This window comes from Callithrix jacchus, chromosome 9 (genome assembly GCF_049354715.1).
Source record: "Callithrix jacchus isolate 240 chromosome 9, calJac240_pri, whole genome shotgun sequence".
Taxonomy (NCBI): domain Eukaryota; kingdom Metazoa; phylum Chordata; class Mammalia; order Primates; family Cebidae; genus Callithrix; species Callithrix jacchus.
Window position 1 is genome coordinate 21,644,172 of NC_133510.1, and position 144,179 is coordinate 21,788,350.

The following is a 144,179-nucleotide window of genomic DNA, read 5'->3' on the forward strand; positions in this document are numbered from 1 at the left end:
ACTAATTTACACTCCTGCCAGTAGTGTAAAAGTGTTCCTATTTCTCCAAATCCTCTCCAGCATCTGTTATCTCCAGATTTTTTTAATGATCGCCATTCTAACTGGCCTGAGATGGTATCTCAATGTAGTTTTGATTTGCATCTCTCTAATGACCAATGATGATGAGCATTTTTTCATAGGTTTGTTGGCCTCATGTATGTGTTCTTTTGTAAAGTGTCTGTTCATATCCTTTGCCCACTTTTGAATGGGCTTTTTTTTTTTTCTTCTTGTAAATCTGTTTGAGTTCTTTGTAAATTCTGGATATCAGCCCTTGTCAGATGGGTAAACTGCAAAAATTCTTTCCCAATCTTTTGGTTGCCGATTCACTCTAATGATTGTTTCCTTTGCTGTGCAGAAGCTGTGGAATTTGATTAGTTCCCATTTGCCTATTTTGGCTTTGGTTGCCAATGCTTTTTGTGTTTTGGTCATGAAGTCCTTGCCTACTCCTATGTCCTGAATAGTTTTGCCTAGATTTTCTTCTAGGGTTTTTTTATGGTGTTAGGTCTTATGTTTAAGTCTTTAATCCATCAGGAGTTAATTTTAGTGTAAGGTGTCGGGAAGGGGTCCAGTTTCTGCTTTCTGCACATGGCTAGCCAGTTTTCCCAACACCATTTATTAAAGAGGGAATCCTTTCCCCATTGCTTGTTTTTGTCAGGTTTATCAAAGTTTGTATGGTTGTAGATATGTTGTGTTGCCTCCAATGCCTCTGTTCTGTTCCATTGGTCTATATCTCTGTTTTGGTACCAGTACCATGCTGTTTTGATTACTGTAGCCTTGTAGTATAGTTTGAAGTCCAGTAGTGTGATGCCTCCTGCTGTGTTCTTTAGGCTTAGAATTGACTTGGCTATGCGGGATCTCTTTTGGTTCCATATGAAGTTTAAGGTGTTTTTTTTCAGTTCTGTGAAGAAGGTCACTGGTAGCTTGATGAGAATACTGTTGAATCTGTAAATTACTTTGGGCAGTATGGCCATTTTCATAATATTGATTCTACCTAACCATGAACATGAAATGTTTCTCTATCTGTTTGTGTCCTCTCTTATTTTGTTGAGCAGTGGTTTGTAGTTCTCCTTGAAGAGGTTCTTTACGTTCCTTGTTAGTTGTATTTCTAGGTATTTTATTCTCTTTGTAGCAATTGTGAATGGCAGTTTGTTCTTGATTTGGCTGTCTTTAAGTCTGTTATTGGTGTATAGGAATGCTTGTGATTTTTGCACATTGATTTTGTATCCTGAGACTTTGCTGAAGTTGCCTATCTGTTTCAGGAGATTATGGGCTTAGATGATGGGATCTTTTAGATATACTATCATGTCATCTGCAAATAGAGACAATTTGGCTTCCTCCTTTTTTATTTGAATATCCTTTATTTCTTTTTCTTGCCTGATTGCTCTGGCTAAAACTTCCAGCACTATATTAGATAGGAGTGGTGAGAGAGGACATCCTTGTCTAATGCCAGATTTCAAAGGGAATGCTTCCAGTTTTTGCCCATTCAGTATGATATTGGCTGTTGGTTTGTCGTAAATAGCTTATATTATTTTGAGATACGTTTCATCAATACCTAGTTTATTGAGGGTTTTTAGCATAAAGGGCTGTTGAATTTTTGTCAAAGGCCTTCTCTGCATTAATTGAGATAATCATGTGGCTTTTGTCTTCGGATATGTTTATGTGGTGAATTACATTTATATACTTGTGTATGTTGAACCAGCCTTGCATCTCCGGGATGAATCCTACTTGATCATGATGGACAAGCTTTTTGATATGCAGTTGCATCAGCTTGCCAGTATTTTATTGAAGATTTTTGCATTTATTTTCATCATGGATATTGGCCTGAAGTTTTCTTTTTTTGTTGAGTCTCTGCTGGATTTTGGTATCAGGATGATTTTGGTTTCATAAAATGATTTGGGCAAAATTCCCTCATTTTGGATTGTTTGGAATAGTTTCAGGAGAAATGGTACCAGCTCCTCTTTGTGTGTCTGGTAGAATTCAGCTGTGAACCCATCTGGACCTGGGCTATTTTTGTGTGGTAGGCTCTTAATTGCTGCTTCAACTTCAGATCTTGTTATTGACCTATTCAGGGTTTTGACTTCTTCCTGGTTTAGGCTTGGGAGGAGGCAAGTGTCCAGAAATTTATCCATTTTTCCAGGTTTACTAGTTAATGTGCATAGAGTTGTTTGTAATAATCTCTGATGATGGTTTGAATTTCTGTGGAATCCATGGTAATATCCCCTTTATCGTTTTTATTTCTTCAATTTGGTTATTCTCTCTTTTCATTTTTATTAGTCTGGCTTGTGGTCTATTTTGTTGATCTTTTCGAAAAACCAGCTTGTAGATTTATTAATTTTTTAAAGGGTTTTTCGTGTGTCTATCTCTTTCAGTTCTGCTCTGATATTAGTTATTTCTTGTCTTCTGCTAGGTTTTGAGTTTTTTGATCTTGCTCCTCTAGCTCTTTCAATTTTGATGATAGGGTGTCAATTTTGGATTTCTCTACTCTTCTCATGTGGTCACATATTGCTATATATTTTCCTCTAGAGACTGCTTTCAATATGTCCCAGAGATTCTGGTATGTTGTTTCTTTGTTCTTGTTGGTTTTGAAGAATGTCTTTATTTTTGCCTTCATTTCATTGTTTATCCAGTCAACATTCAAGAGCTAGTAGTTCAGTTTCTGTGAAGCTGTGAGGTTCTGAGTTAGTTTCTGAATTCTGAGTTCTAACTTGAGTGCACTGTGGTCTGAGAGAGTGTTTGTTATGGTTTTCGTCTTTTGCATTTGCTGAGAAGTGATTTACTTCCAATTTTGTGGTCAATTTTAGAGTAGGTGTGATGTGGTGCTGAGAAGAATTTATGTTCTGTGGATTTGGGATGGAGAGTTCTGTAAATGTCTAGTAGGTTTGCTTGTTCCAGGTCTGAATTCAATTCCTGGATATTCTTAATTTTCTGTCTGGTTGATATGACTAATATTCACAATGGGTTGTTAAAGTCTCCCAGTATTATTGTGTGGCAGTTTAAGTCTCTTTGTAAGTCATTAAAAACTTGCCTTATACATCTAGATGCTCTTGTATTGGGTGTGTATATATTTAGGATCGTTAGCTCTTCTCGTTGCAGTGATCCTTTGACCATTATGTAATGTTCTTCTTTGTCTCTTTTGATCTTTGTTGCTTTAAAGTCTGTTTTATCCGAGATGAGAATTGCAACTCTTGCTGTTTTTTTTTTCTTTCCATTTGCTTGGTAAATCTTTCTCCATCCCTTTATTTTGAGCCTTTGTGTATCCTTGCATGTGAGATGGGTTTCCTGGATACAGCACACTGATGGGTTTTGGCTTTTTATCCAATTTGCCAGTCTGTGTCTTTTGATTGGGGCATTTAGCCCATTTACATTAAGGGGTAATCTTGTTATGTGTAAATTTGATACTGCCATTTTGATGCTAGATGGCTGTTTTGCCCATTAGTTGATACAAATTCTTCATTTTGTTGATACTCTTTACCATTTGGTATGCTTTTGGAGTGGCTGGTACTGGTTGTTCCTTTCTATGTGTAGTACCTCTTTCAGGAGCTCTTGTAAAACATGCCTGGTGGTGACGAAAATCTCTGAGTTCTTGCTTGTTCACAAAGGATTTTATTTTTCCTTCACTTATGAAGCTCAGTTTGGCTGGATATGAAATTCTGGGTTGAAAGTTCTCTTCTTTAAGGATGTTGAATATTGGCCCCTACTCTCTTGTGGCTTGTAGGGTTTCTGCTGAGACATCTGCTGTGAGTCTGATGGGCTTCCCTTTGTGGGTAACCCAACCTTTCTCTCTGGCTGCCCTTAGCATTTTCTCCTTCATTTCAACCCTGGTGAATCTGACTATTATGTGCCTTGTGGTTGCTCTTCTTGCGGAATATCTTTGTGGTGTTCTCTGTATTTCCTGGACTTAAATATTGGCCTGCCTAGCTAGGCTAAGGAAGTTTTCCTGGATAATAACCTGAAGAGTATTTTCCAGCTTGGATTCATTCTCTTCTTCACATTCAGGTACACCTATCAAATGTAGATTAGGTCTCTTCACATAGTCCCACATTTCTTGGAGACTTTGTTCATTCCTTTTTGCACTTTTTTCTCTAATCTTGGCTTCTCATTTTATTTCATTGAGTTGATCTTCGACCTCTGATATCCTTTCTTCTGCTTGGTCAATTCAGCTGTTGAAGCTTGTGCAGGCTTCATGAAGTTCTCGTGTTGTGTTTTTCAGCTCCATCAATTCACTCATATTCCTCTCTAAGTTGCCCATTCTGGTTATATTCCGTCAAATCTTTTTTCAACATTCTTAGTTTCTTTGCATTGAGTTAGAACATGTTCTTTTATCTCACAGAAGTTTCTCATTACCCCCCTTTTGAATTCTGATTCTGTCATTTCATCACACTCATTCTCCATCCAGCTTTGTTCCCCTGCTGTTGAGGAGTTGTGATCCCTTGTAGGAGTAGAGGTGTTCTGGTTTAGGGTGTTTTTCTTTTTTTTTGCACTGGTTTATTCCCCTCTTTGTGGAGTTTTCCACCGGTATTTTGTGTAGTTGCTGATTTTCTGATTGGGTCTCTGAATGGGTGTTCAGATTCTTGATGATGAAGTCACTTTTGTTTTTTAGTTTTTCTTCTAACAGTCTGGCCCCACTGCTATAGGACTGCTTACCTGGGGATCACCTGCAGCAGCTGCAGAACAGTACGGGTTGCTACCAGTTTTTTCTTCTGCTATCTTTGTCCCAGAATGATGCCTGCCAAATGTCAGTCTAATCAGTCCTTGATGAGTTGCCTCTTTGGATATACAGGGGTCAGGGAGCTGCTTGAGGAGACAGTCTGTTCTTTATAGAAGCTTGAGTGCTGAGCTGTGAGCTCCATTGTTCATTCAGAGCTGCTAGGCAGGTACATTTAAGTCTGCTGCAGCAGAACTCATAAACCCCCCCTTTTACTCTGTTGCTCTGTCCTGGGGGGTTAGGGCTTTATTTATGAGTATCTGTTGTGCTGCTGCCTTTTTTTTTCAGGGCTGCCCTGCCCAGCAGGGAAGCAGCTAGTCACTGTCTGCCTGCAGAGGCTTTGCTGAGCTGCTGTGGGCTCTGCCCTGCTGCCATGTGAACTTTCCTGCAGTCCTGTTTATATGGGTGTGGTTAGAACTGCCTTGGCAATGGTGGCCCACCTCTGTAATGGTGGGCTCTCTCTGTTATGGTAGGTTGCCTCAGCAATGGCAGGCTGCCTCAGCAATGGTGGACTACCTCCGTAGGGGTGCAGTGCATCAGTAATGGCAGATGCCCCTCCCCTACCGAGCTGCACTTTTGTAGGTTCAGCTGTGCTTGCTGTGAAACTCTCAACCCAGAGCATTTCCAATTACTCTTTTTTTTGTTTGTTTGTTTTTGTGGGGATGGGACCCGCCGTGCCTGATCACCTGGCTCCCTGCCTCAGAGCCTTTTCTTTATTTTTTTTTTTTAAGTTGAATGGTTGACTCTCTCCCAGATGTTCCAATCACCTGCTGAAAGGGCACTGGGATCTGTGTGATTTCCCGTGCAGTGACCCACTGTGCTGGTTGAAACAATGGCATTGCCCAGGAATCTCCTGGACTGGCTCCCTGTTTCACATGAATTTTAATCAGACAAATGGGTATATCTGCCTTCTGGAGCTCTGTTTGCCAGCTTAAAAGGGCAACCAGACCAGTGTATTTTGTACAGAGAGCTGCTGTGCCAGGGCACTGGCAAAACAGCCGTGCTGGCCGAAACAGCTGTGCTGGCCAAAACAGCTGTGCTGGTGACCCATGGGGGTCCTCCGCCTGAGAATATCCTGGTCTCTGGGCAATAAAGATCCTTCTGGAAATGTGGTGTCCACTCACCCTCTGCACTTTCACTGGGAGCTGCAATCCTGAGCTTCTCCTAAAGGGCCATCTTGGATCTTGTCTCGCATCATTAACATTTTCAAAGATAGTTGTTAATGAAAAGGCAAATATTTGTAGTTTTTAAAGTATCCCCTTCACTCATGACTATTAGAAATGTGTTTTTTTCCGATATTTGTCTATAATATAAGGAGATGTATACAGACTATACTAAAATTAAACTTTCTAAACATAGAAATAGGGATAGCTCTTTATTGTAGTGTAGGAATCTATAATAATTTTACTGCAGTACAGTAATATTAATGAGACATATATTAATTGGCTAGGATTAAATTTCAATTTTTAAACTCTCTACATTTTCTCATATATCAGATTCGTGACCCAAAGTCTCCTGATTTTTAGGATTTCCAACTCTTTGTAGGCAGAAACCCTAAATGAATAGAGCTTATTTAGGGTCTTAAAAATTTTAAAATATCTTTTATAATAACCTAGGTGTTGGTGGGCATGGTGGCTCACCCCTGTAATCCCAGAACTTTGGGAGGCCAACACAGGCAGATCATGAGGTCAGGAGATTTAGACCATCCTGGCCAACATGGTGAAATGCTGTCTCTACTAAAAAATACAAAAATTAGCTGGGTGTGGTGGTGCATGCCTGTAGTCCCAGCTACTTGGGAGGCTGAGGCAGGAGCATTGCTTGAACCTGGGAGGTGAATGTTGCAGTGAGCCAAACTTGTGCCATTGCACTCCAGCTTGGTGCCTGATGACAGAGCAAGATTCTATCTCAAAATAATAATAATAATAATAACAATAACCTAGGCTCCTTTTTTATTGTTGTTTTACATCTCTTGTAACAGCTCCATGAACACGAAGCCTACAGCTCTTTTTTTTTTTTTGGTAAGATGGAGTCTCTTCTCTGCCGCCAGGCTGGAGTGCAGTGGCAGCAATCTTGGCTCACTGCAACCTTCACCTCCCATGTTCTCCTGCCTCAGCCTCCTGAGTAGCTGGGGACTACAGGCATCCACCACCATGCCCAGCTAGTTTTTATATTTTTATTAGAGACGGGGTTTCGTCACGTTGGCCAGAATTGTCTGGATCTCTTAACGTTGTGAATCACCCACCTTGGCCTCCCAAAGTGTTAGGATTACAGGCATGAGCCACTACACCTTGACAGAAGCCTACAGATTAAAAAAAATTATTTTACTATTGTCGTAGGCACTTCTTACTATATGTGTTATAATTCCTATAGGAACAACAGTATGTTCAAAATCTGAGAAAGCCAAGCTAGAAACAAGGCCAGTTGAGCAAAGCTGTCATGAATAAATCCATCAGAGATAAAAATAAAGACGACAATTCTGATATTAAATTTTAAAAATGCTCTCTACATTCAAATATCTATGGAATTACACTAATTTGAACTACAACAGCCGTAAGTCTGCCTCAAATAACGTTTTTCATTGTTCAGCAGTAATAGGAGTAGGATAGGTATGGAGTGGGTTTTTAGTTAGTGATTGTCTCAGTTTGGGCAACTATAAGAGGATACTATAAACTGTGTGGCATATAAACAATTGAATTTTTTCCCTCACAGTTTGGGAAGTTATAAGTCTGAGCTCATGGTCCCAGCATGATCCAGATCTGATGAGGGTCCCCTGCCAAGTTGTAGACTGCTGACCATTGTACACTCACATAAGGAAAGGGCAGTGACAGAGTCTCTGAGGTTGCATTGTTAAAGGCACTAATCCCATTCATGAGGGCTTTACCCTCATGACTTAATTCCCTCCCAAAGCCCCACTTCCTAATACCATTACATTAGCAGTTAGGATTTCAATGTATAAATTTTGGGGGGGAGGAGGAGAGGGAAACACAAACATTCAGTCTATTCAACAGTGATACACATAATTCAACTTTTATTACCACCAGTTTTTATTAACTTAGCTGTTCTATTGTTCAAGAAATGTTATTTGGACCAGTTTTCCATAGGGTAACTTGACTTCCTCTTTACTCACTTAAAAGTTGCTGTTTCCTTTAAAGACATTTAGAGGTTGATCTGAAATTATAAAACAAGAGAACACAAGTTATTGTTCTTCTAAATAAGAATGCTAGCCTACATGAAGTTAAAGTTAAGACACTTGTGCACACACACACACACACACACACACACCCTACAAATAATTGATAAATTAGAGCAGATTTAGTAGGTGCTATGTAGTGATATTTCTTTTTTTTGCAGATGCAGGTATTATGTAACTTTCTTCCTGCTCCCATAATCTAGAATTCTAGAATTCTGAATTCAGAATGTAATCATTTACTTATCAGAGAAATTTGAGTTTTAAAAAACATCAAAATCAAAAAGGTACAATTACACATGGTTTTGCTTTTTGAAATGCCTCTGGAAATTAATCTTTCACAAGTTTTTAGCATGGATTCTGCTAAGTCAGAATTGATGACTAATGAGGGTTAGGCAGGGCAAAAGTTATAAAGTAATAAACTTGCTCAGTGTTATGAGCTGAATTGGGTCCCCCCAAATTCATATGTTAAAGTCTTAACCCCCATTTCCTCAGGATGTGGTTGTATTTGGAGATTAGACATTTAAAGAGATAACGAAGGTATATGAGGTCATATGGGTGAGCCCTAATCCAGTATGACTGGTGTCCTTACAAGAAGAAATTAGATCACAGACGACACAGACCAAGGGATCACCATCTGAGGGCATAAGAAGATGGCCATCTGCAAGTGAAGGAAGGAGGCCTCAGGAGAAACTAAACCTCCCAACATTTTGATAATGAACTTCTGACATCGAGAAATGTGAGAAAACAGATTTCCATTGTTTAAGCTGCCCAGTCTGTGGTATTTTGTTTTGGCAGCCCTAGAAGATGAATACACTAAGCACAATAATGAACTAGCAAAACTGCTGAGGGAAACGTTTTTTCTAATATAGAACCTTTTCTAATATAAAGCCTCCATTTCAATTACTTCAAAAACAACACAGAGTATCCATTCACAAAGAAAAATTGTGCTAATATAAATTGGTATTTATTAAAACTGGTTTAGAATAATCTACTCAATCATTTGTCCCTTATATCATGCAGATAAAAACACCATAAGATACACTTTAGGATACATTTCAAGTGTTTCACTGAACTTTTCCAAATAGAGAAGTTGTTAATAGTACATAAAGAGAAAAAAAGCTTTAAGCATAAACATAAGCCTTGGTATTAGAAGAGTTATCATTAAATTTTGTTGGAGCCAGTTATTATCTAAATTGTTTTTGTGTATTTCACCTCTCATTTTTCTAACATTTTTCATGTTATTATGGTAATAATATGTTTTTGAGAAAAAAAAAGAAACTGAAGCCCATTCACTTGGATCATTGGGTAAAGTTTGAAATAGTTTTGTGTTGGTGCTGTCTAAATATTCTGTAATAAAAATCAGGAGAGATGACTTATCTTTGCACCCTGGCATTTATTCCCAAAAAAAATTTAGAATTGGATTTGGATTACACAGAAATGCTCTTTTCAGAATTGCTAGCTCACTCATGCTAGAAATTAGAAAGTGTTCTCAACATTATTTAGAAAGCACAGTGCTTTCTAATCCTATGACTTCACTGAGTTCAATTTTTTCTCTCCATACACTCTACTTGGGCCATGCCCTCTACGTGAGAAAAACTGCTTCTCTTTTTGTGCTGGAATTTTTAGTTGACTTTGATTTTAATTCTTTGTCCTGGCACCAGTAAGTGTTTTAGAATTGCCTCAATGCAACATTATATAACGAGTGCTTGTTTTTCTAAACCTTTAGAGAATGATTTCACTCTTATCATGTTAATGTTTTCTCATCAGACAAAGCCATCTTCATTTAGTAAATATTCAGCATGTATCATCTGTCAGGCACTGGCGATTAAAGCAATAGGAAGTGATGTTAATGCACTGAATCCAGGCTGTATTAAGAATAAATGTGAGCATCCTACTCTGTATAGTAAAACTGAACAGAAATCCTAGCAATGGAGGTTATCAATGTGCAGTATGTGAAGCTGAGATTTAATCAACCTCTTTTTAGTGACAGACTCTCTGCAGCCTCAGCCAGTGCTCAAAACCAATTCTGACAAATTCTGTAAATTTTCTGTAGGAAAAACTTTCTCATCAATCTCTCTTTTTCCAGAGCTTAACATAGAATATTTGATAGACTGGGGATATGAACTATAAATATTGAAAAAAATGTGTTTAATTCTGTGACAATGGGAGATTAAATTATTAGTTCTACTAAGAGTAATACTTCTCGACTTACCCTCTGAGACTTGGAAGCCTAAGGTCATTTTGTGGCTTCAGAGGCAGGAAGAACTCCCAACAGTGATGTGTGGCTGGCATCTTCACAACCACAGTTGGGGGTGTCATCTGAAAGAAAGGGAACATTTGTATTACTGAGTAGTAGAAAACCTCTCTGCAGAGGGAAGAGCTCTTAGGTGCAGCATCTGATCAGCTGGGAAAATATAATAGAGCAAGAAATGACTATTACATAAATGAAGAGTCTGCTTAGTTACCACTTTGAAGTAAAACAATTATCATATTTAAAAGGATAGACCATTAAGTGCTATCAAAACAAATACAGCTTTTTATCAGATTATTAGATTTGCTCCCAGTATCTTAAAGGCCTAGAACTGTGATATTTATATTTTGATTTTTAAGAAGGGACAAGTAAAACTCAATGGTAAGTCATTATCTAGAGACAGGAGGGTGCTAAAAATTGTATTTAGGGAGTTGTTCCATTTTTGACAGAATCGAGAGAAATAAAGAATTGTTGTCCAAGGATAGAGAAATTTAGATAACTAAATATTAAGAAGGTTGAATATAAGAGTGATTGTTTGAGCTTTTAGTTTCCCATGCAGCCTGTAAAAAGCTTGGGAGTCATTACTCCCAGTCACATAACAAGACAAAGCTGAATAAACTGAAAATCAACAACTCTTCTTAGATCCGTCAAAGAACTGAGGTCATAGGGCAAATCACCACCATCAAAATTGGAGAGAAAGGCAGAGACAGAGAATTGCAACTTACAGAGAAGAACCCCATGAGCAGAAACCTCTGTGGAAATCAGTAATGGGGGTAGGAAAACCTAAATCATAATTGACAAGTTGCTGTAGGCTCAGAGTGGAAAAACTTCAGTGTTAAAAACTCCAGGGGACCTACATTTTTGTTTTACCTTTAGAAGCCCTATCAAGTGATCACAGTGAAGACTGGAGCAAAATCATCTTATGCCTTCTTTCAGGTAGTCATTTTGAAGTACATATAAAATATTGTGTAACAAGGCCTGTTTCTGTTTCTCTAGAGAGTCCAATGGGCTGGGGTTTTACCAGAGCCTAGCTGACTTGAGGGAAGGGAAATATCCAACTCCAGCTCCCTTTAGGTTTCCTGTCTCAGCTAACAGGGGAACAAAACCTTAGAAACCCTGTTGAAGGTCACAGTGCAGGGGCACAGTTTCACTAGAAGACAGGCTCAATCACAGGACTATAGTATGTTTCCCCTCGTACAACACCTTGCTGTCACTTCAGTAGGGTTCCCATAAAGTAACAGGAAATACAATGGATGAAATTGCACATCTGAGATCGTATTAAAAAAGTTACTAGGGAATCCCAAAGACAACAGGGGAGACAAAAAAAGTGCCCCAGAGGAAATATTAGCCTCTGACACCTATAGCTACAGCAAACAATAAATACAGCCTAATCCCTAGCCAGGTAAATATAAAACCTTACACAAACACCATCTTTACCTCAATTCTTTGTATCCACTATATATCATATCTGGCTTTCTACAAAATAATTACAAGGCACACTGAAAGACAAAAAACAGAGTCTGAAGAGACAGCAAGCATCAGACCAGACTCAGATAAGGGAAAGATGTTGAACTGATCATACCAGAACTTTAAAACAACTATGATAAATATGTTATATGATCTAAAGGAAAAAGAGGACAACCTTCAAGAATGTATGAGCAGTGTAGACACAGAGATGGAAATTCAAGACGGAATTAAAAATGTTAGACATCAACAACACTGTAATAGAAATGAAGCATGTCTTTTATGGGCCCATCAATGGACTGGATACAGCTGAGGAAAAAAATTAGTGAGCTTTAAGAAACACTAATGAAAACTTCAAAAACTTAAATGCAAAAGAGAAAAGAAAAAAATGACAGAACAGAATATCCAAAAATTGTGAAAGAACTACAAAAGATGTAACATACATACAATAGGAATACCAGAATGAGACAAAAGTGAGAAAGAAGAAAAATATTTGAAGCAATCATGACAGAATTTCTCACAACTAATGACAGGAACCAAAAACACTTATCCAGGCAGCACAAAGAACACCAAGCAGAATAAATGCCAAAAAACAAAAATAGTGAGAAGTTTTTAGGCATCCATATTCAGAATTCATGCATTCATATTCAAGTTGCAGAAAATCAAAGACAAAGAAAAAATCTTAAAAGAAGCAAGAGGAAAAATAATTATCTTTAGGATCAAGGATTAGAATGAAATTGAGATTGGATGCAAGATGGCCCTTTAGGAGCAGCTCAGAATTGCAGCTCCCAGTGAAAGCACAGAGGGTGAGTGGATGCCGCATTTCCAGACGGGTCTTTACTGCCCACAGACCAGGAGATTCCTAGGTGGAGGAGCCCACGGGTCACCAGCATGGCTGTTTTGGCCAGTGCAGCTGTTTTGGCTGTCACGGCTGTTTTGTCAGTGCCCTGGCGTGGTGGCTCTCCATACAAAATACACCAGTATGGTTGCCCTTAAAAGCTGGCAATTGGAGCTCCAAGAAGGCAGATTCACCCATTCATCTGATTAAATGGGTCTGAAAAAGGGAGCCAGGCCAGAAGATTCCTGGGCAGTGCCATTGTTTCAGCCAGTGCAGTGGGTCACCGCAAGGGAAATCACACAGATCCCAGCACCCTTGCCTCAGGCAACTGGAACACCTGGGAGAGAGTCAACCATTCAACTTAAAAATAAAAAAAAGGCTCTAAGGCAGGGAGCCAGGTGATCAGGCTCGGTAGGTCCCACCCCACACAAAGAAAAAGCAATTGGAGACACCCGGAGTTGAGAGTTTCACAGCAAGCACAGCTGAACCCAGAACGGTGCAGCTTGGTGGGGGAGAGGTGTCTGCCATTACCGAGACACTCCACCCCTTTGGAGGTAGTCCGCCATTGCTGAGGCAGCCTGCCATTGCCAAGGCAACCCACCATAACAGAGTGAGCCCGCCATTACAGAGGCGGGCCACTATTGCTGAGGCAGTTCTAGCCACACTCATATAAACAGGACTGCAGGGAAGTTCACAGGGCAGCAGGGCAGAGCCAACACCAGTTCAGCAAAGCTTCTCCTAGGCTGCCTCCTTGCTGGGCAGGGCAGCCCAGAAAACAAAAAGGGAACAGCACAATGGATACTCATAAATAAAGCCCTAACTCCCCAAGACAGAGCACCTGAAGGAAAAAAGGGGGTTTATGAGTTCTGCTGCAGCAGACTTAAATGTACCTGCCTAGCAGCTCTGAATGAACAACGAAGCTCACAGCTCAGCACTTGAGATCCTACAAAGAACAGACTGTCTCCTCAAGCAGATCCCTACCGCCCTTATATCCAAAGACTCACCTCACAAAAAACTCATCAGACTGACATTTGGTGGGCATCATTCTGGGACAGAGATAGCAGAAGAAGAAACTGGTAGCAACCCTTACTGTTCTGCAGCTGCTGCAGGTGATCCTCAGGCATCAGGGCCTGGAGTGGACCTCAGCAGTCCTACAGCAGAGGGACTGGACTGTTAGAAGAAAAACTAAGAAACAGAAATAACTTCATCATAAACAATCTGAACGTCCACTCAGAGACCCAATCAGAAAATCAGCAACTACACAGATGACAGGTGGATAAATCCACAAAGATGGGAAGGAAAACACCTGAAACCAGAACACCTCTCCCCCTACAAGGGATCACAACTCCTCACCAGCAAGGGAACAAAGCTGGATGGAGAATGAGTGTGATGAAATGACAGAATCAGAATTCAGAAGGTGGGTAATGAGAATCTTCCATGAGCTAAAAGAACATGCTCTAACTCAATGCAAAGAAGCAGAGAACCTTGAAAAAATATTTGATGAAATGATAACCAGAATGGACAACTTAGAGAGGAATATGAGTGAATTGATGGAGCTGAAAAACACAACACAAGAACTTTGTGAAGCCTGCACAAGCTTCAACAGCTGAATTGACCAAGTAGAAGAAAGAATATCAGAGGTCGAAGATCAACTCAATGAAATAAAATGAGAAGGCAAGATTAGAAAAAAAAGTGCAAAAAGGAATGAACAAGGTGCCAAGAAATGTGGGACTATGTGAAGAGTCCTAATCTATGTTTGATAGGTGTACCTGAATGTGACAAAGAGGATGTATCCAAGCTGGAAAACATCTTCAGGATATTATCCAGGAAAACTTCCCCAACCCAGCAAGGCAGGTCAATATTCAAGTCCAGGAAATACAGACAACACCACAAAGATATTCCTCAAGAAGAGCAACCCCAGGGCACATAATCGTCAGATTCACCAGGGTTGATATGAAGGAGAAAATGCTAAGGGCAGCAAGAGAGAAAGGTCGGGTTACTCACAAAGGGAAGCCCGTCAGACTCACGGCAGGTCTCTCAGCAGAAACCCTACAAGCCAGAAGAGAGTGGGGGCCAATATTCAACATCCTTAAAGAAAAGAACTTTCGACCCAGAATTTCATATCCAGCCAAACTAAGCCTCATAAGTAAAGAAAAAATAAAATCCTTTGCATACAAGCAAGTATTCAGAGATTTTGTCACCACCAGGCCTGCTTTTCAAGAGCTCATGAAAGAGGCACTACACATAGAAAGGAACAACCAGTACCAGCTACTCCAACAACATACAAAATGGTAAAGAGCATCAACACAATGAAGAATCTGCATCAACTAATGGGCAAGACAGACAGCTAGAATCAAAATGGTGGTATCAAATTCACACATAACAATGTTAACCCTAAATGTAAATGGGCTAAATGCACCAATCAAAAGACACAGACTGGCAAACTGAATAAAAAGCCAAAACCCATCAGTGTGCTGTTTCCAGGAAACCCATCTCACATGCAAGGATACACATAGGCTCAAAGTAAAGGGATGGAGAAACATTTACCAAGCAAATGGAGAGCAAAAAAAAAAAAAAAAAAAAAAAAAAAAAAAAAGCAGGAGTTGCAATTCTTGTCTGATAAAATAGGCTTTAAAGCAACAAAGATCAAAACCGACAAAGAAGGACATTACATAATGGTAAAAAGGATTGATACAACAAGAAGAGCTAATGATCCTAAATATATATGGACCCAATACAGGAGCACCCAGATACATAAGGCAAGTTCTTAATGATTTACAAAGAAACTTAGACTCCCACACAATAATAGTGGGAGACTTTAACACTCCATTGTCAATATTAGACAGATCAACCAGACAGAAAATTAACAAGAATATCCAGAAATTGAACTCAGACCTGGAAGAAGCAAACCTGATAGACATTTACAGAACTCTCCACCCCAACTCCACAAAATATACATTATTCTCAGCACCACATAACACCTACTCTAAAACTGACCACATAATTGGAAGTAAATCACTCCCCAGCAAATGCAAAAGAATGAAAATCACAACAAACAGTCTCTCAGACCACAGTGCAATCAAGTTAGAATCCAGAATTCAGAAACTAACTCAGAACCACACAGCTTCATGGAAACTAAACAACTGGCTCTTGAATGTTGACTGGATAAACAATGAAATGAAGGTAGTAATAAAAGAGTTCTTCGAAACCAATGAGAATAAGACACAACATACCAGAATCTCTGGGACACATTTAAAGCAGTCTCTAGAGGAAAATATATAGCAATAAGTGCCCACACGAGAAGCAAGGAGAAATCCAAAATTGACACCCTATCATCAAAATTGAAAGAGCTAGAGGAGCAAGATCAAAAAAACTCAAAACCTAGCAAAAGACAAGAAATAACTAAGACCAGAGCAGAACTGAAGGAGATAGAGACACAAAAATCCCTTCAGAAAATCAATAAATCAAGGAGCTGGTTTTTCGAAAAGATCAACAAAATACAGACCACTAGCCAGATTAGTAAAAAAGAAAAGGGAATAACCAAATAGATGCAATAAAAAAAACGATAAAGGGGAAATCACCACGGATTCCACAGAAATTCAAACCATCATCAGAGAATATTACAAGCAACTCTATGCACATAAACTAGTAAAGCTGGAAGAAATGGATAAATTCCTGGACAGTTGCATCCTTTCAAGCCTAAACCAGGAAGAAGTCAAAACCATGAATAGACCAATAACAAGATCTGAAGTTGTGACAGCAATTAAGAGCCTACCACACAAAAACAGCCCAGGTCCAGATGGGTTCACAGCCGAATTCTACCAGACAGACAAAGAGGAACTGTTACCATTCCTTCTGAAACTATTCCAAATAATCCAAAAAGAGGGAATCCTTCCCAAATCATTTTATGAGACCAAAATCATTTTGATACCAAAACCCAGTAGAGACTCAATAAGAAAAAAATATTCAGGCCAATATCCATGATGAACATTGAGGTAAAAATCTTCAATAAAATACTGGCAAGCCAATTGCAACAGCAAATCAAAAAGCTTATCAACCATGATCAAGTAGGATTCATCCCAGGGATGCAAGGCTGGTTCAACATAAACAAGTCTATAAACGTAATTCACCACATAAATAGAACCAAAAACAAAAACCCCATGATTATCTCAATTGGTACAGAGAAGGCATTTGATAAAATTCAACAGCCCTTTATGCTAAAAACCCTCAATAAACTCGGTAATGATGAAATGTATCTCAAAATAATAAAAGTTAATTATGACAAACCAACAGCCAATATCATACTGAATGGGCAAAAACTGGAAGCACTCCCTTTGAAATCTGGCACTAGACAAGGATGTCCTCTCTCATCGCTCCTATTCAATATAGTACTGGAAGTTCTACCCAGAGCAATCAGGCAAGAAAAAGAAATAAAAGGGTATTCAAATAGGAAAGGTGGAAATCAATTGTCTCTATTTGCAGATGACATGATAGTATATCTAGAAGACCCCATTGTCTCAGCCCAAAAACTCCTGAAACTAATAAGCAACTTCAGCAAAGTCTCAGGATACAAAATCAATGTGCAAAAATCACAAGCATTCCTATACACCAATAGCAGACTTAAAGAGAGCCATTTACAATTGCTACAAAGAGAATAAAATACCTAGGAATACAACTAACAAGGAATGTAAAGGACCTCTTCAAGGAGAACTACAAAGCACTGCTCAACAAAATAAGAGAGGACACAAACAGATGGAGAAACATTCCATGGTCATGGTTAGGAAGAATCAATATCGTGAAAATGGCCATACTGCCCAAAGTAATTTACAGATTCAATGCTATCCCCATCAAGCTACCAATGACCTTCTTCACAGAACTGAAAAAAACCACCTTAAGCTTCATATGGAACCAAAAGAGAGCCCACATAGCCAATTGAATTCTAAGTAAAAAGAACACAGTGGAGGGCATCACACTACCGGACTTCATGCTATAGTACAAGGATACAGTCATCAAAACAGCATGGTACTGGTACCAAAACAGAGATATAGACCAATGGAACAGAATAGCGGCATCGGAGGCAACACAACATATCTACAACTATACCATCTTTGATAAACCTGACAAAAACAAGCAATGGGGAGAGGATTCCCTTTTTAGTAAATGGTGTTGGGAAAACTGGCTAGCTATGTGCAGAAAGCAGAAACTGGACCCCTTCCTGACACCTTACACTAATATTAACTCCAGATGGATTAAAGACTTAAACATAAGACCTGGCACCATAAAAAACCCTAGAAGAAAGTCTAGGCAAAACCATTCAGGACATCGGCATAGGCAAGGACTTCATGACCAAAACACCAAAAGCATTGGCAACAAAAGTCAAAATAGACAAATGGGACCTAATCAAACTCCACAGCTTCTGCACAGCAAAAGCAAAAGTCATTAGAGTGAATTAGCAACCAACAGAATGGGAAAAAATCTTTGCAGCTTACCCATCTGACAAAGGGCTGATATCCAGAATTTACAAAGAACTCAAACAGAGTTACAAGAAAAAAAACAAACAAGCCCATTCAAAAGTGGGCAAAGGATATAAACACTTTCCAAAGATGACATACCTGAGGCCAACAAACATATGAAAAAATGCTCATCATCACTGGTCATTAGAGAAATGCGAATCAAAACTACATTGAGATACCATCTCATGCCAGTTCGAATGGCGATCATTAAAAAATCTGGAGACAACAGATGCTGGAGAGGATGTGGTGAAATAGGAACACTTTTACACTGTTGGTGGGAGTGTAAATTAGTTCAACCATTGTGGAAGACAGTGTGGCGTTTCCTCAAGGACCTAGAAATAGAAATTCTATTTGACCCAGCAATCCCATTACTGGATATATATCCAAAGGACCATATCGTTCTACTATAAGGACACATGCACACGAATGTTCATTGCAGCACTGTTTACAACAGCAAAGACCTGGAATCAACTCAAATGCCCATCGATGATAGACTGGGCAGGGGAAATGTTGCACATACACACCATGGAATATTATGCAGCAATCAAAAACAATGAGTTCCTGTCTTTAACAGGGACATGGATTAACCTGGAGAACTTCATTTTCAGCAAACTGACACAAGAACAGAAAACGAAATACTGCATGTTCTCACTCATAGGCGGGTGTTGAACTATGAGAACACATGGACACAGGGAGGGGAGCACTACACACAGAGGTCTCTTGGGGGGAATAGGAGAGGAACAGCAGGTTGTGGGGAGTTGGAAAGAGCCTGGGGAGAAATGCCAGATATAGGTGAAAGGGAGGAAGGCAGAAAATCACACTATGCAACTATCTTGCATGTTCTTCACATGTACCCCCAAACCTAAAATGCAATAAAAAAATTAAATTGAACTTCTCTTCAGAAACTATGCTAAAAAAAATAGTATAATAGCATGAAAAAAAGGAACTGTCAACTTTGAATTCTGTATTCTGGGAAAGTATCCTTCAACAGTGAAGGACAAATAAAGGGTTTTCTCAGACAAATAAAAAGTGAGGCTATTTGTTGCCAGTACAGTTGCCTTGTAAGAAATTATAAATGAAATTCTTCAGAAAGAAGGAAAATTATATAGGTCAGAAGCTCTGATCTATGAATAGAGAAGCATTAGACAAGAAATTAACAGAGGTGAAATAAAACTCTTCAATTTTTTTAACTCTTATTTGATCTAACAGATAATTTGCTCATCTTCATTCCTGAAAGTTACTTTTTCTGGATATAGAATTCTGGATTGACAGTTCTTTTCATTTTGCACTTTAAAAATTTTGTTTGTTTTCCTAACCCCTTTAGAAATCTGCATTCATTTGAATTGTTGTTCCTCTAAACATAATGTGTCATTTTTGTCTCCTTACTTTTGATATTTTTTCCTTTGTATTTTGTTTTCAGTAATTTGAGCATGATGTATCTGAGAATGTGTATATTTAGTTGGTGTTTGCTGAGCTTCTTAAATCTATTCATGTTTTTAAACAAATTTTTGAAGTTTTCAGCCAATATTTCTTTTTTAAAAAATTTCTGCACCATGTTTCTAACTTCCTTTTTCTAATACTCCAATGGCATGTATATCTTTCTGAGATGGAGTTCTGCTCCTCACCCAGGCTGGAGTGCAATGGCATGATCTCGGCTCACTGCAACCTCTGCCTTCCAGGTTTAAGCAATTCTCCTGCCTCAGCCTCCCAAGAATCTGGGATTACAGGGACCCACCACCACACCCAGCTAACTTTAGTATTTGAAGTAGAGACAGCATTTCGCCATGTTAGCCAGGCTGGTCTCAAACTCCTGACCTCAGGTGATCCACCCATCTTGGCTTCCCCAAGTGCTGGGATTACAGGCATGAACCACCACACTCCTGCCAGTATGTATATCTATTGATATACCCCCATAGATTCCTCTCTCCTCATTTTTAAGGTATTTTTTCCTCTTTATTTTATTGAATAATTTCCATTGATCTGTCCTGAAGTTCACTGATGTTTTTCTTTTATCTTCATTCTGTTGAGGCAATTCAGTGATTTTTTTGGAAAATTTTCAAATAGTGACATTTTTAATTTTTGAATTTCCATGTGATTATTTCTCTTGAAAATTTCTCTATTAGTTTCTAAAAAGTTTGCCTTTGCCTCATAGAATATGGCTATAATAGCTGTGTTACAGTCTTTGTATGATAATTCCAAACTCTTTAATGTAGGTCAGCAACTGTTGGTTGTCTATTCCATGAGAATTGATCAGATACTCCTAGTTATTTGTATATAGAATAATTTTGGTTTGCATGTTGGATATTTTGAATATTATGTTGTAAGACTTCTGGTCTTGCAAAAGTTTTGTTAAACCCTTTGAAGAAGGTGGGTTTTTTGTTGTTTTGTTTTGTTTTAGCAAATGATCAACCCAGTTAGGTTCAGATTGCAAGTTCTGTCTTACCATTTGCAGAGGTTTATTTGGTGTCAGTTCAGTTCTCAAAGACTTTGCTATACTGTTTGGATATGCTTTTTGTATGTACCAAGATGAGTTGTTCTGGGATTCAAGTAGTATATATATTTTCTTTTGGTTCTCAAAGCCTTTGCTATGATTCATTGTGTATGTTCTGCATATTTTCAGCTAAAAGGTAAACTTGGTACTTGTATTGCTTCAAGACCTCTTCTCCAGATCCTCCATATGTGGAATTTCCTCTATGTTCTCTAGCTCCCAGTGGCTTCTTTTTCTATTATTTTTTAGCAAGAAAAAAATGGGTTATCTCACAGTTTTATATCTCATACTGCAGTAAAGTTTCACATGACTAGGAATAAGAGAAAAGAGAATGAGGTTTTTCCCCAAACTATTTGAACATCAGGGGTCATTCTTTCATGCTCTGCTATCCAGAGAAACAAATCTTCTCTCAAACTTAGTTGCTTATGCCTCATTGGCTGTAGGAGGGCAGATATGCCTTTGAAACTGGTGGAGGGGTAGGGTCAAGAGAGCAAAATTAAAAATAAGAGGATTCCCTCATATTCCCTGGATCTCCCTTTCCCTGTCCTCTGGCTCGAAAGATGGGCCTTTTTAGGAGTTCAAGAGGAAAGAAAAAAAAAAAGAACAGGAAATTTACCATCACAATCACAATAGTCTTTCCTCAGTTTTTACATTTCTTTTCAATATGTTATTTACTTTTCAGTGTCTTAAGATTTTTTTTTAAGTGTACAGTTTGGTGAAATGAGTACATTCAGGTTTTTTTTTTTTGCAGCCATTACCACCATCTATCTCCAGAATTCTTTTTATCTTGCAAAGTGAAACTCCATACTAATTAAAGAATAACTCCCCATTCTCCCTCCAGCAGCCCCTGGAAACTACCATTCTACTTTCTGTTTATATGAATTTAATTGCTCTATGTACCTCCTATAAAGGAAATCATATAGTATTTGGCTTTTTCTGGCTGACTTACTTCACTTAGCATAATTATTTCACTTAGCATCATTTTCTCAAAATTCATCTACATTCCATTGTATATATACACATAGATATGAAATGGAGTATTTATATATATAAAGTATATTTATATATTATATATACTATATATTTTATATATTATTTATATAGATTATATATTTTATATTACTTATATATTATATATTATATTGCTTATATATTACTTTTATATTATAGATTACACATTATACTATTCAATTATATAAAGTACAAAATATAATATAATAAATGATATATGATACATAAGTATATCATATCTTATATGGTATATAATATATCACACATAATTAAATTATTCTAACATTCTATAGTATGTTAATTGATGTATTTTATTATTTCTATCAATATATTATATATGATTTATATTTTAATATGCTATTCCATAAGAATATATTATTATTGTTAATTATATGATTATATAATATCTTCTCATAAGTATATAATTATATAGTAAGATATATATTATAAAATAGTATATTGAAGATGGTGCTGTGAGAACAACCCAGGATTGGAGTTCTCGTTGTGTTGGCGGAGAGGTGAGTCTGAGTTGCATTTCCAGACTGATCTTTGTTGCCCACGGAGCGGGGAAATTCCCAAGTGAAGAGGAGACGCGGGACGCCAGGCAGATATTCCACCTGGCGAAGCCGGCAGCCGGGGTGGCGGCAGCCGGCCCTACCCAGTGCTCCCCACGGGGCACACTTATCCGGGTGCCCTGTTGAACCGGCAACCGGAGACGTGAGAGGGCTGGACTTGAGACTGAGCTAGACTTGGACAGTGGGCCAGCCCAGGGGATTGCAGGAACAGAGCGTTAGGATTGGCCCAGTGGGACGAACAAAACCGCGATTTCAAACAAGCCCCGTGCAGTCGGCCAGAGAGGCTCTGAGGGGGAGGGGCAGCCACCATTACCGAGGCAACCCGCCCCAACTGAGATACACGCCCATTGCTGACGCAGCAAGCCGTTGCCGAGGCAACCCGTCCCAACTGAGATACACGCCCACTGCTGACTCAGCCAGCCGTTGCCGAGGCAACCCGTCCCTACTGAGATACACGCCCACTGCTGACGCAGCCTGCTGTTGCCGAGGCAACCCGCTACAACAGAGAGACTCCACTGTGGGGCATGGTGGAGAACAGCCGAACAGCTGATCCAGGGTGAGCCTCACAACAGCAGGGCAGAGCCTCGGCAGGCAAACAGTGGCTAGTCTGCATCCTAGCTGGGCAGGACCTCAACGGACATCCAAAAATAAAGCCCAAACCCCTCAACACAGAGCATTTGAGGAAAAAAAGGTTTTTTTTAATGAGCTCTGTTGCAGCAGAATCAAACATAGCAGCCTAACAGCCCTGAATGAACAACACAGCTCACAGCTCAGCAATTAAAGCCCTATAAAGTACAAACTGTCTCCTCAAGCAGCTCCCTGACCCCTCTATATCCAAAAGACTGACATTAGGCAGGCACCATCATGGGACAAAGATAGCAGAAAAAGAAACTGGTAGCATCCCTCGCTGTGCCACAGCTGCTAGAGGTGCACCCCAGACAAGCAAGGTCTGGAGCGGACCTCAGCACTCGTACAGTGAAGGGGCTAGACCGGTAGAAGGAAAACCAAGCAACAGAAATACTTCATCATCAACATTCAGGGTGTCCACTCAGAGACCGAATCGAAAAGTCAGCAACTACGCAGACGACCAGTGGACAAATCCACAAAGATGGGAAGAAACAAGCACAAAAAGGAGGAAAACACCTGAAACCAGAACACCTCGCCTCCTAGAAAGGACCAAAACTCTTCACCAGCAAGGGAACAAAGCTGGACGGAGAATGAATGTGACGAAATGATGGAATTAGACTTCAGAAGATGGATAATGAGAAACTTTGGTGAGCTAAAAGATCATGTATTGAATCAATGCAAAGAAACTAAGAACCTTGAGAAAAGATTTGAAAAAAGATTTGAGGAAATGACAACAAGAATGGATAACTTAGAGAGGAATATGAATGAATTAAAGGAGCTGAGAAACACAATACGAGAACTTCGCGAAGCAAACACAAGTTTCAATAGCCGAATTGACCAAGCAGAAGAAAGAATATCTGAAGTCGAAGACCAACTCAATGAAATAAAACGAGAAACCAAGATTAGAGAAAAAAACGCAAAAAGGAATGAACAAAGTCTCCAAGAAATGTGGGACTATGTGAAAAGACCTAACCTACGTTTGATAGGTGTACCAGAAGGGGATGAAGAGAATGAATCCAAGCTGGAAAATACTCTTCAGGACATCATCCAGGAAAATTTCCCCCACCTAGCAAGACAGGCCAACACTCAATTGCAGGAAATTCAGAGAACACCACAAAGATATTCCGCAAGAAGAGCAACACCAAGGCACATAATCGTCAGATTCAATAGGGTTGAAATAAATGAGAGAATACTAAGGGCAGCCAGAGAGAAAGGTTGGGTCACCCACAAAGGGAAGCCCATCAGACTCACAGCAGATCTCTCGGCAGAAACACTACAAGCCAGAAGAGAGTGGGGGCCAATATTCAACATCCTTAAAGAAAAGAACTTTCAACCCAGAATTTCATATCCAGCCAAACTGAGCTTCAGAAGTGAAGGAAAAATAAAATCCTTTGCGAACAAGCAAGTACTCAGAGATTTTGTCACCACCAGACCTGCTTTACAACAGCTCCTAAAAGAGGCACTAGACATAGAAAGGATCAACCAGTACCAGCCATTCCAAAATCACACTGAATGCTAAAGAGCATCAACATAATGAAGAATCTACAACAACTAACAGTCAAAACAGCCACTTAGCATCAAAATGGCAGTATCAAATTCACACATAACAATATTAACCCTAAATGTAAATGGACTAAATGCACCAATCAAAAGACACAGACTGGCAAATTGGATAAAAATCCAAAACCCATCAGTGTGCTGTATCCAGGAAACCCATCTCACATGCAAGGATACACAAAGGCTCAAAATAAAGGGATGGAGGAAGATTTACCAAGCAAATGGAAAGCAAAAAGAAGCAGGAGTTGCAATTCTCATCTCCGATAAAATAGACTTTAAAGCAACAAAGATCAAAAGAGACAAAGAAGGCCATTACATAATGGTAAAAGGATCGATACAACAAGAAGAGCTAACCATCCTAAACATATATGGACCCAATGCAGGAGCACCCAGATACATAAGGCAAGTTCTTAAGGACTTACAAAAGGACTTAGACTCCCACACAATAATAGTGGGAGACTTTAACACTCCACTGTCAATACTAGACAGATCTACCAGACAAAAAGTCAACAAGGATATCCAGGGCTTGAACTCAGACCTGGAGCAAGCAAACCTGATGGACATTTACAGAACTCTCCACCCCAAATCCACAGAATACACATTCTTCTCAGCACCACATCACACCTACTCTAAAATTGACCACATAATTGGAAGTAAAGCACTGCTCAACAAATGCAAAACAACTGAAATCATAACAAACAGCCTGTCAGACCATAGAGCAATCAAGTTAGAACTCAGAATTCAGAAACAGACCCAGAACCGCACAGCTTCATGGAAACTGAACAACTGGCTCTTGAATGTTGACTGGGTAAACAACGAAATGAAGGCAGAAATAAAGAAGTTCTTCGAAACCAATGAGAACGAAGACACAACGTGCCAGGACCTCTGGGACACATTTAAAGCAGTCTCTAGAGGAAAGTATATAGCAATAAGTGCCCATATGAGGAGAATGGAGAGATCCAAAATTGACACCCTATCGTCAAAATTGAAAGAGCTAGAGGAGCAAGATCAAAAAAACTCAAAACCCAGCAGAAGACAAGAAATAACTAAGATCAGAGCTGAGCTGAAGGAGATTGAGACACGAAAAACCCTTCAAAAAATCAATAAATCCAAGAGCTGGTTTTTTGAAAAGATCAACAAAATAGACAGACCACTAGCCAGATTGATTAAAAATAAAAGAGAGAACAACCAAATAGATGCAATAAAAAATGATAAAGGGGAAATCACCACAGATTCCACAGAAATTCAAACCATCATCAGAGAATATTACAAACAACTCTATGTGCATAAACTAGTAAACCTGGAAGAAATGGACAAATTCCTGGATTCCTGTGTCCTCCCAAGCCTAAACCAGGAGGAAGCTGAAACTATGAATAGACCAATAACAAGGTCTGAAGTTGAGGCAGCAATTAAGAGCCTACCACACAAAAAAAGCCCAGGTCCAGACGGGTTCACAGCCGAATTCTACTAGACACACAAGGAAGAGCTGGCACCATTTCTTCTAAAACTATTTCAAACAATCCAAAAAGAGGGAATCCTTCCCAAATCATTTTATGAGACCAATATTATCCTGATACCAAAACCGGGCAGAGACCCAACGAGAAAAGAAAACTTCAGGCCAATATCCATGATGAACATAGATGCAAAAATCTTCAATAAAATATTGGCAAGCCGATTGCAACAGCAAATCAAAAAACTTATTCATCATGATCAAGTAGGATTCATCCCGGGGATGCAAGGCTGGTTCAACATACGCAAGTCTATAAACGTAATTCACCACATAAACAGAACCAAAAACAAAAACCACATGATTATCTCAATTGACGCAGAGAAGGCATTTGACAAAATTCAACAGCCCTTTATGCTAAAAACCCTCAATAAACTCGGTATCGATGGAACGTATCTCAAAGTAATAAAAGCTATTTATGACAAACCAACAGCCAATATCATACTGAATGGGCAAAAACTGGAAGCATTCCCTTTGAAATCTGGCACTAGACAAGGATGCCCTCTTTCACCACTCCTATTCAATATAGTACTGGAAGTTCTAGCCAGAGCAATCAGGCAAGAAAAAGAAATAAAGGGTATTCAAATAGGAAAGGTGGAAGCCAAATTGTCTCTATTTGCAGATGACATGATAGTATACCTAGAAGACCCCATCACCTCAGCCCAAAAACTCCTGAAACTGATAAGCAACTTCAGCAAAGTCTCAGGATATAAAATCAATGTGCAAAAATCACAAGCATTCGTCTACACCAATAACAGACTTAAAGAAAGCCAAATCAAGAGCGAACTGCCATTCGCAATTGCTACAAAAAGAATAAAATACCTTGGAATACAACTCACAAGGAACGTAAAAGACCTCTTCAAGGAGAACTACAAACCACTGCTCAACGAAATCAGAGAGGACACAAACAGATGGAGAAACATTCCATGTTCATGGTTAGGAAGAATTAATATCGTGAAAATGGCTATACTGCCCAAAGTAATTTACAGAATCAACGCTATCCCCATCAAGCTACCATCGTCTTTCTTTACAGAACTGGAAAAAACCACCATGAACTTCATATGGAACCAAAAGAGAGCCCGCATAGCCAAGTCAATTCTAAGCAAAAAGAACACAGCGGGGGGCATCACACTACCGGATTTCAAACTATACTACAGGGCTACAGTAATCAAAACAGCACGGTACCGGTACCAAAACAGAGATATAGACCAATGGAACAAAACAGAGGCACCGGAGGCAACACAACATACATACAACTATACAATCTTTGATAAACCTGACAAAAACAAGCAATGGGGAAAGGATTCCATGTTTAACAAATGGTGTTGGGAAAACTGGCTAGCCACGTGCAGAAAGCAGAAACTGAACCCCTTCCTGACACCTTACACTAAAATTAACTCCAGATGGATTAAAGACTTAAACATAAGACCTGGCACCATAAAAACCCTAGAAGAAAATCTAGGCAAAACTATCCAGGACATAGGAATAGGCAAGGACTTCATGAACAAAACACCAAAAGCATTGGCAACAAAAGCCAAAATAGACAAATGGGACCTAATGAAACTCCACAGCTTCTGCACGGCAAAAGAAACAGTCACTAGAGTGGATCGGCAACCAACAGAATGGGAAAAAATTTTTGCAGTCTACCCATCTGACAAAGGGCTGATATCCAGAATTTACAAAGAACTCAAACGGATTTACAGGAAAAAAACAAACAAGCCCATTCAAAAGTGGGCAAAGGATATGAACAGATACTTTACGAAAGAAGACATATATGAGGCCAACAATCATATGAAAAAATGCTCATCGTCACTGATCATCAGAGAGATGCAAATCAAAACCACATTGAGATACCATCTCACACCAGTTAGAATGGCGATCATTAAAAAATCTGGAGACAACAGATGCTGGAGAGGATGTGGAGAAAAAGGAACACTTTTACACTGTTGGTGGGAGTGTAAATTAGTTCAACCATTGTGGAAGACGGTGTGGCGATTCCTCAAGGCCTTAGAAATAGAAATTCCATTTGACCCAGCAATCCCATTACTGGGTATATATCCAAAAGACTATAAATTGTTCTACTATAAGGACACATGTACACGAATGTTCATTGCAGCACTGTTTACAATAGCAAAGACCTGGAATCAACCCAAATACTCATTGATAATAGACTGGATTGGAAAAATGTGGCACATATACACCATGGAATATTATGCAGCAATCAGAAATGATGAGTTTGTGTCATTTGTAGGGACATGGATGAATCTGGAGAACATCATCCTCAGCAAACTGACACAAGAACAGAAAATGAAACACCGCATATTCTCACTCATAGGTGGGTGATGAAAAATGAGAACACATGGACACAGAAAGGGGAGTACTAAACACTGGGGTCTATTGGGGGGAAAAGGGGAGGGCCAGTGGGAGGGGGAGGTGGGGAGGGATAGCCTGGGGAGAAATGCCAAATGTGGGTGAAGGGGAGAAGAAAAGAAAGCACACTGCCATGTGTGTACCTACGCAACTGTCTTGCATGCTCTGCTCATGTACCCCAAAACCTATAATCCAATAAAAAATTAAAAAAAAAAATAAAATAAAATAGTATATTAAATAATGACTTAATAATTATTTTTTAATATATATTTTTTATTGTACTTTAGGTTCCAGGGTACATGTGCAGATAATGCAGGATTGTTGCATAGGTACATACATGACAATGTGGTTTGCTGCCTCCATCCCCCTGTCACCTCTATCTGGCATTTCTCCCCATGTTATCCCTCCTCAACCTCCCTACCCCTCACTGTCCCACCCCTAGTCCCTCCCAACAGAACCCAGTGTATAATGCTCCCCTCCCTGTGTCCATGTGTTCTCATTGTTCAACACCCGCCTATGAGCCAGAACATTCGGTGTTTGATTCTCTATTCTTGTGTCAGTTTGCTGAGAATGATGGTTTCCAGATTCGTCTATGTCCCTACAAAGGACATGAACTCATTGATAATAATTATTAATTATTAATATATCATTAATTAATACAAAAAATATATTATATATTATTAATTTATAATTAACAATAAATTCTAATAAAGTATATATTTTAATATACTAATTAATTATACATTCTAGTGAATTATATATTTTAATATATTAATTAATATTTTATAATTTGCATTCTATTATAATATAAATATATAGTATGATTATGTTTATAGTATATCATAATATAAAATTTATAACATATATAATACATTATTATGAATATATAATATATAATTATAACATTTTGATATATCATTTATAATAACTTAATATATTATAACATATAATATTAATATATAATATAACATAATGGTAAAAGTAGATCTAACGTTTGATCCAGCAATCTCACTACTGGGTATTTACCCAGAGGAAAATAAGTCATTTTATGAGAAAGACACTTGTACATGCATTTTTATAGCAGCACAATTTGCCATTGTAAAAATATGGACCCAGTCCAATTGTCCATCAATCAACAAGTGGATAAAGAAAATGGGGAATATATACATACTATAAAATACTACTCAGCCATGAAAGGGAAAGAAATAATGGTATTTGCAGCAACCTGGATGGAATTGGATGCCATTTTTCTAAGTGAAGTAATTCAGGAATGGAAAACCAAACATTGTTTATTCTCATTTATAAGTGGGAGCTAAGCTTGAGGATGCAAAGACATAAAAATGATATGATGTACTTTGGAGCTCTGGGGGAAGAGTGGGAAGTGGGTGAGGAATAAGAAGACTACACATTGGGTAGAGTGTACACTGCCTAGGTAATAGGTCCCCCAGAATCTCAGAAATTACCACTAAAGAACTTATCCATGTAACCAAACATCACCTGTTCCCCTAAAACTACTGAAATAAAACAAACAAACAAAACATGCTACCAGAGAAAATTACTTAACCACAACAGAAAATAGTAAGAAAGGAAGAAAGGAGAGGAGTTACAAAATCACCATAAAACAAGCAATAAAATGGCAGTAGTACATCCTTACTTATCACTAATAATACTGAATGTAAATGGACTCCATTCTCCAATTAAAAGGCATAAAGTGTCTGAATGGATAAAGAAACAAGACCCAACTATATGTTGCCTACAAGAAACTCACTCAACCTAAAGACACACACATAGACTGAAGGTAAATGGATAGAAAAAGATATTTCATGCAGCTGGAAACCAAAAAAGACAAGAGTACATTTTCTTATAACAGATGAAATATACTACAAATCAAAGATGGTATGAAAAGAAAGAAGATCACTACAAAAAATAAAGGGGTAAATTCAGCAAGAGGATATAACAGTCATAAATATTGCTGCATCCAACTGCAGAGCTCTCAAGTATGTAAAGTAAAAATTAATAGCTGTAAATAGATATCTTGCCATACAGTAATAGTAGGAGACTTCAACATCCCACTCTCAATAATGGACAGAAAACCAACACAGAAATGCCAGGATTAAACTATACTCTGGACTAAACAGGTCTAACTGACATTTACAGAACATTTCACCCAACTGCTGCAGAATACACATTTTTTTTTTTTGAGATGGAGTCTTGCTCTATCGCCAAGCTGGAGTGCTGTGGCTCAGTCTCAGCTCACTGCAACCTCTGCCTCCTGGATTCAAGCAATTCTTCCACCTCAGCCTCCTGAGTAGCTGGGACCACAGGCACATACCACCATACCCAGCTATTTTTTGCATTTTTTAGCAGAGATGGGGTTTCATCATGTTGGCCAGGATGGTCTTGATCTCTTGACCTTGTGATCTGCCTGCCTCAGCCTCCCAAAGTGCAATATGCATTCTTTTTATCAGCACCCCAGAACAGACCATATCTTAGGCTGGAAAACAAGTCTCAACAAATTCAAAAAGTAGAAAGCATATCAAGTATCTTTTCTTACCACAATGGAATAACACAATAACACTAGAAATCAATGAAAGAGGAACCTCGAAAATACACAAGTGCATGGCAATTAAGCAATACGCCTCTGAACAAACAGTGGGTCAATGAGAAATTAAGAAAATTAAGAGATTTTAAAAAGTGAAAATGAAAATACAACATACTGAAATATATGGGATTCAGCAAAAAAGCAAAAACAAAATCAAAATACACAAAATAGTACTAAGAGGAAAGTTTATAGCAGTAAACACGCATATCAAATAAATACATTGAGACCAGCCTGGTCACCATGATGAAACCCCATGTCTACTAAAAATCCAAAAAAATGGTGGCATGTGCCTGTAATCCCAGCTGCTCTGGAGGCTGAAGCAGGAGAATTGCTTGAACCCAGGAGGTGGAGGTCACCATTAGCCAAGATTGTACTCCAGCCTGGGCAACAGAGTGAGACTCCATCTAAAAAAAAAAAAAAAAATAGAAATACTGCAAATAACCAGCTAATGGTGCACCTCAGGGAACAAAAAAAATAAAGAACAAACCAAACCCCAAATTAGTAGATAAAAATAAATAATAAACCTTAGAGAAGAAATAAATTAAATTGAGACTTAAAAACTACAAAGGGGCAAGATCAAAAGTCGATTTTTTGAAAAGATAAACCAAATTGATAAACCTTTACCTGGACTACGTAAAAATAGAGAAAACCCAAGTAAATAAAATCGTAAATGAAAAAGGAGAGATAACAATATTTTCTGTAGAAAGACAACAAATCATTTAAAAATATTATGAGAAACTATACACCAACAATTTGAAAAACTTACAAGAAATTGGTATATTTCTTGTCATATACAATCAACCGACACTGAACCATGAAAAAGTAGAAAAGTTCAACAAATTAGAAACAACTCATATCAAAGCCATAATAATAATAATTTTTTAAATCTCTCACTAAAGAAAAGCCCAGAACCTGATGCTTCACTGCTGATTTCTACCAAACATTTAAAGAAGAACTAATGCTAATTCTATTCAAACCCTTTAAAAAGTTTGAAGAGAACACTTCTAAACTCATTTTATAGAGCCAACATTACCCTGATACAAAACCAACAAAAAAGAAGACTCTAGGCCAATGTCACTGATAAACAAAGATGTAAGAATCCTCACCAAAATATTGGCAAACTAAATTCAACAACACATTAAAAGATTTTTCACCACAATCAAGTTTATTCCAGGAGTGCGATGATGGTTTAACATAAGTAAATCAATAAAAAAGTGATACATTACATTAACAGAATCAAGAACAAATCATCTCAATAGATGCTAAAAAATCATTCAGGAAAATTCAACATCCTTTTATGATGAAAAGCCTCAACATCCTGGGTACAGAAGCAACATACTTCAACATAATAAAGACCATGCATGGCAAATCCAAAGCTAACATGATACTAAATGGGGAAAAATAGAAGACATTTCCTCTAAAATGTGGAACAAGACAAAGATGTTCACTTTCACCCCATTTATTCAACATAATACTGGAAGTCTCAGTCACAGAAATTAGGCAAGAGAAAGACATATGGGGCATTCTAGTTGAAAAGAAAGAGGTCAAATTAGCCTTCTTTGCAGACAATAAGGTTTTATAGTTATAAAATTCTAAAGACTCCACCAAAAAATGTAAAAACTAATAAACACATTCAATAAAGTTACAGATTACAAAATTAGCATATAAAAATAAGTAGCATTTATATATGCCAATAGCAAATAACCTGAAAAGGAAATCAAAAAAGCAATCCAATTGGCAATAGCTACAAAGAATATAAAATACAGGAATCAATTTAACCAAGAGGTGAAAGATGTATACAAAGAAAACTAAAACACTGATGAAAGAAATAGAAGAGGACACAAAAATAGAAATATTTCATGCTAATGGATTGACAGAATTAATATTGTTAAATGCCCAAATCAATTATCCAAAGCAATTTACAGATCCAATATAAACCCTATGAAAATACTAATTGCATTTTTCACAGAAATAGAAATAACAATCATAAATTTTAGATAGAACAACAGAAGGCCCCCAATAGTCAAAGATATTCTGAGCAAAAAAACAAAGCTGGAGGCACTCACGTTACCTGACTTCAAAATATACTACAAAATTATGGTAAGCAAATCAGCATGGTACTAAAACAGACACATAAACCAGTGGAACAAAATAGAGAACCCAGATACAAATCCATGCATTTATAGCCAAGCCACTCTTAACAAATACACCAAGGTCATACATTGGGAAAAGACAGTCTCTTCAATAAATGGCACTGGGAAAACTGAATAGCCATATGCACAAGAATGAAACTAGACTCCATCTCACACCATATTAAAAAATCAAATAAAAATGAATTAAATAAATGTAAGACCTGAGACTATAAAACTACTAAAAGAAAACATTTGGAAACACTCCAGGATATTGGTCTGAGCAAAGATTCTTGGGTAAGACCTCAAAAGCACAGGCCACCAAAGCAAAAATACAGACAAATAGGATTATATCTACCAAAAAAGCTTCTGGACAGCAAAGGAAAAATCAACAGAGTGAAGAGGCAACCAAAAAAGTGGGAGAAAATATTTTCAAATCATCCATCCAATCAACAAGTTAATAATCGAGTCATATAAAGAGCTCAGACAACACAATAGCAAGAGAACAACTAACCTGATTTTAAAAATTGTCAAAAGAACTGAATAGACATTTCTCAAAAGAAGACATACACATGGACAATAGATATATAAATAAATGCTCAACAACACTAATAATCAAGGAAACGTAACTAAAAAAGACAATGAGATATCATCACACTTCAGGCAGAATGGCTTTTATCAAAAAGACAGGAAATAATGGATACTGGCGAGGATATGAAGAAAGTAGAACCCTCACACACTATTGATGGGAATGCAAATTAGTATAATCATTATGGAAAACTGTAGGGAGGTTCCTCAAAAAACTAAAGATAGCATTATTATATGATTCAGTAATTCCACTTCTGAATATATATCGAAAAAAAGGAAAATCATGTATCAAAGTGATAGCTGCACCATGTTTATTGCAGCACTGTTTGTAATAGCCAAAATACGGAATCAGCCTACGTGTCCATCAATGAATGAATGGGTAAAGAAAATGTGGGCCGAGCACGGTGGCTAAGGCTGTAATCCCAGCACTTTGGGAGGCTGAGGCGGGTGGATCATGAGGTCAAGAGATTGAGACCATCCTGGTCAACATGGTGAAACCCCGTCTCTACTAAAAAAAATACAGAAAATTAGCTAGGCATGGTGGCATGTGCCTGTAATCCCAGCTACTCAGGAGGACGAGGCAGAATTGCTTGAACCCAGGAGGGTTGTGGTGAGCCAAGATCGTGCCATTGCACTCCAGCCTGGGTAACAAGAGCGAAACTCCATCTTGGACCAAAAAAAAAAAAAAAAAAAAAGAAAAGAAAAGAAAATGTGGTATATACACACACATTTTCAGCCATAAAAAATGGAATCCTATTATTTGTAGTAACATGATGGAACTGGAGGTCATTATGTTAAACAAAACAAGCCAAGCACAGAAAGACAGATATCCATGCTCTCATTCATATGTGGGAACTAAAATTGTTGAACCTGTGAAGATACAGAGTAGATTAGTGGTTTCCAGAGGCTGGGAAGGGTAAGGGAAAGGGAGGATAAAGAGAGGTTGATTGAGTACAAATACACAATTGTAAGAAATAAAACCTAGTGTTTGATAATCAATAAGGTGACTATAATCTATTTCAAAATAGCTAAAAGAGAATAATTCAGATGTTTCTGGTGTAATGAAAAGACAAATATTTGAGGTGACAGATACCCCAATTATACTAATTTGATCTTTATTAATTATATGAATGTACTTAATTATCACATATGCCTAGACAATATGTATATGTTATTTTCAATACAAAAATAAAATTTTAAAACAATATTAATTAAAAATAACAGTGAGATGCCACTTGTCAAATACTAAATTAGCAAAGTTATAAATGATGAAAGTATTTAGTGTCAGTGATTATTCAGTAAAATACTTTCTCATGGCTGGGTGCAGTGGCTCAAGCCTGTAATCCCAGCACTTTGGGAGACCGAGGTGGACGGATCACGAGGTCAAGAGATCGAGACCATCCTGGCCAACATGGTGAAATCTTGTCTCTACTAAAAATACAAAAAAAAAAAAAATTAGCTGGGCGTGGTAGTGCACGCCTGTAGTTCCAGTTATTCGGGAGGCTGAGGCAGGAGAATTGCTTGAACCTGGGAGGCGGGGGTTACAGTGAGCCGAGATCGGGCCACTGTACTCCAGCCTGGTGCCTGGCAACAGAGTGAGACTCTGTCTCAAAAAAAAAAAAAAATACATTCTCATTTATAACTTAGAGGAGTAAAATTTTTTATGGCTATTGGAAAGTCACTTTGCCAGATGGCGTTCATTGTGTTGTCACAGTAATTCCACTACAAGTTATTTCCAAAAAAAGGTTTAGTTTTATGCACTGTTTTGTCCACTCTATATATCATGATAAAACTATTTTTAAAATAATTATAAATATACAAATATAGATAAGATTCAAGGAACTTAGCCACCACACTAAAAAATAATGTAACGAAATTGGAAAATAATTATGGTTTACTGGGTTTGTAATGAAATTGTGGACAAAATATTTGACTGATTATTAGAAGAAATAATACTTTTTATTTTAGTCTTCTCTGCTTGGTGCCTCTGCCATGAACTAAATATAACTCTGAGGATGCAATAAGTGAGAATGTATATTCCAGTTTTCTTAATTTTGAGTCATATTTTATTTTATCTATTTCCCATTTGTGGATTTTGTATAAGAAGGTGAGACACATTTCCATTGAGGAGAATTTCTAAGTATTGGTGGGATTGCCTCATATTCCCACCCTCTCCATGGAATGAGGCCCCTGGAGTTGCACAGACCTGAGGTTCTTATCCCATGTGGATCCTCTGTCTTGAGGCAGGTCTCCATCTCATGGAATAAATTCTCCTCAAGAGAACCTCTTCTTCTAGATGAAACTGAAAATGGATGCTTCATGGTTAGGATTCAGATTCAAATGGCCTATCCCTTACATTAGGACAGTTAATGCTAAGGTTTGACACATATTAATCCCTCTGTGCTAAAATCCAATGGCCTTTTTGGCACCTACCCCTGCTAGTGTATTTTTAATATTTATTCTCCTTTTTTCTTGAACCACTGAAATTCCTCTACTTTTATTACCAAGTTCTTTACATAGTATTTACTATGTGCTGGTCATTTTTCATACAGATGATTAATTTATTTAACTGTCTTAACAACCTAATGAGTTAGTACTGTTACCTTTACAAATTAGGAAATTGGAGTTTGGGAAGGTAGTTTCTAGCCAAAGGCCACACAGCTAGTAAATTATATAAGTGGTGTTCAAACCCAGGACACCCTTGTTCTTAATCTTCCACTATGCTTCCACATTTTCTATTGGTTATTTCTGCAATCTAGATTCTAAACCAAAACATACAATTACCTTCCTTCCATCAGCTGAGATCTTTGCCTATCTGACTCATCATCTGTATTTCAGGCTACAGCTTCTAAAAGATTGCATTTGTATAAATGGGAATTGTGGATTGACTGATTCTTGATCATTCCACATGTGTCTGCATTTGACATGGTACTTTCCAATCCATCTCACTCAAGGTGGCCAGTGCATTTCTCCCTCTCTGCAGGAAGCCCCCATCCTGTGTGCCCTTGATCGCAGGTAACTCACATTTTATGCAATCCCAGTGGGGCTCTCACCTCTGTGGAGCAGATGTTTTTGTTTCTGAACTTGATACCATGTGAGAAATAGAATAAACAGAACCAGGAGAAGGAGCCCAAACACACTAGATAAAATAAGTGCTGAATGACCTGTATAGAAATTAAACATTGATAAGTATTAAACTAGTAAATATCAAGTGTGGGTTTATACACTGGAAAAAAACTGGTTCCCTAGTTCCTGAGAAGAATGATGGCTAAACGTTTCAACATATTCATGAACAGTACATAATCTCTGAGAGCTATTTTAGATGAAAACTATCTTGGAACAACTGAATCCAAATCTTTCCGTAATTCTATTGCCCAAAATTACTTCCAATTTTATACAAAAGACTCGATAATTAAACCTTTCCTCTTGCATTGCTTTCACTACTAAAACACCAGACTCAGAAAATACTAAGGCCTGGTCTGTTTCTTTTTCTTTCTTTCTTTGTTGTTGTTGTTTTGAGATGGAGTCTCACTCCATCAACCAGGTTGAGTGCAGTGGCACGATCTCGGCTCCCTGCAGCCTCTGCCTCCCAGGTTTAAGCAATTCCCCTGAAGGTTGAGCTGTTTCTGCCAGTCTCATAAAGACAATTTGAGAACCTAAAGATATAATTCTATCTATGAGGGTAGCATGAGAGTCTTATCATTCTCTGCATGTAAAAAGGATTTTTCTAGAGAGAAGGATTGCATAGCAAAGCAGTCACAGAGCTACTGATACCACTGGCTGCCATCCACAGTCTCGTATTTCTGCAGTCCTCAGTCTTCTTTGATTATTGTAGCAGTTTCCACCCTCCCTTGACCTTTCATATTACCTTAGGTTATACCACCGATAGAAAACTATACCTGAGGAGGCATTCAGTGATTTCAGCAACTGTCCTGAGAGAGAGAGAGAGGGAGAGAAGATGTAAATGAAAGAAAAGGAACTGGATGTTCTTTTTACACCTCCTGTGAATATTGGATGTCATTTAAAATATCACTCAGATTCCTCTTGCTTGGAAGTCTAAGGCTAAATCCAGCTTTTTTCCCTCAAAATTATGGGGGCTATTTTAGATAACTGTGGAACGTTATCTGATTTGGTTAGGGAAAAACATTAGTTTAACACAGCATTTCATTCTTCAGCAAGAAGTCCTAGTAACTTCAGCTCAACTATCTGAGGTTGTTTCCCAATATTCTTTACCCTTAGTAGGAGGCTCAGTTTAAATGCAGCCTTTTTACACTTACCAGAGCACCTCACACCAGCATCTTCCTTGTGTCCACAGTCACTTTGTCCCCAGGGTTTGGCATGACAGTCCCATAGAAATGATTCATTTCCCTTGCACTGCATCTCATCCAACCAGATAGGTCCAGTTCCCTGACCAAATGCAGCCTCTCTCAGGGCAGCCAGAGCAGAGCCACAGCCCAGCTGCTGACATACCACTTCCGCCTCGGCCAGGTCCCAGGAGTCATCACACACTGTGCCCCAGGAGCCTTCGTGCCAGATCTCCACTCTCCCAGAGCACTCCGTGTCTCCTCCACGCACTCTTATTTTATCTACAAAGGCACAAAACATTGCTGTCTTTACACCTGAAGGAGGTTGTGGGAGAATGCTGAGGTAGAAAAACTTGAAAGTAGTAAATGTGTTTGATGAATATGGGTGTGTAAGGAAAGCAGAATTTCAATGTTATGTAGATTAGAGAATAACCTGTAAAGTGAATAAGCCCCTACACATGACTGTGGTCGGTCCTAGTCACAGTCAAGGGGTGAAGCATCTTCAGCAAGGCCAAACCAGATATTTATTTTCTACTCTAGATGTTTGAAAACGAAATATATTGATTTCATTTTCCAAAGTTCAGCGTCCTATCTGACCCAAATACTTTATCTTGCCCCTCTCATTTTCACTATTTCTCCAAATATAACTAATGTTCATTTGGCTCAAGTCTGATCTATAGACTGTTGCTTCTTCAATGCCCTCCAATGATCAGTCCTTTCTTGCCTTCACTTCACTCCTCGTAAAGTACATATACTAAGATGATAACTACAAACATTCTCTTTCCAAATGAACAATGCCTTGGCACTAGTGACCTCTCATCACACCTACATGACTGTGCATAAATGCGGGATAAACCTAACTCTCTACCTCCTTCAAGCCAGTTCCTGAAATACTGAGTTTCACTGCAGATAATTATAACTGGGGCCATTTAAAACTTGCTGCCAAAAACTTCTGCAGAATCCTCAATATTTTAGAATGATATTATCATTTTTATTTCTCAATCTTCATTATTTTGTTAAATGTTCTTTCATATTCTAAGCCTCTGCCTTGCCTCTGCCCACCAACAACATGAAGACCAAAAGAGAATCTCGGGATTTCTCTATTGGACTTTAGCTTCCATAATAGCATAGGAAAAGCTAAAGTTTCAGTAGATAATGAACTTTTAGGTAACTTGTCTTCTATTCCAGAGGGCTTTTTGATCTAAACATCTCATCCCCAAGTCAATTAACCTGATAACTTTCACATGCACCCTTTAAAAAAATCTTCTTTCTCCTTGTCATAAGAGCCCCTTTCCAGTTACCATGTTAACCCTTTTCTCTCTTTCATAGCCAAACATCTTCAAAGAGTTTGAGTTATTTTTTCTCTTCATTTTTGTAAATCTCTGTCTCATTACTAAATACTTTTAGACTAGCTTCTACCTCCTACTAATACAGAGTGCATCACTGAATGGCTATCTCATAATAAATTCAGAGTATGTTTTTTAATCCTACTTCTTTGCTATGGTTTGGCTGTCCCCAGCCAAAGCTCAAATTGTAGCTCCCATAATTCCCATGTGTTGTGGGAGGGACCTGGAGGTAATTGAATCTTGGGCTGGGTCTTTCCTGTGCTGTTCTTGTGATAGTGAATAAGTCTCGCAAGAGCCGATGGTTTTATAAAGGGGAGGTTCCCTGCACACACTCTTTTGCCTGCCACCATGTTAAGACGTGACTTTGCTCCTCCTTTGCCTTCCACCATGATTGCGAGGCCTGCCCAACCATGTGGAACTGTGAGTCCATTAGGCCTCTTTCATTTATAAATTATCCAGCCTCGGGTATGTCTTTATTAGCAGCATGAGAACTGACTAATACATTTTAATCCTTTCACAAAATTGACTCAAGAAAATGAGATTAACCCAGTAGTACTAGACATTCTTTTTAAGTATTAACAAATTACCATCCAAAATAGCTATATTTATCTCTCTCAAATACTGAAATATAATTTTATTCCATATATTATTAAAGATCATACAAGCTGGCAGAATTTATCCTGGTAATTTTATATTGCAACAAAATTCAATACTAAAATACTTCAATACTAAAGATCAACAAATATAAAAAGAGCACTAAAGAAAATCTATGGCATAGTATCATTCATATTCATATAGATGCAAAATTTTAATGAAAAATATTGAAAATTACAACAAGATAGTTGAAATCCAAAATTTCAGGTAATATAATTGATTAAATGGAAAAATAGATTTTGGAAAGAAAATATTGAGAAATATGCCTAAAATAATTTTCTGTATGCTTAAGAATATTTAATGTGATGTTAACTAAAATGGAAAAATAACTTGAATTTTCTAAATGTCCAATGACAGGCATGTGGTGCATGAGATTATAGTATATCATATGGTAAAGCAATATGCTTTACTGTGAGAAAATATTGCTAAATCAAAAGACAAGCAGCACAAATACACATAGTATAACATTTTTTTGCAAAAAAATGCATGAATATATATAAAATACATAAACATATATGATATGCAAGAGTATAACATTGGCTAATATAGCATCAACTGATCATGGCATTATAGGCGATACTTGTATTTTTTCAATATTTCTGTTTTTTTTTTTTTTTAATTCTTGGTTTGGGGAATGATATTACATGATAAAATTACCATAGCAAAAGGAAGCAAAGTTCTTAAAAATATTAACCACAGGCCAGGCACGGTGGCTCAAGCCTGTAATCCCAGCACTTTGGGAGGCCAAGGCTGGTGGATCACTAGGTAAAGAGATTGAGACCATCCTGGCCAACATGGTGAAACCCCATCTATACTAAAAATACAAAAATTAGCTGGGAGTTTGGTATGTGCCTGTAGTCCCTTCTACTTGGGAGGCTGAAGCAAAAGAATCGCTTGAACCTGGGAGGCGGAGGTTGCAGTGAGCCAAGACTGCACCACTGTGCTCCAGCCTGGCAACAGAGCAAGACTCCGTCTCAAAATATATATATATATATATATATATATATATATATATATATATATACACATATATATATAAATATATATAAACCACAATGGACAATATTCATAAATAATGTCCATATCCACTACTAATGACATATATGCAAATTATGTTGAAATAGGTAAAATTTTAATTTGGGAATTATGTGTATGTCTGTGTGTTTCTCTCTGTGTGTAACATTGGTAGGAAGGGTGAAATAAAATCAATGCTCTCATATACTGGTGATAAGAATGAAAACTAACACATAGGCTTTCTGCTGGAGCAATTAACTAGCACATATAAAGATACGTAAAAAATGTTCACTCATTTTACCCACTCATCATGAGACTAGAAATATAACCTTCATATATAATCAGAGATTCACTGAAAATGAATAAGGGTGCTTATGATGACATTATTTATACTATTTTGACATTGAGAAATAGCCTTAAAACCAATAATCACATGATTATTTATGTTCACATGATAAAATATTGCATGCCACTTGAAGGCTATTTATTGAAATTTGAATAGATTTACAGTATACTTTTACATATGAAAGTAGGATACAGAAATCCTACTTTATGCATACGTGGCATTATACATGTATAAATATACTGTAATACATTATACACATATATATCATACTGTATATAATATATGCATATATAGTATCTACATTTTATATACACAATCATAACTTTAAGTTTTTGAACAAAAGATAGACTAATAGTTAATGTTTCTGAATATTGGTAATGGTTATTTTTGGTAATCAGATTAAATGTGAAATGAATTTATTATTTATAATTGTACAATTTCTAAAATCTCCACAATAAACATAGTAAATTTTAATCAAATAGGACAATTTACAAGTGCCTTATAAATAATCAACTAACTTCTTGTAGTAAAATGTTCTGCAGGAAAAAAGAGAGAAAAAAACTTCCCAAATAATTTACATTTCCTCAAAAGTTCTGAGTTTTCTAGAATTTCTAAGACAAAACATTCTATTTTTTATTTTTTAAAACCCTATAATTGTTTATGAGTTGTTATCCTTTTAAAACTAAACCAAAATAATAAAATTTCAAGATACAACAGATGTGATAAGTCAGCATTTATTGTCACGTGCTTTTCAGTGAGTCTGCCATGTGTTCCTGGATGGAAAGATTAGCTATTTGCGGTAAATTATATTTCACAGGGTTTCAGTGACAGCCAGTGTTTAGAAAGATACCCACCTTCACATGTGATCCAGGTCTCTTCTGCTGGGCTAGAGATTCTTCGTTCCCACGGCGCAGACAGGCACTGCCATATGGAGATATGCATTTTAGGACACTGAATGTCATCCACCCACATGAAACCAGAACCTGTCTTAGATAAAGGGGTGAGGCCGACAACTCCATTCTCTGCACAGCCCAGCTGCCTGCACACAATCCCTGCTGTGGCTGTGGTGATGTTCCTCCTGCCAACGCTGCCCCAGGTCCCATTATAGAAGACTTCCAATCTCCCAGCACAGCCCTCCATTTCAGTTTCACTGTAGAGCCTCAAGGCTGTGAATTCTAGAGACAAATACAAAACCTAGTGTTAAATATTTCCTTTGGAGTTGGAAAATTCCTCCGCAAGGAATCCATTTCTTCCCCTGGAAATAATATACTAGGGTTCATGCTACAATTCCATAAATCACTCTAACATATTAACAGCATATCATCTGATGGAAACTAAGGGTCTTTTGTGACTTCAGGGTTAGCGAGGGTTTCCCAAGAATAGTATTTGAGCATTAAATTTGAATCAACAAGTTAAAATGCAACATTCTACATGCTACTCTGGAACATAAATTCGATTCAGAAAATTATCAGGAGGTTAATCCCATTTGCAGGGATGTCCAAGGGAGAGAATACAGGCATGGGTCTTAGTTTCTGTTTCTGGTCAGACTAGCAAAGCCCCTTCCTCATCCCTCTTTTCGGCTTACCACTAGAGACAGAAACTAACAACCATGGCTGCAGGCTATTAAAAGCCTAAAGCAAACCAGAACAACAAAACATGGCCGACTGAACACAGCCGACAGTGTATTCTCAGACAAGTTATTCAACGTCTTTTGACCTCTTAAGGTCAACGTGGATGTAACATAAGGTCCCTCTTTTGGGATCCAACCTTCTCTGACAGTAAGACCAACCTTCTATTTTTTCTCAGTTATGTGATACCTAGACAAATGAAATATGACAAGTGTATTAAGAAATCAGTATAAGAATAGGATTAAAATCAAGTGGATTTTTTTTTGTTTTGTTTGTATTCCTAAGCCACTTTTCACTACACTTTACAATTGTGTTGTGTGTGTGCACGTGTGTGTAGAGGAGGGTGAAAAGGTAGCAATACAGACCTGAGCAGATGACCCCTGCGTCCTCCTTGTGCCTGCAGTCGTGCTGCCCCCAGCCCCGGGAGGGGCACTGCCACAAGTGGGACTCCGTTCCTGTGCAGTTCAGGTCGTCCAGCCAGATGGGCCCCGAGCCCGCCCCAAAGTGAGCAGAGACCGTGGCATTGAGGGCCTTTCCACAGCCCAGCTTTCGGCACACTACATGGGCATCGCTCAGGTCCCAGCCATCATCACAGATGGTGCCCCAGAAGCCGTCGTAATAGATCTCTACTCTCCCGGCACAGCGGTTGTTCCCGTCCACCAGGCGGAGCTGTTTGTTCTCTTAAAGGAGAAAGTCCAGTTAATAAATCCCGGGCGCGGTGGCTCACGCTTGTAATCCCATTGGGAGGCCGAGACGGGCGGATCACAAGGTCGGGAGATCAAGACCACCCTGGCCAACATGGTGTAAACCCCGTCTCTACTAAAAATTAGCTGGGCATGGTGGCGCGCGCCTGTAATCCCAGCTACTCAGGAGGCTGAGGCAGGAGAATTGCTTGAACCCAGGAGGCGGAGGTTGCAGTGAGCCGAGATTGCACCACTGCACTCCAGTCTGGCGCCTGGTGACAGAGCAAGACTCTGTCTCAAAAAAAAAAAAAAAAAAGCTGCAGTGTTTCCTAAGACTGATTCTGCTTACCTAAGCAGACGAAAACACCGCCCTCTGGAACTGCAGGCAAATATGGGTCAGATAAATTTGCAGGGCATAGAAACACCGGCTGGGTCAGTTTTCCTGGTGGAGGGTACAGGAAATAGGGCAAAAGTAAGACCAAAATACATGGAAAATGTTGAAGAGTTCTGTGATAACATGGAATGAGCAATCATGATAAGGACTTTTCAAACCCTGTCATCTATTGAAATCATTTTTATTAATAATGTCTACTCCTAAATCCCAAACACAGAGGTGTTAACTTCACCCTAGGAATGGCCCTACTTATCTTTATTTCTTACATGTTACTCTGCCTGTCATGCCTATCCTCCCTCTACCTGTGCCCCCATTTTCTTACCCCTCTTTCCTTTAATCCCACACTCCCATATCTGAGCTATCTTGACAGTAGTTGACCATAAGCACTTCTCTTACCTGTGCAGGTCACAGAGACAGTATTTTCATGGATACAGGGAGGTGCTCCAAGAACTGTCATTGGACAGCTATCCAGAACTGACTCATTCCCTGAGCAATGAAAACTGTGTCCCCAAACACGACCACTTCCTTCTCCAATATATTTTCCTCCTGTGGTTGAGACAGCAACCCCGCAGCTGAGCTGTCTGCATAGAACATGAGCATCTTCTAGGTCCCAGTGGGTGTCACACAGTGAGCCCCAGTATCCAAACACCTTGAGCTCCACTTGCCCCTCACACTGGGATTTGCCATTCACAAGTCGGGCATCTGTATATCCTGGGGGAGACAGGGCCATAGAAGAGACATCATGACATATCACCTCCAGCCCTGTATTCCCCATCTCTAGCCCCGACCAATTAAGATTATTAAAAAATCTCACGAGAACAGACAACGCCAATTTCTCTGCCATGGATACAAGTGTCTTCTGGATGTTGAACTGTGGGGCATAATGCAAGTTGAGTTTCACTCCCTTCACATTGGAACTTTTCGGCCCAAGTTAGACCATTCCCTTTTTCAAAGCGACCTCCCACAGAAAGAGATATGGCCTCTCCACAATTTAATTCTCTGCACAGCACATGGGCAGCATGAAGAGAGAAATCAGAATCACAGACAGAGCCCCATGTGTCTCCATGTTTCACTTCAACAAGTCCAGAACAGGGCGTATCACCTCCAACCAGCCTGGGCTGCCTGTGGGCTACAAAATAGTATTTCAAAGGTTAGTTTTTTGGGTTTTCCAATATCTATCCCTGTCTCCAATCTCCACATCTAACCCTAGGGCAGGTTTTCTCCATTCATTAGGACATCCCATTCATAGGAGCTCAGAGAATAATATGTGCAGTAGAGACTTAAGTTCATAGATCTGGATTACATACCTATTTTCTATGTCTTGGTGACACACCAATCCTAGATTTAGAACTTCTCTGAAGGAAATGAATTGCACAATTTGTTTACATTGAAAAACACTGATGGAGTAACCTCAGCATTAAACAGCATATATTAAGATTTGTAGTCATCTTAACAAGATGGTATAAAATAAGAATAGAAGGACTACTACCTACTGGGTCAGACCCCAGGAGTCTATCTAAATAAGTAATTTATAAACAACCAAAAAATGCTGCCCATTATTCTGACTTTATTCTTTGCAGCAAAACTACTTGTGTTAGTAATGTAAGTTGTCTGTCTCCAACCCAGGCATTTTTCCAAACTCCTGACTCATTTATCCAATTTCTGTCTAGCATTTCCACTTGCATTTCCTGTAGACATCTCAGTGTGAATTCCTTGGAGTCCTTTCAAGCACGTATCTAAGGCTGCAGACTTCCATATTTCTATTGATGTAACTCCATCATTCCAGAGACTCAAATATTTAGAAATAATTCTTGACTTCTGTTACATAATATATCTTGCCTTTCAGAAAGTTTTGTTTTCTGTATTTTCAAAGTATGTTCACAATCCCAAAACTTCTCACCCCATCAACCCTAGCATCTGGATTGAACTACCAACATTACTTGCCTGAGTTACTGTAATAGATTCCTACACATTCCCTATTTCTATAATTATTCCTCAATAGTTCATCTTTTAAAAAAAATCCAAAGAGGTCATTTAAAATGTTCTATCAGGTTAAATCAGTATTCTACCCCCAATCCTCCCACGACTCTATATTTCACTCAGAGTAAAAACCTAAACTCCTATGAAGACCTGTCCCTGAGTGACCTTCCCCTGCTCATTTGCCTCTTTTGGTGCTATGTCCTGATGTTTTACTTATTGCTCTTCAGCTGTACTGGATTCCTTTCTCTTCTTCAAACATATCAGGCATAATCCTGCCCCAAGGCTTTTGAACTGGCTGCATCTCCATTTGTATTTTCCTTCTCCATATATGCACACGACTGACTTATCCTGTTCAAGTCTTTGTCTATGTTTCACCTTTTAAGTAAGGCCTACCTCAATCATTTTATTTGGAATTTCATTCTGTCCTATAAACACTGAATTCTATTTTCTAGTTCTATTTTTTTCTATGGCACCCTAACATCAGCTAGTAGTAAATATTTTACTTCCTCACTCTAGAATCTCCTATCCATAAAAAAAATTGAGTAACTCCCCTGGAGATTATATTCCTTTTTAGTCATGATCTTATCTATTTATTTGCCTTAAAATTCAACTTTTTGGAAATAATCTATGCCTATTATCCTAACATCTTTACCTCCCATTTCCTTCTCAACTTGAAATGATCTCCTTTTTCCAATGTGACAAAACTACTTTTATTAAATTTGTTCATGACTTCTGTTGCTAAACTTGGTTGAAATTGTTTAGTTTCATCTATATTGGCCTCTTAGGTTTTTTCCAGAATTGATTTCCCCATCTTTTGAAACATCTTCTTCCCTTGGTTTTAGTGATGTGACATTCTGCAACCACTACTCCTCAGTATGCTTTTCCAACTTCTTTTATGTCAGTAAACCATTAAATATTATTGTTCTTCAGGGATAAGAGCTCATTCTTCTTGGATCTGGGCTTTAAAATTCTCAATTTACATTTTATTCCTAGATTTAGTTTCCATCTACGTCTCTAGGACTCTAACAGTTATATCTCCATTCAAGACAAGTCTTCTGATCACATAAATCTTATAACCACTTTCCTCCAACCCTCTTCATGATGAAGAGGGTTACCATCACCTCACATTTCACACATACAAAATTGGACCCATAATCCCACCCTCTCTAACCAGCTTCTCTTCCAAGATTATTTTTCCAGATGATGAAACTGCAGTATACCCATCTGCTTAATATAGAAATCCTTATCTTTATTCCCACATTCAGTGTATCAAGTTTTGTTGGTTTCAGCTCCATAATGAGCATCCTAATCAAAATTCCATATCATCCCTAGAATTATTCAACAATGTGATTCCCTGCATCCAATAGCCTCCTCTCTCCAATACACACACACACACACACACACACACACACACACACTGCAGCCAGAGTGCTGTCTTTGAAATGCAAGTTTTATCATGCTTACAACCTTCAATGGTTTACCATTCACTTTAGAATAAAGTTCAAAATCCCTATTCCACAAATAACCTTGCCCTACATATCAAGACTTTACTATAACTTCTTCCCCTTGTTCGCTTCAATCTAATATCTCTTCTTTCAACCATTTTTTAGTTCCTGGAATAACACAAGTTCATTCCCGAGTGTGGTGCTTGAATAAAATTCTACTGTTTAAAGTAATCTTCCCAACACCTCTTCATATGATTAAAGCATACATATCCTTCCCATCTTTCCTTAACTACCACTTTACAGAAATATTCTCCGACTGTGCAAATAGGTAATATCTTCTAATTGTGCCTTCTCATTTCATCTTGTGCTTCTACTTCATACAATTTTTAATAAAGAATTATTTTATTATATATTTTTATTATACACGTCTTCTAGATAAGAGGGTAGGATTACTTTTATCTAGTTCATTTACTTTTGACATAATATTGTTAAGTAGCCATGTCATAAATATGTATTAAATAATCGCAAAAATAAATAATCAAATAAATGTGTTTATCTTTGTCCAGGAATTACCTGAGCAGATCAAACTTGCTTCCATATTTAAAGGGCACACGGTCTGTTTCCACTCCCATTGTGCACAATCCCAGATAGAGGCTTCCTTTCCAGTGCAGCGAGAATTAGATAGTAAGATGTGCAGCAATCCTTTTGTAAAATGAGGCTCTCTGGAGACACTGATTGGAGACCCACATTCAAGTTGCCTGCAAACAACTTCAGCAATGTTCATATACCAGTTGTGAGCACACAAAATTCCCACAGCTCCCTGGACTTTCACCTCAACTATTCCAGCACACCTGCTGCTTCCACCCACAAGTCTCAGCTCCATATCCGATGCATCTGTAAACAAATACCACAATAATTTTAGAGAAGCACTCTATGTGAGACACTTAAGATTCCTGTCCATTCATGTACAGTAACATAGACCAGTGGTCAAAAGTTGAGAGACTGTTCAGGTCCTGGCTTCACTGGTGCACTTAATTTCATTTTGTATTTTCCTTCGAACTTAATTTTCCTGTTTACTGGATTAAAAAATAACACTTACAAATGTGCACAGAGTATGATTCAAATCCATTAAAATTTCTGGCTTATAAAGCAAGGATATAATTTTGCTTACAAAATCTTATCAGAGACTTAGGATAAAAAATAATGTTACTTAATGGCCCTAATTCTTGACTGAATATTTGAAGAATTACATATTACATGTTAGAGACTAAAGAGAATATTAGGAAGAGGTGATATGATTTAATGAAAAGTCAAGGAAAAACTGCATAGGGTTTTGATATTACCAAACACAGAAAAATGGAGAAACTTGCGTATTAGTGATGCCAAATGAAGTAATTCTAAAAAGAAATTGGAGCTCAGGAAAAGGAACATGAAATTCACTGTATGTGAGAAAAGAAGTGGGATTTTTTTAATAAAAAATGTTCAGCATCACTAATGATCAAGGAAATGCAAATCAAAACTACAATGCAATAGCACCTTATGCCTGCAAGAAAGACCATAATAAAAAAATTAAAAATAACATGATGCTGGAGAGGATGTGGAGAAAAAGGAACACTTTTACACTGTTGGTGGGAGTGTAAATTAGTCCAACCATTGTGGAAGACAGTGTGGCGATTCCTCAAGGCCTTAGAAATAGAAATTCCATTTGACCCAGCAATCCCATTACTGGGTATATACCCAAAGGACTATAAATCGTTCTACTATAAGGACACATGCACACGAATGTTCATTGCAGCACTGTTTACAATAGCAAAGACCTGGAATCAACCCAAATGCCCATTGATGATAGACTGGATTGGGAAAATGTGGCACATATACACCATGGAATATTATGCAGCAATCAGAAATGATGAGTTCGTGTCGTTTGTAGGGACATGGATGAATCTGGAGAACATCATTCTCAGCAAACTGACACAAGAACACAAAATGAAACACCGCATATTCTCACTCATAGGCGGGTGATGAAATGTGAGAACACATGGACACAGAAAGGGGTCTATTGGGGGGAAAAGAGGAGGGCCAGTGGGAGGGGGAGGTGGGGAGGGATAGCCTGGGGAGAAACGCCAAATGTGGGTGAAGGGGAGAAAGGAAGCAAAACACACTGCCATGTGTGTACCTATGCGACTGTCTTGTATGTTCAGCACATGTACCCCCAAACCTAAAATGCAATAAGAAATAAAAAAATAACATGTTTGCATGGATGCAGTGAAAAGGGAACACTTCTATACTGCCGGTGGAATGTAAACTACTAGAACCGCTATGAAAAACAGTGCGGAGATTCCTTAAACTAAAAGCAGAACTACCATTTGATCCAGCAGTCCCACTACTGAGTATCTACCCAGCGGAAAAGAAGTCATTATCTGAAAAAGATAATTTGCACATGCGTAATTATAGCAACACAAATCGTAATTGCAAAAATATAGCCCAAATTTCCATCAATCAACAAGTGGATGAGGAAACTGTGGCATGTGTGTGTGTGTGTGTATATATATATATATACACATTACATATATGATGGAATACTACTCAGTCATCAAAATGAATGAATTAATAGCATCTGCAGCAACCTGGGTGGAATTGGAGACTATTATTGTAGGTGAAGTAACTCAGGAATGGAAAATCAAACATCATATGTTCTCATTCATAACCTGGAGCTAAGCTATGAGGATGCAAAGACATAAGAATAATACAATGGACTTTAAGGACTCAGGGGAAAGGGTAGAAGGGGATTGTGAAATAAAAGACTATAAATCGAGTTCAGTGTATACTGCTCAGGGATGGGTGCACCAAAATCTCACAAATCACTACTGAAGAATTCACTCATGTAACCAATTGCCACCTGTTTCCCAAAAACCTATGGAAATAAAAACCATTTTTAAAAGGAGGGAAAAAATTAAATCAGAAATTAATTCTGAGCCAAATTGAGTCAGTCTTTGTAGGAAATTTTTAGCAATATTGATGTGAAATGCAATGAATCTAATTCTAGACTCTTATCTTTTTAGGGCGCTTTGGTAGTTTTGGTGTCCTGTGGCATAGTCTGTGAAACAGACTATGAATAGTATCAGCTTGTTTTCTATTGTTTCAGTTAAAAAAAAATTCAGAGGGGGGACCAAGATGGCTGAGAGGAAGCAACACTGGAATGCAGCTCCCAGTGAATGAGACACAGCGGGCTAGAGGACTTCATGAGTCTAAGCGAGGTGCTGGGTTTGTTTCAGTGAAACTGGTAGGACACTGAAAATAGCCCAGGGAAGGCAAGTCAAAGCAGGGCAAAAGCAGCCCAGGGAGGGCGAACTGAGACAGGGAAGGGCACATCCCCACCTGGAACATGTAGCCAGCTTGGAGAGACTGGGACTTCACCCCTTCAGTGCCCCAATTCAGATCCTGTGCTTCCCTCGTCCCTCCTGCAACCCATGGTCCATGAGAGCCCGCCAGGCTGAGGGGTGCTGTGGGTTGTCAATGCAAATCTGAGCGACAGCTCCCACCTGGTGCTGCAAGTTGTCAGAACAGACCTAGGCAGAAGTTTGGACTAATGCCAGTGGGATGGAACTACCGTCCCACAGAAAGGCAGAGTTGAAAGCAGGGAAATAGGCCATAAGGCCTGGCAGGCCCCCCTCCTACAAAACTCAAACTGAAGCCCACACACTAGAGAGCTTCACAGTGCATACACCAGTTTGACCCTAACCAAGAAGATAGAGATTGGGGAAGGAGAGATGCCACTGGGAAGGCAAGGCTAAACTCACCTGCCTAAACAAACTCCAGGGGAAGACCACCCACCAGCAGTCTGACTGAATCCAAGGCAGCCCAGCAGCATCACTACAGGCCAAAAAAGGCATAGCTCCAACCTCAACAGAAAAGACACCTACTCAGAGATTCCTCCTGAAATTACCAACTTCAAGGAATAAGGGGAGATAAATCCACAAAGATGGGAAGAAACCAGTGCAAAAAGGATGAAACCATCAAATACCTGAACACCTCATCTCTTCCCAGGGATCACACCTCCTCACCATCAAGGGAACAGAACACGACAGAGAATGAGTTTGACAAACTGACAGAAGCAGGCTTCAGAAGGTGGGTAATAACAAACTTCTCTGAGGTAAAAGACCATCTTCTAACCCAATGCAAAGAAACTAAGAACCTTGAAAAAAGGTTGGATGAAATGCTAACTAGAATAAACAGCTTAGAGAGAATATAAATGACTTGATGAATCTGAAAGACATGGCAGGAGAACTTTGTGAGGCATACAAAAGTTTCAACAGTCAAATCGACCAAGCAAAAGAAAGGATATTTGATTTGAAGATAAAATCAATGAACTAAAATGAGAAGGCAAGATTAGAGAAAAAAGAGTGAAACAAATGAACAAAGCCTCCAAGAAATATGTGATTATGTGAAAAGACCTAATCTATTCTTGATCAGTGTACCTGAATGTGATGAACAGAATGAATCCAAGCTGGAAAATACTCTTCAGGATATTATCCAAGAGAATGTCCCCAACCTAACAAGGCAGGCCAATATTCAAATCCAGGAAATACAGAGAACACCACAAAGACATTCCTCAACAAGAGGAAACCCAAGGCACATAATCATCAGACTCACCAGGGTTGAAATGAAGGAAAAAATCCTAAGGGCAGCTGGAGAGAAAGGTTGAGTCACCCACAAAGGAAAGACCATTAGACTCACAGCAGATCTTTTGGCAGAAACCCTACAAGCTAGAAGGGAGTGGGGGCCAATATTCAATATCCTTAAAGAAAAGAACTTTCAACTAGGAATTTCATATCTGGCCAAAATAAGCTTCATAAGTGAAGGAAAAATAAAATCCTTTACAGACAAGCAATTGCTGAGAGATTTAATCACTACAAGACCTGCCTTACAAGAGCTCCTGAAGGAAGTACTAAACATGGAAAGGAACAACCAGTACCAGCCACTGCAAAAATGTACCAAATGGTAAAGAACAACGATGCAATGAAGAAACCGTGTCAACTAATGGGCAAACAACCAACCAGTAACAAAATGGCAGGATCAAATTCAAACATAACAATATTAACATTGAATGTAAATGGCATAAATGCCCCAATCAAAAGACACAGCCTGGCAAACTGGATAAAAAGTCAAGACCCGTTGGTGTGCTGTATTCAGGAGACCAATCTCCTGTGCCAGACTCATACAGACTCAAAATAAAGGGATGGAAGAAGATTTACCAAGCATATGGACAACCAAAAAAAGCAGGGGTAGCAATCCCAGTCTCTGATAAAATGGACTTTAAGCCAACAAAGATCAAAAGAGACAAAGAAGGGCATTAGATAATGGTAAAAGGATCAATGCAACAGGAAGAGCTAACTATCCTAAATATATATGCACCAAATGCAGGAGCACCCAGGTACATAAAGCAAGTTCTTAAAGACCTACAAAGAGATTTAGACACCTGCACAATAATAGTGGGAGACTTTAACATTCCACTGACAATGTTGGACAGATCAAAGAGACAGAAAGTCAACAAGAATAACCAGGACTTGAACACAGATCTGGACCAAGTGAACCTAATAGACATTTGTAGAACACTCCACCCCAAATCCACAGAAAACACATTCTTCTCAGCACCACATCACACTTACTTTAAAATTGACCACATATTTGGAAGTAAATTACTCCTCAGGAAATGCAAAAGATCAGAAATAATAACAAACAGTCTCTCAGATCACAGTGCAATCATATTAGAACTCAGGATTAAGAAAAGCACTCAAAACCACACAATAGTAACTGAACAACTACTCCTGAATGATGAACAGATAAACAATGAAATGAAGGCAGAAATAAAAATGGTCTTCAAAACCAATGAGAATGAAGACACAACATAACAGAATCTCTGGGACACATTTAAAGCAGTCTCTACAGGGAACTTTATAGCAATAAATGCTCACATGAGAAGCAAGGAAAAATCTAAAAATCAACATCCTATCATCAAAATTGAAAGAGCTAGAGGAGCAAGATAAAAAAAAACTCAAAAGCTAGCAGAAGACAAGAAATAACTATGATCAGAGCAGAACTGAAGGAGATAGAAACATAAAAACCTTTCAAAAAAATCAATAAATCCAGGAACTGGTTTGTTTTTTAAAAAGATCAACAAAATAGATGCACCACTAGCTAGACTAATAAAAAAAAAAAAAGAGAAAAGACTTGAATAGATGCAATAAAAAAGATAAAGGGGAGATCACCACCAATTCCTCAGAAATACAATCTACTGTCAGAGATTACTACAAAAAACTCTATGCACATAAACCAGTAAACATGGAAGAAATCGATAAATTCCTGGACACTTGCACACTCCCAACACCAAGTCAGGAAGAAGTTGAAACCCTGAATAACCCTGAATAACAATAACAAGGGCTGAAGTTGAGGCAGCAATTAAGAGCCTACCAACCAAAAACAGTCCAGGTCCAGATAGGTTCACAGCTGAATTCTACCAGGCATACAAAGAGGAACTGGTACCATTCCTATTGAAACTATCCCAAACAATACAAAAGGAGGGAATCCTTCCCAAATCATTTTATGAGGCTAACATCATCCTGATACTAAAACCCAGCAGAGACTCAACTAAAAAAGAAAACTACAGGCCAATATCCATGATGAACATTGATGCAAAAATCTCCAATAAAGTACTGGCAAACCGAATACAACAGCACATCAAAAAGCTTGTCCACCATGATCAAGTAGGCTTCATCTCGAGGATATAAGGCTGGTTCAACAAAAGCAAATCTATAAACATAATCCACCACATCAACAGAACCAAAGACAAAAACCACATAATTATCTCAATAGATGAAAAGAAGGCCTTTTACAAAATTCAACAGCCCTTTATGCTAAAAACTCTCAATAAACTAGGTATCAACAGAATGTATCTGAAAATAATAAAAGCTATTTATGACAGACCCACAGCCAAAATCATACTTAACAGGCAAAAACAAGAATTATTCCCTTCAAACTCTGACACTGGACAAGGATGCCCTCTCTCACCACTCCTATTCAATATAGTATTGGAAGTTCTAGCCAGAGTAATCAGGCAAGCAAAAGAAATAAAGGACATTCAATTAGGAAAAGAAGAGGTCAAATTGTCCCTATTTGCAGACAACACTATGGTATATTTAGAAGACCCCATCATCTCAACCCAAAATCTCCTTAAGCTGATAAGCAATTTCAGCAAAGTCTCAGGATATAAAAATCAATGTGCAAAAATCACAAGCTTTCTTATACACCAACAACAGATAAACAGAGAGCCAAATCACAAGCAAACTCCCATTTACAATTGCTACAAAGAGAATAAAATACCTAGGAATGCAACTAACGAAGGATGTAAAAGATCTCTTCAAGGAGAACTACAAACTACTGATCAAGAAAATAAGAGAGGACACAAACAGATGGAAAAACATTCCATGCTCATGGTTAGGAAGAATCAACATTGAGAAAATGGCCATACTGTCCAAAGTAATTTATAGATTCAATGCTATCCCCATCAAGCTACCATTTACCTTCTTCACAGAATGGAAAAAAAACCACTTTAAACTTCATATGGAACCAAAAGAGAGCCTGCATAGCCAAGACAATCCTAAGCAAAAAGAATAAAGCTGGAGGCATCATGCTACCTGACTTCAAACTATACTACGATGCTAGAGTAATCAAAACAGCATGGCACTGGTATCAAAACAGAGATGTAGACCAATGGAACAGAACAGAGGTCTCAGAAGCAATGCCACACATCTACAACCATCTAATCTTTGACAAACCAGAAAAAAACAAGCAATGGGGAAAGGATTCCCTGTTTAAGAAATGGTGTTGGGAAAACTGGCTAGACATATGCAGGCAGCTGAAACTGGACCCCTTCCTTACACCTTATACAAAAATTAACACCAGATGGATTAAAGATTTAAACATAAGAACTAACACCATAAAAACCCTAGAAGAAAACCTAGGCAACACCATTCAGGACATAGGCACAGGCAAGGACCTCATGACTAAAACACCAAAAGCATTGGAAACAAAAGCCAAAATAGACAAATGGGATCTAATTAAACTTAAGAGCTTCTGCACAGCAAAAGAAACATTAGAGTAAACTGGCAACCAACAGAATGGGGAAAAATTTTTGCAATCTATCCATCTGACAAAGGCCTATTATCCAGAATCTACAAAGAACTAATGCAGGTTTACAGGAAAAACAAACAAACAAACCCATTCAAAAGTGGGTGAAGGATATGAACAGGCAGTTTTCAAAAGAAGACATTTATGCAGCCAACAAACATATGAAAAAATGCTCATCGTCATTGGTCATTAGAGAAATGCAAATCAAAACCATATTGAGATACCATCTCATGCCAGTTAGAATGGCAATCATTAAAAAATCTGGAGACAACACATGCTGGAGAGAATGTGGAGAAAAAGGAACACTTTTACACTGTTTGTGGGAGTGTAAATTAGTTCAACCATTATGGAAAACCATGTGGTGATTCCTCAAGGATCTAGAAATAGAAATTGCATATTTGACCCAGTAATCCCATTACTGGGTTTATACCCAAAGGATTATAAATCATTCTATTATAAAGACACATGCACACGTATGTGCATTGTGGTGCTGTTTATGATAGCAAAGACCTGGAACCAACCCAAATGCCCATTGATGATGAACTGGACAAGGAAAATGTGGCATATACACACCATGGAATACTATGTAGCCATAAAAAACAATGAGTTCATGTCCTTTGTAGAGACATGGAGGAACCTAGAAACCATCATTCTCAGCAAACTGACACAAGAACAGAAAACAAAACACCACATGTTTTTACCCATAGGTGGGTGATGAACAATGAGAAAACTTGGGCACTGGCAAGCAAACAACACTCACTGGGCTCAGTGAGGGTGTGCAGGGAAGGGGAGGGGAGGACAGTGTTGGGGGGTGGAGAGGATGGGGAGGGATAACACTGGGAGAAATGCCTGATGTAGGTGATGGGGGTTGGGGGGATGGAGACAGCAAATAACTATGGCATTTATGTACCTATGCAACAATCCTGCAGGATCAGGATATGCACATGCACACCAGAGCCCAAATACAACTAAAAAGAAACAAAAAGAAAATCAGTGAAACATCAAAAAACACAGATAAATAATAAAAAGAAATTAGAAAAACAATGTAGGATATGAAAGGGAAATTCAACAGAGATAGAAATCATAAAAAAGAAACAAACAGAAACCATGGAGCCACAGAATTCAATAAAAAACACAAAAAATACAATCAAGAGTATCGACAGTATACTAGATAAAGTAGAAGACAGAATTGCAGAACTCAAAGATAAATCTTTGAAATAACCAAGTAAAAGAAAAAAGAAAGAATTTTTTTTTTTTTTTTAGTTAAAAATCCTTTGCAACACATGGGACATCATAAGGTGACCAAATATTTGAATTTTGGGTTTTCCAGAAGAAGAGATGGATAATGGCATTGAAAACTTATTTAATAAAATAATAGCTGAAACTTTTCAGTTTTTTTTTGTTATTATGCTTTAAGTTCTGGAGTACCTTTGCAGAAGGTGCAGGTTTGTTACATAGGTATGCATGTGCCGTGGTGGTTCACTGCACACATCAACCTGTCATCTACATTAGATATTTCTCCTAATGCTAACCCTCCCCTAGGTCCCAATTCCCTGACAGGCCCCAATGTGTGATGTTCCCCTACCTGTGTCCATGTGTTCTCATTGTTCAACACCCACTTACAAGTGAGAACATGCAGTGTTTGGCTTTCTGTTCTTGTGTTAGTTTGCTGAAAATGATGGTTTCCAGATTCATCCATGTCCCTCCAAAGGACATGAACTCATCCTTTTTTATAGCTGCATAGTATTCCAAGGTTTATATGTGCCACATTTTCTTTAACCAGTCTATCACTGATGGGCATTTGGGCTGGGTCCACATCTTTGCTATTGTAAACAGTGCCACAATAAACATATGTGTGCATGTGTCTTTATAGTAGAATCATTTATAATCCATTGGGTATATACCCAGTAATGGGACTGCTGGGTGAATCACCACACTATCTTCCACAATGGTTGAACTAATTTACACTCCCACCAATAGTGTTAAAGCATTCCTATTTCCGCACATCCTTTCCAGCATCTGTTGTTTCCTGACTTTTTAATGATCGCCATTCTAACTGGTGTGAGATGGTATCTCAGTGTGGTTTTAATTTGCATTTCTCTAATGACCAATGATGATGAACTCTTTTTCATATGCTTGTTGGCTGCATAAATGTCTTCTTTTGAGAAGTGTCTGTTCATATCCTTCACCCACTTTTTGATGGGGTTGGTTTTTTCTTTCTTGTAGATTTGTTTAAGTTTTTTGTAGATTCTGGATGTTAGCCCTTTGTCAAATGGATTGCAAAATTTTTTTCCTTCATTCATGTCCTTTGTATTCATGTCCTTTGCAGGGACATAAAATAAACTGGAAACCATCATTATCAGCAAACTAACACAAGAACAGAAAACCAAACACCACATGTCCTTACTCATAAGTGGGAGTTGAATGATGAGAACACATGGACACAGGGAGGGGAACATCACACACTTGGGCCTGTCAAGGGTGGGGGACTAGGGGGGGATAGCATTAGAAGAAATACCTAAGGTAGATGATGGGGTAATGGATGCAGCCAACCACCATGTCATGTGTATACCTATGTAACAAACTGCACGTTCTGAAAAGGTACCCAGAACTTAAAGTATAATAATAGTTTTTTAAAAGTCTGTTTTATCAGAGGATTGCAGCCCCTAGTTTTTTCTTTTCTTTCTTTTTTTTTTTTTTTTTTTTTTTTGCTTTCCATTTTCTTGCTAAATGTTTCTCCATCTCTTTCTTTTGAGCCTATGTGTGTCCTTGCACATGAGATGGGTCTCTTGAATACACCACACCTATGGGGTTGACTCTATCCAAATTGTCAGTCCGTGTCTTTTAGTTGGGGCATTTAGCCAGTTTACATTTAAAGTTAATATTATTATGTGTGAGTTTGATCCTGTCATTGTGATGCTCGCTGGTTATTTTGCCCATTAGTTGATGCAGTTTCTTCATATTGTCAATGCTCTTTATAATTTGGTTTGTTTTTGCAGTAGCTGTTACCAGTTGTTTCTTTCCTTGTTTAGTGCTTCCTTCAGAAGCTCTTGTAAGGCAGGCCTGGTGGTGACAAAATCTCAGCATTTTCTTATTTATAAAGAATTATATTATCTCCTTCACTTATGAGGCTTAGTTTGGCTGGATATGAAATTCTGGGTTGAAAATTCTTTTCTTTAAAAATGCTGAATATTGGTCCTCACTCTCTTCTAGATTGTAGGATTTCTGCTGAGCGATCTACTGCTAGTTTGATTAGCTTCCCATTGTGGGTAACTCAACCTTTCTCTCTGACTGCCCTTAACATTTTTTTCTTCATTTTAACCTTGGTGAATCTGACAATTTTGTGTCTTGGGGTTACTCTTCTCAAGGAGTATTTTTGTGGTGCTCTCTGTATTTCTTGAATTTGAACGTTAGCCTGTCCTACTAGGTTGTGGAAGTTCTCCTAAATAATATCCTGAAGAGTTTTCCAACTTGGTTCTATTCTCCCCATTAATTTCAGGTACACCAAATGTAGATTCGGTTGTTTCACATAGTCCCATATTTTTTGGAGGCTTTATTCATTTATTTTCATTCTTTATTCTCTAATATTTTCTTCCCACTTTATTTCATTAAGTTGATCTTAGTCTCTGATGTTCTTTCTTCTGCATGATTTATTCAGCTATTAATGCTTGTGTATGCTTCACGAAGTTCTCATGATGTGTTTTTCTGCTCCGCCAGGTCATTTATGCTCTTCTCTAAACTGGTTATTCTAGTTAGCAATTGATCTAACCATTTTTCAAAGTTCTTAGCTTTCTTGCATTGTATTAGATCATGCTCCTATAGCTCAGAGGATTTTATTACCCACCTACTGAAGCCTACTTCTGTCAATATGTCAAGTTCATTCTCCATCCAGTTTTGTTCCCTTGCTAGTGAGAAGTTGTGGTCCCTTAGAAGATAAGAGGTGTTCTGGTTTTTGGAAATTTTAGCAATTTTGCATTGGTTTCTCCTCATCTTCTAGGATGATAGACCAAAGATTTATCTACCTTTAGTCTTTATGTTGGTGACCTTAGTAATGGGATCTCTGAGTGAATATCTTTTGATTGATGTTGATGCTATTCCCTTCTGTTTGTTACGTTTTCTTCTAACAATCAGGCCCTTCTGTTGCAGGTCTGCTGGAGTTTGCTGGAGGTCCACTCAATACCCTGTTTGCCTGGGTATCACCAGGGGATGCTGAAGAACAGCAAAGATTGCTGCCTGTTCCTTTCTCTGGAAGCTTCATCCCCCCACCAGATGCCAGCCAGAGCTCTCCTGTATGAGGTGTCTGTAAGCACCTACTGGGAGTGTCTCCTACTCAGGATACACGGAGGTCAGGGACTCATTTGAGGAGGTGGTCTGACCCTTTTCAAAGCTCAAACACTGTCCTGGGAGATCTGCTGCTTTCTTCAGAGCTGTCAGGCAGGGAGGTTAAAGTCTGCTGAAGCTGTACCTACAGCCACCTGTAACTTTTCAGGGTTTTTTTTTTTTTTTTTTTTTTGCCAATCAGTTTGAGCTTATAAGGTTGCTCAGGTTAGCCTTGAACTCATGACCTCGCCTTCGCAAGTGCCACGACCTCTGGCCAGAGCCACTTTGGACCCCACTAAAAAATACTTAGATATCCAGATACAAGAAGCTGAAAGATCTCCAAAGAGATACACCTTTCCATACAAAATGTCTTCTCCAAAGCACATTATATTCAAACTGTGAAAAGTCCAAGACAAAAAAGTAATTTTAAATACAACGAGAGAAAACTGCCCACTCACATGCAAGCAAACCCAGATCAGATGAATAGGGGTTTCCCAGCAGAAATCTTACAGGCTGGGAAAGAAAGGTATGGTATATTCCAGGTGCTAAAAGAAAAAAAAAGTCAGCTTAAAATGCAATACCCAGCAAAGCTATCCTTCCAAAGTGAAGAAGATATAAGATCTTTCCCAGATAAGCAAAAAAAAAAAAAAAAAAGAGAGGAAATTTATCACCACTAGATTGTTCCTACAAGAAACACCTAAGAAATCCTATATTTGGAAGTGTCTGCCATCATGAAAGTATAAAATTTACTAAGCAGACAAATGAGAGAAAAAGGACTTAAATGTTACCACCATAGAAAACCACAAAATGACATTAATAAATAATAAGAGAGAAGAAATAAAGGATGTACAAAACAAGAAAAAACAATTACTAAAATGACAGGGATACATATTTACCTATTAACAATAACCCTGAATGTAAATGAATTAAATTGTCCACTTAAAAGATATAGATTAGCTGTATGAATATAGAAACAATAACCGAAATATAAGTAAGTTTCTTCTGGCCTAGAAGAAACTGACTTCACCTGTGAAGATAGACATAGACTAAAAGTGAAGGAATGGAAAAAGATATTCCATGGAAACGAAAACCAAAAGCAATTAGAAGAGTAGAAATAGCTATACTTAGATAAAGTGAACTTTAAATTAAAAAGAGTTAAAAAAAGACAAAGATGGTTATCATATACTGACAAGTGAATCAATTCATTAAGAGGCTAGAACAATTCTAAATACACATATACCCAACAATGAAGCACTCAGACATATATTTAGCAAATATTATTAGGTTTGAAGGGAGAGACTCCAATACAGTAACAGTTGGCACTTCAACTATTCATCTCAACATTGAACATGTCATCTAGACAGAGAACCCATAAAGAAACAACAGATAGAAACTAGACTTTAGACCAAATGTGCCTAACAGACATTTACAGAATATTTCATTCAACAGCTGTAGAATATACATTATTTTCATCAGTACATAAAGCACTTTCCAGAATAGACCATATTCAAGGCCACAAAACAAGTCTCACCAAATTTTTAAAGCTCAAAATTATATAAAGTCTCTTATCAGACCACAATGGAATAAATTGGAAATCAATAACCAGAGGAATTTTGAAAACTGTAAGAATACATGGAAATTAAACAATATGCTCCTGAATGATCTTTTGGTTAATGAAGAAATTAAGAAGGAAATGAAAATATTTCTTGAAACAAATGAAAATAGAAACACAACACACCAAAGCTTATGGGATACAACAATGGCACAGCTAAGAAGGAATTTGTAGCAATGAACATCTACATCAAAAAGTAGAAAGATTCCTAATAAACAATCTAATGATGCATCTCAACACACTAGAAAAACAAGATCAAACCAAATCCAAAATGTGTAGAAGGAAAGAAATAATATAGATCTGAGCAGAACTAAACAAAATAGAGCCTAAAAACCAATACAAACATTGAACAAAAAGCTGACTTTTTGAAAAGATGAAATCAAACTTTTGCTAAAAGAAGAGTGAAAATTCAAATAAAAATTACAAACAGAGAGAGACATTACAACTGATACCACAGAAATATAAAAGTTTATCAGAGACTAATACAAGCAACATACATTCAAAAACTGGTAAACCTAGAAGAAAGGGTAAATTCCTATACACATACAATCTACCCAAGATTGACCAAGGAAGAAACAGGAATTGATCCTGAACAGATCAATGATGAGTAATGAGATTAAATCAGTAATTAAAAGTCTCCAGACACAGGAAAACCCAGGACTAGATGGCTTTACTGCTGACTTCCATCAAACTAAAAGAAAATCTAACATTAATTCTTTTCAAACTATTCCAGAAAATCAAATAAAAAGGCATTCTTCCTAACTAATGCTATGAGACCAGCATTATCCTGATAACAAAACCAGAAAAGTAAGCAACAAAAGAGAAAAATACAGGCCATTATCCTTAATGAAAGCTCTCAACAAAATGCCAGCAAGCCAAATCCTCTAACACACACACACACACACACACACACACACACACACACACACACTACACTATGGTCAAGTGGGATTTATTCCAGGCATGCAAGGATGATTGAACATATACAAATCAATAAAAGTAATACATTAACAGAATGAATGACAAAAATCATATGATCATCTCAATAAATGCAGAAAAAGCATTTGATAAAATTCAAAATCCCTTTATAATAAAAACTCTCAACAAAGTAGGCACGATAAAATGATACCTCAAAATGAGAAAGGCCATATAGGACAAGCCCACAACTAATATCCTAATGAATGGGGAAAAGCTGAAAGTCTTACCTATAAGAACTAGAACAAGACAGGATGCCCACGTTCATCACTGTTATTTAACATAGTACTGGAAGTCCTAGCCAGAGCAATCAGACAAGAGAAAGAAATAAAAAGTATCCAAATCAGGCCAGCTGTAGTGGCTCATGCCTGCAATCCTAGCATTTTGGGAGGCCAAGGTGGGTGGATCACAAGATCAGGAGATTGAGACCATCCTGGCAAGCATGGTGAAGTCTCATCTCTATTAAAAAAACAAAAATTACATGCATATGGTGGTGCATGCCTGTAGTACCAGTTACTCAGGAGGCTGAGGCAGGAGAATCACTTGAACCTGGGAGGCAGAGGTTGCAGTGAGCCGAGATCATGCCACTGCACTCCAGCCTGGCAACAGAGTAAGACTCCACCAAAAAAAAAAGTATCCAAATCAGAAAAGAGAAAGTTAAATTGTCCATCTTTGCAGATGACATGATTGAATATTTAGAAAAACCTTAAGACTCCATTAAAAATCTATTAGAACTAATAAATTCAGCAAAATTACAGGATACAAAATCAACATACTAAAATGAGTAGCATTTCTATACACCAATAACAAAGTACCGAGAAAGACTTCAAGAAGGCCATCTTATTTACAGTAGCCACAAAAAAATAAAATACTTAGGAATACATTTAACCAAGGAGGTGAAAGACTTCTACAAGGAAAACTACAAAACACTGATGAAAGCAATTAAGGAAGACACAAACAAACGAAATGAAGAGACACCTCCTGCTTTTTGATGGGAAAAATCAATATTATTAAAATTATCATACTACATAATATAGTTTGGATGTTTGCCCCTCCAAATCTCATGTCAAAATTTGATTCTCAATGTCAGAGGTGAGGTCTAATGGGAGGTGTTTACCTCATGGTGGTGCATTGCTCATGAATGACTTGGTGCAATCCTTGTGGTAATGAGTGAGTTGTCACTCTATTAGTTCTTTTGAGATTTGGCTGTTAAAAAGAACCTGTTATCCCTTCCTCTCTTATCATGTGATGTTGGCTCCCCTTCCCCTTTTGCCATGCTCCCTGAGGACCTCACCAGAGGCAAATGCTGATGCCATGCTTGTTCAGTGTTCAGACTGTGAGCAAAATAAACCTCTTTTCTTTATAAATTACCCATCCTCATGTATTCCTTTATAGCAATGCAAATGGATGAAGATACTACCCAAAACATTCTACAGATGTAATGCAGTCTTTATTAAAATACTAATGAAATTCTTCATATATATATGTATATAAAACAATTCTAAAATTGGATGGAATCACAAAAGAATCTGAATAGCAATAGCAACCTTGTGAAGAAGAATAAAGCTTGAGGCACATCATACTATCTACCTTCAAAATATACTGCAAAGCTATAGTAACCAAAACAGCCTGCTATTGGTATAAAATTGACACATGGATCAATTAAACAGAATAGAGAACCTAGAAATAAATCCATTTATTTGTAACCAACTGATTTTTGACAAAGCCATCAAGGACATACACTGAGAGCAGGACACCTCTTCAACAAATGATGCTGGGAAGACTGGATATCCACATGAAGAACAATACTCTACCCCTCTCTCACCATACATAAAAATCAAAGGAAAATGGATTAAAGACTTAAATGTAACACCTCAATCTATAAAACTACTAGGAGAAAACACTCCAAGACATGGGTGAGCAAATATTTTAGAGCTAAGATTTCAAAAACGCAGGCATCAAAACCAAAAGCAGACAAACTAAAAAGCTTCCAGACAGCAAAGGAAACAACAGAGTGAAAACACAACCTGTTGAATAAGAGAAAATATTTGCAAACCAACTGTTCATCTAACAGAAGATGATATTCAGAATATTCAAAAAATTGTATAACTCAACAGGGAAACAAAGCAACCCCATTAAAAAGTGGACAGGTGAAGATGGTGCTGTGAGAACAACCCAGGATTGGAGCTCTCGTTGTGTCCATGGAGAGGTGAGTCTGAGCTGCATTTCCAGACTGATCTTTGTTGCCCACAGAACAAGGAAATTCCCAAGTGAAGAGGAGACGCAGGACGCCAGGCAGAACTTCCGCCGGGCAAAGCCAGCCGGAGTGGCGGCAGCCGGCCCTACCCAGCACTCCCCACAGGGCGCGCTTGTCCGGGTGCCCCGTTGAACCGGCAACAGGAGACGTGAGAGGGCTGGACTTGAGACTGAGCTAGACTTGGACAGTGGGCCAGCCCAGGGGACTGCAGGGACAGAGCGTTAGGGGTGGCCCACTGGGACAAACAAAACCGCGATTTCAAACAAGCTCCGTGCAGACGGCCGGAGACACTCTGAGAGGGAGGGGCGTCCACCATTACCGAGGCAACCCGCCCCTACTGAGATACACGCCCATTGCTGACGCAGCCAGCCATTGCCGAGGCAACCAGTCCCTACTGAGATACATGCCCACTGCTGACGCAGCCTGCCGTTGCCGAGGCAACCCGCTACAACAGAGAGACTCCGTCGCAGGGCGTGGCGGAGAACACAGCAGAGCCAGGGCGAGCCTCACAACAGCAGGGCGGAGCCTCAGCAGGCAAACAGTGGCTAGTCTGCGTCCTAGCTGGGCAGGACCTCAACAGACATCCAAAAATAAAGCCCAAACCCCTCAACACAGAGCATTTGAGAAAAAAAAGGGTTTTTTAATGAGCTCTGTTGCAGCAGAATCAAACATAGCAGCCTAATAGCCCTGAATGAACAACAGAGCTCACAGCTCAGCAATTGAGCTTCTATAAAGTACAAACTGTCTCCTCAAGCAGCTCCCTGACCCCTCTATATCCAAAAGACTGTCATTAGGCAGGCATCATCCTGGGACAAAGATAGCAGAAAAAGAAACTGGTAGCATCCCTCGCTGTGCCACAGCTGCAAGAGGTGCACCCCAGACAAGCAGGGTCTGGAGCGGACCTCAGCAGTCATACAGCGAAGGGGCTAGACTGGTAGAAGGAAAACTAAGCAACAGAAATACTTCATCATCAACAGTCTGGGTGTCCACTCAGAGACCCAATCGAAAAGTCAGCAACTACGCAGACGACCAGCGGACAAATCCACAAAGATGGGAAGAAACCAGCGAAAAAAGGAGGAAAACACCCGAAACCAGAACACCTCGCCTCCTAGAAAGGACCAAAACTCATCACCAGCAAGGGAACAAAGCTGGACAGAGAATGACTGTGACGAAATGACGAAATTAGACTTCAGAAGATGGATAATGAGAAACTTTTGTGAGCTAAAAGATCATGTATTAAATCAATGCAAAGAAACTAAGAACCTTGAAAAAAGATTTGAAAAAAGATTCGAGGAAATGATAACAAGAATGGATAACTTAGAGAGGAATATGAATGAATTTAAGGAGCTGAAAAACACAATACGAGAACTTCGCGAAGCAAGCACAAGTTTCAAAAGCCGAATTGACCAAGCAGAAGAAAGAATATCTGAAGTCGAAGACCAACTCAATGAAATAAAACGAGAAACCAAGATCAGAGAAAAAAGCGCAAAAAGGAATGAACAAAGTCTCCAAGAAATGTGGGACTATGTGAAAAGACCTAACCTACGTTTGATAGGTGTACCAGAAGGGGACGAAGAGAATGAATCCAAGCTGGAAAATACTCTTCAGGACATCATCCAGGAAAATTTCCCCCACCTAGCAAGACAGGCCAACACTCAATTGCAGGAAATACAGAGAACACCACAAAGATATTCCGCAAGAAGAGCAACCCCAAGGCACATAATCGTCAGATTCAACAAGGTTGAAATAAAGGAGAGAATACTAAGGGCAGCCAGAGAGAAAGGTCGGGTCACCCACAAAGGGAAGCCCATCAGACTCACAGCAGATCTCTCGGCAGAAACACTACAAGCCAGAAGAGAGTGGGGGCCAATATTCAACATTCTTAAAGAAAAGAACTTTCAACCCAGAATTTCATATCCAGCCAAACTGAGCTTCAGAAGTGAAGGAAAAATAAAATCCTTTGCGAACAAGCAAGTACTCAGAGATTTTGTCACCACCAGGCCTGCTTTACAAGAGCTCCTAAAAGAGGCACTACACATAGAAAGGATCAACCAGTACCAGCCATTCCAAAATCACACTAAATGCTAAAGAGCATCAACATAATGAAGAATCTACAACAACTAACAGGCAAAACAGCCACTTAGCATCAAAATGGCAGTATCAAATTCACACATAACAATATTAACCCTAAATGTAAATGGACTAAACGCACCAATCAAAAGACACAGACTGGCAAATTGGATAAAAAGCCAAAACCCATCAGTGTGCTGTATACAGGAAACCCATCTCACATGCAAGGATACACAAAGGCTCAAAATAAAGGGATGGAGGAAGATTTACCAAGCTAATGGAAAGCAAAAAAAAAAGCAGGAGTTGCAATTCTCATCTCTGATAAAATAGACTTTAAAGCAACAAAGATCAAAAGAGACAAAGAAGGACATTACATAATGGTAAAAGGATCGATACAACAAGAAGAGCTAACGATCTTAAACATATATGGACCCAATGCAGGAGCACCCAGATACATAAGGCAAGTTCTTAATGACTTACAAAAGGACTTAGACTCCCACACAATAATAGTGGGAGACGTTAACACTCCACTGTCAATACTAGACAGATCAACCAGACAGAAAATCAACAAGGATATCCAGGGCTTGAACTCAGACCTGGAGCAAGCAAACCTGATAGACATTTACAGAACTCTCCACCCCAAATCCATAGAATACACATTCTTCTCAGCACCACATCACACCTACTCGAAAATTGACCACATAATTGGAAGTAAAGCACTGCTCAACAAATGCAAAACAACTGAAATCATAACAAACAGCCTCTCAGACCATAGTGTAATCAAGTTAGAACTCAGAATCCAGAAACTAACTCAGAACCGCACAGCTTCATGGAAACTGAACAACTGGCTCTTGAATGTTGATCAGATAAACAACGAAATGAAGGCAGAAATAAAGAAGTTCTTTGAAACTAACGAGAACGAAGACACAACATACCAGAATATCTGGGACACATTTAAAGCAGTCTCTAGAGGAAAGTATATAGCAATAAGGGTCCACATGAGAAGAGTGGAGAGATCCAAAATTGACACCCTATCGTCAAAATTGAAAGAGCTAGAGGAGCAAGATCAAAAAAACTGAAAACCCAGCAGAAGACAAGAAATAACTAAGATCAGAGCTGAACTGAAGGAGATTGAGACACGAAAAACCCTTCAAAAAATCAATAAATCCAAGAGCTGGTTTTTTGAAAAGATCAACGAAATAGACAGACCACTAGCCAGATTGATTAAAAATAAAAGAGAGAACAACCAAATAGATGCAATAAAAAATGATAAAGGGGAAATCACCACAGATTCCACAGAAATTCAAACCATCATCAGAGAGTATTACAAACAACTCTATGCGCATAAACTAGTAAACCTGGAAGAAATGGATAAATTCCTGGACTCCTGTGTCCTCCGAAGCCTAAACCAGGAGGAAGCTGAAACTATGAATAGACCAATAACAAGTTCAGAAGTCGAGGCAGCAATTAAGAGCCTACCACACAAAAAAAGCCCAGGTCCAGACGGGTTCACAGCCGAATTCTACCAGACACACAAGGAGGAGCTGGTACCATTCCTTCTAAAACTATTTCAAACAATCCAAAAAGAGGGAATCCTTCCCAAATCATTTTATGAGACCAACATCATTCTGATACCAAAACCCGGCAGAGACCCAACGAGAAAAGAAAACTTCAGGCCAATATTTATGATGAACATAGATGCAAAAATCTTCAATAAAATATTGGCAAGCCGAATGCAACAGCAAATCAAAAAACTTATTCATCATGACCAAGTAGAATTCATCCCGGGGATGCAAGGCTGGTTCAACATACGCAAGTCTATCAACGTAATTCACCACATAAACAGAACCAAAAACAAAAACCACATGATTATCTCAATTGACACAGAGAAGGCATTTGACAAAATTCAACAGCCCTTTATGCTAAAAATCCTCAAGAAATTCGGTATCGATGGAATGTATCTCAAAGTAATAAAAGCTATTTATGACAAACCAACAGCCAATATCATACTGAATGGGCAAAAACTGGAAGCATTCCCTTTGAAATCTGGCACTAGACAAGGATGCCCTCTTTCACCACTCCTATTCAATACAGTACTGGAAGTTCTAGCCAGAGCAATCAGGCAAGAAAAAGAAATAAAGGGTATTCAAATAGGAAAGGTGGCAGCCAAATTGTCTCTATTTGCAGACGACATGATAGTATACCTAGAAGACCCCATTGCCTCAGCCCAAAAACTCCTGAAACTGATAAGCAACTTCAGCAAAGTCTCAGGATATAAAATCAATGTGCAAAAATCACAAGCATTCGTCTACACCAATAACAGACTTAAAGAAAGCCAAATCAAGAACAAACTGCCATTCGCAATTGCTACAAAAAGAATAAAATACCTTGGAATACAACTCACGAGGAACGTAAGAGACCTCTTCAAAGAGAACTACAAACCACTGCTCAACGAAATCAGAGAGGACACAAACAGATGGAGAAACATTCCATGTTCATGGTTAGGAAGAATTAATATCGTGAAAATGGCTATACTGCCCAAAGTAATTTACAGAATCAACGCTATCCCCATCAAGCTACCATTGACTTTCTTCACAGAACTGGAAAAAACCACCATGAACTTCATATGGAACTAAAAGAGAGCCCGCATAGCCAAGTCAATTCTAAGCAAAAAGAACACAGCGGGGGGCATCACACTACCGGATTTCAAACTATACTACAAGGCTACAGTAATCAAAACAGCACGGTACTGGTACCAAAACAGAGATATAGACCAATGGAACAAAACAGAGGCACCGGAGGCAACACAACATACATACAACTATACAATCTTTGATAAACCCGACAAAAACAAGCAATGGGGAAAGGATTCCATGTTTAACAAATGGTGTTGGGAAAACTGGCTAGCCATGTGCAGAAAGCAGAAACTGGACCCCTTCCTGACACCTTACACTAATATTAACTCCAGATGGATTAAAGACTTAAACATAAGACCCGGCACCATAAAAACCCTAGAAGGAAATCTAGGCAAAACCATCCAGGACATAGGAGTAGGCAAGGACTTCATGAACAAAACACAAAAAGCATTGGCAACAAAAGCCAAAATAGACAAATGGGACCTAATGAAACTTCACAGCTTCTGCACGGCAAAAGAAACAGTCACTAGAGTGGATCGGCAACCAACAGAATGGGAAAAAATTTTTGCAGTCTACCCATCTGACAAAGGGCTGATATCCAGAATTTACAAAGAACTCAAACAGATTTACAGGAAAAAAACAAACAAGCCCATTCAAAAGTGGGCAAAGGATATGAACAGATACTTTACGAAAGAAGACATATATGAGGCCAACAATCATATGAAAAAATGCTCATCGTCACTGGTCATCAGAGAGATGCAAATCAAAACCACATTGAGATACCATCTCACGCCAGTTAGAATGGCGATCATTAAAACATCTGGAGACAACAGATGCTGGAGAGGATGTGGAGAAAAAGGAACACTTTTACACTGTTGGTGGGCGTGTAAATTAGTTCAACCATTGTGGAAGACAGTGTGGCGATTCCTCACAGCCTTAGAAATAGAAATTCCATTCGACCCAGCAATCCCATTACTGGGTATATATCCAAAAGAGTATAAATCGTTCTACTATAAGGACACATGCACACGATTGTTCATTGCAGCACTGTTTACAATAGCAAAGACCTGGAATCAACCCAAATGCCCATTGATAATAGACTGGATTGGAAAAATGTGGCACATATACACCATGGAATATTATGCAGCAATCAGAAATGATGAGTTTGTGTCATTTGTAGGGACATGGATGAATCTGGAGAACATCATCCTCAGCAAACTGACACAAGAACAGAAAATGAAACACCGCATATTCTCACTCATAGGTGGGTGATGAAAAATGAGAACACATGGACACAGAAAGGGGAGTACTAAACACTGGGGTCTATTGGGGGGAAAAGGGGAGGGCCAGTGGGAGGGGGAGGTGGGGAGGGATAGCCTGGGGAGAAATGCCAAATGTGGGTGAAGGGGAGAAGAAAAGCAAAGCACACTGCCATGTGTGTACCTACGCAACTGTCTTGCATGCTCTGCTCATGTACCCCAAAACCTAAAATCCAATAAAAAAAAAAAAGTGGACAGGCTGGGCACGGTGGCTCACACGTATAATCCCTGCACTTTGGGAGGCCAAGGAAGGCAGATCACTTGAGCCTGGGAGACTGAGACCAGGGAAGACTGAGGTGGGAGGATTTCTTGAGCCCAAGAAGTCAAGGCTGCAGTGAGCTAAGATTGTGCTACCCCACTCCAGCCTGGACAAATAGAGTGAGACCCAGTTTCAAAAAAAAAAAAGGGCAGTGGGAGGGGGGCTTAGGGTATGAATAGACATTTCTCAAGATAACAATATGGAAATTTCCCAAAAAACCTAAAAATAGAACTTTACAGTGTGATCCAGAATTCCTATTTATCCAAAGGAAAGGGAATCAGTATACCAAAGGACTACCTCCATGTTGTTGCAAATCATTGAACATCATTTTGTAATGTCTGAATAGTACTCCATTGTGTATATGTACCACATGTTCCTTATCCATTCATCTGTTGATGGACACTTAGATTGCTTCCAGATCTTAGCAATTGTAAACAGTGCTGCAACAAACATAGGAGTGCAGACATCTCTTTGATATATTGATTTCTTTTTGGGGGATATATATTCAGCAATGGGATTGCTTAATCACATGGTAGCTCAATTTTTAGTTTTGTGAGGAACTTCCAAACTGTTCCCCATATGGTTGTACTAATTTACATTCCCACCAACAGTGTTCAGGGGCTCTCTTTCCTCCACATCCTCACCAGCATGTGCCTGTCTTTTGGATATAAGCCATTTAACTGGGGTAATATGAAATCTCATTGTATTTTTGATTTGCATTTCTCTGATGAGCAATGATGTTGAGCACTTTTTCATATGCCTATTATGTTAAGTGAGACAAGCCAGTTGCAGAAAGACAAACATCACATGATCTCACTTATTTCTGGGATCTAAAAAGCAAAACAATTGAACTCATGGACATATAGAGTAGAAGGATGGTTCCCAGAGGCTGGGAAAGGTAGTGAGGGGCTGAGGAGAAGGTGGGGATGGTGAATGGGTACAAAAAATAGAAAAAGTTAGTAAAACCTACTATTGATAGCACAGTAGGGTGACTATAGTCAATAATAACTTAAGTATATATTTTTAAAGAAGTTAAAGAATGTAATTGGATTGTTAACACAAAGGATAAATGCTTGAGGGGATGGAAACCCCATTCTCCAGGATGTGCTTATTTCACATTGCACACTTGTATCAAAACATCTCATGTACTCCATAAATATATATACCTACCAGGTACTCACAGACATTTTAAGAAATAAATTTAAAAAGTTTATGAACAAAGGGATAACTGCACCACCATGCTTATAGCAACACTATTCACAATAGCCAAGATAAGAAATCAACCTAAGTGTCCATCAGTGGATGAATGAATAAATAAACATGGTATGAATATATACACAATGGAATACTATTCAGTCCTAAAAAAGAATGAAATCTTACTATTTGCAGCAACATGGATAGCCTGAATGACATTATGTTATGCAGAATAAGCCAGGCACCAAAAGACAAATATCACATGTTCTCACTTGCAACAGGGAGCTAAAAAAGTCATCTCATGGAGCTAGAGAGTAAATGATAGTTACCTGAGGCTGGGAAGGGTATGTGTGTGGTGGGCAGGCAGGATGAAGAGAGGTAGGTTAATAGGTACAAACATACAGTTAAACAGAAAAAATAAGCTCTAGTGTTCAATAGCACAGTAGGATGACTATAGTTAAAAACAACATATTGTATATTTTAAAATAGCTAGAAGAGAAGATTTGAAATGTTATCAACACAGAGAAATGATAAATGTTTGAGGCGAAAGATACCCTAAATACCCTGACTTGATCATTTACAGTCATGCAGCATTCTACGCATGAGTCAAAACAAAATATGTACCCCGTAAATATGTACACACATTATAGATCAGTAAAGATAATTTAAAAAGAGAATAGTGTATTGGGAGAACAAGCTTCCAGAAAACAACAGGTAAAATCCAAATTGGAAGATCTTCTCTGAAAAAAGATTGTGATTATTTGTAAATCGTAACTTTATGTCGACCTACATTAAAAGGGAGAATAGAATTATGAAAGTTTAAAATAAAAAGTTAAAATATCAGAGCTTAATGAGTCTTTAAGATACAATTCAATATCTTATCCACGCATCTTGGAAAGAATGTATAGACTAAGAAATGAATATGTTGAAAACAAGGAAGCCCGAAGACCAATAATGTATCTGAGTCAGGGAATCCAACTCTTATAAAATTGTACTACATAGGTAGTTGTATGCGAATTTTTTCTTTGTATCAGTTTAAAGTTGTCTAATAAAAACTTTGGTCTTAGAGAAGGAATCTACAAGGCAATTCTTGACATCTTTAAAATAATGTAAACCATAAGCCCAGACCTCTGGATGAGGTTTATTGATTCTAATATTATTGGGACTGAATTTACATAAATAAGTCTTTCAGGTAAAAATGAGTATTTCAGTCATCTTGGGAACTAATTTTTGAGAAATTGGGTGATTCAACGTAAGGGTTTATTTATTTAAATAAATAACTGAATTCTTATTATTTTCTCCTAAACTGATTTGACGTCTTTTTGTAGAATTGTAGTATTGACTAGTGGTTTGATGAAACTGACTTCAGGAAAATTTGGGTAAATATTAGAAAATTAGGTTTCATGAGAAATTAGGTTTCTTGAGAAAAAAATAGTTTTCTTGAGAAAACAGGTTTGATCCCACAAAAAGATATTAAAAATGAAAATTGAGAATATGACGTATAGTTAGCTCTAAAAAAGTGAGAAATGAATACTCTGTCATAAACACACTGATTAAGAAAAAAGAGGGCATATTAGAGAACCCGGGTGGTTTCTTTTACAGGAAGCCCTGGTTTGGGTATCTTACCAGAACAGACCACTCCAACATCTTCATGGTGACTGCAGAAAGTATTTCCCCACCCACTGTGCCTGCATGACCAGAGATCTGACTCATCTCCATTACAGGAAACATCACTGAGCCAAATTCTTCCATATCCTGTAGAAGCATTTCCCAGACCCATGCCAATGATAGAAGATGGACAGTCCAGCTGGCTACACACCACAGCTGCTGCATTATAGTTCCAACCGTCATCACACACTGTGCCCCATCGTCTTTGAAAGTACACCTCCAGTCTTCCTGAGCAGCGGGTGCTGCCGCCCACCAGCCTCAGGCCCCAAGTATCATTACCTGCATCAAGAACAATGAAGCAAGTAGTTAATGGGTGTGATGGTTTATGTGTCAACTCAGCTGGGTATGATACCAAGTTATGTAGTCAAACACCAGTCTAGATGGTGCTGTGAAGGTATTTTTTTTAGATGTGATTAACATTTAAATCAGCAGACTTTGAGGACAGCAGATCATTCTCTATAATGTGAGTGGGCCTCATTCAATCAGTTGAAGATCTTAAGAGAAAAGACTAAAGTCCTCCACACTTTCTTGAGATTCAAGCCTACAACATAGCTCTTCTCTGGAGTCTGCTGGCCTCCCCGCAGATTTTGGACTTATTTCCCCACCCACTGTATAAGCCCCCATAATTTCTTATGCAATTGATGAAACCAATTCCTTAAAATACATCTGTCTCTCTCACCCTCTCTCTACGTACATATATATATATATACACATACACACATGCATGCATGCACACACACACACACACACACACAGAGAGAGAGAGAGAGACTCACATTCTATTGGTTTTGTTTTCCCAGAGATCCCTGAATAACACAGATTTTGGTACTAATAGTGGTTCTAGAGGAACAAAATCTTAGGGGTGAGTTTTATGAATTAATGCTATAATTCATGACTTGATTCTAGAATTGATTCTCTAATCTGATAAAAATTGAATGACACTAATGGTTTATATCCTGTAGTAAAGAGGGCACTGATAGTCCATGGCATGATGTGGCAATAGATATATACAAAATATCATCATTAGATGCTCCTAATCAAATACTTATAGGAGGCAAAGTTCTGGGAGAACATATTTGATACCTTAGGACATTTTTGTCAAATTTACAAGCATAATGAGATTGGCTGGCTGCTCCCAAATGCACTGGACAAAATAGGGAAAGAAAAGGATGAGCTTAGTTCAAATTCCCAGCTGAACCGCAATATGACCTGCAAGATTTTACGTCTCCCGGAAAGGAACTAGTATCTCTTACAGCCACAGAACTGAGATTGCTGAAATCCCTCATCTGGTAAGGAGCTAAATTCTCAACCTCACAGGATGTCTACTGTTAAAGTGAGGGCTTTGACTGGGACGGAATAGAATTCTGAAAATTGGGATGGGTTCATATGGGAAGACCCAGTGAGGTTGGGAACATTGAAACCCTAAATTCAACTGTTTCACCTTTAACAGTAGAGACAACCATCCTCCTCTGTATGAGAGTATTAACCCACTGTGCTTGAAGCAATTAAATCTCCACTGAGATAACCACCTTGAAAGGCACTCCTGATTCTCCTTAGCACCCATCCCATCAACCCTCTTTACATCTAGACGCAAGTCCCAGTAGGCTCCAAAAAGTGAGGTACAAAATGTCTCATGTGGACACAAACAACCATGACTTTTCCAATTTGCACAGAGAGAAATCAGAATATATGTGGGAATGAATATTAAGGATGTGAGATGATGCTGGAAGGAACATAAAGTTGGATCAGGATGAATTTACTGATAAGTCTAGTTTCTAGCAGAAACTAGACTTAATGATGCAGCTCAGGGTTGGTTAGAAAGGCTCTAATAGTTTGTTGGACAGACATGGACCCAACGGTGGCATTCCCTTAGTGTAGTTAAAAGGCTGAGCCGCTTCTGTGTATAGTAGGGAAACGGATACAAAGGGCCATCTACTAATTTCTTACTTTACCTGTATAAGTGGAAGAGTTCCAGGTGAAGTGAACTGAAGTCTAATGTAAGGACAGAGACATGGTCCCTCAATTAATTTCCATATTTGAGCCAGTTTATAGGCCCAGAAGGCCTTCCTGTGAGGACTATTATTTCTCTTGTTAGGAAAGAATAAACAAGAACAAGTCTTACCTGAGCAGGATACAATCACATCCTCTCTGTGTATACAATTATGCTTTCCCCATCCACAGTGTTCACAGTCCCAGATATTTAACTCATTTCCGATGCAAGAAACATCATCCAGCCAGATAGGTCCATATGCTTCTTCAAAATAGCCCACACCTGTCATATGGATAGGCTGTCCACATCCCAGTTGTTTACACACAACAGCTGCATTCCTTGTGCTCCATCTGTCATGACACACAGTTCCCCACGCTCCTTGGTATTTCACCTCTAATCTCCCATAACAGGCACTGTCATCCCCTACGAGCCTTAGGTCCAGATCTGACTTATCTGCAAGCAAGACAAAGATCACATATTTGAGATTGAATGAGAGGGTCTTTTCAGAAGACTAAAGATGATATTTTCTTCACTGTTTAAATTCGTCACTATAAGACTTTGCCTAATAGGTGATACTTCTGGATAAAGCTTCATTTGATAATTTTTTATTCAATTTTTGGAGAGAAGGTGTCCCTAAAGCATGAAACAACAAAAGCAAATTTACTGAAGCAAAGCCTGGGGAACATTATAAAGCCTCCAAGAATGACTACTTTGGATAAATGGGCAACGTGGAGGCATGCAGAGGAGTTCTTTGAGGTATGGATATATTCAGGAGGAAACTCCGGCAGTTTTCTGCAGTGGAGTTCAGCATTAGCACCAAAGCTCAAACCCACATAGTCTCCATTTTAGTGTGTCCACCTATGTTTTATAAGGTCAAGGGAAGCATATGTACATGAAACTGCCCTTTCATAAAATAAATTCCTTTCTTAAATCTCAATGTTTCCAATGTTCATAGCACTTGAGAAATTTTGAGAAAATTTGACAATCTTTTCTTTCCTTTTTTCCTTCCTTCCTTCCTCTCCTTTCATTCTTCTTCTTCCTTTCTTTCCTCATTTTCTTTCTCTTTTTCATTCTATTTCTTTCTTCTTTCTCTTTACTTTTTCTCTCCCTCTTTATTTTCTTTTTCTTTCTCTCTCTCTCCCTCCCTCCCCTCCCTCCCTCCCTTCTTTCTTTCTTTCTTTCTTTTTTTTTTTGAGAGGGAGTTTCGCTCTTGTTACCCAGGCTGGAGTGCAATGGCACTATCTCGGCTCACCACAACCTCCATCTTCTGGGTTCAAGCAATTCTCCTGCCTCAGCCTCCCGAGTAGCTGGGACTACAGGCATGCACCACCACGCCCAGCTAATTTTTGTATTTTTAGTAGAGACAAGGTTTCACCTTGTTGACCAGGATGGTCTTGATCTCTTGACCTCGTGATCCATCTGCCTCGGCCTCCCAAAGTGCTGGGATTACAGGCTTGAGCCACCGTGCCTGGCCTCATTTCTCTTTCTTTCTTTCTGTTCTTTCTTTCTTTTCTTTCTTTCTTTCTTTCTTTCTTTCTTTCTTTCTTTCTTTCTTTCTTTCTTTCTCTTTCTTTTCTTTCTTTCTTTCTTTCTTTCTTTCTTCCTTCCTTCCTTCTTTCTTTCTTCCTTCCTTCTTTCTTTTTCTTTCTTTTCTTTCTTTCCTTTCTTGCTCTTTCTTTTTTTCTCTCTCCCTCCCTCTTTCTTTCTTTCTTTCTCTCTCCCTCCCTCCCTTCTTTCCCTCCCTCCCTCTCTCCCTCCTCTTTCTCTCTCCTTTCTTTCTTTTTCTCTTTATTTCTTTCCTTCTTTCTCTCTTTCCCTTTCTTTTCTTTTTCTTCCTTTCTTTCTTCTCTTTCTTTCTTCTTTCTTTCTTTTTCTTTCTTTCTTCTTTCTTTCTTTCTTTCTTTCTTTCTTTTCTTTCTTTCTTTCTTTCTTCTTCCTTTCAAGGGTCTCACTTTGCCACCCAGCCCAGAGTGCTGTGGCATAGTCTTGGCTCACTACAACCTCTGCCTCCAGGGTTCAAGGGATCCTCCCACCTCAGCCTCCCAAGTAGCTAAGACTACAGGCACACATCACCTCATCTAGCTATTTTCTGTAGTTTTAGTACAGGCAGGGTTTTGCCATGTTGCCCAGGTTAGTCTAGAACTCCTGACCTCCTTTAGACCTCTCAAAGTGCCAGGGTTACAGGCATAAGCCACCGTGCCCAGCTAAGAAATATTTTACTATGCAGCTACTACTATGATATATGAAAGTTATAGTAGTTTATAATGGATCACTTTAAAAATTCTAAAAGCTTTCCAATTCCTTCACTGGCCATCCAGAATGACAACTCTTCCATGTGTATCTAATAATTTCACATTCTATTCAACCTAGTATGTGTGTGTGTATTTAAAAACACAGTATTTAAGGATTGCATAGTATACCATCATATAGAAATATAGAGATGCTGGCCGGGCGCGGTGGCTCAAGCCTGTAATCCCAGCACTTTGGGAGGCCGAGGTGGGTGGATCACGAGGTCAAGAGATCGAGACTATCTTGGTCAACATGGTGAAACCCCGTCTCTACTAAAAGTACAAAAGAATTAGCTGGCATGGTGGTGCGTGCCTGTAATCCCAGCTACTCAGGAGGCTGAGGCAGGAGAATTGCCTGAACCCAGGAGGTGGAGGTTGTGGTGAGCCGAGATCGCGCCATTTTCCAGCCTGGGTAACGAGCGAAACTCCGTCTCAAAAAAAAAAAAAAAAAAAAAAGAAGAAGTATAGAGATGCTGTAAGTCATTTAATCAAGACACAATTCTTGGTTACTTATGGTTAATTTTTTATTTTCACAAATTATGCTGCCACGGACATCCTTACACATGATGTTTTGAGTATTTCACCAAGTACTTCCATATTTAATTGAAACCAATGTATTCAGTGTAGGTTAAATGTATGGGTGTATGAACAGATATATGTATGTTTATATATAACATATATAATTTCCAGATATACTAAATAAAAATTCATAGAACCAAAGCAAAGAAAAAAGTTAAATTCCTGATGCAAATAAATATATAAATGTAGTGTGTTCCAGTCTAGTGTAGGATAACTAGATAGTATAATGATATAATTTCTTTGCAAATCAAACTAATTTATACTTATACTGTGTTTTAAGGGACTGGGTTTTTCTATGTTGCCCAGGCTGGAGTGGAGTGGCTATTTACAGGTGTCTATCTCTAGCTCCTGGGCTCAAGTGATATCCCTGCCTCAGCCTCCTTAGTTACTGGGACAACAGACATGTGCCACTATGCCTGGCCAATTCATAGGTCTAATATTACCTTAAAAATTCTAATTTTAATCCATATTTAGAAGAATAAAAAAGTAGCAAGGAATTTTATGAAAAATAAGAATACTTTGGGAATATAGATCTCAGTACATATTAGCCTATAAAAAGCTACAGTAGTTAAAATATGAAGGTTCTAAAAATAGAAGAGGGGGATCATGTATTTTACAAAGAGACTCTACAAAATACACAGAGTTCTTACACATTATGAAGACAAAGACATCACACAATAGAAAATGGCCAAAAGAACTAGAAATACTAACACATAAACAAATACAAATAAGTTGGCAATAAAGAACTGGGAAAAAGCTCTCATTTGTTATCAAGGAGGTAAGACTTTTGAGCATTGACTTTGGAGCTAAAACAATCCATATTTGAATTCCTGCTTCACTACTGCCCTTACAGCTGAGTGACCTGGTTGAGTTATTTTTTCTCAGTACCTTCTATTTCCTCACTGTAAAATATAGATTAGAATAGTAACCCCCCTCCTGGGATTCCATGAGGATTCCATGAACCCATATATATAAACTAATAGAACACTGCCTAGCACACCATAAATATTCAATAAATGTTAATTAATATTATTATATTTTAAAAATCAGATTAGAAGTGATTCTAAAAGATGAAAATATTCAGTGTTAATATGATATAGTGGAATAATGGGGAACTGAAATTGAGTAAAAAAAGAAAATGCAATTTTTAGAGGATAATGTGTCAATATATATCCAAGATTTTTAAAAAGGATGCATATGCTTTTACATGACAATTTCATTTTAAGTATTTGGCAAACTACATAATCAAGTATGAAAAATGTATTTCTCAGTATGTCAGGTAAAAACATATCTTTAACAGTAAAAATTTAAAAACCTTTTAAAACTTATGAGAATAGTTACATAAATTATAGTACATTTATGCAGTATATTAAGTAGGCTTTAACAATAAGACAGATTAATAACAGCCATATGGGATATGTCTGTGGTGTATTGTTCAGTAAAAAGGGCACACACACACACACACACACACACACAAAATCCAGAAACATAAACAACCAAAAGATCATGAAAGAATTAAATGAATATGGTAGCATTGTGTGTGTATTATAAAAATTATTTTAAATTTTTTGTATTTTGACCTTTTCACTGGGTTTATAATTTCAAAAATTAGTTTCCAAAAAGCAATCTTTAAAATGTTTTATATCAATCTATAAGAAAGAGAAAAGTCACAGTCTGCCTACAGCGGCTTTGCTGAGCTGCCACCGGCTCTGCCCAGCTGCTGTGTAAACTTCCCTACAATTTTATTTACACAGGCAAGGTTAGACTGCCTCAGTAATGTATCAAAATGGCAGAATCAAATTCACACATAACAATATTAACCTTAAAGGTAAATGGTCTAAATGTCTCAATCAAAAGACACAGACTGGCAAACTGGATAAAGAGTCAAGATTCATCAGTGTTCTGTATTCAGGAGACCCATCTCACATGCAAAGACACACATAGGTTCAAAAAAAGGGATGGAGAAGGATTTACCAAACAAATGGAAAGCAAAAAAGAGCAGGGGTTGCAATCCTAGTCTCTGATAAAACAGACTTTAAAGCAACAAAGATCAAAAGAGACAAAGAAGGGCACTACATAATGGTAAAGGGATCAATGCAACAAGAAGAGATAACTATCCTCAATACACATGCACCCAATACAGGAGCACTCAGATTCATAAAGGAAGTTCTCAATGAGCTACAAAGAGAGTTAGACTCCCACATAATAATAGTGGGAGGCTTAAACATTCCACCATCAATATTAGACAGACCAACAAGATAGAGAATTAACAAAGATATCCAGAACTTGAACTCAGATCTGGATCAAGCAGACCTAATAGACATCTACAAAACTCTCCATCCCAAATCAACAGAATATACATTCTTCTCGTCATCACAGCCCACTTACTCTAAAACTGACCATATAATTGGAAGTAAATAACTCCTCAGCAAATGCAAAAGAATGGAAATCACAACAAACAGTCTGTCAGACCACAGGGCAATCAAATTAGAACTCAGGATTAAGAAACTCACTCAAAACTGCACAACTACATGGAAACTGAATGACCTGCTCCTGAATGACTACTGGATAAATAATGAAATGAAGGCAGAAATAAAGATGTTCTTGAAACCAATGAGAATGAAGACACAATGAGAATGAAGACACACTGCTTTAAATGTGTCCCAGATTCTGGGAGGTACAGGCCAAAATCCTTATGTTGTATTCATTTTTTCAGCCAAGTTATAATAATTGTCTGGAAAAAAATTTTTTAATTATGTATATTCAGGGAATAAAAGTTCAGTTTGGCTACATTGATATATTGCATTATGGTGAAATCAGGGCCTTCAATCCATCTTGGAAAAAATTGGTTTTAGAAAAAATTTATGTCATGGAAAATTCTGAATATAGAAATTCATCAAATTAATTCCATAAAGAATTTATTAATAAAGCCAGAAAAATTAGAATAAAAAAAAATGTCCCAGATTCTGGGACACATTTAAAGCAGTGTCTAGAGGGAAATTTATAGCACTAAATGCCCACATGAGAAGCAAGGAAAGTCCTGACATCTTCAGAAAAAAAGGAATAAGAAAAAGACAAGTGAGAAAAGTTCTAAAATAGACACCCTAACATCACAATTAAAAGAACTAGAGAATCAAGATCAAATAACTTCAAAAGCTATCAGAAGATAAGAAATAACTAAGATCAGAGTACAACAGAAGGAGATAGAGACACAAAAAACCCTTCAAAAAACCAATGAATACAGGAGCTGGTTTTTTGAAAAGGTCACAAAATAGATAGACCACTAACTAGACTAATAAAAAAGAAAAGAGAAGAATCAAATAGATGCAATAAAAAATGCTAAAGGGGAGATCACCATTGATTCCACAGAAACACAAACTACCATCAGAAATTACTACAAACACCTCTATGCATATAAACCAGTAAATATATAAGAAATGAATAAATTCCTGGACACTTATACCCTCCCAAGAGTAAACCAGGAAGAACTTGAATCCCTGAATAGACAAATAACAAGGTCTTAGGCTGAGGCAGCAATTAATAGCATACCAACCAAAAAAAGTCCAGGACCAGACAGATTCACAGCTGAATTCTACCAGAAGTACAAAGAGGAGCTGGTACTATTCCTTCTGAAACTATTCCAAAAAATACAAAAAGAGTGAATCCTATCTAACTCATTTTAGGAGACCAACATCATCCTAATACCAAAACCTCGCAGAGACACAACTAAAGAAGAAAATTTCAGGCCAATATGAATGATGAAGATTGATGTGAAAATCTTCAATAAAATGCTGGCAAACCAAATCCAACAGCACATCAAAAAGCTTTTCCATCATGATCAAGTTGGCTTCATCTCAAGGATGCAAGACTGGTTTAACATATGCAAATCTATAAACATAATCCATCACATAAACAGAACCAAAGACAAAAACCACGATTATCTCAATAGATGAAGAGAAGGCCTTCAACAAAATTCAACAGCCCTTTATGCTAAAAACTCTCAATAAACTAGGTAGCAATAGAAAATATCTCAAAAAAAAAGCTGTTTATGACAAACCCACAGCCAATTTAATACTGAATGGGCAAAAACTGAAAGCATTCCCTTTGAAAACTGACACAAGACAAGGGTGTCCTCTCTCACTACTCCTATTCAATATAGTATTGGAAGTTCTGGCCAGAGTGATCAAGCAAGAAAAAGAAATAAAGGGTATTCAATTAGGAAAAGAGGAAGTCAAATTCTCTCTATTTGCAGATGACATGGTTGTATATTTAGAAGACCCCATCATCTCAGCCCAAAATCTCCTTAAGCTGATAAGCAACTTCAGCAAAGTCTCAGGATACAAAATCAATGTGCAAAAGTCTCAAGCTTTCCTACACACCAATAACAGACTAACAAAGAACCAAATGATGAGCAAACTCCTATTCACAAATGCTATAAAGAGAATAAAATACCTAGGAATACAACTAACAGGGGATGCGAAGGACCTTTTCAAGAACAAACCACTGCTCAAGGAAATAAGAGAGGACACAAACAGATGGAAAAACATTCCATGCTCATGGTTAGGAAGAATCAATATCGTGAAAATGGCCATATAGCCCAAAGTAATTTATAAATTCAATGCTATCCCCATCAAGCTACCATCGACCTTCTTCACAGAACTGGAAAAAAACACCTTAAACTTCATATGGAACCAAAAGAGAGCCCACATAGCCAAGACAATCCTAAGCAAAAAGAATAAAGCTGGAGGCATCACACTACCTGACTTCAAACCAAAGCTACACTAACCAAAACAGCATGGTACTGGTACCCAAACAGAGATATAGACAAATGGAACAGAACAGAGGCCTTGGAAGCAACTCCACACATCTACAATCATCTGATCTTTGACAAACCTGGCAAAAATAAGTTTCCTGTTTAATAAATGGTGTTGGGAAAACTGGCTAGCCATATGCAGAAAGCTGAAACTGGACCCCTTCCTTACACCTTATACAAAAATTAACTCCAGGTGAATTAAATATTTAAACATAAGACCTAACACCATAAAAAACCTAGAAGAAAACCTAGGCAATACCATTCAGGATGTAGGTATAGGCAAAGACTTCATGACTAAAACACCAAAAGCAATGGCAACAAAAGCCAAAATAGATAAATGGGATCTAATTAAACTTAAGAACTTTTACACACCAAAGAAACCATCATTAGAGTGAACTGGCAACAAACAGAATGGGAGAAAATTTTTGCAATCTACCCATCTTACAAAGGGCTAATATCCAGAATCTTCAAAGAACTTAAACAGATTTACAATGAAAAAAAACAACCCCATCAAAAAGCGGGCAATGGATATGACCAGACACTTTCAGAATAAGACATTCACTGCACTCCAGCCTGGGTGACAGAATAAGGCCCTGTCTCAAAAAACAAAACAAAGCAAAAACAAAAACAAACAACAAAAGACATTTATGCAGCGAACAAACATATGAAAAAATGCTCATCATCACTGGTCATTAGGGATATGCAAATCAAAACCACATTGAGATACCATCTCATGCCAGTTAGAATGGCGATCATTAAAACATCTGGAGACAACAGATGCTGGAGAGGATGTGGTGAAACACGAATGCTTTTACACTGTTGGTGTGAGTGTAAATGAGTTCAACCATTGTGGAAGACAGTGTGGTGATTCCTCAAGGATCTTGAACTAGAAATACCATTTGATCCAGCAATCCTATTACTGGGTATATACCCAAAGGATTATAAATCATTGTATTATAAAGACACATGCACACGTATGTTCATTGCAGCGCTGTTTATGATAGCAAAGACTTGAAACCAGCCCAAATGACCATTAATGATAGATTGGATAAAGAAAATGTGGCACATATACACCAAGGAATACTATGCAGCTATAAAAAGTATGAATTCATGTCCTTTGCAGAGACATGGATGAAGCTGAAAACCATCATTCTCAGCAAATTGACACAAGAACAGAAATAAACAATGTATATTATTATATTAAAAAGTTAAAAAGCAGCAGAAAAACTGTTAACAAAACTGTAAATTAGTACAACCCATTAGTTTTATATGAAGAGAGATTTCCCAATTATTTCAGAGATACAGATTATAGTCATACAATGATATCAGCTGCATCTGATTTCAGGGGAGATTGCTAGTGAGAAGAAACTCTCTTTTTACAATGTGCATTTGAAAAATTTTTTGTGCAGCTTAAGAGTATTTTGGGGATATTTTTTAAGATCCACAAAACCTTTTCTTCAAGCTATTAAGTGTTTCTACCTCCCAACAAATTATTTCTAAAAATTCAAATGTGTACACTCTCATGATCTTTGAACCTCACCAGAACAAATTACTCCAGCATCTGATCTTCGGAAGCATGGTCGCCTTGGTTTTCCATCATATATGCAGTCCCAGAGAGCAGACTCATTTCCAGTGCAAGATATGCTGTTTATCCAAATGTCTTTAGCTTCTTGACGAGGTTGAGCATGACGACTGCCAAAGACAGTAACTGGACATCCTAGCTGTTTACAAACCACAAGGGCTTGTTCATTATTCCAGTTCTGGTCACATATTGTCCACCACTGTTCATGGATTCTCACCTCTACTCTCCCTGAACAATTGTCACTTCCATCTGCCAGTCGCAAATCCAAATTTGCTCCATCTAGAATGAAGTCATAGAGAAACGTCTGAATTGGGTTTGGGACAAAATCATCAGCGTCCCTCTCCTCCAACCCCTGCCATGTGAAAATTAGATGTATCCTTCATATACTGAGAAAAGTAAAGACTGAAAACGCATTTTGTTTTAAAATTTCAAAAAGAAGACTTCAATACTGAAGTGCTTGCTAGTCTTTATGAAAACTATCTTTTTTAAACATGAAAATTGAAATTATAAACCTGAGAAACTTGCTTTAGCCTTGCCAAAATTTAAGGAACTAAACATTACAATGAAAAGCCTTATAATCCTATATATCATTAATTACACTGATTTTCAGAATATTAGAGTGATCATTTTTAACCCAGTAAAATAAACTGTCGGGAAATACTTGCATGTTAGCAACTTCAGAAAGAAAAGGGACAGAAGTGTGCAATTAGGAAAAAATCCCTCATGGATTTAAATAGAAACATGTTCTCTCTCATACTGTTTTCTATGAAGAAGCAAATCTTTGCTTATAAAATATATTTGTTGTAGGAAATGAAATTTGTTCAGTGGTAAATTTTGAAGGAACTGTGTGTTTTTGCTCCATCAGCACACACATCACTTACTTGTTTGTGTTCCTGTGACTCTACTTTTTCATGCATGCAAATAAATATATTAAATAACCCCAAGAAAGTGAAAATGTGAAGAATTCTTCTTGAAATAATTGAGGAAAGAAGATATCATTTCTATGTCTTACCTCCTCCCATTATTCAAGCTTTTCATATATCATTACAAAAATACAATTTGCTATCTAGTGAGAAATCTGATTCACATTGAAGAGGTTAGTATTGGAAGATTTAGAGGTTTATTTTCCTATAAATAATGTGAGCCATAATGGCGATAATAATCATACCTGTATCTATTGAGAACTTCCTGGTTGCCTGGCACATTTTAGGTGTTTTCCCTGCACTATTTTATTTAATGCTGTTATCTTAGTCATGATATAAGAAATCTGCAACTTGGAGATTGATATGTGCAGAGTTACATAACTTTCAAGCGACAGATTTTAGACTGTGAAACTGTGAACTGGTTTTGTTTGTTTAAAAAAGTCCTCTGACTACAGGCCTGAAGAGAAGGCCAATGTATCTAACTACCTATCTTCCCGTGTGTGGCCATACACATCTGTTTTCACTGTTGGGACTGTTTTCAAACCTTGTTTTCACATCCACATCATTCTTCATGGCCCTTCCTTACTCTTCCAGAGGCACACAGTTCCAGAAATTCTAGAGTCTGAATAGCAATTAGTCTTATAGTTGGAGATGTTATATCAAGTCAGAAGTACACTGTTATGAATTCACTTTATTATAAGAAAATTTATCAAAATAATTAAGATTCTCTCTCTCTTCCTGTTTCCCCCTCCCTTCTCTCATTTCTCTCATCTTCTCATGTCTCCTTTTCTCTACTAACTTTTCTCTACCTGTTTTCTTTCCATTTATGTAAAGAAAAATTTTTCTTATAAAAGGATGGATTGGTTAAATATACTTCAGAAAACTCTTTTGCATGGTGAAAGTGGTTGGTCCCCAAATAAAACTTGTAAGCAAACTAGTATAAAAAGAAAGAAAAAAATTAAATGATTTTTCTGAATATATTACCTTTCCCAAGAGTCCTATGAAAATGGCATGAAGCCTGTGGCTAAGGTACAGCTAAACCAATAAACCTCTTGCCTACATATGTTTTTCTATTTACCTCATTCCCTGCTGCATACTCTAGACTTAAGCAAAACTCTCCTTAAAAGATGTGACCTGATCTCAAATTCTATAGGAAATAAGATTAAGGCATCCTGTGTAAGGCTGGTAGAGCAAGATCAGTAATGCTTTACTAAAGAAGTCTCTTCCATCAAGACAAACTGACTCTCAGAGGAAATTAGTTGGCTCTACATCTAGAGATTCTCCTTTCCTAAGAATATTAGAAGTTGTGGGTTTAATCTTATTAAAAGAGCGAACAGGTTTCATTACATCTTTGAACATAAAATACTACTGTAAAAGAAATATGAGGGGATATTTTAACCGCTGATACACAAAACTATAAATAAACAGCGAGGGGTAACTTGCTTGTAGTTGAGAGTTGCAAACTAGAAAAGAAATGGCTGCTGGTAAAAATTTCACTAGTATAAGGTTCAAAGCAATTAGCAAAATCATACATTTTTAGATACGTACTCTTTGGAAATAGTTTATTATAATGGAAGGATATGCTAAAACAAACTCAATTATAACATAGAAAAATATAGTTGTGTCTACGAATATGCAAAGTAATTACACATTTTAAAATTATACTGAATACTAATGTAAGCCATACACTTGTATAGATTAATAGCAATTTTCACTAGATTAGATATTTTGTTGCACCAGTTAGAATTAAGTAAAATGGTGTTTGGGGGTTAAAAACCCAAGAGGTTTACCATGTAATATGCTGCCAAAAAAAAAATGCAAGCATGTTCTTCAAGGAAAAATGGAAAGTGTCAGTTCTTACACATCTCAATTGGTTGTCACTTCTTCAGGGTTTGGTCCTAGTTCTCCAAAAAAAGTACTTTTATCTGATGTAATCATGTGGGTGTAAGTCTTACCTGAGCAGATCACAGACACATCATTCTGATGAACACAGTGAAAATTTACGGTTCCGGAATGTTCGCAGTCCCAAAGAAAAGATTCATTACCGGAGCAGGAGACACCATCAAGCCATATAACACCAGACCCTGACTCCAAATGAGGCAAGCCAGCGAAATGAAGTGCAGTTCCACATCCCAACTGCTTGCATACGACATTGGCTGCAGCGTTGTCCCACTTATGGTGACATATGGTCCCCCACCTTCCTTGGATTTTCAGCTCTACTCTTCCCACACAGCGGTTGGTTCCACCTACAAGCCTTAGTTCAAGATCATTACTATCTGAAACAGAGATATAAACACAAAGCCAAGGTGAAGTTTTGAAACTTCAGATTCCAGATCCTGCTACTCAAATAAACACAAATATATAATAAACTGAGATTCAATGAATGTCTAATTCCTGCTTTTTAAAATTTTTGCACAAGTTTAATGTAATAGAATCTTTCCCAGGAAAGGATCATACTTTGATTTTGACAATCCACCAGAATCTCTGGCATTTGGGAAATAAAGCACAACAGAGAACAGAAATGTCTTTCTGATTGTGAGTTAAGAACAAATCAATCAAAAGTCAAGAATGCATGCAAATTTCTTGTCAAAACATGAGCCTTTGCTGGCTCTGAGTCTAACCAGGAAACATCCTAGAACTTATAATTGTGCATAAGAAGTGGCAATAAGATATCATTGTCATCACTGTCATCATCCTCTTTTTCCTACTTCAAAAATTTTTCTTCCTTTAAATGAACATTCAACTCCAACTTCTTCCAGTATAACTTCCAATTATTCATCTTACTGGAATTTACTCTCTTGAATGATAAAAATGAAAAATAAAGCTTCCGAAGGTGAAAGCAAGTGTAACCAGCCATAAATTATGAGCTTGTTATTTAATTAAAATACTGTTGATTTAATCCAAATCTCAGCCTTCCCTTATTTTTTCATATAACTTAGCAAAATTGACCACTACTTTATATATATAAATTTACCTATAAAAATATATATCTCAGCAAACTGACACAAGAACAGAAAATGAAACACCGCATATTCTCACTCATAGGTGGGTGATGAAAAATGAGAACACATGGACACAGAAAGGGGAGTACTAAACACTGGGGTCTATTGGGGGAAAAAGGGGAGGGCCAGTGGGAGGGGGAGGTGGGGAGGGATAGCCTGGGGAGAAATGCCAAATGTGGGTGAAGGGGAGAAGAAAAGCAAAGCACACTGCCATGTGTGTACCTACGCAACTGTCTTGCATGCTCTGCTCATGTACCCCAAAACCTAAAATCCAATAAAAAATTAAAAAAAAAATCTATATCTATAAATATGTATATTTATAATAAATTTATTATATATATAAAGTAGTGGTCAATTTTGCTAAGTGATATATATACTTATTATATATATTTATAATAAATCTATATATAAAAATCTATTATATATTATATATATTTATATATATAAATTTATTATATGTATATAAAGTAGTGGTAAATTTTATTATATATATATGTAGAGGTGAATTTTGCCAAGTGTAAAAATATATATGTACACACACAGTTGGCCTTTAGAATCTGTGGGTTTCATATCCATGGAGTCAACCAACCGCTGATTGAAACTTTGCATTTACTTGAATCTGTGTGTGTGAAACTGGCAGATACAGAAAGCCAACTAAGGGACTTGAGCATCTGCAGATTTTGGTATCCATGGAGTCCTGGAACCACACCCTGTGGATATGGTGACATGATTGTATGTGTGCATGTGTGTGTGTGTATGGATATGTGTATATATATATGTACACACTATATATATGTACACACTATATATACACACACAATACACGTAATATATTTATGTATGTATGTCTCAGAGATATTACCTGCTATATATTATATGTGTAATATATTCAGTCATATTCTCTAATTCTATAAAAGTTTTATTTTCTTCCACTGTTTGAAATGAATCTTTTCTGTCTCCTCATTATTGATATACATGGGGACTCCTAAAACGGAATTAATCTACACTGCCTACCTGTTACTTGAAATAAAGAAATAGAAAGTCATCTTTGGACATTAACTTAAACATTATGTTCCTTTTTCTAATTCTGTTCTGCATGCATTTTCTCTAATGCATCTTAAATAATACACCACCAAATTCTTTGCGTCAACACAACTACAATGCTACCTTAGCAAAAAACCTCGAAATAGACAATATAAAGGTATCGTATATTTAAAGTCCATCTTCATCCAAGGTAGAAATAACATTGGATGGTAAACACAGATGTAGATTAGCAGTTTGAGTAAAGACCGTAACCCTTTCCCACCATAACCATTTACTTGGATATGAAAATATCCTCTTTTTTTTTTTTAACTGATTCAACAACAAATTGTCTTTATTTTTAAACCAATTATTGGATACCAGAAGCAGCCTAGCTAATATAACTCCTTTGGATAAAAGTAGAAGTTTCACATTCCCACCATAGCCATTTACTTGGGTATTAAAATATCCTCTTTTTTTTTTTTAACTGATTCAACAACAAATTGTCTTTATTTTTAAACCAATTATTGGATACCAGAAGCAGCCTAGCTAATATGACTCCTTTGGATAAAAGTAGAAGTTTCACATTCACCTTTAATGTTATTTCACTTTCCAAAATTAATTTCCTGGCACCAAACAAGAACCCTGGTAAATGTATCACCTCAGCTGCAGACCACACATGCTCACAAGCGTGTCCCTCCATATATGGCTTTGAAGCCATATATGTGGCTTTCCAGCTTTCATGGGTGGCCAGGGGCTTTTGTGTGCTCTTCGAAGCCTTCACCCATCAGGCCTCTGTCCATATTTCCAGCCTGGGGACCCAATATTTGGCTCACAAGACCCAGGAAGGAGGGTCTCCAGCACGTGCAGCCCTGACCACACTGAGCTGCTCCCTTGGTGAGGGTGCAGGGGTGGGAGCAGTGTCTTCCTGCCTGTGGCTTCCTTCCAGCCTCTACCACCCCTGAGGGCCTCCTCCAAGGAGCAGGTGCTTCGATGTCCTTTACTGCCCACGCACAGGGCAGGGTGGGGGAGGAACTGGAACCCAGCCCACACTTCTGCCCCCACCTTGGCACCCCAAGGTTTCCTCTCAGGCCAAAAGGAGCATACAAAGTGAGCCCCTGTACACAGGTGGCTGGGATGTGTTCATCTTCCACACGGAGGCAAGTGCTGGGGATGAGGATGAATGCCTACACCAGTCACAGCTCTGACACTGCCTTGCTGAGTCATGCATCAGCCCTAATGCTTCCTGGAGGAGGAGACAAGCAGACAGGGTGCCCCAGAGAAGAGCTGTGTCACCAAAGGCCAGGACACCCATCTTTGGGTCACACTTGGCCATGCTTTGCTTTTGGCTTCAGTTTGTTTACTGAACAGAAGGGAGAAGAGCATTAACACTCCCCACCCTGGGCTGGGGTAAGGACGGAGGACACTGACTCAGATCAGGAAGTGGCCCTCACTGTGTAGAGTCTATGGCTGGGGACCAAAGTGGCACTGAGACTTGCCCGAAATTACATCACAGAGCTGGGGTGACTTTCTTACTCCCTGGCCCCAACCTGCTTTTCCATTTGTAGAACGCATGCTAGCTGTAGCAGCTGGGGGATCCAGGGCTGGCTGCAACTTGGCCTTCTGCAGCGGTGAGCTGAGGGTTATGCTGGACCTGCCAGAGGTCAGGTGACAACTGCTTCCCCTTTCAGTCTTGGTTGCTTGAGTGTATATTCTCAGTGGGCTAAATAAGACACGAGAGAGCTCAGCTCTCCAAGCATCCCCTTCCTCCTTGTCACATCAAGGCACTTTCAGAAGCTGCTGGACTCCAACTGGGGCTCAGCCACTGCATCGCCTGTGCTGTGCTGGCTCACCTCTTCCAAGGGTGTGGAAGCAAACCCAGGTCAAGCTGTGAGTGGTGCCTAGCACCCGGCCAGAGCCAGGTACCTGCCAGCTATTATTATTATGAGCCCAACTGCAACAGGAGAACACACATTGTGTGACGTTCAGCCACGGCCTGGCATTGGGCACCTCCCCATGCTCTGAGAATGCTATTTGGAGAAGCCCTTCTCCATCATCTCAGTCGCTTCTGGGTGCAAGAAGCGGCTAGCCAATGGTTCGATGTCGTCCAGCGTCAGGAGGCTCAGGGACCTCTCGTAATCCCTCTGTAGCTGTTCCAGGACCATGCTGGCATCTGCTGCGCTGAAGTGGTGGGCCAAGACTTTGGAGATCAGCTGCCAGACCTGAGGGGGTGGGGAGTCGGCCAGTCTCCGGCCAGAGCCTTCTGCTAGTGGCACCTTCTCCAGGGGTTTGACCACTAGGTTGAGCTTGGAGTTGGGCTCGATGCAATAATCCGAGAGTTGTTTCCCATCTGCCAGGGCCTTGCCCTTGAAGAGCAGCTGCTGCTGGCGCAGGGGGACGTTCAGCTTCTCTGACACCAGCTGCTTCAGCGTGGACACCAGCTCATCCTCCGGCACCTGCAGGCTGCACTGGCGGCCCTGCAGGCCTTCACCATCAGCTGCATGGCGGCTTCTAATTATTTAGAAGGGGAATTTCATCTCCCGCTTTTCTCCCACTTCTCCCAGTCTTTGCCTAGGTCTTCTAAGAATCCAAGAGTACATTGTCTATCTCTCCCTCTCTCACTCTCTCTCTTTCTCTCTCCCCAATTGCTAGTTTTGTCCCCATATCTCTGTTAAATGAGTGAGATTTTTTACAGATTATTTACCTTTATTTAATAAATTAACCTACAGTAAAATTGATTGGTTTTGTGATTTGTGTGTGTACAGTTCTATGAATTGTAATACATGCATTAATTTGTGTAACTATTACCATTGTAAGAATATAGAAATGTTTTACCCCATTCACTCATTTAAAGACAGTCACAGTGTATTATTATTTTAATATATTGCTAGATTCAAGAAATAGGATATCATATTAGCAATATTTTTAAACTCTTTATATTTTTGTATTTTTGTTGATACATACCAGTTATAAGTACTTTGGGGATACATGTGATATTCTTATACCTATATATAATGTGAAATATTCAAATTAGAGTAATTTGGATATCTGTCACCTCAAAAATTTATCTTTTCATTGTGGTGAGGACACTCCAAAATTTCTCTTCTATTTAGATGTTCTTTTTTTAATCTAAGAATTGATTAAGGAAATAGATTCCCAGAAATAATGTGGAACCCTAGGGTGTAGGCATACTCAGAGATTCACAATTGGGTATACCAGCTCTTTGAGTCAACACACTGCCTTTTGCTTTTGTTATTTTGAGCAGAGATCCTGTTACTTGCAAAAGCCTTTCCCTGCCTCAGTTTTGGACTTGTACTTTTTTAACTACCATGTCTAGAAAAGAGCATAAGATAAAAAGGGAGATAGTCAACGCCCAACATGGTTTGTTCCCCTTTTTCTCTCTTTGGTGCCCAACATCCAGTCATCCAAGGGAAAAAAAGAAATAAAGAAGAATGACACTTCTCATCGCTACTGCATGTATATATGACTTCTACGGAAGGTGAGATTATTGACGCCGTAGAGTAAGTTTATAAACCTAAAGATGGAATTAGCATTTTTCCAAGAAGAGATTATTATAGTGTTACATATTTTAAAAGAGATAGTCAACATATAGGGGATATAAATTCAAAATGTGTTTTTCTAAAGTAGGCATAAGAAAGGAAACTATGTATCTTTGTAAATATATTTTAGTGTGTTCAAAATTTCCTCATAAATTCTTATTTTTGTGTAATAATTTATGTAAATTAGTCTAATTGTAGCACACGAAGTTCAGCAACTAGCAACCCACCAAAAGAGACCCTCAGTAAACCCAGACTTTGAAAAGGTATCCTAAAGTAGCAGTTCCCAACCTTTTTGGCACCAAAGATTGATTTTATGGAAAAAAATTTTTCCACAAAAGAGGAGGGGAGTGGGGGGAATGCCGATGGTTCCAGGATAAAACTGTTCTGCCTCAGATAATCAGACATTAGATTCTCATAAGGAGTGCACAACCTAGATTCTCCAAATGCACTCCTGTGAGAATAGGGTTTGTGTTCCTGTGAGAATCTAATGCCCACGCTGATCTGTGAGAAGGTGGAGCTCTCTCAGTGATGCTCTCTTGCTGGTCTCTTACCTCCCGCTGTGTGGCACAGTCCCTAACATGCCATGACGGGAACCACTTCACAGCCCGGGGGTTGAGACCCCTGTCCTAAAGGGTGCATTTCTAGAAATAAGGAATAGAACAGACTAGCCTTTGAAGGAACTGAAGCCAAGATTCAATCTCTAACTGTGACTGAATTAAGGTTACCTGAGATTGCCTTCTGCCAAAAATATAAAATTATCCTACACCTAGTTGACTTTATTATTTTTCATGAATTGTGCATCTTACTCGCTTAGAAATAATAAAAGCATGGAGAAGATAACATGATTAAAAACCAAAAGAAAAAAAGACATAATCAACAGGAGGTATGAATTATCAGAAACAGATTGTAAATCACCATCCTTAATATGTACAACAAAATAAAAGGCAAGACAGAAAATTTAGGCAGAAAAATAAAAATAAAAATTATAAAAATAAACCAATTGAAGGTTCTAGAACTGAAAAATGCAGTTAATTAAATTAACAACACAATAGATTAGTTTAATAAAATTCATCAAAGAAAAAAGTATTAGCGTGCTGTAGGATACAAGCAGAATCAAGCAGAAAAAGACAAAATCATAGGAAATACAGTAGAAAAAGTTCCAAGAGGCACAAGGTAGGGAATAAAAAAACAAATATTCATGTAATTGCAGTTTCAGAGAGTAAAAAGATAAAGAATTCACACACAAAAAATTGAAAATATAGTAGCTATGGGCCAGCACAGTGGCTCATGCCTGTAATCCCAGCACTTTGGGAGACTGAGGTGGGCAGATCAGTGAAGGTCAGAGGTTCAGGACCAGCCTGGCCAACATGGTGAAACCCCGTCTCTACTGAAAATACAAAAATTTGCTGGGCGTGATGGTATGCACCTGTAATACCAGTTACTAGGGAGGCTGAGGGAGGAGGATCACTAGAATCCAGGAGGCAGAGGTTTCAGTGAGCCGAGATCATGCCACTGCATTCCAGCCTGGGCAACAGAGAGAGACTTCATCTCAAACTAAAAAATATATATGTGTTAAGAATTTGCCGAATATTAAGACTCTTCAAATATAGCCCCAGATTCAAGCATCATCATAAACTACAAGCATGAGAACACAAAGAAAATGACATCAAAGCACATAATGGTAAAATGGAAATTAAAAACAGAAACAAAAAAAACACTTTAAAAGCACCAAGAGACTAAGATGAGTTCCCTTCAGGGAAAATTCAATAAAAACGACAAATCCCTTTACAACAGAAAAGAAAAAAATCACAAAACCTGGAACAATACTTTCCAGAGAGTAAAAGGAATACAGAATAGCCTAAAATTCTGAGGTAATTCTTCAAGATGATATTGCTAGCTTTCCCTTTAAAAAATAAATCATTATGACAAATTTGAACGTAGATTTCCTTTTTAAAATTTCCATTTGTTGAAAGTCTTACTAAAACAGATAATTACAGTATCCAAATTATGATTACCATTATTATTCCCCTGATATGGTTTGGATGTTTTGTCTCCTCTGAATCTCAGGTTGAAATGTGATTCCCCAGTATTGAAAGTGGGGCCTGTGGGAGGTGTTCAGGTCATGGAGGTGGGTCTTTCATAAATGGCTTTGTGCCCTCCCTGCACTAATATGTTCTTGGGGAGCTGGTTGTTTAAAGAGCCTGGCACCTCCCCCCCCACCTTGCTCCCTTCTCTCTTGCTTACTCTTTCCACGTGATATGTTGACTTCTCTTTGGCCTTCTGCCATGATGGTAAATCTTCCAAGGTCATCACCAGAAGTCGTTGCTGGTTCCATGATTCATGTATAGCCTTCAGAACCATGAATCAAATAAACCTCTTTTCTTTATAAATTACCCAGTCTCAGGTATTCATTCATAGCAATGCAAATTGACTAATAAATCCTCCAATAACAGTGTTTGCACACCCAGAGGAGCTATTTATCTCCAAAGCAGGATGTATGAAACATCTATATATTCTTGGATTAAGCACTAACATTAGGATGAAAATTCACATTGACTATAGAGTGTTAACTCAGTTAATTACAAACAACTATTAGCATCCCAGTTCTGATGACACACAGTTCCCCACTGATCCTAGACATTAACATTTCCCACTTCTTCACATCGGTTACTTCCATTCACTGTCTCTAACAATTCCTTTCTATCTTAAAAATAGACACAAGTCTAGGTCATAAGTGAGACCAAGGAGAACAAGTCTTCCTGGATTTGAAAACATCATTTATCTACTTATTTCTATTGAACATGCCTTTCTGACTCAAAGGACTTATGGCTTTAATGCTAAAATATTGCACTCTCAATTCATTTTACTAGGAACAACTGTTCATTCATTTCTAAAACAAAAGGAATTCAATAAATGATGTATTCATTCACTTAAGAACACATAAATCTTTCGGCTGAAGCTTGTAAGATTTCTTGTATATTAGAGGAAAATAGACCCCCAGGAAATGGGTTTGAAGATATATCTGTGGGACACTCTCATACTGTTTTAGGCAGAACACCAAAATTACATAAGTAATTAAAGAATCTTTCATAATACAATTCTTGGTCAAAAGATAAAAAAAGAATTGAAATAATCTTCCCATAAAGAACCATTTGAAATGGAACATAAAATTTCGATGGAATAAATGTTAACTACTTGTAAATGCATAATAAAAATAATTTTAGAAACATGCAAATTCTAATCACAATGATATGATTGTAATCTTAAAAAGGAAAAGATAAATTATAGTGCAAAAACATTGCACACTATCTGGAGAGTGTAAAAAGAGAAAGATCACAGGGAAAAAAATGTGTATTGCAAGTATGATATCAACATAGAGGCAAGCCAAAAGAACATAAGCCAGATGGCAGAAAGACCTTATATCTCCCACATAAAGAGCAATTTTAACAATCATTTTTGAATCAAAATATTTTTATGGGATCCTAGAGGTACATATAAGAAGTTCAAACACCTTGATGGAGCAAAATATAAATGAAAATAGACATACTGAAGAGGATAAAAAGAACATTTTCACTTTCCCTATATCACTCTTCTCCTAGGCAGCACAGCTTATGACCAAGAGAGACCCCCTTAGTACAATTTCTCCCATGGGAGAAGATGGAAATGAAGTGAGTGCCTGAGTTTCTTGGCCTTATGGAACATTTCTGTCTCATCTCACCTAGAACACTGAGAAGATTAGCACAACTGAATAATCTGGGGACCACCAGGAGAAAAGAAAATGGGTGGAGGCTTACAGCAACCAGTGGATGCTAGTAATTAGACACGCATCCTACCAACCAGCTTATTATCTCTACCAAGAAACCTGCTCACAAGCCCTGTAGAATGCCTGACCTGTCGATCCCTCAGCTAGCTAATATTTACCCCCACCAATCCACATATCTTGCCCCTCGGCAGCGCCCCACACTTCCTCAAAGAATGTGTGTGAGGTTCCAAAGATGACATATGTGGGTCTCCCCAGATGGTGCATGTGAGACTGTAAATGGCATGTACAAGATCCTCAGATGGTGTAGGTGTCTTTTGCAGACAGCACACAGATATCAGCAGCTGACTTGATTTTGCTGAATAGGGAGGAGGTGTACAACCTTGAACACTTCTGGGCACTTGCCTAAGAAAAATAAACGGGAATCTCTCACTACTCAGCCTGGTTTTGCAGGATTGAGAGAAGATACACAGCCCCAAGACTTCCACACTAACAGGAAACAAAAGGAGTGGATAAAGCACACCCATAGAAAACGTTTGAGAGAACCTCTAGAATCTCTAGCCAGGTCAAGTGGTCAAGATTCATCTTCTCCAAAGCATCATTAAAGGCTAGAGGAGATTACTTATTCAAATGAAAAAACACCAACACATGGCTCCATCTAGTAAAGACTAGAGGAGATTATTTATTCAAATGAAAACACAAACACAATGAATGAAGGAAATATGGCATTACCAAAGGAACAAAATAAAGTTCTAGTGGCTGACCCCAAAGAAAGTAAGATCTAAAAATAGCCTGACAAAGAATGAAAAATGATTTTCTTAAAGAAACTCAATGGATCACAAGAGAACATAGATAAGCAACTAAACAAAAACAGGAAAACAATGCATGAACAAAATAAGAAGTTCGGTAAAGAGATATAAACAATTAAAAAGAACCAAACAGAAATTTTGGAGAAAAAAAATACCATGGCAACTGAAAAGTTCAATACAGAGCTTCAGCAGCAGATTTGATTGAGCAGAAGAAAGAACCAGTGAACTGAAAGATGGCTTGAAATTATTCAGTCAGAAGAACAAAAAGGAGAAAGAGTAAAGAAAGCCTACAAGACTTATAGGACACTATTAAATGAACCAATATATCTATTGTAGAAATTAGAGAGAAGAGAAGGAGAAAAAACCAGAAATCTGAAAAATAATAATAATTATAAATTTCTCAAATCTTGGCAGGAAAATGAGCATCCCAAACCAATAATCCCAAAGAACTCCAAATGAATTGAACATAAGAGAGCTTCACTGTTATACATAAGCAGATTGTCAAAAGTCGATACAAAGAGAAAATGTTGAAAGTAGCAAGAGAAAACCAACCAGGCACATGCAAGGAAATTCCCATAAAGCTATCAGTGAATTTCTCAACAGTACCTTGCTGCCTAAGAGAGAGTAGGATGAAATAGTCAACGTACTGGAAGAGACAAAGAACCCTGCCAACCAAGAACATTACACTTGGTAAAGCTTAATTTCAGAAATGGAGAGATAAAGATCTTCCTAAACAAGCAAAAACCGAGAAAGTTTATCACCACATCTTCCTTAAAAGAAGTGCTAAATAAAGTACTTTCAATTGAAATAAAAGATTGCTAGTTACAATAATTTGCTAGTTGATATAAAATATAAAGATATGTATATTCTGACATCAACAACATAATCGGTGCTGTGCTGGATCAACGTGGACAGTGGGTTGGAGCCTGGTGAGCTGGTGGATCACCCTTGAGGGGGCACCAAGATGGCAGAGAGAAGCCAGCACTGGAACTAACTCCCAGCGAATGAGACACAGAAGGCTAGAGGACTTCACAATTCCAAACGAGGTGCCAGGTTCATTTCTGTGGGACTGATAGGGCTCTGAAAATAGGCCCAGGGAAGGAGCCACAGGGCGAGAGCCACCCAGGGGGGCAAGATGGGGGGCACGTCCCTACTTGAACGATGCAGCAAGTTCAGAGGGTCAGGGGACTTAACCCCCTCCATGATCCAATTCAGATTCTGTGCTTACCTCATCACTCCTGCAACCCATGGTCCACAGGAGCCCTGCCAGATGGTTGGGCCCCTTGGGCTGGGTGTGGTGGGTAGTCGATGTAAATCTGAGCAGCGGCTACCACCCGGCCAGCAAGTCGTTTCAGGGACCTGGGGAGAAGTCTGGACTAATGCCAGCAGGACCGACCATGCCACAGAGGGAGGTAGAGTTGAAAGCAGGGAAACAGATCATAAGGCCTGGCAGACCCCACCTCCACAGAACTCAAACAGAAGCCCTCGCTGGAGAGCTTGGCAGCAAATACATCAGCTTGACCCCAACCAGGAAGATCCAGCTGGGGAAGGAGAGACGCCATTGGGAAGGCGGGGCCAATCTCACCTTCAAACAAACTCCAGGGAAGGACCACCCACCCAGCAACCTGACCGAATCCTAGAAGGCCCAGCAATGCCCTCTACAGGCCAGAAAAGATACAGCTCCGACCTCAACAGAAAAAAAAAAAGTCCACTCAGAAACTCCTCCTGAAATCACCAACTTCAAAGACTAAAGGGAAATAAATCCACGAAGATGGGGAAAAAAAGTGCAAAAAAGACGAAACCATCAAAGAACAGAACACCTCTTCTCCTCTCCTCACAGGGATCACAACTCCTCACCATCAAGGGAACAAAAAATGACAGAGAATGAATCTGACAAATTGACAGAAGCAGGCTTCAGAAGGTGGGTAATAACAAACTTCTTGGAGTTAAAAGACCATATTCTAACCCAATGCAAAGAAACTAAGAATGCTGAAAAAGGGTTAGATGAAATGCTAACTAGAATAACCAGCTTAGAGAAGAACATAAACAACTTGATGGAGCTGAAAAACACAGCACGAAAACTTTGTGAGGCATATACAAGTTTCAACAGCCGAATCAGTCAAGCAGAAGAAAGGATATCAGAGATAGAAGATCAAATCAATGAAATAAAATGAGAAGGCAAGATTAGAGTAAAAAGAGTGAAAAAAAATGAACAAAGCCCCCAAGAACCATGGGATTATATGAAAAGACCTAATCTACGCCTGATCGGCATACCTCAATGTGATGGGGGAATGAATCCAAATTGGAAAACACTCTTCGAGATATTATCCAAGAGAACTTTCTCAACCTAACAAGTGAGGCCAACATTCAAATCCAGGAAATATAGAGAACATCACAAAGATATTCCTCAAGAAGAGCAACCCCAAGGCACATAGTTGTCAGATTCACCAGGGTTGAAATGAAGGAAAAAATCCTAAGGACAGCCAGAGAGAAAGGTCGAGTCACCCACAAACGAAATACCATCAGACTCACAGCAGATCTCTCGGCAGAAACCCTGCAAGCTAGAAGGGAATGGGGGCCAATTTTTAACAACCTTAAAGAAAAGAACTTTCAACCCAGAATTTCATATCCAGCCAAAATAAGCTTCATAAGCAAAGGAGAAATAAAATCCTTTACAGACCAGCAATTGCTGAGGGATTTCATCACCACCAGGCCTGCCTTACAAGAGTTCCTGAAAAAAACACTAAACATAGAAAGGAACAACCAGTACCAACCACTCCAAAAATGTACCAAATGGTAAAAAGCATCAACACAATAAAGAAACGGCATCAACTAATGGGCAAAACAATGAGCCAGTAACAAAATGGCAGAATTGAATTCAAATATAACAATATTAAAGTTGAACGTAAATGGCCTAAATGCCCCAATCAAAAGATGCAGACTGGCAAACTGGATAAAAAGTCAAGACCCATTGGTGTGCTGTATTCAGGAGACCCATCTCATGTGCAAAGACTCACATAGACTCAAAATAAAGGGATGGAGGAAGATTTGCCAAGCAAATAGAAAGCAAAACAAAAAGCAGGGGTTACAATCCTAGTCGCTGATAAAACAAACTTTAAAGCAACAAAGATCAAAAAGACAAAGAAGGGCATTACATAATGGTAAGGTATCACTGCAACAAGAAAAGATAACTATCCTCAATATATATGTACCCAATACAAAGCACCCAGATTCATAAAGCAAGTTCTTAGAGACCTACAAAGAGACTTAACCTCCCACGCAATAATAGTAGGAGACTTTAACACCCCATTGTCAATATTAGACAGATCAACAAGACAAAAAATTAACAAGGATACACAGGACCAAGTGAACCAAATAGAAATCTACAGAATTCTCAACCCCAAATAAACAGAATATACATTCTCCTCAGCACCACATTGCACTTATTCTAAAATTGACCACATAATTGGAAATAAAACAGTCCTCAGCAAATGCAAAAGAATGGAAATCATAACAAACAGTCCCTCAGACCACAATACAATCAAGTTAGAAGTCAGAATTAAGAAACTCACTCAAAACATTTAGTCAAGACAATCCTAAGCAAAAAGAACAAAGCTGAAGGCATCATGCTACCTGACTTCAAACTATACCACAAGGCTACTGTAATCAAAACAGCATGGCACTGGTATCAAAACAGATATATAGACCAATAGAACAGAACAGAGGCCTCAGAAATAACACCACACATCTACAACCATCTGATCTTTGACAAACCTAACAACAAAAAGCAATGGGGAAAGGATCTCCTATTTAATAAAAGGTGTTGGAAAAACTGGCTGGCCATATGCAGAAAGCTGAAACTGGATCTTTTCCTTACACCTTGTATAAAAATTAACTCAAGATGGATTAAAGACTTAAATGTAAGACCTAAAACCATAAAAACCCTAGAAGAAAACCTAGACAATACCATTCAGGACATAGGCATGGACAAAAACTTCATGACTAAAACACCAAAAGCAATGGCAACAAAAGTCAGAATAGACAAGTGGGATCTAATTAAACTAAAGAGCTTAGGCACAGCAAAGGAAACTATCATCAGAGTCAACAGGCAACCTAAAGAATGGGAGAAAAATTTTGCAATCTCTCCATCTGACAAAAGGCTAATATCCAGAATCTACAAAGAACTTCAACAAATTTATAAGAAAAAAAAAACCCTCATCAAAAAGTGGGCAAAGGATATGAAAAGACACTTCTCAAAAGGAGATATTTATGCAGACAAAAACAGTTTTTTTAAAAAAAGGTCATCATCACTGATCATTAGAGAAATAAATGCAAATCAAAACCACAATGAGATTCCATCTGATGCCAGTTAGAATGGTGATCATTGAAAAGTCAGGAGACAACAGATGCTAGAGAGGATGTGGAGAAATAGGAAAATTTTTATACTGTTGGTGGGAGTGTAAATTAGTTCAACCATTGTGGAAGACAGTACAGTGATTCCTCAAGGAACTAGAACAAGAAATACCATCTGAACCAGCAATCCCATTTCTGAGTATCTACCCAAAGGATTATAAATCATTCTATTATAAAGACACATGCACACTTATGTTTATCATGGCACTGTTCACAATAGCAAGGACTTGGAACCAACCCAAATGACCATCAATGATAGACTGGATAAAGAAAACGTGGCACATATACACCATGGAATACTATGCCACCATAAAAAAAAGAATGAGTTCAGGTCCTTTGCAGGGACATGGATGAAGCTGGAAACCATCATTCCCAGTAAAATAACACAAGAACAGAAAACCAAACACTGTGTGTTCTCACTCAAAAGTGTGAATTAGACAGTGAGAACACATGGACACAGGGAGGGGAACATCACACATCAGGGCCTGTTGGGCGGTGGGCGTTAGGGGAGGAATGTCATCAGGAGAAATACCTAATGTAGATAACAGGGTGATGGATGCAGCAAACCACTGTGACACGTGTATACCTATGTAACAAATCTGCATTCTGCACATGTACCCCAGAACTTAAAGTAAAATTTTAAAAAAGAAAATCAAAGGAAAGTAAAAGAATTAATATTGTTAAGATGTTCATTCTACCCCCAAAAGACCTACAGATACTGTATTATATGCTTAAAAGCAGCTAAGAAGGTAGATATTATGCTAAATATTCTTACCATCAAAAAATTAATTAAAAAAGGAGTGGCAGGAATCTTTGGGAGGTGATGCATATACTTATGACCTTGATGGTGGTGACTTCATGGGCGTATAGTTTTCTTTAAACTCGTCAAGTTGTGTATATTAAATATGTACAGCTTTTTACATGTCAAACAAACTCATTTAAGTGCTTTAATAAAATGATAAAGTCAGGCCACAAAACAAGAATTTGACAGTGTCTTACTTGCATATGTGATTCTTGTTTGGTGAACATGACAATTCACTCCCATCGTGTGGGTATCTTTCCAAGTTATAGAGGTTTCAGATTGTCTGTATTTGATGGTACTGGTCAATTATTAATTATAACTTACTTTCCTTGCTTCTTTTGCTCTTAAGTCTCATCAAACATATTATACAATTATATAATAAATTTCCTATGAGGAGTGTATATTCTGACCAATTTTCAAAAACATTCTGGCCTACATGGTAGTTACTTTGCTAATTGCTAATTACTAACCAAAAATTTGAGGCTTTGTTTATATGTCATTCTATTATGAATTTAGTAACAGATAAATCCTCCTGAATCAGATAATTTCTGGTTGCCCTTGGCAAAATTGAGTTTAAGTAAAAATTTACCTTTAAGTAAAACTATAAAATCCTAGACTATTTTGATTGTCAAGATATCCCCTTTATGGTTTTAACTATCATCCAGAAACTAAAATAAGGAGTAATATTAGAAAATATATTTTATTTGCCTACATAACATAGTCAATTGTAGTGATAAAAAAATATTAAAAAGAAGGCCAGGTGTGATAGCTCACACCTGTAATCCCAGCACTTTGGGAGGGTGAGGTGGGTGGATCATGAGGTCAAGAGATCGAGACCATCCTGGCCAATGTGGTGAAACCCCATCTCTACTAAAAATGCAAAAATTAGCTGGGCGTGGTGGCGCACGCCAGTAGTCCCAGCTACTTGGGAGGCTGAGGCAGGAGAAGTGCTTGAACCCGGGAGGCAGAGGTTGCAGTGAGCCAAGCCAAGATCGCGCCACTGCACTCCAGCCTGGTGCCTGGCAACAGAGCGAGACTCTGTCTCAAAAAAAAAAAAAATTAAAAAGAAGTCGATGGAATTTATTTGGTATGAAATATGCATTCACTTTCAATATTCTTTACATGGCATGTATTCATGTTGTTTGCCCAGTAGATTATTAGTTCCTTGAGGATAAAATATGTAACAACACCTTTTTCTTATTTCTTACAGAATCATCGTGTCTAGTATACCACAAGAAAAAGTCCTAGAAAAATCATCTCTGTCACTTTCATTGATCTCTAGAGTTCCTTTCTCCGCTCAGAGTAGTATTCTCCCACCACAAGCCAGTATTTTGACATGATTTACCAGCTTCTGGACTAAAGCCCTCGTTCTCACTTCATTCTCCCATTCAACTATACTGTATCAAACCTAGACTTGACTTCCCTTTGTTCTCTTTTGTTTCTATCCATATATACCACCCTCATCATTAATACTCACTCTCAACTAGCTGTAATTTTGGCAAAAATTTGATACTCTATTTCACACTTTTGGGGACATTCATGGTTACTTAAACTCAGTGAAAATATAAAACTAACTTTTGCTAATTCTGCTGCTGATGTTCCTTTCGCAGATCCTAGGTAGTGGGAAGAATTAAATAAGTGATGTGTGCAGATTTTGAGAAAAAATATTTGGTCAGCCTATGGAATGCTGCTCAGTGATCAGAAAATATTAAAACTCAAAATGTGCTTTAAATTTGTTAGGAAGAGCAGTTTTAGGAAGGGTGTTTAGAAGAACTCCAGAATGGAACAATTTAGGGGGTTAAAAAAATTTATTATAACCGGAGAAAACAATTCTCCAGAAAATGATTGACCTTTTTCTTTCCATATGTATTGTTTTTAAACAAATCCCTCCTTTCTTCCACGTGATGTATTGGGCTCTTACCGTAACAAGTTAATGAGACATCCTCGAAGTGACTGCAGTCATGATTTCCCCATCCAAGATGTCTACAATCCCAGAGTGTTGACTCATTCCCCTGGCATAAAATGTTATCCAGCCAAATGGGGCTAACGGTAGCAGGGCTACTAACAACTCCAAAAGAAATAAAAGAAGATGGACATCCTAGTTGCCTGCACACCACGGCAGCAGTATTCGTGTTCCATCCATCATCACATACAGTCCCCCACCTTCCTTGGAATTTCACCTCCACTCTCCCCGAACAGGAGCTACTTCCATCCGCTAGCCTCAGACTCACATTGCTTTCACCTATGAGAAATACAAGCAGACATATCAGAAATTGGTCCAACTTTGTGCCTGAAATAAAATAGAAAGGATATTTAGAAGATAGCCCTGTAATGAATGAAGTTACCAAAAATAAAAAAAATTAACTGAAAATACTTACAGGAGGGGTATGTGAAACTTTTTTTTCTAAACACAAATACACAAGCACACACACACACAAAATCCTAGGTGAAAAAAATCAATCATTAGCGTGATACTTTTTATCATTTTGCTTTGATTTTATGCCTCATTTTTCCAAAAATATTTGTTCTTTTAGTATACCTGGTATGTGAGAAAAGGCACTTAAATCAAAGCTATCTCTGCTCCCAATCTTCTTCAACTGAATTACAGTTATGATAACGATATTACGTTAGTAACTAATGCATTCTATCTCTCTTCCCCTCTTCATTTCTTTCTAAACTCAGTTATAGTCATAAAAAAGAAAAGTAATTAGACATTACTTTAGAAGTTAGGGAAGACATATAAAAATATACAAAATATTTGTATACATCTCCCAGAGGGACACTATCAAAGTCAAAATAGAGACCCCTACCTCCCAGCAGATGATTCCTGACTATAGGTCTTACTTGCTTTCTTACTCTAGTTAGACTCTTACCATAACAGTTCACAGCAACATCTTCTCTATGATCACAGTTATTGCTTCCCCATTTCTGGTGTTGACATTCCCAGAGAGATGACTCATTTCCGTGACAGGAAACATCATCAAGCCAAATTTTTCCATATGCAGGCATGGCATGACCAAACGTGGTGAAATGAAATGGACATCCAAGCTGTTTGCACACCACGATCGAGGCAGTACTGTTCCACCCATCATCACACACAGTTCCCCACTCTCCCTGGAATTTCACCTCCACTCTCCCAGAGCAGGGACCGTCCCCATCAATCAGCCTCAACTCCAAATCTGTTTCATCTGCAAGAAAGATAGAAACATACATTAGAAGTGGCAAAGGTTAGAAGGCAGAAATAATATAAGTAGGTGAGATGGATGATGATCATTTAGCTTAACTGTTGTTATTAAAACTTATAGTAGAGAGAAAAGAAAAAATGAGAAAATTTGAGGTGAGAAGCTTTAATTTTTCACCATAGGGAACTAGAGACCACCTTGCAGCATAGTTTTGCTTTGGATCGTAATGTGAAAATTAAAAAAAAAAGGGAAAGAAATTTTTCCTTTGGATGCAATTCTTACCAATAGAAACCAAATAAAAGGTAAAGTTGGCTGTGTTGCAGCCAGAATGAAAGGAAGACCCTTGACTAGTCAGTTTCAAAATAACCTATATCTGAGGATTCTACCTTACATTTTTAAAGGAGATATTTTATATTCTTAATAATTGAAAATATCTTGTAAGGTTGACATAATTTTCTACACAATAAAATCTACAGCGTTAAATACTTTTGAGTATTTATATCCTCAAATGTTTTAAATCCATTCTACAATAGGCCTTGCAGGGCAAGAAGACCTAATCATCCATGATTGTAATATGTTACTCTACCATCCCTAATTAACAGCTATGTGGACCACAGGTAGATAACAGCTTCAGAAAAGGTCGGTCCTTCAGATGACCATTGACTATCCACATTTCCATCTTAAACATTTGAAATAAGTAAAATGGATGATAACTTGAAACAAGTGAAGTTAATATTAACCCAAATCTACCTGTGAGCCAAAATTTTGAAGAACAGACAATAAAAATTTAATTGGGAAACTAATATGAAGGGAGAAAACTTTAAAGCAACCATGACTTTTCAGTGTGAAACTTTATAGTGAATTCCATGCATATGACAATGATGAGAGGGTATGTTAGTAAAAGCAAGTGAGCCAAAGGGAGAAAGAGAAACAATAAGGAGAAAGAAAAAGAGGAAAAAAGAGAAAGAAAAAGAGAAAAAGGAAGGAAGGAAGGAAAGAAGGAAGGGAGGGAGGGAGGGTGGGAGGGAGGGAGGAAAGAGAAAGAAAGAAAGAAGAAGAAAGAAAGAAACAAGAAAGAAAGGAGGAAGGGAGGAAGGAAGGAAGGAAGAAGAAAAAAAAAAGAGGCCAGGCGTGGTGATCCACGCCTATAATCCCAGCATTTTTGGAGGCTGAGGCGGGTGGATCACGAGGTAAGAGATCCAGACCATCCTGGTCAACATGGTGAAACCCCGTCTCTACTAAAAATACAAAAATTAGCTGGGCATGGTGGCGCGCGCCTGTAATCCCAGCTACTCAGGAGGCTGAGGCAGGAGAATTGCCTGAACCCAGGAGGCGGAGGTTGTGGTGAGCCGAGATCGCGCCATTGCACTCCAGCCTGGGTAACAAGAGCGAAACCCCGTCTAAAAAAAAAGGAAGAGAGCAGAGAGAGGAAGAAAGGGAGAGAGAGAAACAGAGAGATAAATTATAATTAAAAGGCTTCCCATTTCTGAGTTTCAGCCCCTAATGGCTCAGTGAGAATATATTTTTCACAAGAGATAACAATATTCTTTCTGAAAGTGAACTGTGAATTAATCATAAGTCTTCATTCAGTGTGGTCTTGCCTATACTATATTCATGAGAATAACTAGTAATTTTGGTTTTCTTATATTTCTCTTTCACATTTCCTAGTGCTACTACTGTTTCTTATTTCTTCCTATATGTACATTTTTCTTTTTAGCTGAAATGTGTGTGAGGGGCATTCTAATGCTTGTGCCCATATCATATAACACTTAAGTCTAAGGAAACCTCTTAAAAATGTAGTTGGTACACACACACACACACACACACACACAGACACACACACACAGATGTATATTCTAATCTGATTGATGTTTGCCAGTTCTATTTGTTCAATATGTTGATTAAGGTTTTTTATGTGTAGATTCTAATTTCTACTAATTTTTAGACATACCAAATTTTTACCAAGGTGTAATAAAAATTATTAAAGAAAATTTGATAAATTAAGAACTTCTGTTCTTCAAAAGACACTATGTAAAAAGTGAAAAATCACAAACATGGAGAATACATTAGCAACATATACTATGACTATGTACTAGTACCTAGATTATATTTTTTAAATATATAAATTTAGAAAAATAAGGAAAATGGGTGAAAAGACTTGAACAAACATTTCATGGAAGAAAACAAAAGACATGACCATTAAATACATGGAGAAATGCCTAAATTTATTAGTATTTAGGAAATTGAAAATTAAGGTAAAGATATAGCTTCATACTCTCTTGATTGGCAAAAATTTAGAACAATTTAAAGTATTAATGAAACTATGAATCATTGAAAATACATAGACATTGCTGGTGAAATTCATCCTATCTGGTAAAGTTGAAAACATGCACAACTCAGAACCCGGTAATTCCCCTCCTACATAAAGACTTTAGTAAACTCCCACAAATCTGCACCAGAGACATATACAAGAATATTTATACCAGTACATTTGACAATAGTAATGAAAAATTCAAATAACTATTGACATATTCATTGGGAATATTTATTTATAGAAGATAATATATTTTACTTAATGAAAACTAAATTAATTATAGCCATTGCAACAACAGATATGAAGCTTAGAAATATAATGTTGAAAGAAAAAAGCAAGTGTCAGAACACTAAATGCAGTTTGATATGTTATAAAGCTTAAAATAAGCAAAACTAAACAATGCATTATTTCTGCATCTATATCTATGTCTATCATATCATTAGAAAGTAAGGTAGTGAGAAATGCACAATTCAGGATAGACATTATCTCTGGTGGGATTGGAAGGTACATGGAAGAGAAGAGAAAAACATACGGAGAAAAAAGTGGTTGATAAAAATCCAGTTTCCTGGTTGAGTGATGGATTTATGTGTGCCATTACATTATGCTTAACAATTTGTATATATGTTATAAAATGGCCATTTTGTCTAATCAAACATAACATTAAACAGCAAGAAATTTAAAGCATTTTAAAAAGTAAATACATTTGATCAAAAATATTTGTAACTGAACAAGAACCAGTACTAGTTTGGAATATACAAAGATATATTAATATTACCTAAGATTAAACAGAAATAAGAAAATTACACAAATAAAGTAAGCATTCAATTAAAATAAATAATCATTTGAATACCGTGATTAAATCTCAACAGCATTTAAAATGTTAATTTAGCCCAAGTGCCATGGCCCATGCCTGTAATTTCAACACTTTGGAAGACAGAGGTGAGAGGACTGCTTGAGGCCAAGAGTTTCAGAGCAGCCTGGACAACATAGTGAGACCCTATCTGTACAAAAACTTTTTTTAATTAGCTGGGTATAGTGGCACACATCTGAGTCCTAGCTGCCTGAGAGGCTGAAGTGGGAGGATTGCTTGAGTCCAGGAACTCAAGGCTGCAGTGAGCTATGATCATACCACTGCTCCCCAGCCTGGGTGACAGAGTCAAACTCTGTCTCTTTTAAAAAAAAGGAATCTTCTTTAACAATAATAAAATTTTATTTGAACTACAAATTTGGCCTTAATTTAAAAAATAGAATATAATTAAAAGCATTCTGTGTCAGATCTATGAAATGTAATATATTTGAAAAGTTACTGAAGCAATTAAATAACTTCAGTAATCACTCACATCACTTCTGGAGGCCAAGGCAGGGGGATCACCTGAGGAGAAGAGTTCGAGACCAGCCTGGCCAAAATTTAATACAGGCAATAACCAATATCTAAAATATAATGCAAAAATTTTTTAAATATATTATATAAAACTATTAAAAATGCCATAAATTGGTATTTTAAACACTTAATTGTGTTTTTCTTTGGGTATATGTTAACACACATATATTTTTAATTATTTAATTCTTTGATTTCTGTATCTCATAAGTTTTTATTAACCTATTTTTCTACTTGCAAAAATACAGTATATGTATTTTTTCAATGAGACATTTTACATTTGGAAATCATCTTTATCTGGTTTTGCACCATCTCGGCTCACTGCAACCTCCACCTCCCGGGTTCAAGCAATTTTTCCCACCTCAGCCCCTTGAACAGCTGGGCTTATAGGCACACACCACCACACCTGGCTGATTTTTGTATTTCTGACAGAGACATGGTTTCACTATGTTGGCCAGGCTGGTCTCGAACTCCCAAACTCAGGTGATCCCCCTGCCTCAGCCTCCCAAAGTGCTGAGATTACAGGCCTGAGTCACTGTCCCTAGCTGAATTTGGAAATTACCTTTATCTGAAGGGAAAAAATGTCAACCAAAATTTTAATATGAAATGCATATAATTATTTTGGACACCTTTATTTACAGAATATAGCTACTGAAGGTCCAACATTATTTTTACATATTCTATTTTCCTCAAAATATGCATTTAGGGGAGTGAATAGGGGAAAGGTATGATAGAGGATTGTAAGTCCAAAAGTTATCATCTGTCAGAACTCACTAAAACTGCTGATGAGAGAGCAGGAGTTCAGGAGCAGGATGCAAATTACCACGGCAGAGAAAACATTCTGATGACAACAGCAGCTTCCAAAATCTAGAGAAACAAAATATAGCAGGGTAAAATTTCGTGTCTTTCTAAGAAATGTTAGATGACCTCAATGACTTAAATCCAAAATAAAATAGAGTAAGATGAATTATTCTTCCATCTGTCAAGGATACTACAGGAGAAAGTCGTTTTTCCCAGAAAAAAGTTACAGGATTAGCTCCTGTTTGTGATGGAAAGGCACCAAATGATTTGTAACAAGGCAGATATTTTAGCACGATTCACTGAAAGATTGCATTCTATGTCCAAATATTGTTTTGTAGCTGCTTGGGGTGGATTGATTAGCATTTTGGGACTAGTTATTTTTACTTCTCAACTCTTTGATTGACTGTCTCCTCAGTTTTACTGTGTTTTTCCTTCTAACGTTATCATCCTACTTTGTTCATTCATTTGCTCTTTTACTGAGTACTACATAAGTACCAGATCTGGTGCTTTATTATGGGAATAGAGGAGTGAATAAGAGTTCTTGCCTGCATTCCACTCAGTGGCTTGTGACTGGAATGTACAAGCAGATCAGCATTTGTAGGTCATTGTAATAATTGCTGACAGAGGTCATGATTATTTACCAAAGCTATCTACTTTTCTTCAGGGTCATTATTTTATTATTCCTACAGAATCTTGCCACTTCCTCACTTCTCCCTGTCTTTTCAGTCATGCTCAGCTCTGCATCAAATAAACTTGTGCTACACGTGTGGGGAAAGAATAAACTGAGATAGGCAGGAGCAATATACAAGCAAAGGAGCGGAGAATTTATTCTGAGTTATTTGGAGACTTTAAAGAATTTAATCAGGGTATAATAAATACAATTTACATTTTAGAAAGATTGTTTTAAAGGCAGATGGGATGATTAATTCATAGACATTTACAGGATAAATAAATGTATAAGAAATGCTTAAAAATAATATGTATCATCCTGTTTACTTGAGGGGTATGTAATAGCTGTAAATATTAGAGAAGTATCTTAAATAGTATTTTCATTAGCATCTTACAGAAAAGATGAGGTTAGAGTTAAACTGAGCATGTGTAATCCCAGACAACAAAAAACAAAAACCTGAATAGGACAGAGGGAGCAGCACCCATCGGGAAAGGCCCATCCTGCTTGGGCTGTGCAAGAGCAGAGATAGAAGGCAGAGCTGCTTTGGTGGACATCTTTAGTTTTTTGAATGATGCTTTGAAACGAAATGGATCCTGGGCACTTCTCTAAGAAGTAATCCCAAGTGAGTTTGACAACAGTCAGTAATAACCATAGAAGAGATGTTATTATTATAACTATCATCAGTCACATCCATCATTCTTGGAAAATGTACCCAAATCAAGAGAAAACCCTCCCTATAGAACCAAACAGGGAGAAATAAGTGTGGAATGGGCAATTAGTGTCCCAATTTCCATCTTGTCTAAAACACTTAGTAAGTTGGTCTTCTTCTTTCTTCTTTTGTTCCTAATGATAAGAATATTTAGTTCCATCAAACCTCATGTGTAGGATTATTCTAGGAGGCCATTTCATCTGCCTAAATCCTTCCAGGAAGCTCTGAGTGCCCATCTGTAAGAATAGTTAGAGCTAAAAATGAACTATAAAGAAAAAAAGAATCATTACTAAGCTCTGACGCCAACACAATCAAGATCTGATGAATGTGAACAAATTGTGCAGTAGGAAAGCCTTGTGATGGAGAACTATTAAAGTATAATTTCAGAACTTGTGACCCTCTTTGTATCTAATACCATCTCACCAATTCAAAACCTTCAACTTTCCCATTCCTTTTCTAATTAGATACATGGCAGACAGCATGTTGAAAGTTAAGTAATACTATCTTTTAAGTAACACACAGGAATTATGAAGGACTGTAATTCATTTAAATGAGCCTTGCTAGATAGAAGGTAGCTAAGCTTCTCAAACTGTAGAAAACCTTTTTCAAAAAGGAGGCTTTGAAAAATATCAAAACTTCTGCTGGTTTTCTAGACATGTGCTGATCTTTAGTCATAAGCAAAAATAGTTAAAAAACATTAAGTCGACTTGTAGTAATTGCACAGAGTAATGGCACAGAGACACAGTGTCAACAGAAGTAGCAGTGCATATTCAAAAGCCTCAATCCTATTTAGGAGTTATAAGTCCCAGATACAGCAAAAACTTCTCTTCGTGATTCTTTATTTCCACTAAATGTCTATGAAATGCAAGTAAAGGTTACGACTAATTTCAGATGTGCTCTGAAATACTTCTTCACCATGTATTCTTTTTTAATCCTTACTCTTTTGGGCCCATTAAAAACTTGTTCTTTGTTGTTTATCATTTTTATTTATTTGCTTTACTAAAATTTACAGCAGAAAGATTAAGGGTTCAGACTTAACTGGTACTGAATTTAAACCATAGATTCTATTTTATGACTTTACATAAATCAGTTATCTCTTAAAAGTGTTAATTTTCCATCTACCAATGGAGACAATAGTATCTATAAAATAGGTTACCTATGTGAATTAAATTGAAATGACCTAAAGCATTTACCGTAGTACCTGGCACTTGATAACAATAAATATAAATTTCCAATTTATCCCTTCTTTCCATTTCCGCAACTTTATATCGTTGTGTGACTTCAAATCTCCAGTCTTTATTATACATTTTGTGTTGACTTTAGTAATGATTTCCTCCTTTCTTGGATTTCAATTTGGCCTCCAATATTGCTGCTATTCTAAGCTCCACAGAACTTCCAATTTTTATTTTATATTTCTCATGTTCTGTCTTTTTTTAACCTTACCACATAATATTTATATCTGGGTGTTACACATATTCTTACTATGCCCACCATCTCCCAAATAGCAGAGCAAAATAAAAGCAACCCTTACCAATATGCCAAGAGTTTTGAGGCAGCATCATTACAGGACTATTTCTTCCTGAGTCTTAGGATTTAACTCCTGGGTCCTCTTTTATATAACCCCAGAAGTGTACTCATGAGGTGGAAACAGATCTGTCATTTGGAAATGATAATAGTGTAAAATTGAGTTCATAGCTCTTGAAAGGAGAAGTCATTATAAAAGCTGAGGTTGTTTTTTTCTTTGCTACTTCCTTATCACGTTAGAATATGGAAAACAAAGGAAGTTAAATAATATGTCTAGAAATCTCATAGAATAAAGGGAACTGTAAATTGCTACTCTAAACTTTCAAAAAGGCTCATGTTTTACACTTAAAAATGTTTGTTCTATAAATGTGATCTTGTAAGCAGAGTTTTATGTTTATCTAAAAGATAAACTACATCACCAGGTTTGTTTGTTTTAGTATACATATTTCAACCAGTTATGCTAAAAGGGTCAGAAGAGGTTATATTGCTAAAAACTGGCTAGTCTATGAAAGCTTTGCTGATGAAACATGAGCACAGATTAACATAATTGAACAAATTTTATGTCTATAAAAATGTTTAACAAAATAGAGTCCTTTAAAATTAGTTTTTCATTGTTAATGATTATGTGAAAGAAAATAAAGCTTAGTCATCAAATGAGTTTGGAAAACATTTGTTTAAATAATTTCAACCACTAGGCAAAAAACCAAGAGTGGCTTCTGAGCTCATAGTGGTTGTTCTGTGTTCTGGTGGGCCTGTATGTCCTGTCCTGCTTCTTTAGGAAAATTGCTTTTTCCCTTCTATATATGTTAAGAATGGTAGATTACATCTTTTCACAGGCCCATGTCTCCCTGATTACAGTGACATGCTCAAGGAAAAGCTGGAGACTCAAGTGAACCCGTCAGAATGTTTGCCAGGATTTTTTATACCATATACTTCAATGTTGTGTAGGGCTATTAGTAAAAAAGAAACTAATATATACAGAAATTAAAATGAGATATAGAATATCTAGATACTTTAGATAAATAAGTCCTTATAAATGTCCATTGATAAATTCAAGAACTTTGCTTTTTCTTGTCCCTTTCAACTTAGATACATGACAAGCCTTTATACAACAAAGGTAAATAAAATTCTGCTGCAATTAATGCCAAATGTATTTTGAAGTCTAATTAAACATCAGAGCTTGCTACATATGAGTGAGGTGTGCCTCTGAAATGATAAAGTGCCTTTCTGAAAATGTAGTCTCTTTCTTACTTCTCAGAACTGAGGTAGATGCCCAAAGTCAGAATAAATCAGAAGGAAAATAGGGAGAATTTTTTCTTGGAAAAAAATTTGTCTTGAAATAAAATGTCTTTGGGGAAATGTAATTTACTAAGTAGGATGAGTTACGTGATAGAAGATACAAAAAGAGGATGCTGAAACTTGTTCTAGTATATCATTTATTAGCCACACTTTCCTGAAATTTTTGAAATGCAGTATGACCGGAAACCTTTTCATGCTAACAGAATCCATAGCAAACTACTGCTGGTAAACTGATCTCACAGAAGTGGGAACTGAAAACACAAAACAATGAAAACCTGGTATTGCTATTCTTTGATAGAACATTTGCCTCTACAATATATTTGCTACTGTTTTAAGTTTTTCCCATTTCTAGACTCCCAAGTTCTCTCACTCTCAAGTATTTGGCAGCAGATTCCAATCTAAATGAACCCCTTTCATACCTTTATGACAAAAAGGCATAAGGGATGTGATAACCATCTCTTTGGGGCAATAGCTGGATATTCTGCTTCAAGATTTCACACAAGGCTATAATCACATTGTAAACTGGGGCTGTGGTCTCACCTGGACACTTGACTGAGGAAGGATGTGCTCCGATGGCCACTGTTATTCCATTGATTGAATTATGTCTCTTCAAAATTTATAGAATGAAGCCCTAACCCCCCAGTGCAACTATGTTTGAAGATAGGGCCTTTAAGGAGGTAATTATGGTTAAATGAGATTATAAGAGTGAAGCCCTAATCCAACAGGATTGATGTCCTTATAAGAAGAAGAGACACCAGAGCTTGTTCTCTCTTTCACAAATGTGCAGAAGAAAGGCCATGTGACGACACAGACAAAAGGTGGCTGTCTACAAGACAGGAAGAGAGCCCTCACTAGAAATCAAATTTCCCAGTACCTTCATGATAAACTTCTAGCCTCCAGAACTGTGAAAAAATAAATTTCGGTTGTATTTAAGTGAGTTACTCTATAGTACTTTGCTATGTTGATCCAAGCAGACAAATGCAGATTTTGGTACTGAGAAGTGAGATGCTTCTGTAACAGATAACCTACAAATGTGGAAGTGTGTTTGGAACTGGGTAGTGAATAGAGACTAGAAAGGTTTTCAGGTGCCTGCCAGAAAATGCCTAAATTGCCATGAAAGGACTGTTAATAAAAACATGAATGCTAAAAGCAATTCTGATTAAGTCTTCCATGGAAGTGAGGAACATGTCATTGGAAGCTGCAGAAAAGATGATTTTTGTTAAAAAGTGGCAAAGAACTTGTCTGAATTGCATCTTAGTGTTTTGTAAAGTGTGAAACTTGTGAATCACCATTTTTGATTTTTAGAAGGGAAGACTTATGAGTAAAGCATTAAAAGCACAGCCTAGATTTTCCTAATGGTTAATGGTAAAAGGCTAGAGGGGAAAGATAAATTGACAGCATTGTTAAGCAAAAAACAAAAGCAACCCAGAACTTGAAGATTTGGAAAATTCTCGGCCTACTTATAGAGAAAAAAATTTATAGAGTGTGTTCTGGAGAGAACATCAATGGTGTGGCTCCTCAATCACTCCATAAAGAAATTAAACATGATTTTTAAAATCCACTTTACCAGGAGCCAAGAGTAGAGATGGGATTATACCAGCAGAGACCCTGCCAGTTCAGACCAAACAGAGGAGATGGGTTGAAATAAATCATGGAAGGCTTTCTGACTTCTGAGATTCTGTAGGATGAGATAATATAGATATTCAGCTGTGAATATGCTTTATCCTTCCAGGAAAGGGACAAATGACCTTGAAGGTGATTCAGAGGTCATCAGTGCTGTCACTCCCACTATAGGCCCAGGGAAAAGACTGTTTTGTCCTCAGTTTCAGAGGATGAGACCATCTCCTCACTTTTAATAGACCAGGCTGCCTCCATCCAGTGCCTCAGGGATGGAACTTCCACAAAAAGTTAAGGGGTCCAGGCTGCTACTCACAGCTGTGGTGGTGATGCTGCCACCCCTGTGGGCTGGAGAGCAGAGGATTCAGCCAAAGATAATTACTGCTGAACCTTAAGATCTAATGGAATTTCCCACTTCTCCTTTTTGTAATATGAATGTCTGTCTTATACCTGTCCCACTATTGTTTTTTGGATGCACATAACTTGTCTGGCTACACAGGTTCACAACTGGAAAGGAATTTTGCCTTAGGATGAATCATAACTTGAGTCTCACCCATACCTGATTTTAATGAGACTTTGCACTTTAGACTTTAGAATTGATGCTGGAAAGGGTTAAGGCTCTACATGTTATTAGAATGGGGTGAATATATTTATCATGTGAGAATAACATAAATTTGGGAGTGGAGGGTGGAATGTTATAGAATGAATTTTGTTCCCTCCCAAAATCCATAGGTTGAAACCCTAATGTAAATAACTAACATGACATGAAGTTACAGCGTAAAGAGGGATTACATCCTTATAAGAACAAAACAAGACACACCAGAGAGCTCTCTTCACACATGCAAAGAAGAAAGGCCACGTGAGGACGCAGAGAGAAGGTGGCTGTCTGCAAGCCAGGAAGAGAGCCCTCACCAGAAACCAAAGTTGCTGGCACTCGAACATGGACTTCTAGCCTCCAAAACTGTAAAAGGACAAACTTCTGTAGCTTAAGTCACCCAGTCTGTGGTATTTTGTTATGACGGCCAGAGCAGACTAATACAGTTGTTGGCAGAATGTTGTACTGAGGGGCTCAGTTTCTTGACAAGTTGGACTGAAGCTGCCCTTAGCTTTTTGCCAGGAGGATATCACCATAGAATAGAAAGAGTGTGAAATCTTGCAGAGAGGAATATGGAGTCACAGTTCTTTCTAACCTAATATTGAAATAGATACCTCAGCCCTTTTGCCATATTCTATTCATTAGAAGCAAGTTACTAGATCCAGCCCACACACAAAAGGAGCAGATTACATTGGGCATGAATACATGGAGGCCGGCATAATTTGGAACAATTTTGGAAGAAATATACAGGAAGTGAACAAAAACTAGACCAGAGAAACCAAAAGCTGTAGGACAATATGTAGCAGACATATAATTGGAATACCAGGAGAAAAATGATGACAGAATAGGGCAGAAGAAATACTTGGAGAAATAATGGTTAGGAACAATGACAGACACCAAACCACAGTAAAATGTACTTAAAAAATACCAAGTAAGAAAAGTATAACACGTACACTCACACGCACTCTACCTAGGTATAACATATTTAAACCTGCACAGGCATGAGAGAGAGAGATACGGTGGGGGGGGCAGCCAGAGGGAAAAGGGGCATTGATATATAAAGAGAAAATAAAATTACAGATGTCCTATTGTCAAAATTGTGCATGCATGAGGACAATGAAGATGACATCTGCTAAGTGGTAAAAGAAAGAAAATAACCTGTCAGCCAAGAATACTCTGCATTGTGAATATATATTTCAAAACTGGAGGAGAAAAAAAAACCCTTAAACAAAGTTTGAGCGAATTCATTACCAGCAGATCTATATTAGGCTTAGTGATTTCCTTCCAAAGCATATAGTATGGAAGACAGTAAATCACTTTACAGTGGAGAAATCTAGCAAATGCCACTTCAAACAAATGATCAAGGGTGACATCCCTAGTGATAACATGTGTATATCATGAATGCCCTGATATTTTGTGATGAGTAGAACACTTTACCTCTGTGGTATTCTTTCCCAAACTCAATTAATCAAATATATTCATGAGTAAAACATGAGTCAAACCCAAAGTGAGGGACATTCTAAAAAACACCTGACCAGTACTCTTCAAAACTGTCAAGGTCATAAGAAATAAGAAAAGACTGAGAAACTGGCATAGACCAGAGGATACTGTGAAGACAGGAAAACTAAATGCAATGTGATATCCCGGGTTGGATCCTGAAACAGAAAAGAGACATTAATTTTTAAAACCTGGTGAAATTTTTTAAAATGTGGAGTTTATTTAATAGGAATTGGATTTGTTTTCCAGGGTTGCCATAGCACAGTACCACTAACTGGGTGGCTTAAAACAATAGTAATTTATTTATTTATTTTTTGTTACCGTTTTGAACATGACAAGAATGGAATTAAGGTGTCAGCAGGGCTATGTCCCTACAAAGCCTCTAAGGGAGGATCCTTCCTTGTCTCTTCCTGGCTTTTGCTTGTTGCTGGCCATCATAAGCATTCCTTGGTTTGAAGATTCATCACTCTGATTTCTGCCTCCACCATCACATACCATCCTTCCCATGGGTTTCTCTCTGGGAAAGGCATCTCTTAAAAAATGGCAGCAGCCCAAATCAGGGCCTTATAGTTAAAACTGCCATCTTCCTGGAACAGAGAACCTGGGGGAAGGGGTAGATCTGTGTGCAGCTTCAGCAAACTTAAATGTCCCTGCTATAGGCTCTGTGCAGTGGATCTCCCAGCACAGCATTTGAGCTCTGACAAGGGACAGACTGTGTCCTCAAGTAGGTCCCTGACCCCATGTATCCTGACTAGGATACACCTCCCATCAGGGGCTGACAGACAGCTTATACAGGAGAGCTCTGGCTGGCATCTGGTGGGTGCCCATCTAAGATGAAGCTTCCAGAGGAAAGAACAGGCAGCAATCTTTGAGTCTGCAGACTTCACTGGTGATACCAAGGTAAACAGGGTCTGAAGTGGACTTCCACAAATGCCAGCAGAACTGCCGAAGAGATGTCAGACTGTTTAATAAAAAAAAAAAAACTAACAGAGAGAAATAGCAACATTAACAAAAAATGCGACCATGCAAAATCTCCATCCAAAGGTCACCAACAGCAAAGACCCCATGTAGATAAATTTAGGAATATGGTGAGAAACCTGCACAAAAAGCCTGAAAATTCTAAACACCAGAATGCCTCTTCTCCTTCAAAGGATCACAGTTCCCCACCAGCCAGGGAACAAAACTGGACAGAGAATGAGTTTGATGAATTGGCAAAAGTAAGCTTCAGAATGTGGGTAATAACAAACTCCTCCAAGCTAAAGGAGCATGTTCTAACCAAATGCAAGTAAGCTAAGAACCTTGAAAAAAGTTTAGACAATTACTAACTAAAATAAACAGTTTAGAGAAGAACATAAATTGCCTGATGGAGCTGAAAAACACAGCATGAGAACGTTGTGAAGCATACACAAATTTCAATAGCTGAATCAATCAAGTGGAAGAAAGCATATCAGAGATTGAAGATCAACTTCATGAAATAAAGTGAGAAGAAATGATTAGAGAAAAAAGAATAAAAAGGAATGAACAAAGCCCCAAGAAATATGAGACTATGTGAAAAGACCAAACCTGTGTTTGATTGGTATATATGAAAGTGACAAGGAGAATGAAACCAAGTTGGAAAACACTCTTCAGCATATTAACCAGGAGAACTTCCTCAACCTAACAAGACAGACTAACATTCAGGAAATACAGAGAACACCACAAAGATATTCCTTGAGAAGAGCAACCCCAAGACACATAACAGATTCACCAGGATTGAAATGAGGTGAGGGACTATGTTAACTTCTCTTCCCAGGTCAACAAGGGGTATGATTTCAAAAGCAAGAACTTTGAAGTGCCATATCTCTATCCACCCCCCAACTCAACCTCAACTGGGAGCCTAGAGTTCTTTGTCTAACTTTCCCATGTGCAGGAAGGTAGACAGCCCAGGTGAGCTTCCTTTGTTTAAAAAGACCACCAAAAGCCTTGGAAGGAGGGGCTCTATTGCAAGCCAGGCAGTCAATCCCACATCAGAGTCAAAGATCAATCACTCCAGAGGAAGTCTGGAAAAGCTACTTTCACTGGATGAGAACTTGAATGGAGTGGGAGTAACTCTGGGGTTAAAATCCCCCCTACTCTCTTACCTATACAAACTCCATCTCTGGATCCCCTCCCATGACAGCATGGGAGCGCTCTCACTCTCTCTCTCCCCCACCCCCTTCCCCCACTACCCAATAAATCCCTTTCTGCAAAACTCTTTGGGTCTAATATTTACTTGAACAAGCCCATTGCAACTCCAGGGCCTCTTCCCCCATTCCTGGGGCAGGGGAAGCCAAGAACCTGGGACTCCTTGTTACATCTATGGTGAGCCAACCAGAAGCTGCAGATGTCAGAGTGGGTTGGCTCCCCCTACGGCAGAACTTCTCCATCTAGAAGACCATAGTCAAACCAGGTCCAAGGCTCCAGTAGTTAATTACAGGCCCCACAACCCTAGGGCATATTCCTATAATGGAAAGTGGGGTGGGGGAGGAGGCCGGGCTCCTTAAGGTCATTGTTTCAGCCTCAGCCACATGGCCACTTTACCCTCTTTGGATTGTTGTGCTCAGGGGTCCCTCCCTAGAAGTTTATACTCCTAGGGCACCTTCATATTCGGCCTATATTAATGAAAATTTTGCTAGGGAATATTGGTACCCATCACCCAAGCCTCACTGGTCTTGATCAGGGACTCACTGGTACAAACCACCCATCGCAGCAGTGCACATGTCTTTATGGCAGTCAATGGAGTCATGTAGACCGTGAATGTGAGTACCCATGATGCTGTTAAGCATGATTAAACCCAGCACATGGGAGGCCCCAAAAGATGATCATGCATCTTGGGCACAAGAAAATTATGGCTGGGTGCGGTGGCTCATGCCTGTAATCCCAGCACTTTGGGAGGCCGAGGTGGGTGGATCATGAGGTCAAGAGATTGAGACCATCCAGGTCAACATGGTGAAACCCCGTCTCTATTAAAAAAAATACAAAAAATTAGCTGGGCATAGTGGTGTGTGTCTGTAATCCCAGCTACTCAGGAGGCTGAGGCAAGAGAATTGCCTGAACCCAGGAGGCAGAGGTTGCGGTGAGCTGAGATTGCACCACTGCACTCCAGTCTGGGTAACAAAAGCAAAACTTCGTCTCAAAAAAAAAGAGGGAAAATCACAAGGTGCTGTAATTTGGGAATACCCCAGGACTGGCACCATCACTGGGGGATGCCCCAGATCTAGTGATTGCAATTAATAAGTAGGGATGTGGGCATTCCTGTGTTCGATTTCAGATGGGTGCTACTCTTCCCAAGATAAAGTCTCCTTTAAAATGCATCCTGGAGAACTGGGACCAATTTAACACACAATCTTTGGAGAAGTGGCTCATTTTTCTCTAACAAACAGCATGGCTGAAACACCCTCTGCTGAGTGGAAAAACCTGGCCTCCTAAGGGAAGTACAGATTATAACACCATTCTACAATTAGACCTGTTTTGTAAGAGTGAAGTTAAATGGTTTGAGGCCCCCTGTGTGCAAGTTTTATTTTATCTAAGGAATAATCCTCAGTTATGTAAGGCCTGGTTCCCATACCCTACTAACCCCTCCTCAGGACTACCCCCAACATTTAGGACTCCCTGTGGCTCCTACCTCCACCAATGCTGACCAGGCCTCCTTAGCTCCAATAACCCAAAAGGAGCTAAGGGAGACTGAAACAGCCAAGGCATCTCAGGCTACTAGGATGCCCACACTCTGTCCCCTACAGGCAGTAGGAGGAGAATTTGGTCTGACTAAGGTGCACATTCCCTATTTACTTTCTGACTTAAAGAAAATTGAGGAGGACTTAGGCAAGTTTTCAGATGACCCAGACAAGTACATAGATGTTCTGCAGGGCCTGGGTCAGTCCTTTGAATTAGATTGGAAAGATATCATGCTATTGCTTAGTGAAACCCTAACCAGCAATGAGACAGAGGCTGCCCTAGCAGCAGCTGAAGAGTTTGGGAACACCTGGTACCTTAGTCAAATACATAACCAAATGATGCCAGAACAAAAGGATTGGCTTCCTATAGGTAGACAAGCAGTTCCTAGCACATATCTTTGCTGAGATCCCAACTCAGAACAGGGGGACTGGAGTCATAGGCACCTCTTAACCTGCATTCTTGAGGGATTACAGTGAACTGGGAAGAAGCTCATGAACTATGCAATGATATACACCATAACTTAGGGAAAGGAAGAAAACCCAACAGCCTTCCTGGAGTGATTGCATGCGTTAAGAATGTATACTCCCCTGTCACCAGACTCCATCAAGGGTCAGTTAATACTAAAGGACAAGTTTATTATGCAATCAGCAGCTGACATTCAGAGGAAGCTCCAGACTCCATCAAGGGTCAGTTAATACTAAAGGACAAGTTTATTATGCAATCAGCAGCTGACATTCAGAGGAAGCTCCAGAAGCTGGCCCTTGGGCCAGAACAGAGTCTGGAGTCATTATTAAATCTAGCAACCTCAGTGTTTTATAATAGAGACCAGGAGGAACAGGCTGAAAGGAATAGGAGAGACCAGAGAAAAGCCGCAGCCCTAGTCATGGCCTTCAGGCAAGCAGATCCAATGGGCTCAAATGAGGCAAAGTCTTGGGTTAGCCACAAGTCTGGCAAAGCTTGTTTCCACTGTGGCCTAATGGGACACTTTGTAAAAAATTGTCCCCAGAGAAATAGACGACTAACTCATCCTTGTCTGCTGTGCCAAGGGGATCACTGGAAAGCACACTGTCCCAGGGGACAAAGGTTCCCAGGGCCTGAGATGGCTAACCAGATAACCCAACAGCAGCACTGAAGGTTCCTGGGGCAAGCACCAGTGCAAGCCATCACCCTCAATGAGCTCCTGGTAAAGCTGACCATAGAGGGCCAGGAGGTTACTCTCCTCCTGGACACTGGCACAGCCTTCTCCATTTTACTCTTCTGCCCTGGATGATTTTCCCCTAAGTCTGTGACTGTCCAAGGAGTCCTAGGACAAGCAGTCTCTCGATATTTCTTCCAGCCCCTAAGGTGTAACTGGGGAGATATACTCTCCTCTCATGCCTTTCTCATCATGCCTGAAAGTCCCATTCCCTTACTAGGGTTGGACCTGTTAGCCAGAGCAGGAGCCATTGTCTATATAAACCTCATCAGGGAGGAAATTCCTCTCTGCTGCTCATTATTTCAAGAAGGGATTAGTCCCGAGGTTTGGGCAATGGATGGATAATTTGGACAGGCAAATAATGCATGCCCAATTCAAATAAGGCTAAAGGATTACACCTCTTTTCCTTACCAAAGACAGTACTCCCTAAGACAGGAAGACAAAAAGGGGCTACAGGATATTGTAAAGAACTTAAAAGCTCAGGGTCTAGTAAAGTCCTGTAACAGCCCTCGTAATACTCCAATTTTAGGCGTACAGAAACCTAATAGACAGTGGAGGCTGGCACAAAATCTCAGGATTATTAATGAAGCTGTGATTCCTCTATACCCAGCTGTACCCAACACATACACCTTGCTCTCTCAAATACCAGGAGAGGCACAATGGTTTACAGGCCTGGACCTTAAGGATGACTTTTTCTGTGTTCCATTACATCCTGACTCCCAGTTTCTCTTTGACTTTGAAGACCCTTTAGACCAGAGTTCTCAGCTCACCTTGACAGTGTTACCCCAGGGCTTTTGAGATAGCTCCCACCTGTTTAACCAGGCTTTAGCCCAGGACCTTAGTAACTTTTCACATCCAGGTACTTTGGTTCTTCAATATCTGGATGACTTACTTTTAACTGCAAACTCAGCAACCCAGTGTCAGCAGGCCACCCAGGACCTCCTAAAGTTCCTTGCCACCTGTGGATATAAGGTTTCCAAACCAAAAGCCCAACTTTGTAGGCAACAGGTGAAATAACTAGGGCTTGTCTTGTCTAAGGGCACTCAGGCCCTTAATAAAGAATGTCTCCAACCCATACTGGCCTTCCCCCATCCAAAGTCCTTAAAACAGTTGCGGGGATTCTTGGGAATAACTAGTTTTTGCCAATTGTGGATTCTCAGATATGGTGAGATAGCAAAACCACTGTACACTCTAACTAAGAAAACCCAAAAAGCTAACACCCATCTAACTCAATGGGACCCTGTAGCTGAGGCAGCCTTTCAGACCCTGAAGCAGGCACTACCGCAGGCTGCAGCTCTAAGCCTTCCTACAGGAAATGACTTCTCCCTTTATACTACAGAAAAGTCAGGAGTGGCACTGGGGGTTCTCATCCAGACTCAGGGGACCATGTCACAACTGGTGGCATACCTAAGTAAGGAAATTGATGCAGTAGCAAAACGCTGGCCTCACTGCTTGTGAGTCATAGGCACAGTGGCTATACTGGTCTCAGAAGCTGTTAAAATAGTGCAAGGGAAAGATCTAACTGTATGGACTTCACATCATGTAGCTGGAATTCTGGCCTCTAAAGGAGACTTATGGCTGTCTAACAATCACCTACTCAAATATCAGTCCTTAGTGCTCAAAGGGCCTGTGCTTCAGCTGTGCATGTGTGCAGCCCTCAACCCAGCTACTTTTCTTCCTGAGGAAGGAGAAGACACAGAAGATGACCATCCACAGGTTATAGCTCAGAACTATGTGGCTTGAGAGGATCTCTTAGAAACTCCTGTAGCCAATCCTGACCTTAACGTATACACTGATGGAAGTTCCTTTATGGAAAATTGAGTTCAAAAAGCAGCATATGCAGTAGTCAGTGATCAAACAGTGCTTGAAAGTAACTCCCTTCCTCCCGGAACTAGTGCCTAGCTGGCAGAACTAGCAGCCCTCACTCAAGCTCTGAAATTAGGGAAAGGAAAGAGAATAAACATGTACACAGATTCCACATATGCTTCTGCATCCCCATGCTGCTGTATAAAAGGAAAAAGAGCTCCTAACCTCAGCAGGAACTCCCATCAAATATCAAAAATAAATTTTAGACATATTACAAGCTGTCCAAGAACCCAAAGAGGTAGTAGTCTTACACTGCCAGGGTCACCAGAAAAGATATGAGAAGGAAGCAGAGGGCAATCACCAGGCTGACCTAGAGGCAAAAAAGGCAGGAACTTTTTTTATGGGAAAGGACCTTTAATATGGGACCTCTAATATGGGAAAATGCTCTCCAGGTAAATAAACCTCAATACTCATCAGAAGAGGTAGAGTGGGCAGTCTCCCAGGGACATAATCTTCTTCCTTCAGGGTGGCTAGCCACTGAGGAAGGAAAAGTACTCCTACCTGCTGCCAGTCAGTGGGAAGTATTTAAAACCCTGCATCAAATCTTATATATGGGGATAGAGAATACACACCGAATGGCCAAATCTATATTTACTGAGAAAGGTCAAGACTGTCCAACAAATAGTCAAAGGATGTGAAATATGCCAGAAAAATAAGCCTTGGGCACATTGCAAAGCTCCTCCTGGGGAACAGTGAGTCATTACCCAGGTGAGGACTGGCAAATGACCTTTACCCATAGGTCTAAGTCTCAGGGACATCAATATCTGCTAGTATGTGTAGATACCTAGACAAACTGGGTTGAGGCTTTCCCCTGTAGAACAGAAAAAGCCCAAGAGGTAATGAAAGAGTTAATTAATGACATAATTCCTAGATTTGGACTCCCTCACCATCTTCAAAGCAATCACAGCCCTGCCTTCAAAGCTGCAGTAACCCAAGGAATTTCCAGGGCATTAGGAATACAGTATCATCTCCACTGTGCTTGGAGGCCTCAGTCCTCAGGGAAAGGGGAAAAGATAAATGAAATTCTTAAGAGACACCTAACAAAACTGGCACAGGAAACCTACCTCCCATGGCCTTCTCTATTACCAGTAGCACCTCAGAAAATAGGACTCAGCCCCTATGAGATGCTTTCTGGATGGCCCTTTCTTACTAACAATCTTGTATTAGACAAGAAAACAGCAGATCTAATAAAAGATATAACCTCCTTGGCTAAGCACCAACAGGCTCTTAGAACCTTATCTGAAGAACACCCTAGGGAAAAGGGAAAGGGTTGTTCTGCCCTGGAGACCTGGTGCTTCTTAAGTCTCTCCCCTCAGACTCTCCCTCTCTAGGCCCATCTTGGGAGGGACCATTTTTGGTTATTCTGTCTATCCCAATGGCAGTTAAAGTTGTGGAAACTGACTCATAGATTCATCACACTTGGCTGAAGCCTCGGACAACTGAAGAATATCATAGGCCCTCTGCTCCTCAGCCTGAAGTTCCAGGAGATGATCCTTTGTACACCTGTGAGCCATTAGAGGATGTACGTTTGCTCTTCTGACAAGATCCCCAGGAAAGTAACTGCTCATGAGTCTAATTTACACCCTAGCATTAACAGGACTATCACTGTTGACTTTGCTATCTCCAATTATTCCTTTCATAGTGGGGAAGGGGAAGCTGGAATGATAGAAAAACCTGGTGCTGGCATTAGAAAAGCTGCTACATCTACTTAGATTTAATATAAGCTATCTCAGGAGTTAATAACATGAAAAGCTTGCTAATTCCCTCTGCAGAGGCCACTCACTCTGCAGAAACAGCTTAACTCTTTAGCTGCCATAGCTCTTCAAAGTTGAAGGGCCCCAAATCTGCTAACGGCCAAGAGAGAAGAAACCTTTCTCTTCCTAGGAAGAGAAGGCTGCTATTTTATAAACCAATTGAGTGTTGTCTTAAAGTTAAAAAAAACTCAGGAATCAATCAAACACAGGGCTACAAACCTTCAAAAACCAGTATCGCTGAGCTTGTTTAACAACTGGCTGTTCTGGCTCCATCCTCTCCTAGGCCTGTTTATAACCATTCTATTATTGTTGGCCATCTCAAAGGTGAGAACAAGAAGGTTCTCATCTTTAACCTTCTTGTCCCATTTGTTTCTTCTAGAATTAAAACCATAAGGTCTCGACTAATCCTGAAAATGTAACCCTGAATGTTCTTAGCTCCTGAGCTCTATCATGGACCTCTGAATCAACGTGCACCCCTAAAAGACTCCCCTCTGCAGGAAACCTCAACTGCAGGACCCTTTCTATACCCCAATTCAGCAGGAAGTAGCTAAAGAGTGATCAACGCCCATGTACCAATAGCAGCTGGACTTTCCTGTTCAGAGGGGGCACTGAGGGACTATGTTAACTTCTCTTCCCGGGACCACAGGGGCTTGGTTTCAAAGGCAAGAACTTCCCAGCACCATACCGCTATCCACCCCCCATCCGAGAGCCTAGAGTTCTTTGTCTAGCTTTCCCGTGCATGGGAGCCTTCTCTCTCACTCTCTTTACCTGTGCAAACTCCATCTCTGGATCTCCTCCCACAATAGCATAGGAGCTCTCTCTCTCTCTCTCTTTCTCTCTCTCTGCCTAATAAATTGCTTTTCTGAAAAGCTGTTTGAGTCTGATATTTACTTAAACAATATCACCATGCTGCCTGGCTCTCCTCCCCATTCTTGGGTGAGTGAGAGCCCAAGGACCTGGGAAAAGCACATCCAATTAGGGAACAGCAAGAGTCTTAGGGACGCCCCCACAGCCCCACTTCTGTCACCTGGTTACAAAACCTTTTGACCAATCTTTCCCTCTGCCCCCAACTTCCAGGAACGGGAAGTCCTGGGTCCCCTCTCCTCCCTCGTACTGAGCACCACAGGCTGGAAGTCCAATTCCCGAGCCTCCTGTCTGGACTGGGTCTTTTCCATGATGTCAAGGAGCAGCTGCAGGACACTGATGGCAGTCTCCCACCGGGTGCCAAAAGCCTTCCACAGGCCCAAAGTGGTTCTGTGGGACCCAGGAACAGCTGTGTCATGGGCTTTGCTGACTAGCCCCTAGTACTAGTCTGGTCTCAGGCCCATGAAGAGCCAATTTTCAGGGACTAGAGGGAGTGAGACCAAAGAAGAATTGAACAGAGGACATGAAGAATGAGGCATGATGGGCATCCAAGAAAGGAGGAACAAGAAAAACCATTTTTGCAGGGTGACTTTTGGGCTTGGGGCCAGACAGCAGGCGATGGTTTCTTGGGCTGCAGAATGTGCCCTGGGCCAGGGAAGAGGTACCTGTCCCAAGGCAGTGGCTTGCCGCACAGGATGGGGATGATGGTCTGGGTGTTGCTGCCTGCCAGTGAGCACATGGCCTGCAGTGTCTCCTCCTCCATGCTGGGCTCCAGCTTCAAGTTGAGCTGCTCCAGGACACCCAGCACAACTCCCTGGATCTGCAGGCAGAGCTGCAAGAAGTCTCCCTAACTTTTCTCTCTGGCTTCCTCCAGTCCCTCTTCTACCGGCTCCTCAAACTCAAGGGGCCTTGTTGTAGACCTGCCTGAGACTTGCTTCTCAAGGCAGTTCTAGGTGGCAGAGACTACAGCAGCAGGGGCCACAGGAGGAATTCCAGAAGCCAGTGCCAAGGCCCACTGCAAACCCTGTCCACAGCCCCAGAGTCCCTGGCAGATTTCTTGGGTTACTCAAGAGGTACAAGACCCTCCTGGAGACATTTTAGGGCTGCCACTCTCAGCTGGGATCAACTTTCCACCCACAAAACTACAGAGATAGCTGGCATCGCAGGAGGGGCAGGAAGGCCCTGGCCTGGCCCTCCCATCCCTAACACATGGCCTCTGGGATGCCCACTACAAACCAACATCTCCCAGATGTCCTCAGGGGATTCTTCCATTTCTAGTAGCTACACCAGGCAAGTCACCTAAATGAGTGAAGGCCAGGGGTGTCAGGAGACTCGGAGGAGGAAGATGTGAGAGAGTCCAGGTTGTTTTAAGTGACCCCATTTTAATGCTATTTCAGTGAAGTGGGAAATGTATATTTGTAAGCAAATTTTTCCCATTTTAGCATGATTGCCTAAAAAGGAAAAGCATTCAAAGGTCACAGTCATTCCACCAGCTTGTTGGGTTTCAGTCTAAGCCCCCAGCTGCTCTGGGAAAACAGCATGAATGCCCCTGCAGGCTTCCCTGGGCCCTGCCTATGAGGTCCTCCACTGTCCACGACCCTGCATATGGGTGCTATATCTAAAAAACCTGCCCACAGCACAGGAGGCAGTCGGGAGGTGAGAATTTAAAAAGCTGGGGCTCAGTGGGAGCACAGAGAAAATGGAGTCTGAGCCTCCATTTGATTGGGTGAGTGAGTCACAACCAGTGGAGGAGAGGGGACTGGCCAAGGTCCTGCACCTGATAAGTGACAGAGCCAGGAGAGAGCTCAGCCCCCACTCTGCAGGCAGAGCTCCTGCCTCAGTGACACTCCCCCTCCCCCCCCCGCAGCACGTCTCAGCCCCGTTCTTTCACGATAGAGCTCATCAGCTGCCCAATAGCCAGAGACAGCTTGGCACTGCTGTCAGCATAAGACAGGCAAAAGACAGCTTGTGGGTCAGTTATTATACAAGAGCGTTGCCTTCCTAAAGAGTCCACAGACCATTCTCAGGCAAAGCCACACCCTAAAAGAAGCATATCTTTGATTCTGTTCACATTTTGTGCCAAGGAACACCAAGAAACAACCTGCTTTGAAGAATAAACAATGCACTGCCACACTGGTTGGGTAGGAGGGTGAAAGTCGTGCCACTCACATTAATTAGGTAGGGTCTATAAAAGGACAACCGAGGCCAGCACCAAAGTCCACCCGCAGAAGGCGGGACTGTCTCAACACCAGCTGCCTGTCACTGGGAACCTGCAGAACTGGGGCTGTAGCTCTTTCCACTCACTTGCCCAGATGTCAGTGAGACCACCCCACAGCAGGAGGGGGGAGCTGTGTGTCACAGAAATCCCAGCCACTAGGAAAAGCTGCATCCCAGGCAGATGTTGGTGCTCTGTGTAAAGAAAAGAGCAATCCATTCAAGTTCACAGGGGCAGGCAGCACATGAAAATGCTGCAGGATCAACTTGCAAGGCAGAAGTCAGCAGGAAGACTTCCTGAGGGAGGGGGAAATCCCAGCAGAGTTTAGAGAAAGGGTGGAGCTGTGAGGGGAAGCCATTTGTGTCCTGCCTGTTGCTTGCTGGTAGAAAAAGTAAAATAGCAAGAAGCTGAAGTCAGCAGTCAGGAGACGGTGATGCCAGTGGCCTTGCCACAGTGAGACCTGAGGGCTGGGAAAATAACTCCCATTCTGTAACTGGTGTTTATGTTATTTACAAACCTTGAGAATGCAGCAGAAGAATGTTCTCCCTCTGACCCAGGAACCTTCCCCAGTCACATACTCCATGTTTGCACAATCCAGACCCCCCTAAGAGCTGCATCTGCCTTCATTCAGCTCCTGTAACCCTTTCCCTTCTTCCCTTCCCATGCCACCAACTATGAATTAGCAAATCAATAAAAGCCAAAGACTGTGAGATCAATGGGCAATGACACAGTTCCACCTCCATGCCCTCTTTAGAGTTGTAATCCCTTAAAAACAGAAAGGAACTGCTCTTCCAGGAGCTTGGTTGTTGGGATATAAGTCTGCCAAGACTCCACGGCTGATTAAAGGTCTCTTCCTTCCTTGCTCCGGTGTCTGAGGGGCTTTGTTCACAGGTTGTCCTGCTACAATGAGCTTAGGAATAATTCATTCAGCCATGGTAAATTCCTGGTACTGCCTCTCAAAAAAAAAAGCCTTTAACTTTTTGTAAAGAGGACAACAGGAAACACACCAAAAAAGCAGAAAATTATGTGTTAATGATAAGATTACGTGTAAGAAACCTGTAAGCTCATGGTCATATTCCACCCCAGAGAAGCCTTACACAAGGACAGCTACAGTTTATCCAATAACACTGTGATTGTCTGGCTTCTTGGCTTAGAAAGCTTAGGCTCTGCCTAGTGGCTAAAGTAAGACAAACGAAGGTTACTCAGATTCTTTGTGATCTTGTTTTACCATTTGGGAAATAAACTCTACCACTGTGCTGTAAACTATTTAGATATCCATGTAAGAAAAAGTTCTTCGATGTTTTTTGGGGGGTTCAAGATTAAAAATTATCTCCTTTTGAGAAATTAGAAAATAATGTCTATGATTCTATTCTGTTTAATCTTGTCACCCAAAATCCATTTAGAATGAAAAGCAGCACCATTTTATTTTCTTACAGTCCCAATTTAGATCTAAAATTTTGAATTCCAAGGGTTATTGGAGTTTTATGCCAGGAAACAAGATGAAGACCAGATATATATTTCATAATATCACAGTTTCTAGAGGTTCTTTAAATTCTAAACATGCACTTCTCCATTGCCTTTGTCCCCACCCCTACCTACCAGTTCTTGTTCTTAAATGGTGTCTACTAGAATGCAGCCTAAATTACACCTCAAAGAAAATTATATCACAAGAAGCAGTGTCTAAGAAAGTCACTGCATAAACATATTTGCAACCCAGGAACACATACAAAACTTTGGCCCTCTGAAAGTACTCAGAAACCAAACCAATTAATCATTAGCAATATACACCAGCCATGCCCTCAGGGGGAAAAAGAATACAAGTTCAAGAAGCACCATCCAAACAATAGCAAATTCAAAATAAAAAATAAGTTTCACAGCCATCATCATACCGAATGGGAAAGAGCTGGAAGCATTCGCCTTGAAAACCTGAAGAAGACAAAGATACCCTCTTTCACCACTCCTATTCAACATAGTATTGGAAGTCCTGGCCAGAGCAATCAGGCAAGTGATAGAAATAAAGGACATCCAAATAGGAAAACAGGAAGTCAAACTAACCTTTTTACATATGACATGATTCTATATCTAGAAAACCCCATAGTCTCAGCCCAAAAGCCCCTTAAGTTGATAAACAACTTCAGCAAGGTCTCAGGATACAAAATCAACATAGAAAAATCACTAGCATTTCTTTTTTTTTTTTTTTTTTTTTTTTTTTGAGACGGAGTTTCACTCTTGTTACCCAGGCTGGAGTGCAATGGCGCGATCTCGGCTCACCGCAACCTCCACCTCCTGGATTCAGGCAATTCTCTTGCCTCAGCCTCTCGCGTAGCTGGGATTACAGGCATGCGCCACTATGCCCAGCTAATTTTTTGTATTTTTAGTAAAGACGGGGTTTCACCATGTGGACCAGGATGGTCTCGATCTCTTGACCTTGTGATCCATCCGCCTTGGCCTCCCAAAGTGCTGAAATTACAGGCGTGAGCCACCGTGCCCGGCCAATCACTAGCATTTCTATACACTAACAACAGTCAGGCTGAGAGCCAAATCAGGAATGAGATCCCATTCACAATTTCCACAAAAAGAACATAATACCTAGGAATATAGGTCACTAGGAAGGTGAAAGATTTCTACAATAATAACTATAAAACACTTCTCGAGGAAATCAGAGATGGCACAAACAAGTGGAAAAACATTCCACCCTCATTAGTAGGAAGAATCAACATCGTTAAAATGGTCACACTTCCCAAAGCAATTTATAGATTCAATGCTATTCCTATCAAACTACAAGTGACAATTCTTTTCAGAAATTAAAAAAAAAAAACTGTTTTAAAATTCATCTGGAAGCAAAAGGAGCCTGAATAGCAAAGATAATTCTAAGCAAAAAGGGCAAAACTGGAGGCATCACACTACCTGACTTCAAACTATACGACAGAGCTACAATAACCAAAACAGCATAGTACTGGTACAAAAAACAGATACATAAACCAATGGAACAGGAAAGAAAGCCCAGAAATAAGGTTTCATACCTACAACCACCAGATCTTAAACAAAGCTAAAAAAAAACATGCAATGGGGAAAGGATTCCCTATTCAATAAATGGTGCTGGAAGAACTGGTGAGCCATTTGCAGAAGATGGAAACCAGACCTCTTCTTTACATCCTCTACAAAAACCAATTCTCAATAGGTTAAAGACTTAAGTATAAAACCTCAAACCATAAAAACCCTGGAAGACAACCTAGGCAACACCATTCTTAACATAGAAATGTTTATTTCATGATGAAGACACCAAAAGCAATTTCAACAAAAGCAAAAATTGACAAATGAGATCTAACTAAACTAAAGAGCTTCTGCATAGCAAAAGAAACAATTGAGAAAGTAAACTGACGACCTACAGAATAAGAGAACATTTTCACAAACTATGAATCTGACAAAGATCTAATATCCAACATCTATAAAGAACTTAAACAAATACACAAGAAAAAAAAACACAACAGCCCCATAAAAAAATGGACAAAGAGACTCGAGATCCAAGATGGCCTTTCAGGAGCAGGATTGCAGCTCCCAGTGAAACTGCAGACGGTGAGTAGACCCCGCATTTTCAGGTGAATTTTTTTTTTTAATTTTTTATTGAATTTTAGGTTTTGTGGTACATGAGCAGAGCATACAAGACAGTTGCGTAGGACCACAAATGGCAGTGTGCTTTTCTTTCCTTCACCCCTTCACCCACATTTGGCATTTCTCCCCAGGCTATCCCTCCCCACCTCCCCCTCCCACTGGTCCTCCCCTTTTCCCCCCAATAGACCCCACTGTTTAGTACTCCCCTTTCTGTGTCCATGTGTTCTCATTTTTCATCACCCGCCTATGAGTGAGAATATGCGGTGTTTCATTTTCTGTTCTTGTGTCAGTTTGCTGAGGATGACGTTCTCCAGATTCATCCATGTCCCTACAAACGACACAAACTCATCATTTCTGATTGCTGCATAATATTCCATGGTGTATATGTGCCACATTTTTCCAATCCAGTCTATTATCAATGGGCATTTGGGTTGATTCCAGGTCTTTGCTATTGTAAACAGTGCTGCAATGAACATTCGTGTACATGTGTCCTTATAGTAGAACGGTTGATAGTCTTTTGGATATATACACAGTAATGGGATTGCTGGGTCAAATGGAATTTCTATTTCTAAGGCCTTGAAGAATCGCCACACTGTCTTCCACAATGGTTGAACTAATTTACACTCCCACCAACAGTGTAAAAGTGTTCCTTTTTCTCCACATCCTCTCCAGCATCTGTTGTCTCCAGATTTTTTAATGATCGCCATTCTAACTGGCGTGAGATGGTATCTCAATGTGGTTTTGATTTGCATCTCTCTGATGACCAGTGATGATGAGCATTTTTTCATATGATTGTTGGCCTCATATATGTCTTCTTTCGTAAAGTGTCTGTTCATATCCTTTGCCCACTTTTGAATGGGCTTGTTTGATTTTCTCCTGTAAATCTGTTTGAGTACTTTGTAAATTCTCGATATCAGCCCTTTGTCAGATGGGTAAACTGCAAAATTTTTTTCCCATTCTGTTGGTTGCCGATCCACTCTAGTGACTGTTTCTTTTGCCGTGCAGAAGCTGTGGAGTTTCATTAGGTCCCATTTGTCTATTTTGGCTTTTGTTGCCAATGCTTTTGGTGTTTTGTTCATGAAGTCCTTGCCTACTCCTATGTCCTGGATAGTTTTGCCTAGATTTCCTTCTAGGGTTTTTATGGTGCCAGGTCTTATGTTTAAGTCTTTAATCCATCTGGAGTTAATTTCAGTGTAAGGTGTCAGGAAGGGGTCCAGTTTCTGCTTTCTGCACATGGCTAGCCAGTTTTCCCAACACCATTTGTTAAACAGGGAATCCTTTCCCCATTGCTTGTTTTTGTCAAGTTTATCAAAGATTGTATAGTTGTAGATAGGTTGTGTTGCCTCCGGTGCCTCTGTTTTGTTCCATTGGTCTATATCTCTGTTTTGGTGCCAGTACCATGCTGTTTTGATTACTGTAGCCTTGTAGTATACTTTGAAATCCGGTAGTGTGATGCCCCCCGCTGTGTTCTTTTTGCTTAGAATTGACTTGGCTATGCGGACTCTCTTTTGGTTCCATACGAAGTTCATGGTGGTTTTTTCCAGTTCTGTGAAGAAAGTCAATGGTAGCTTGATGGGGATAGCGTTGATTCTGTAAATTACTTTGGGCAGTATACCCATTTTCACGATGTTAATTCTTCCTAACCAAGAACATGGAATGTTTCTCCATCTGTTTGTGTCCTCTCTGATTTCGTTCAGCAGTGGTTTGTAGTTCTCCTTAAAGAGGTCCCTTACGTTCCTTGTGAGTTGTATTCCAAGGTATTTTATTCTTTTTGTAGCAATTGTGAATGGCAGTTCGTTCTTGATTTGGGTTTCTTTAAGTCTGTTATTGGTGTATAGGAATGCTTGTGATTTTTGCACATTGATTTTATATCCTGAGACTTTGCTGAAGTTGCTTATCAGTTTCAGGAGTTTTTGGGCTGAAGTGATGGGGTCTTCTAGGTATACTATCATGTCGTCTGCAAATAGAGACAATATGGCTTCCTCCTTTCCTATTTGAATACCCTTTATTTCTTTTTCTTGCCTGATTGCTCTGGCTAGAACTTCCAGAACTATATTGAATAGGAGTGGTGAAAGAGGGCATCCTTGTCTAGTGCCAGATTTCAGAGGGAATGCTTCCAGTTTTTGCCCATTCAGTATGATATTGGCTGTTGGTTTGTCATAAATCGCTTTTATTACTTTGAGATACGTTCCATCGATACCGAGTTTCTTGAGGGTTTTTAGCATAAAGGGCTGTTGAATTTTGTCGAATGCCTTCTCTGCGTCAATTGAGATAATCATGCGGCTTTTGTTTCTGGTTCTGTTTATGTGGTGAATTACGTTGATAGACTTGCGTATGTTGAACCAGCCTTGCATCCCCGGGATGAATCCTACTTGATCATGATGAATAAGTTTTTTGATTTGCTGTTGCAATCGGCTTGCCAATATTTTATTGAAGATTTTTGCATCTATGTTCATCATGGATACTGGCCTGAAGTTTTCTTTTCTTCTTGGGTCTCTGCCGGGTGTTGGTATCAGAATGATGTTGCTCTCATAAAATGATTTGGGAAGGATTCCCTCTTTTTGGATTGCTTGAAATAGTTTTAGAAGGAATGGTACCATCTCCTCTTTGTGTGTCTGGTAGAATTCGGGTATGAACCCGTCTGGACCTGGGCTTTTTTTGTGTGGTAGGCTCCTAATTGCTGCCTCGACTTCTGACCTTGTTATTGGTCTATTCATAGTTTCAGCTTCCTCCTGGTTTAGGCTTGGGAGGACACAGGAATCCAGGAATTTATCCATTTCTTCCAGGTTTACTAGTTTATGTGCATAGAGTTGTTTGTAATATTCGCTGATGATGGTTTGAATTTCTGTGGAATCTGTGGTGATTTTCCCTTTATCATTTTTTATTGCATCTATTTGGTTCTTCTCTCTTTTCTTTTTAATCAATCTGGCTAGTGGTCTGTCTATTTTGTTGATCTTTTCAAAAAACCAGCTCTTTGATTTATTGATTTTTTTGAAGGGTTTTTCGTGTCTCAATCTCCTTCAGTTCAGCTCTGATCTTAGTTATTTCTTGTCTTCTGCTAGGTTTTGAGTTTTTTTGATCTTGCTCCTCTAGCTCTTTCAATTTTGATGATAGGGTGTCAATTTTGGATCTCTCCATTCTCCTCATATGGGCACTTATTGCTATATACTTTCCACTAGAGACTGCTTTAAATGTGTCCCAGAGGTTCTGGCATGTTGTGTCTTCTTTCTCATTGGTTTCGAAGAACTTCTTTATTTCTGACTTCATTTCATTGTTTACCCAGTCAACATTCAAGAGCCAGTTGTTCAGTTTCCATGAAGCTGTGCGCTTCTGGGTTGGTTTCTGTATTCTGAGTTCTAACTTGATTGCACTATGGTCTGAGAGGCTGTTTGTTATGATTTCAGTTGTTTTGCATTTGTTGAGCAGTGCTTTACTTCCAATTATGTGGTCAATTTTAGAGTAGGTGTGATGTGGTGCTAAGAATGTATATTCTGTGGATTTGGGGTGGAGAGTTCTGTAAATGTCTATCAGGTTTGCTTGCTCCAGGTCTGAGTTCAAGCCCTGGATATCCTTGTTGATTTTCTGTCTGGTTGATCTGTCTAATATTGACAGTGGAGTGTTAAAGTCTCCCACTATTATTGTGTGGGAGTCTAAGTCTCTTTGTAAGTCATTAAGAACTTGCCTTATGTATCTGGGTGCTCCTGCATTGGGTCCATATATGTTTAGAATTGTTAGCTCTTCTTGTTTTATTGATCCTTTTACCATTATGTAATGTCCTTCTTTGTCTCTTTTGATCTTTGTTGCTTTAAAGTCTATTTTATCAGAGATGAGAATTGCAACTCCTGCTTTTTTTTGCTCTCCATTTGCTTGGTAAATCTTCCTCCATCTCTTTATTTTGAGCCTTTGTGTATCCTTGCATGTGAGATGGGTTTCCTGGATACAGCACACTGATGGGTTTTGGCTTTTTATCCGATTTGCCAGTCTGTGTCTTTTGATTGGTGCATTTAGTCCATTTACATTTAGGGTTAATATTGTTATGTGTGAATTTGATACTGCCATTTTGATGCTAAGTGGCTGTTTTGCCTGTTAGTTGTTGTAGATTCTTCATTATGTTGATGCTCTTTAGCATTTAGTGTGATTTTGGAATGGCTGGTACTGGTTGTTCCTTTCTATGTGTAGTGCCTCTTTCAGGAGCTCTTGTAAAGCAGGCCTGGTGGTGACAAAATCTCTGAGTACTTGCTTGTTCACAAAGGATTTTATTTTTCCTTCACTTCTGAAGCTCAGTTTGGCTGGATATGAAATTCTGGATTGAAAGTTCTTTTCTTTAAGAATGTTGAATATTAGCCCCCACTCTCTTCTGGCTTGTAGTGTTTCTGCTGAGAGATCTGCTGTGAGTCTGATGGTCTTCCCTTTGTGGGTAACTCGACCTTTCTCTCTGGCTGCCCTTAGTATTTTCTCCTTTATTTCAACCTTGTTGAATCTGACGATTATGTGCCTTGGGGTTGCTCTTCTTGCAGAATATCTTTGTGGTGTTCTCTCTATCTCCTGCATTTGAGTGTTGGCCTGTCTTTCTAGGTGGGGGAAGTTTTCCTGGATAATATCCTGAAGAGTATTTTCCAGCCTGGATTCATTCTCTTCGTTCCCTTCTGGTATACCTATCAAACGTAGGTTAGGTCTTTTCACATATTCCCACATTTCTTGGAGACTTTGTTCATTCCTTTTTGAGCTTTTTTTCTCTAATCTTGGTTTCTCATTTTATTTCATTGAGTTGGTCTTCGACTTCAGATATTCTTTCTTCTGCTTGGTCAATTCGGCTATTGAAACTTGTGCATGCTTCGTGAAGTTCTCGTATTGTGTTTTTCAGCTCCTTTAATTCATTCATATTTCTCTCTAAGTTATCCATTCTTGTTATCATTTCCTCATATCTTTTTTTAAGTTCCTTAGTTTCTTTGCATTGATTTAATACATGTTCTTTTAGCTCACAAAAGTTTCTCGTTATCCACCTTCTGAAGTCTAATTCCGTCATTTCGTCACAGTCATTCTCCGTCCAGCTTTGTTCCCTTGCTGGTGAGGAGTTTTGGTCCTTTCTAGGAGGTGAGGTGTTCTGGTTTCGGGTGTTTTCCTCCTTTTTGCGCTGGTTTCTTCCCGTCTTTGTGGGTTTATCCGCTTGTCGTCTGCGTAGTCGCTGACTTTTCGATTGGGTCTCTGAGTGGACACCCAGATTGTTGATGATGAAGTATTTCTGTTACTTGGTTTTCCTTCTACCAGCCTAGCCCCTTTGCTGTATGACTGCTGAGGTCCACTCTAGGCCCTGCTTGTCTGGGGTGCACCTCTAGCAGCTGTGGCACGGGGGGGATGCTACCCGTTTCTTTTTCTGCTATCTTTGTCCCAGTATGATGCCTGCCAAATGTCAGTCTTTTGGATATAGAGGGGTCAGGGAGCTGCTTGAGGAGACAGTCTGTTCTTTTTAGGAGCTCAATTGCTGAGCTGTGAGCTCTGTTGTTCATTCAGGGCTGTTAGGCTGCTATGTTTGATTCTGCTGCAACAGAGCTAATTAAAGAAACCCTTTTTTTCTCAAATGCTCTGTGTTGGGGGGTTCGGGCTTTATTTTTCGATGTCTTTTGAGGTGTCCTGCCCAGCTAGGAGGCAGACTAGCCACTGTTTGCCTGATGAGTCTCCGCCCTGCTGTTGTGTGATTTTCCCTGTTCCTGCAGGCTCTGCTGTGGTCTCCACCACGCCCTGCAGCGGAGTCTCTTCGTTGTAGCATGTTGCCTTGGCAATGGCAGGCTGTGTCAGCAGTGGGCGTGTATCTCAGTAGGGACGGGTTGCCTCGGCAACGGCTGGCTGCATCAGCAGTGGGCGTGTATCTCAGTTGGGGCGGGTTGCCTTGGTAGTTGTGGATGTTCCTCCCCCGCAGAGCGTCTCGGACCGTCTGCTCGGGATACTTTGAAATCGCGATTTTGTTCGTCCCACTGGGTATCCCGAACGCTCTGTCCCTGCAATACCCTGGGCTAGCCTACTGTCCAAGTCTCGTTCAGTCTCAAGTCCAGCCCTCTCAAGTCTCAGGTAGCCGGTTCAACAGGGCACCCGGACAAGCGCGCCCTTTGGGGATTGCTGGGTAGGGCTGGCCGCCGCCACCCCGGCTGCCGGCTTCACCAGGCAGACTTACTGCCTGGCGTCCCGTGTCTTTTCTATACTTGGGAGTTTCCCCATTCTGTGGGCAACAAAGATCAGTCTGGAAATGTAGCTCGGACTCACCTCTTTGCGGATTCAACGAGAGCTCCAATCCTGGGTTGTTCTCACAGCGCCATCTTGAGTCCTCCCCCCTTTCTGGTGGATTTTTATTGCCCACAGATCAGGAGATTCCCAGGCAAAGAGACCCATGGGTCTCCTGCATGGCTGTTTTGGCCAGCAGGGCTGCTTTGGACAGCACGGCAGTTCTCCATACAAAATACACTGGTCTGGTTGCCCTTTTAAGCTGGCAATTTGAGCTCTGAGAAGGCAGATTCACCCATTCATCTGATTAAACAGGGGTCTAAAACAGGGACCCAGGCCAGGGGATTCCCAGGTAGTCTTATTGTTTCAGCTGGCACAGTGGGTCACCACATGGGAAATCACACAGATCCCAGCGCCCTTTCGGCAGGTGACTGGAACACTTGGGAGAGAGTCGACCATTCAACTTAAAAAACAAAAAGGCGAGGAGGACTCAAGATGGCGCTGTGAGAACAACCCAGCATTGGAGCTCTCCTTGAATCTGCGGAGAGGTGAGTCGGAGCTGCATTTCCAGACTGATCTTTTTTGCCAACAGAACGGGGAAATTCCCAAGTATAAAGGAGATGCAGGATGCCAGGCAGTACCTCTGCCTGGCGAAGCTGGCAGCCGGGGTGGTGGCAGCCAGCCCTACCCATCACTTCCCACAGGGCACGCTTGGCCAGGTGCCCTGTTGAACTGGCAACCTGAGACTTGAGAGGGCTGGACTTGAGACTGAACGAGACTTGGACAGTGGGCCAGCCCAGGGGATTGCAGGGACAGAGCATCTGGGGTAGCCCAGTGGAACGAACAAAACCACGATTTCAAACAATCCCCTGCAGACGGTCCGAGACGCTCTGTGGGAGAGGGGCGTCCACCATTACTGAGGCAACCTGCCCCAACTGAGATACACACCCACTGCGGACGCAGCCTGCCATTGCCAAGGCAAACCGCTACAACAGAGAGACTCCACTGCAGGGCGTGGCAGAGGCCACAGCAGAACAGCAGAGCCTGCAGCAACAGGGCGAACCACAAAACAGCAGGCGGAGCCTCGGCAGGCAAACAGTGGCTAGTCTGGCCTCCTAGCTGGGCAGGACATGTGAACGGACATCCAAATATAAAGCCCAAACCCCCCATGACAGAGCATTTGAGAAAAAAAGGGTTTTTATACTGAGCTCTGTTGCAGCAGAATCAAACATAGCAGCCTAACAGCCCTGAATGAACAACAGAGCTCACAGCTCAGCACTTGAGCTCCTGTAAAGTACAGACTGTCTCCTCAAGAAGCTCCCTGACCCCTCTATATCCAAAAGACTGACATTTGGCAGGCATCATCCTGGGACAAAGATAGCAGAAAAACAAACTGGTAGCATCCCTCACTGTGCCACAGCTGCTAGAGGTGCACCCCAGAGAAGCAGAGCCTAGAGTGGACCTCAGCAGTCATACAGCGAAGGGGCTAGACTGGTAGAAGGAAAACCAAGTAACAGAAATACTTCATCACCAACGATCTGGGTGTCCACTCAGAGACCCAATCGAAAAGTCAGCAACTACACAGACAACAGGTGGATAAATCCACAAAGATGGGAAGAAACCAGCACAAAAAGAAGAAAAAAACCCGAAACCAGAACACCTCACCTCCTAGAAAGGACCAAAACTCCTCACCAGCAAGGGAACAAAGCTGAAGGGAGAATGACTGTGACGAAATGACGAAACTAGACTTCAGAAGGTTGATAATGAGAAACTTTTGTGAGCTAAAAGATCATGTATTAAATCAATGTAAAGAAACTAAGGAACTTGTAAAAAGATATGAAAAAAGATATGAGGAAATGATAACAAGAATGGATAACTTAGAGAGAAATATGAATGAATTAAAGGAGCTGAAAAACACAATACGAGAACTTCGCGAAGCATGCACAAGTTTCAATAGCCGAATTGACCAAGCAGAAGAAAGAATATCTGAAGTCGAAGACCAACTCAGTGAAATAAAACGAGAAACCAAGATTAGAGAAAAAAGCGCAAAAAGGAATGAACAAAGTCTCCAAGAAATGTGGGAATATGTGAAAAGACCTAACCTACGTTTGATAGGTATACCAGAAGGAAACGAAGAGAACAAATCCAAGCTGGAAAATACTCTTCAGGATATTATCCAGGAAAACTTCCCCCACCTAGCAAGACAGGCCAACACTCCAATGCAGGAAATACAGAGAACACCACAAAGATACTCCGCAAGAAGAGCAACCCCAAGGCACGTAATCGTCAGATTCAACAAGGTTGAAATAAAGGAGAAAATACTAAGGGCAGCCAGAGAGAAAGGTTGGGTCACCCACAAAGGGAAGACCATCAGACTCACAGCAGATCTCTCGGCAGAAACACTACAAGCCAGAAGAGAGTGGGGGCCAATATTCAACATTCTTAAAGAAAAGAACTTTCAACCCAGAATTTCACAACCAGCCAAACTGAGTTTCAGAAGTGAAGGAAAAATAAAATCCTTTGTGAACAAGCAAGTACTCAGAGACTTTGTCACCACCAGGCCTGCTTTACAAGAGCTCCTAAAAAAGGAACTACACATAGATAGGAGCAACCAGTACCAGCCATTCCAAAATCACACTAAATGCTAAAGAACATCAACATAATGAAGAATCTACAACAACTAACAAGCGAAACAGCCACTTAGCATCAAAATGGCAGTATCAAATTCACACATAACAATATTAACCCTAAATGTAAATGGACTAAATGCACCAATCAAAAGACACAGACTGGCAAATCGGATAAAAAGCCAAAACCCATCAGTGTGCTGTATCCAGGAAACCCATCTCACATGCAAGGATACACAAAGGCTCAAAATAAAGGGATGGAGGAAGATTTACCAAGCTAATGGAAAGCAAAAAAAAAGCAGGAGTTGCAATTCTCATCTTTGATAAAATAGACTTTAAAGCAACAAAGATCAAAAGAGACAAAGAAGGACATTACATAATGGTAAAAGGATCGATACAACAAGAAGAGCTAACGATCCTAAACATATATGGACCCAACACAGGAGCACCCAGATACATAAGGCAAGTTCTTAATGACTTACAGAAGGACTTAGACTCCCACACAATAATAGTGGGAGACTTTAACACTCCACTGTCAATACTAGACAGATCAACCAGACAGAAAATCAACAAGGATACCCAGGGCTTGAACTCAGACCTGGAGCAAGCAAACCTGGTAGACATTTACAGAACTCTCCACCCCAAATCCACAGAATACACATTCTTCTCAGCACCACATCACACCTACTCTAAAATTGACCACATAATTGGAAGTAAAGCACTGCTCAACAAATGCAAAACAACTGAAATCATAACAAACAGCCTCTCAGACCATAGTGCAATCAAGTTAGAACTCAGAATTCAGAAACCGACCCAGAACCGCACAGCTTCATGGAAACTGAACAACTGGCTCTTGAATGTTGACTGGGTAAACAACGAAATGAAGGCAGAAATAAAGAAGTTCTTCGAAACCAATGAGAATGAAGACACAACGTGCCAGAACCTCTGGAACACATTTAAAGCAGTCTCTAGTGGAAAGTATATAGCAATAAGTGCCCATATGAGGAGAATGGAGAGATCCAAAATTGACACCCTATCGTCAAAATTGAAAGAGCTAGAGGAGCAAGATCAAAAAAACTCAAAACCCAGCAGAAGACAAGAAATTACTAAGATCAGAGCTGAGCTGAAGGAGATTGAGACACGAAAAACCCTTCAAAAAATCAATAAATCCAAGAGCTGGTTTTTTGAAAAGATCAACAAAATAGACAGACCACTAGCCAGATTGATTAAAAATAAAAGAGAGAACAACCAAATAGATGCAATAA

At 39.1% G+C, this 144,179-nt stretch overlaps 1 protein-coding gene and 1 pseudogene across 1 annotated transcript; both read right to left on the reverse strand.

The window, feature by feature from the left end:
• Positions 1–7,755: 7,755 nt before the first annotated feature.
• On the reverse strand, positions 7,756–113,928 carry CD163L1 (CD163 molecule like 1). Its single transcript, XM_002752290.6, has 20 exons — positions 113,872–113,928; positions 110,935–111,027; positions 106,160–106,474; positions 105,208–105,528; positions 87,876–88,196; positions 84,956–85,276; positions 75,868–76,188; positions 73,704–74,024; positions 47,822–48,142; positions 44,638–44,952; positions 44,220–44,534; positions 43,779–43,871; positions 43,112–43,426; positions 41,973–42,293; positions 37,732–38,040; positions 37,354–37,386; positions 36,508–36,618; positions 35,661–35,756; positions 10,147–10,253; positions 7,756–7,912 (listed from the first exon to the last, which is right to left on the reverse strand). Exons 1-19 carry the CDS (start codon positions 113,900–113,902, stop codon positions 10,171–10,173), a joined length of 4,356 nt encoding a protein of 1,451 aa, XP_002752336.4. The 5' UTR covers positions 113,903–113,928; the 3' UTR covers positions 7,756–7,912; positions 10,147–10,170.
• Positions 90,291–95,863, reverse strand: LOC118144420 (ubiquitin-like protein 4A pseudogene; annotated as a pseudogene).
• Positions 113,929–144,179: the final 30,251 nt, after the last annotated feature.

Coding starts and splice junctions, on each gene's coding strand:
- CD163L1 (XM_002752290.6), bottom strand. CDS start 113,902: ATGATGCTGCCTCAAAACTCTTGGCATATTG. Junction 111,028..113,871: donor TCAAAACTCTTGGCATATTG/GTAAGGGTTGCT, acceptor TTGTTTCTCTAG/ATTTTGGAAGCTGCTGTTGT. Junction 10,254..35,660: donor ACATGGGATAAGAACCTCAG/GTCTGTGCAACT, acceptor CCTTTCTTTCAG/ATGACACCCCCAACTGTGGT.